The following is a 121896-nucleotide window of genomic DNA, read 5'->3' as shown; positions in this document are numbered from 1 at the left end:
CAGTGGCCTCTTCAAACTATTCTTCCCAGGTGGTCTCTTTTCCTGGCCCAGTGGCCTCTTCAAACTATCCTTCCCAGAGGGTCTCTTTTCTTGGCCCAGTGGCCTCTTCAAACTATCCTTCCCAGAGGGTCTCTTTTCCTGGCCCAGTGGCCTCTCCAAACTATCCTTCCCAGAGGGTCTCTTTTCCTGGCCCAGTGGCCTCTTCAAACTATCCTTCCGAGAGGGTCTCTTTTCCTGGCCCATTTGCCTCTCCAAACTATCCTTCCCAGGGGGTCTCTTTTCCTGGCCCAGTGGCCTCTTCAAACTATCCTTCCCAAGAGGGTCTCTTTTCCTGGCCCAGTGGCCTCTCCAAACTATCCTTCCCAGAGGGTCTGTTTTCCTGTCCCAGTGGCCTCTTGAAACTCTCCTCCCCAGACATTTTTTCCTGGCCCAGCGGTCTCCTCCAACTATTCCTCCCAAGGAGTTCCTTTTTCCTACCTACTGGCCTCTTCAAACTGTCCTTCCTAGCATGTCCTTTTTAACCAACAGAGATTCACTTGATCATGGCACTTGCTCACTTGCCCAGGGTAACTCTGACAGCCACTTGAGTTTAGCCAAAGTTCCTGGAGTTTTTTACCTTCCTTTGGGCTTCCAGGCAGGGTCACTTGGTAGGTTAAGCCACAAGTTGTATAAAAGAAAAATATCATGATACAATGATAATCAATAACAAACAAGATTTACCTGGCAAAAAAATAAATTATTGATAAGCATATTTTCCTTCTTTTGTTTTTTTCATTATATGTGGAGTACAAATTCTAGGATTATCAACGGCTTGGGGCCAGGCTATCTGAAAGAACACCTCCTCCCATATGTACCTGCCTGGACCCTAAGGTCATCCTCAGGGGTCCTTCTCTGTGAGCCCCTGCCAAAGGAAGTGAGGCAGGTGGCTACCAGGAAGAGGGCCTTCTCTGCTGTGGCACGAGCTCCCTAGAAAGGTTCACCTGACACCTACATTATACTCTTTTAGATGCCAGGTGAAGACCTTTTTATTTTCCCAGTATTTTAACAGTTTATCAACTTAATTTTTAACTTTGCTGTTTAAAATTTGTATTTTAAATCTGTATTCATTTCTGCATTGCTGCTCGGTTTTATCCTGGTTGTGCTTTTATATTGCATTTTATACTATGCTTTTATACTGTTGTCTGTTTTAAATTTTGAATGGTTTTAATTTTTGTAAACTGCCCAGAGAGCTTCGGCTATTGGGCGGTATAGAAATGCAATAAATAAGTAATTAATATTGCTTTATAGCGGTATTGAAGTGTACTGATAACTGTTGGGGCACAATCCACAATTCATATACTGCTTTCATAGTGTTATTTCCTGCTTTTTATTCCACATTATGCAAAATACTGCAACAAATGTTATTGTATGTCCTCCGAGATACTTTTAATTAAAAAGGGAATGCAATTGCAGTCTATTCTTTTAATTAAAACGAGTGCCATCTAGTGGCAGAATAATCCCATCATAAATTAGATACTGCAATATCTCTGTATTTTTAAAATGTTGGATTTCCAGGGGAAACAGTGGGAGATGTCCTGGCTGTTTATGACATCATGCAGTCGACCCACAAATGTCTGTGAGTGGCCAGTCATGAGCATGATATAAATCGTTCATTTAGAGAAGCCCAGAGTGTAGATCTGGTCCTAAACTGATTTAGGAGCCATTTTATCTTGGAGGTAACTTAGAACTACAAAAATAGAAGCTCAGGAAAGGTAGCATCAAGTCCAAGACGTCACTAGCATGTCGAATGAGCTGTGTCAAGGAAGCTAATAAAGAAAATATGGCTTCCTTCAGAAAAGGAACACAAGCTTGAACAAAGGAAATGCAAGCCAACAATAAGGGATTTTTAAAAAAGTGTTTTGAGGAGCATATTGCTTATAACACCAAGACCAACAATAAATAATTCCTTAAATACATCAGAAGCAGGAAATCTGGCTAGGGAGGCAATTGAACCATTAGATGACAACGGAGTTAACAGAGGATAATGAGAGTGCAGTTAAACTGAATTGAGTTTTTCCCCCCTTGTCTTCACTGCAGAAAATGTTGGGCAGATACTTACGCATGAATTGATATTTTGAGGAAGGGAGTTTGAAGAACTGAGGCAAATAGTGGTGACAAGAAATGAAGTTCTAGATCAACAAATTGAAAGCTAACAGATCACGGGATCCATCGCATTTAAAGAAATCAAATGTGGAATTGCTGATCTTTTAACAAAAACAACTGAAAACATACAGACTTCATACAAATCTATCGTGTGCCACATTTGGAATATCATATACAGTTGTGGTCAATGCAACTCAAAAATGTTATTGCAGGGTTGGAAAAGATACACTTAGTCTGCTAATTGATTGCTATTAAAGTTGCCGTCTGTAACATCATTTTATTTTTATTAATTTATTTATCCAGCTAGAATGTTACCTATATAGAAAGTAGCTTTTATATAAAGAGATCAGCTAAATTTTAATGCTTTATGTGTGTATGTTCTGTGTTTTAGAGTTTTAAATTTTGTATACTTGTTTCTTACCTCAATTTTAGAATTTCTGTAAACCGCCCAGAGAGCCCTGGCTATGGGAGCGGTATAGAAGTGTAATAAATAAATAAACAAATAAATTAGTAATTCACATTTCAGAAGTTATGACTTTTCACTGCATTATGGACTATGTTCTGAAATACTGTGGACTGGACCCAGGTGTCTCCTTCAGCTGCCTCCTTTGACAGAGGCTCAGATGCTGGCAAAAAGGGAGGGGCTTTTCAGGGGTGGCCCCCCAATCTTGGAATGCTCTCCAAAACAAGGCTCTTTTGGCGCCAATATTGCTCTCTTTTCCATGCCAGGTTAAAACGGTCTTCTCAAGCATTTAGCAGCATATATTGAGTTTTTTAAAACCATGTTCTGTATTGTCTTCGTTTGTTTATATATTTTGTGCAATAGTTTTTTGAATGTTTTTTAATTTTTGTGAGCCGTCCACTGAGCTTCGGCTATGAGGCAGTATAAGAAATATAATAATGACCTGAAATGAATACCCGGCCTTTGCAGCCTGAAGTCGCCCGGTCCTCCTCCCACCCACCTCCTTCAGCAGCCACCTCGGCCCCAGGCTTGCCAACGGGGGAGGGCGCTCTCCGAGGCGGGCGGGGGTTGACGCCGCCGCCAACCCCCTCTTCCGAGCCGCTCTCTGCCGCGCCTCCCTTCCCTCGGCACCGGCCCTGACACGGATTGGCTCTCGTGCTGCGGCGATCCGCCGTGCGGCTCGCTTAGGCGGCTTAGAGAGGGAGCCCCATGGCTCGGGGAGGCCGAGCAGGCAGCGCCGGGCTCGCAAGCCCGAGACGTCCCAGCAGCAGCAGCGGCGGCGGGCTGGCGGCGCCGGCGAGGAAACGCCTCCCGTAGCCTATCGCGAAGACCCTTTTGCACAGGCAGCGGGTGCACGCGCGGCAGGGGCGCTGACGGTGAGTGCGGGCGCCGCGGGCGGCCGGGGACGCGCCCGGAGGCTTCTTGTTGAGAGGCTTGAGGGCGGCGCTGGCCGCGCTGGTGTAGAGTTAGGCGGAGGGTGAAGTGACGCACAGCTCGAACTTCCGGTAGCACTGGCAAACTCTGAATCTCAATGAGGCAGAGTGTAGTTCCTGGAGGCTTTGGCCTCTCTGTACTTTGCATTCCACGTTAAAAATGCATTCCTACGCGCGTTTAGACTGGGGAAAAGACAACTGCCAGCATTTCCCAGCCAGCGCAGGGAGTTGTATTTATTTATTACATTTATATCCCGCCTGTTTTCCCTCCAAGGAATCCAAGGCAAGCTCCAAAAACATCCTCAACAACAGCCCTTTGAGGTAGGTTGGACTGAGAATCTGTGATTGGCCCAAAGTCACCCAGTGAGTTTCCAGGACCAATTGGGAATTAGAACCCAGATCTCCTGAGTCCCAGTGTTGCTCTAACCATTACACCACACTGTAGGATTTTTTTTCTTTTGAAACATGCATAGGATTGCATGCTTAATTTGAGATAATTAAAAAAGAAGAATTTTCTTGTTGCAGCTAAGAACTGATTTTGTTGCACCCATGGGGAGACCCCTGACAATGTTTCTGGATGACTGAACTCCATGCAGGGTCATTGCTTGGGACAGGGGAAGGAAATTTCTCTGGAAATAAGTAGGTTGCCCTTGAAGCATGATGTTGCCGGGTTCCAGTGGAGAACATTAAGAAGACCCTGCTGAATCAGACCAAAGGTCGATCTACTTCAGCATTCTGTTGCCACAGTGGCCAACCAGATGTCAAGAGCAGGACATGGGCACCCTCTCACTCATTTCCCAACAACTGGTATTGAGCGTCATACTGCCTCTGATTCTAGAGATAATTATGCAGCCATCTTGACTAGTAGCCATTGGTGGCCTTTTCCAGAGGGTTAGTCATGTGAGTCAGTTTGCACCGAAAACAACAAAGGATCTTATGCTAGAATAAATTTGTCAGTTTTTAAGGTACCACAGAAGTCTTGTTTTTATTGATAGCCTTATTCTCTGTCGATTTGTTTAATTCCCTTTTAAAGCGACCCAGGTTAGAGGCCATCTCTACATGTTGTGGAAACAAATTCCACAGTTTCTCTATGTGCTGTGTGATGAAGGACTTCCTTTGATTAGTCTTGAATCTCCTACCATTTGGCTTCATTGGTGTAGTGACCAGAACTGTAAATAGCAGTCCACGTTCAGTCACACCACAAGTTTCTTAAAAGGCATTATGATATTGGGAGTGATATTTTCAATTCATCTAATGATCCCCACTGGGAATTTTCCTTTTTCATAGCAGCTGTACACTGGGTCAACATTTTCATTGAGCTGTCCACCACAACCCAATCCCTTTTCTGTTCAGTCAGTTCAGGCCCCATCAGCATATATGTGAAATTAGGATGTTTTGTCCCAATATGGAGTCATACATATTCTTACATTGAACTGTATTAGTCATTGTACTGTCCATTCCCCAGTTTGGAAAGACCCTTTTGGAGCTCTCTGCTATCCTTTCTTTTTTTAACCATGTGATTTTGTCAGCATATTCACCTCTCTGCTCACTCCTAATTCCAAGTTAATCGGACTCACAAATTAGTAACATTATTTGTTCCTCTACCTGCATAATGGCTCGATATACATTCTAAGTTAAAGTTACCCCCAAAGAATAATGTGTCATACTTCTCTCTCTCTGTTTGGGCCTGTTCACATGTGCATGGGGGAGAGGATGGTTAGGAGAACTAAGGATTGGGGAGAGATAACAAAACCATGATGCGTAAGCCCATCACATGACCGTGGAACCATGCAGTGCTGGGTAGTTCCCTTACCTTTCCCTGCTCCGCTGTTAGCCCATTGTCATCCTGCTATGGTGGCTGTGTATCCCTGCCACCACTGTGGCGGGAATTGGGTTGCACCAGATGCTGTAGCTAGTGTGTGGTGATCTTGACCATAGAGAAAGGCAGCACTGGCTAGAGTGTTCCCAGAAGTTGCGGCTACTCAAGGTGACCATCTCCGTGGTCACTGGGTTTTTTTTCCACAGAAAAGCCATTTTTAACCCTGGGGAGCCTGATAGATGACATGGTAAGCCACCCTGGGGCTTCTTAACCCTTCTGCAAAAGTTGGCTGGTGTGGTTAAAGTAACCATTGTGTTTGGTTTTCTTCCCCACATGATACACTAAGCCACCATCAAAAATCCTAAACATCATGGCTTAGTGTGACATCTGAACAGGCCCTCTGTCTCTTTATTTATTCTATTTATTACAATTCTACATTTCTAGTAGCCCAAGCACACCCTTAGACGGCTAAGCAGGTCAGTTTAGTTGCTGTTCTGTGGTGCTGTGGTACTAGTCATTTTTAAAGTATGTGCATGCATGTCTGTTTTGTACTGAGTTACCCAGAACATGTTTCAACCATCTTCACATATTTCAATCTTCCAATTTCTGGGAAATTTTATACCAGATAGGGCAACGTTTATGTTAATAAAAAGAAACTTTGACGAAGAACATCTACAAACCAGATGATAGAGCAAGGGTGAAAGCAGAAACCTTTTGCCCAAATGGGTGATGTGTTTGGAAGAATCCACCGTGTGTGTTTTGAGTGCTGAGAGAACTGTAACCTTGAATGTGGAAAGGGCAGGGTGATATCTCCTTTCTTGGTGAAGAGGATTGATTGCAATGTACGTATTTCTTGTAGTTGTCCTCGAGCCTAGGAGAATGAAGAAGATTGCTAACCGGCTGAAATCCTAAACGTGCTAACTGGGAATGATGTTCCATTGATATCCACCAGACTTATCTTTCAAGTCAATACTTATAAGCTTGTGGTGTAATGCGAACAATTAACTGCCTGCAATGCATTCTTAATATTGAGTCATGTATTCTTCCCCAACATAGCTTGAATTGGCAGCTGTTGGTTGTTGTTTATACTCTTAGGTTTGTTCAAGGCAGGTTTAGGGTTACTTATTTGGCAAAGCATCTCAGCACAGCAGATTGGTTGTCTGCCACCAGCCCAGCGTTTTAATTTTGCTCTTCTGTCAACTAAATATAGGACAAGGTTGCTGAGCTGCATTTGTGGCGGTTAGAAAAACCTCTTAGCAAAGGTAACATGCAGAAGAATACTAATTTAAAAATTAATGGAATATACCAGCCTTTATAGAATGGATTATGTCAGGCAATAAATATTGGTCTGGACCATATACTTGGCCAGAGGTATTACCGACATATTAGTAATCCAATTTCTCCAGATAGTGCTGGTAATATGTGTGTAACATATTTGGATAATTAATAGGAAGCACGTTCTGGATCCTATCTTGCTAAGAAAGAGCTTTATTAGGAGTGGCCCCTTGGTTGTGAAATGCCCTCTCCAGAGAGGCCTGTCTGGTGCCATTTTTTCAGCGGGAGAATCTTTTTATTCTCCCATGCTTTTAAAACCGGATTATGCTGTAGTCTAATGTTGTTTTTAGCACTGCTATGGTGTGATTTTTTTAAAAATGTCTTTGCTCCCTGTCTTTTCAATTGTTGTAGTGCTGTGATGTGTTGTTCCCCTGCTCTGTGTTTTAATGTGATTTCTTTTGATTTTATAGTTAGTGTGTTTTTCTCCATTCTAATTGCATTTCATTATAATGGTGGATTTTAATTTTTTCTTTATCTTGTCCAACTGTTTCTGACCTGGGATCCATCTTTATCTCCAATATACAACACGGGTTCCACTCCTAACTTTTTTTCATCTATAAAAGGAGGTCCTTCTCTTTTGGTCTCAAAAAATGTAAACAAGATAAGAAGTTGTGGCGGCGTTGCTGCTGGAGCAACACATTTTGAGGTTAGGGAGCAACCCCAGGTGGTGTTTCATGATCCACCAAAGAGTTCTCATGCTTGCTGCTAGTGTTTTGGTGGCAGAAACTTTGCAGGTCCCCTGTGTAATGAAACGGTTTAGATAGCAAGCCCATGGGTGTATCTTAATTTTATCTATTGTACAGTACTTTATTTTGAAAACTTTTTAGAAACAACAACTAGGAGACACCTCTTACTTCACAATTCACCCGCTGGTATCTACACAAATTCTCCTTTGAGCAGCCCCTCCAACCTGCTGCCCTCCAGTTGTCTCGGACTCCAACTCACATCATTCCAAGCCAGCATCGCCAATGGCCGGGGTGCCCTACCTTTTGTTTTCATGAATTTTTAAATTATATTTGGTGACAGCATACAGTGGATTAGTATCATAGCATTTTGCTATGAATGGACTCTGTGTTTCTTACAGTATTGTTGGGTATTATTTATTATTATTATTATTATTATTATTATTATTATTATTATTATTATTTATTGCATTTGTATACCGCCCCATAGCTGAAGCTCTCTGGGCAGTTCACAAAAGATAAAAACACTTAAAAACAATATACAAAGATTAAAAACCACAAAAGCAAGCAAAATACACATACATTTAAAACCACTATAACAATTTAAAAAACAATGAACCAAAAAACAGACCCACGGTCATTACATATTGCTAAATGCCTGGGAGACGAGAAAAGTCTTGACCTGGTGCCGAAAAGATGACAATATCGGCATCTTCTATTATTATTATTATTATTATTTGTATCCTACCCTATATCCCAAGGATCTCAGGGTGGTGTACAGGTAAAACCATACAAACAATATAAAACCAGAAATATACACAGCTAAAAACAAATTAAACCATTCATCAAGCTAAAAACAGTATAGCATTTAAAAACAGTAAAACCAATTAAAACTATGGACAGGCTTGGTGAATTTAGCCATCAAAGGCTTTGTTAAAAAGCCATGTCTTAACTTGATGCCGAAATGAAATCAGTGCCGGTGCCAGTTGGGCCTCCAAGGAGAGGGTGTTCCACAGCTGGGGTACCACAACAGAGAAAGCCCTCTCCCATGTCCCACCATAGCGTATATCTCATGTTGGTGGGGCAAGGAGAAGGGCTCCTCCGACAGATCTCAGGTCTCGGGCAGACAGATATAGGGAGAAGCACTCCCTCAAGTATTGAGGTCCAAAGCCGTTAAGGGCTTTAAACGTCATTACCAACACCTTGAATTCCGACTGGAAATGTATAGGCAGCCAGTGCAATTCCTTTAAGACCGGTGTTATATGGTCTCTGTGAGATGTACCGGTCAGCAGTCTAGCTGTTGCATTTTGCACTAGCTGCAACTTCTGAGTCGTCTTCAAAGGCAGCCCCACGTAGAGTGCATTGCAGTAGTCTAATCAGGAATTTAGCAGGGCGTGCACTACTGTGGCTGGGTTATCCCTGTCCAGGAAAGGCCATAGCTGGTGGATCAGCCGAAGCTGACCCCAAGTACTCCAGGCTACAGAGTCCACCTGGGCCTCCAGTGACAAGGATAGATCTAGGAATACTCCCAAGCCATTCACCTGCTCCTTCAGAGGGAGTGCAACCCCATGCAGAACAGGTTGCTTACCCAGTTCCTGGACTCAGGAACCACCAATCCACAGAGCTTCTGTCTTATCAGGATTCAGCTTTGGTTTATTAGCCCTCATCCAGCCCGCATTAAAGCCTCCAAGCACTGATCCAGCACCTTCACCACCCCAGCTGACTCTGATGACAAGGAGAAGTAGAGTTGAGTATCATCAGCATACTGATGACACCTAACCCCAAAACCCCTAATGACCTCACCCAGCGATATGTCTAATGCAGTGTTTTTCAACTGGTGGGTCGTGACCCAAAAGTGGGTCACAAGATCAATCCAGATGGGTCACAGTAAAGCTGTTGCTGCCATGTTGGGCATGGAGAAAATTATGAAAGTGGGTCTCATGTTGCACGTTGGGAGTCCTAGATGGATCTTGAGTCTGGACCAAGTGAAGACCACTGGTCTAATGCATCCTTGATGATATGGTTGCCTGTACACTGAGTATTTTCACCTGATGTATAGGTACTTCTTAGCTTGATTGTCACCATTAATTTTTAATTCATATAATTTCTGTGTTTACACATTCTAATTGTTCTTATGGTCCCTTGATTTGTCTGTCTTCTATTTTCACCTGAGGGACCACTGCCTTTTGTTTGAGATTAAGTGAAGGACAGTAGAGACATACTTTAAGTAGTGGAGAACTACTTCTGTTCTCCAGAAAAGAAAGGAAGTGGGCTTCTAGCTTTCCTGCAAATGCACATTTCTGATGGAACACCAATATAAGCAGAGTATAAGCAGAGCTTCCTATATTTTCATGTATATTATCCCCTGCTGGCCAATTTCTGCACTTCAATATGCACCTGTTTCTTGAACCTCTCACCTGTCCTCTGTGTGCTTTTTCAGGCACCAGCCATTGGGAAGATGGAAGAGGACTAATGAGGAAGTTTCTCTTTGTATTATCCCGGTTACATTAACTTTTGTTCAAGATGTGTGGTTGTGAATTTTAGGCACACACTGGTTTTAGAATAAGTATTTTCTTTTTCTGTCTGAAAAGCTGTTTTGAACCCTTTTATGAAGTAGCAGCACCATGAAACCTGGTTTTATTTTTAATTTCTTCAGTGCCAGCACTTTCCTTAAAGAATTTTCGTGGCGAGACGTCCCTGCATGGAGAAAAAGATGGGAGAAGCTGTTGCCAGGGTAGCCAGGAAAGTAAATGAAACAGTCGAGAACAAAGCAGATTCTCTTGGTAAGTTTATCACTTCGGCTTTGCTCAGAATAGATGATGCTTCCCTCTGTTTAAAATATGACACTTCCCATCTTATCCAGTCCTGCCTACTCTGAGAGGCAGTGGTTATCTAACGTGTCAATCAAAGGTCATTCCCAGCCTGTTGCCCAATTATCTACTTTGCTAGACATGCCAAGGATTGAACCTGGGATTTTCTGCTTGCACATCATGTCCTGAACTACAGCTCTTAAAGTAGGTGTGACCAGCAGCGGAGGTTGGTGGCTCCAGTGAGGCAGTGAATCCACTGTGGGTTTCAATCAGAACCAGTCAGATCTCTAACGAAGCACCTTGATTATCTCCTTTAGAGATCTGCCCGGTTCTGACTGAAACCCGGAGTGGATTCACCACCCCACTGACATGGAATCACCAGCCTCCACTGGCAGCCTCCACTGGCAATCAGTGTCCCCTTCACATCTCCATAGTTGTGATGTGTGGAAGACTGTTTCAAGGATCTTGAAGGACTGATTGCACAGGTCTTCTTAATCCCACCAGGACTTTGTCAGGCAAGAGGACATAGTTAGGTTGCAAAGACCTATACAATTGGCCCTGCCTGCATGGTTGCAGTTTCCAAACACCAGAATTGCATGGGATATCAACCTGGAGAAGCAGCTTTGCATGTGTGTGTATGTGAGTGTGAAGGAGGCCTAAAGTAACAGGATTGTGGTATGTGTTAAATCAGGGTGCAGAACCTCAGGACCAGGAGCCTAATTCAGCATGCCTTGGATACCAATCCAGTTCTCCGTAGCTCCCCAGATGGTCACACCCTCTTTCCTTTGGCTTCACCCCTTTCCCCCAACCATTGATTGTTTAGTGATTTTCTGGCTTCCGTGCAGTTCTTTCCACCTATTCTAAAAGGTGGAAATGCCTCCCCTAAGGCTTAGTTACTGGCAGTAAGAGCTTTAAGGTAAAATATGCTGGTACCAGGGCTGGCCCTATTATTAGGCAGAGTGAGGCAAATGCCTCAGGCGGCAGATGCTAGGAGGCAGCAGTGGGAGTATAGAGTATATAATCTATTCTCTTTGGAGGACAAAGCTGTGTGTGTCTCACAGCCTGTTTTACATCCCCTAAACTAGCCTGCTTCCCTCAGGTGTGATGGAAGACTCTACCCTGTTGCCAGTGTTGAAGTAAGGTTCAAGTGCCAGTCCACTTGGTTTCTGTACCTGGAATGGAAGGGGGTGCCATCTTGTCCTTTACCTCAGGCAGCAAACTGCCTTGGTCTTGCACTTTTGGAATATGGAATACAGCTCCAGAGAGCTTTGCTTAAATGAAAATTGGCCCTCGGACTGAAAAAAAGGTTCAACATCTCTGTTTTAGTCTGTTTAAAGCAGACGGTGCCCTCAGTGTTGTCCAAACTGTTTGACATGTAGGAAAACATTCTCTTCATCTCTGGAGAAAAGCCTGTCTTATGGGATGACGGCATGCTAGCTGCAGGTGTCATTTGATAAGATTCTGGGATCTATTTACTATCTACCAATCTGTGTCGGGGCTTGATTTTTATTTTATTTTTTAAAAATAGTCTTGCCAGTGTTTCAGGGTCAACTATTCAAACTGAACATTTGAGATTCTTAGGTGAACCAAACTCATTACATTGGAAGTAAAGGTACAGGAGGAGCAACAGGTAGGGCAGATTCAAGGCTTGTGCTGACCCATTGGCTGAAAGTTGAAGGTGAGAGTCTATGCTGAGGCTGCAGGTTCCAAGTTTGTCTGGGGGCCTTGGAAGCTATGTGAGGGGCTATTTGAAGCGCTGAAGTAAGTCCAAGTACACACACACACACACACACACACACACACACACACACACACACATAATTCAGTATCAGACAACTGATCCATGTAGCTCAATCTTGTCTCTTTGGAGTCCAAGTTCTCAAGTGGGATGTCTTTCTAAGTTTTGTTACCTGAGCAGGGGATTAAATGTGGAACCTTCTGAATGAAAAGTATATTTTCCTAGAAACAACTGCTGCTCCTCCACAGTTCAGAGCCACCTTCAGAACAATTCAAAGAGGGTCTCAAAACAAGAGTCCTTTGGTTCTTTCAGTAGTATTGATCAATCAGGTTAGACAACTGTTCATGTTTTCCAGTTAAGTCCTTCCATATTTTGCTGTTGTGGACTTTGCCACTCAACATCTGCCTAGGCCAGGTTATCAAATGGCACACTGATCAGCGTGTGATTGGTGTGTGGCCACTAGGATACCTGATGTTAAGACCGTAAAAAAAAAAAAAAAGAGCTTTCCAATTACAGCTATAGAAACATCTAAATATAGGTAAGCAAATACTGTCAAAGTCAACATCTGTTGTTTTCATTACAGTCTCTGTAAACCTGGAGTTTGTTTGCAAAGCTGCAGGAGTTTTATTGTGGAACATACATTTTGAGTTGTGATTGTGTTTCCACAAAGTAACTGTGGAGAGGGTGTGAAAACACTGTAGCTTTGGTGGAGATGGGGAGTTGGAAGGCCTGATGTTGGAAGGAAGTGGGGGGTTGTCACATGCTAAAATTATCTATCACTGAGGGCTCCCTTCTGTTTGTGAGGTAAGGCTGTGCTCTACAAGCATGAGGGGAGACCCAGCTGACCAATTATCCTGATGAACAGTTAAGCAGACAAGTGAGTTAGGCACCTATGTGAGGGGAAGGTAAGTACTACGCATTTATTTAATTTATTACGTGCCAGGAGCTCAATCCCAGGCGGGGACAAGGAAGGCACTCTTGCAGAAAGTTATAGCTCCAGAGCTTAACCTTAGGGGCAATAATTTTGTAGAAACGTACAGTTCTTGCAGCTGCACTCTAGCAGTGAAATCTTGAGTGGCTGCAATAAACCTCAACCAGAAACTTAGACTAAACCCCATTTTGGAAAGGGGATAAAAACTAATATATAGCTCTGCATTGACAAGGCTACAGGGCAGAACTAGCTAGTGAGAACGTCTGCTTATAAGAAAAAAAGTGTAGGCTTGGCTTTTAGTCTAGGAAGTTTCTAAGTTAAAGTGTGGGTGTAGACAGTTCAATTTAAAAGTTCAGCTTTTAGTTCATTTCTTAAAACCAGGGTGCAGGAAAAGTGCCCGTTGTGACAGGCCTATAGTGAGCCAGACCCTTGCACTCCTCACATTCTGTCTTTAGTCCCCAGCCATTGTCCCCAGCTACTGTCACTGATCAAAATCTCCATTTCCAGGGGGCTTGACTGACGAAAATCCCCTTTTACATTTCTACCTACTGGGGCTTGGTGCAGCTCAATAGTTAATCCACACTCCTGTGGCTGTGATTGAGAGACTTCGAAACCCCAGTTGTTGTTTGGAAAATGATATAAAACTGTAGAAGTGAGACCAACTTAAAAAATGAAGTCACAAAAGTTACTAGGTCCCATTTTTCCTAGTTCACTTGCCCACATGCGTTAGTCATTTGTGATCTAAATAAGGATGGAAGAAGGAAGAATAGTAGAGATGGGCGAACTCCCCCACATCCTTTTCTCACTCGACTCGCTAGGCTCCCGCCGGTTGCCTAACCCTGGTGAGCATGGGACAAGCCACCAGATGGTCCGCAGGCTCCCAATGAGATCTCTTGATTAATTTTTTTATCCACAAGCTGTGATTTTACATATAATCGCAGGTGGGGAAATTTGTGGATTTGCGCAAATTGCGATTTACATCATTGTTCTGACCTGCGATTTCCCGCAATGGTGATTTGCACAAATCTGCACGCACAAAAAGGTGAAAAAACGTGAGCTTCGCCCATCTCAGTGTGCACCGAGTTGAGCTAGCTGAGGGATTCACCAGCTTCCTCCCCCAAAATGGGTTCTTCTTCTTCTTTATTGTATAGCTTTCTTGCCTGGTCCCCTGCAGATCACTTTTACTCGTTACAGCTGACCTTTTCAAGTTTGTGCAGGACCTTTTCTTCTAAATCACCCAGAGAGCTTCAGCTATGGGGTGGTATATAAATGCAACAAATAATAAATAATAATTGGAGCAGCATGGTAAGAGACGTAAATTAAACAGTCAGATTGGGTATTTGTTGAATTCGTTCGACCATGTTGTTAAATTAAAAGAAGGGGGGGATAAAACCAACACTTTAAGAAAAGAAATATTTATGGTATTTCTATACTGTCCAAGGAACTGGTCAGGCCCACACCTGCTTAGCCTCAGCAATGCCCCATTGCCCCATCCTCTGTTTCTCCCAGACCATTCCCTGAGCCCAGTGAGAACAGCAACGATTTCTCTGCAATGTTGTGGCTCTTGTTTTTCATTCACTCTGGCTAGAAATCCAGCAGGTGGAGTAGTTTCACTATTAACCAAGAAGCAAATCTCAGCTGATGCTCTGATTTACCTTTTTCAACTCCTTCAGCAGCAATGAGGAAACTGAATATTTTCAAATTAGATTAAAAGTGCAATTACATCACCTCTTGTTCTTGGGCATCCTCCAATGGAGTAATTACTAGGTGACTTAAGGTCAAAGAACTCCATTGGATTTTCATTGACTGTGTAAAGGAAGTATATTTGGAATAATGTTTTAAGTCGTAAGCAATCTAGATAAAATTATTCTGAAAGCCCTCTTTGGGCCAATGGTCATTTTAGGGTGGGGAGCCAGCTAGCTTTTTGCTGTAGCAGCTCAGCCTCCAAAGTGAAACATTCTTGTCACAATTATTCCTGGCAATGGGCTGATGCCTCAGCACTCTGAGGGCCATACTGCATGTTATACTAAACATTTGAGATTTCTGTTCTTTATTTCCCCACCACCACCAGTGGGGGAGAATTTCAGGGAAAGAACAGTGGGTGGTGGGTGGGAAGCCCTAGTTATCTCCTTCCAGACTGTGGCAGTCCTGATCCGAACACTAGAGTAAAAAACCTCACCAAGACAGCCCTCAGCTCCTAGTACTCCATTCCCTGTAGCAGGCAACTTGGATTTTTAATATATTTTGTCATCAATAATAATTTTATCAATGGACTTTATCTGTACGGCTATAGGAGTACCAAATGGTTTTATAAAAGGTAAGAATATATTAAGAATTAGACATAAAAAAAGACATGGGTAATTTTAAGGACATGATCTAGCTTCTGGTAGAATAAATGGGACATACTGTATAACATTTATACCCTGCCTTTCAGGGCAGAAAGTCCTCCTGAGGCAGTTATGAAAATTTAAAACAAGAACAAGCAATTGAAATACAATTAAAAGAATCCTAGAAACAACCAGTACGTGAGCACATCCATAAAATTAAAGTTTTAAAGTTCTGCTTAAAGGCAATACGAACTTCTTTTGGGAGAGAATTCCAGAAATATGGCCTTCTCTACAGTAATATGAGAGCTGAATTGTAACCAGAGTTTTCTTTTAATATAGGTGCAATATCTTTTTAAGGAATTTTAGGGTGCGATACTATGCATGTTTATACATGACTGGCTGAGGAATCCTGGGAGTTGTAGGACCTTTTTCTGTCTAAACACGCATAGCATTGCACCCTTAGACAGATTTTTTTAGCCATTTCTTACAACCGTTTGTGTTGGGTTGCATAAACCCAAGTACACAACATAGCTTTTGAGTTTCGTAACTGCACCAGAAACAAATATCTGGGGGTGGGAACAAGGCAAAGAACAGATCTTGAGGGAACAAATTCTCTGACATATTAACCTTTCCAAACAGAAACATTTCTGTATTTCACATAAGCACTCCAATCCATAGCATACTTATTCAGAAATAAAATTGACTAAGGTTTCCATCCAAACATAAATGTTTAGTTTTAAGAGCTTGATCTGTGCCTGCAGGAGTGGGAAACCACTGGGAGCCCCATGTTGGCAGCTCTTAGCTTTCTTAAAGAAAGAATGAGATGCTGCAATAAGATAACAAAATCCAGAGGGAAAGGGAATTTGCAGATGCTAGCAAAGAACATCGTGACAAAACGAGAATAAATTATATCTCCCCCTTTAATTCGAGTTTTCAGCTCCATCATGAAGTGACGGGTGATTCTTTCTGAAGCCCACTCTGGGCTCAGGCTCATTAATGCAAATATAGTGATATGATCTGATTTCTAGCAAAGCATTTCACTAGGCCCCTTTCAAAGTGATTAAAATGTTAATTACTGAGCGCAGTGATGCGTGCAAGCCCAGAAATACAGCAAAAGTATATAAGAAGCAGGTGGTAGTTGAAATAAAGAAGCTGTTCCCTGAATGGTAACCTTGAATGTTTTGTGGCTGTGTTGTGACTGATCTAAATTAATGATTCACAATGGTTAGTTGTAAAGGAGATGACTTCCAATCAGTCATTGCAATAGGTATATTTTACTGTCGATTTTTTTGGTATTTTTAAACCAAATGACTGAAACAATAAAATTATGTTCTAATCAGAACTCACATCGCTGAATCGTGTTTGGTACATGTGTCGTATCTAGGCAGATGATACCTAGGCCTTGCCACACAGTTCAAGATGGATGATGAGGTGCTATGCAGCTGTTGGATTTTTGTGCCCAGTGATGTATGACACCAGTTTTTAGTGACAGGCATTACCACAAAGAAGGCATGGGGGAAAGCTGATATGCAATAGATCGCAAGATTTGGGATGGCAAAAATGTTTTTATTTTATTGATATCCCACTGAGAGCCACTGTGGTGTAGTGGCTAAAGTGTTGGACTGGGAGTCTGGAGATCCAGGTTCTAGTCCCCACTCAGCTATGGAAGCTCACTGGGTGACTTTGGGCCAGTCACAAACTCTCAGTCCAACCTACCTCACAGGGTGGTTGTTGTGAGGATAAAATGGAGAGGAGGAGGATTATGTATGCCGTCTTGGGTTCCTTGAGAGGAAAAACAGCGGGATATAAATGCAATAATAAATAAATAAATAAAAAATATCTGCCAAAAAATGGCACTCAGGGCAGCTAACAGTAATAAAATACAGGTTAAAAACAAAATCTTAGTGAAAACCTAACACAAAAACAGAACCATAAAAACACAATAAAGAAAGCAACAAAAAGAAATAGCATCCAACCCGAAGGTTTCTTACTCCTTAAATTATGCTTCTGAAACAGAACTTGGAGGAAAACCAATAGTAGATAATGTGAAAGGAATGTGAGCTCAATTCTAGTACTAAAATCAAATTGCTGGGCTGAGCATCTGCTAAGTGGTACCCTCTTCTTTAATTATAACCATATGACCACACACACACACACACACAAACACAATTATTTTAAAAGCCTGCCTAAAGACCAGAGTTAAGGCTATCAAATGCTGGCTCAGATAATTGGAAAGTAAGGCTAATGCTTTAACAGACATGTCCTGTGCAGTCACAAATTGTGTTTTCGTACAACTTACCTTCCACGCACCCACACTTTTCCTTGGTCTTTCAGGCCCAAATCCAGATAGAGTGCCAGGGACTAGCAAAGATTCCCCATGTTCTCCTAGTTGTGTATTGCTTTATTAAATATCTGAAGCTTACTGTATTGCTAGAGGAATCTTCCTGTCACTTGGCCCATGTCCGTTTGTTGTTTGAAAACAGGCACAATTTGTGACATTGGACAACATCTCTACTGATCACAGGGGAACGCCTGTTACGGCATCAGCCTTACCTTCCAGTATCCTGGTTTTGTGGCACGAGCCAACATGAGGCAGCCTTATTTCTGACCTTAAACCAGCAGGCTTTTTTGATAATTGAATCTTCTTAGTTTTTAAAAAGGAAATGAATTATTACACTTTTCTGTAAAAACCCAGTGCATAAACTAAAAAACAAAACACAAATAAGTCATTAACTGAGTAGATGTGTACAAATTAATAGATATGTCCATGTATGTTCAGAAGAGTTTACTTCTGAGTAAGCCTGCATAGAATTCCAGCATAGCCTTTTCCTCTGTCTCTTCATCAGTGATCTGCCAATTGGTGACAGTTTCCCCCAGCTTTCAAAATTACCTCACTCATATCTCTATTGGCAGTTTACTGCTACCACTCCTTCACTGTCAGATTGCTGATAGGAACAGTGGAATTCATCTCAAAACACTGTAGTACTGGCAACATTCTAGTTTCAAAGTGAAAATGAGCATGCCTGCCATAACTTTGCTAACAGTTGCTGCTGTAGATGTTCACGGGGCAGAGAAACCTTAATAACTTTTAAGCTGCTGTTCACAATTTCACCAAATCAATGAAAGTCACACCTCCTTGACAAGCCTGAATAAAGCACATCAGTAGTTTCCCTCAGAATTTGAAAGAAATATATGATATGTCGAGCCACAGCTTGGAGTAATAAGTACAAATGTCTCCATTTTCAGCCCTTTTTAACTTGCTGGATCTGTGGCAATTTTTATCAGATCAAGTTTTGATATTTTGCACCACTGGAAACCTTGTCAGGTAGATTATGGATGCCGAGTTTCACATTATTAGCTAAGCAGGTGTCATTTTTATAAGCAGTAGGATTTTGAGGATTATAATGGCGGAAGCTTTTTTGACCATTCATCATAACTAAAAGGGAACTGCTGTGCCCTTTGGATACTCCCCACACACTATTTTTGCACCTGGCTATGGTTCAGTGGTGTTGAACTTCTTTCAGCCTGAGGACTGCATTCCATTTTTAAAAAATTTATTTGTGGCATTTGTATGCCGCTGAATATAATAAGATCTCTCAGCGGTTCATTTTGGAGAAACTCGTGTGTGTGTGTGTGTGTGCGTGTGCATGTGTGTGTGTGCATTTCAGTCGTGGGCAGGGCCAAAAGGCAAAACCAGAGGGGCCAAAATGCCAACCTATTGTAGCTGAAAGCTCTTACTGCTAGTAACTAAGGCTTAAGAGAGGCATTTCAACCTTTTAGAATGGGGAAAAAGTGTACAAAAGCCAGGAAACCACCAAATGATTGGTGGATGGGGAAAAGCGGTGTCTGGCCACCCAAGGAATCCCACAGGGACAGATTGGGACCCTGGGTGGTCTGGATTGGGACCCTGACCTCTGCTCTAGGTGATGGACATCAAGATTCTAATAGGAAGTGAAATAGATCTCACAGAGTTCTAGTAAACAAAGTAGGGCTGTGCAAGCCTCAGCTTCGGATTTCCGAAGTGGGGCCAGACATTTTCTGACCGAAGTGCCATTTTAGGCCATAGCCTCAGGACCTTGCAGTGGGGAAAGAGCCTACAGCTCCCAGCATGGAGGGATGCACCTACCAGGGCACAAGAATGGTGAGCACTCGTGCTCCAGGACGTGCAAGTTCCTCAAATGCCCTGGTGCCTGTGTCTCCTGAGGGCCTCCCACTTCTGGTGAAGGCTGGGCTCCCAGAAGTTGGTGGTTCTCAGGGGACGCAGGCAGCTGTGGGGTGCTCATGGAACGTGTGGCGCCCCATCCAGGGACTTGCACGTCCTGCGCCTGTGGGCAGGCAATCGCTGCTGTGGTGAGGCCCTGGTAAGTCCCTCCCTCCCAGGCAGTGCATGCTGGGAGTTATAGGCTCCTTTTTGGCAGCGGGGTCCTGGGGCTGGGGCCTAAAATGGTGGTTTGGTTGGGAAATGGCTGCCTCAGCTTCGGGAAGCAGAAGCCAAGGCTTGCACAGCCCTAAAACAAAGTAGGTCCTGCAAACTTGAAGTCTGCCTAACCCTGCAACAAAACATTCCTTCCCAAAGAGGGGGTGGGAGGAAAAGGTGAATCACCACAGCTAAGTCGCTTTCTGCAGTATTGGAGCAGAGCTGATTGGGGATAGAAAGTGGACGTCTTATGCACTCTCTGGAGAGGTGGCTCAGTAAATGTGTCTGGCTTGTATGATCAAGACTTTTCAAATCATGCTGTGAGGATGCTTCTCATAGGACATGTTTTCTATACGTGTGTGTGTGTGTGTGTGTGAGAGAGAGAGAGAAAGAGAGAGAGAGATGAGCCAATATATGCTATCATGTGTGAAACTTGCACAATTATTGATTTGGCTGCAATTACCCTTGTTTGAGCTGCAATTAGCATTCTTTGAGCTGTGGGCTGCACAATGAGCAATAAGAGGATGGTGTTCATGAATTTAAGGTGCAGAATGAATATTCTGAAAGTGATGAGACAGCCAAAGGCAATCCTGATACGATTGGGCAATATTGATTTGTGCAATAAATAATGCATGTACCAAAGCTCCTTCTGATGGAACAATGAATGGATAAGCCTGGTCATGAATGAGACTGGAGTTGTGTATAATGAACACGGCTGTGTAAAAGCTTTGGCTATTGGGTGGGATAGGAATGCAATTAATAAATAATAAAATAATAATAATAAAAGGTGATATGAACATTTATATTTTATAGATTAGTTCAAGGGTGGGCAACTTTAGGGATTCTAGGGCCGTTTTGCATATACACACCAAACCTCCCAGCAGTTCCATTCCTACCTCCTCCATTGGCAAACAAATTGGTGAATGCCTACTAGTTTTTGGTGGCAAACCACTACAGAAGGCAAAAATGGATAAATTTAGCTTGAGAACAAGCTAAATTTATCAATTTTAGAGTTCTATAGCAGTTTCCCACCAGAATTTGGTGGCAAAATGCCGGGGGTGGGGGGAGGTTGTGTGGGGTTTTGTGCCGCCGTTGCAAATGTTGGCAGTGGGGGCTGTACTGGGGAACAGTGTTGCCCACCTCTGGTACTGCTGATGTAATATTGTATGATTGATCTGCAATTTGCCAATGGAATTTGAGCTTTTATAGTCTGTCTACATACAAGGACCAGCTGAGGGAGTTACTAACCTGGTGATAAACTTAGAAAAATACTTATGGTTCTAGAGACATACTTTTTCATATGTTCTTGGGGGCACTGTTTCAGCTCTTCTCCCCAGGTCAAATATCCTCAAACTTTCAATGTTCACCATGTGTTTTCAGTAGTTGAATGGGTACCTGGAGACAAGCGTTTCAATCTGTTGAGGTGATTAATCTATCTAGAAACAGTATTTTAATGCACAGCCGGTAGGAAGTTTTTAAAGGGGTAAATGTATCTCTGGTGAGAAGCAGACATCTGTTTAGAAAAAGTATTCCAGGAAGAGTGGTATAGGATACTCCAGTTCATTTCAACAGTAGCTTTCCCATCACCAATCCTAGACGCAGTATATTTATAGCTGATCACCATTTGTCTGTTAGAGCAAAACTAAAGAAGAGTCTTTCAGCACCTTCAAGATGAACAGATTTATCTTTCATGATTGAGATCCTTCTGATGAAGTAGACTGTGGGTCTGTGAAGTGGACCTATGAAAGCTATGCCTGGCGAAATGAAGCAGGGGAAAGAGGATGGTTAAGCAGGGGGAGAAGAAACATGATGGGATTCTGAATACCTGTTTTGCAGCTTTAACAGCAATACAAAATCCTTTGTATTGTACTATGCTTAATCATTATTCCAAAGCAGCAGTCCTTTACCTCCTGCCATTGTATTGTACTATGCTTAATCATTATTCCAAAGCAGCAGTCCTTTACCTCCTGCCATTGTCATATACCTAATTTTAATTTTGTTTGTGAGGTGGGCGGGGAGAGCTGAGTGCTTTAAGTAAAGACTAATATCCCATCCACCCCCAGGGGAAAAAAAACCCCTTATCTGCATTAAAAAAAAGAAAACCATGCAGGAATTAGTAACCCAGGGTTATAATTGCAGACTGCAAAAACATATGAAAGAACAGGGATTTTAATTATATGATTAATCATCTACTGCTTCTGCGTAAACTAAAGCAAAATGTTCGTCACTTGGAATTAAGTCAACTATACACAGGGGCTTTTTTCCCTCCCATGTTCACCTGCTGCGCTATATTTTGATGAATGTGGCCTTCTGGTATCTGAGAGCTCAATTCCAGTGTATTTTTGAAAGACAAATGTTGCTTTGGAGAGAGATTTCAGCTGTTAGGCAGAGAAATCCAGTACAAAGAAGGGAAGGGCTATCTATCTAGCTTTTATACTTGCCAATTTGTTAGTATCACTGAATTACTATTCCTATGACTTTAAAATTCAAAGACCACTCCAAATTCCAGTAGTTAATTTAAATTTGCCATATTTCATCCAAACTACATGATGTGCTTTTGTTTGTTTCTTTGCTCATGGAATTCCTTTGACAACAAATTGGCTTTGACATGATTTTTCTGTGCTCCTGTCATCCATCAGGAATGTGCAGCCAATTTCTCTCATTTTCTAGATGATTAAGGAAAACATTCTTAATTTGGCTTCAGCTGAAGTTTGGAAGTTGATTATTATATGGGGCAGAGCACTAACTGGAACCACAGCATCCTCTGACATACATAAGATGGCTCATTGATTAAACCAAGGCTGCAGAAAAGTGTGGTCTAGATTCATGCATCTCAGAGAATAAACTGAGGTAGTGCTGCGGGGTGCAGGGGAGTGCCCCCCAGACATATCAGTCTTTCCCCCATTGTTGGACTCCTGCAGCTACTTTTGAAAAATAACCACAGATGCCCAGCAAAGAAGATGGAGAAGAAAGGTGGTTTTTATATACCTAATAAACAATTATAAGCTAACGAAATAATTTGGTTGAATTCCGATTAAATCATATTGATTAAATCAAACATAACTGAGACTTAAGTTTGATAAATAATAAATGGAGTTGCTTCAACATAGGCTTTTCTGAACAGAAGGTGCTGAGTGGTGACAGAGGCTCTCATTCAATGACAGGTGCACTTTAGAGCTCATGAGTGAATTTATACTTCCGGACTGGTAAAGCTATGCTGCTTATTCACCCTTTCCTGTGCTGAGAGGATAGACCTAGGATTGAAAGTTACCATAATTTAAACAGATAGTTTCTCGCTGATCAAGGGGTTTGAGAACAAACTGATGCTCTCATTTTCCATTTCTACGTACAAGAAAACCTGTTGGGAATATCTATGGAGAATAGGGGAGAGTTTCTTAAATGTTCTTTTTCCGCAATAGCATCGCATCACTGCAATTGACTGGGACTGTGGAATCAGCTCAGAGCAGCTTTGTACGATACTCCTTTTTTGTCCTATATAAACTTCTTAGAAGAAGCACAAACCACCTTCCACAAGTGGGGAGGGAAGGGGAAGGAAACTTCATGTCATATCACATTATTTTTCCAAAGGAACATATTTCTGTTTTGTCTTTTTCCTGCAACCTAAGGCACCAAATCAGCTGTGTAGAAACCGTCTGTATAAAAAGGTCCTCCAGGGAAATTATTATTTTTCATTTGTTGCCCACTCACTGTGTTTGAGGCCTGAGTTACCACCTCTTAGCACTCATAATAAAGTTTGAAGGAAAGAGAGAGGAGGTGTTCTGGAAATTCTAGTTCCCTGGTAGCCTGTTTACTTTGGGAAGGTCATGATTCTGTTTGTGTTATACCCAATCTATTGTAACATAGCATCCTCTTCACACACACCTTTGTGTGTGTGTGTGTGTGTGTGTGTGTGTTTGCTTCTTATTTTTTGCCCAGTGGCTTCTGGGAAATTTAGTCTTCAACCTGGTTTGCACACTGTTTTAAAAACACACATACATACAAAACCACCCAGCTTGCTAGTTTTAAAAACTAGCCAGTCACCGCTACCATTTGGCTCCTCCTGCCAGTAGGAGCAGTTGAACTGCCCAGGGACATTCCATACCTGGATTGTTTGACATGATGTCTGAACCCAGAATTCTGCTTTATCTCTCCCTTGACAAACCAGAATGGAAACCCAGATGATTCAGCATGCTGGATTGTGTGAATTAGACCTTTGAGTTAGCCCCTTCAGACTGTTGACTTAGCCAGTCCAGATAAATCTTCTCTTGGTATTTGATTATTTAACATGCTTAATTGAATTTAATAGAGTTTTGTCTTGTGGGTAACTGACGAATGCTTGTTTGCTTCAACGGGATGGAATAATTTCTAGTGTGAGTGAACTTTTGGCTCCGCATAACCAAAACACCTTTATCTTACAATAAAAACTCTTAGGAATTAATTTTCAAATTTGAGTTTGAGTTTGGTTTAATTTGCCTATGTAGCCTATGTAGACTTGTTTAACATTTTTTCTCACAATGTGATAACATTTTGTCTGCTCCCTGACTTTAATATAAATATTCAATCCTTATGGACAGCTAATTAAAATGTGAGGTGTTGGAACATAATACATTTTGTCATGGAAAACTGAACTCACTCCATTTCCCTTCTTTCCTATCTTGGTGTTTTGCTCTAGATCTGGCAGATTGCAAACTGATGAACTTTCCTATTGCCCTTTACAAAGTCTTGAGGCACGTCACGGAAGGCATTCATCTCATCACTCTGGCCAATAATGAGATGAAGTCTGTGACCAGCAGATTCATTACCACCTTCAGCCAGCTGAGAGGTAGGTGTGCATGTCTGAAGGCAGCCACAGAAAGACAGTGTTATCACAATAATTCCCCATGTTAGATCACATTTTGGACATTTCTGGTCATTTTTTATACTTATTTACTGCATATAAGAATTACTTCTCCTATGAATTGCTACCAACCAGATATACAAATTCTAAGTAATAACAAAATAGCAATTATCAACATAAAACTAGCAAAACCAGATTAAAAACCCAATAGCAGCATCCTCCCAAATGTTTAGTAAACAGGTGAGAGCTAACTGACTTTCTAATGGCCAACAATGATGAAGCACAGTGACATGCCTCTGTAGGGAGAGCATTTCTGGGTTTGGGATTAAGTAGTCTTATTGTAATGATGACATTGGTTATGTTTCAGTCTTAGATCCAAGCAATAGTTTGCATTTCTCATAATTCCCTATCTCAGCCTTTCTCAACCTGCTGCCCTCCAGATGTGTTGGACTGCAACCCCGACCATCCCCAGCCAACATGGATGTTGTAGTCCAACACACCTGGAGGGTACCAGGTTGGGGAAGGCTGTCCTATATCAGTCTGCGATATGGTGAGTTTTGCTTTGCGAAAGGGCCCTATGTCTGTCAAAGGAACTATGCTTTAAACCTTACCTATTTAACTTGTTGGGCGTTACCAGTATGCATCCATGGAACCAGAGTACAATGGATTGGATCTTGTTTTAGTCATACTTAGATTAGACCCATTGAAATAAATGAGAGAAGTTTGTCATGACTTCAGCCCTGTTGATTTCAATGGGTCTACTCTAAGAATGAGAGTAGGTATTCAACCCAATTATTGCATACCTTTATCAAAGACATGAAAACAGGACCTGGCTCTATCATTAGGCATCTTCAGTTCTTTATGGTAACACAGAACAGTTACTAACAGCTCAGGAAACAAAAGGATAGTGACTTCCTAGATTTCAGTGTGCTTCTAGCTTGGAAAGGTATCCTAGACATGGCATTAATACAGTACACAGTGGAACTAGTATCATATCCTGTAAAATGGATAAATGATCGTCTGGCAGAATTAATTTCCTCCCCAAAGTTGCCATTCCGACAAGAATTTTGCAGTCTGGTCAGGTTGCTGAGAAGTGGTGAAAGAGAGAATTTGAAGAATATATGGAATATTGAAGAATTAATATAGAAATCTTATTCCTGTTTAATGGACTGTCATGTATAAATAAATTAAACATTAGTGTAAAGTGACACAGCTAGAGAGTGAAAATAATGAAACTATAAGGTAGGTCTTGAATGTGGTTTAACAGTGGCATAGAAAAACAACCAACCCACGTATCTTGATAAATGGATCCTAGCAGAGAAGAGGTGATTGAATAGCTGAGCTAATAATATAGGAGAGCTAATCTCTAGAGGCTTGAAATCAATGGAGAGATAAGAACATATTTTAGTGTTCGCCATATAAGCTTTGGTGAGCATAGTGCAAAGAACTGTGGGAATTAGCGGTAGATGGAAAATGCTAAAGTTCCTGTAGCTGCAGTTACCTAAATGGTTGAAGTTAATCAATAGTCATCTAAACTGTATCCCTCTTGCACTTTCGTAATAAGATTATCGCTAGAGTAGTCTTGGAGCCAATGGAAGCAATAACTGAGCATGCTCTTTCAGGAGTATTGAACACTGGTATAGCACGATAGCTAAGAGTGTGAACTGGGTTCCTTATCCAATCCCAAGCGTCTCCTTGGATTCCTCCAGGGGACAGGGCTTGGCCTCCACACACCCACCCTGGAGGAATGCCTCCTGTTAACTCCTCCCTTTGGGGAGGATGTGACGCGAATTAAGGATTTCTGGCCTAGGCAGTGGCTGGAGCACTCCATCCACCAACTGGTTGGGGATGCTTTCCCTGTGCTGCGCCTTTCCCCATTGAGGAGGAAAGCAAGATGGCGGCTGGAGTGCTCTGCCAGTTGCAGCCTCGGATTGGGTGGCTTTGCTGTGCAGGAGTTTCCCCCAGCTGGGGAAAGGCCATATGCAGTGATGCTGGTCCCTGCCCAAAACATTAACTAAAGCTGCCCCTGCTGCTTCAGCTGGGGATCGAGTGATGTCAGAGGTGCACCTGACAGGGGTGTAGCACGGCCATGTCTCCTGGTGTCATCTGGGCCCCGATGGGCTAAAGGCAGGCATTTATTTCCCTACCTATCCCAAACATGCTCCACACCCACAACTAAGGGACAAACTATATATTATAGGCAAATATAATGACAAAGGGTTTCTTTTACTGAAGAATAAACTCATCAGGTTGCTATTTTAAGTTGGGGAGCAGCTGGAGGAGCATTTTTCCACTCAAAAGTGCCCCTCCCACAACCGCAGCTGGTGCTCATTGGAGCCAATGAGACAGATAAGAGGGGAGCTAACAACAGGTGGAGCCAAGGGTTTGCAGTGGCCGGTTGCAGTTATCTGCAGCAGCAACCCATTTCACAAAAACTGGAGACTGATGTATATTAATTTGGAGATCACATCTTCAAAGTAGGGGGTTGGGGGGGGGGATTCACACAGCCACACCAAAGCATTCCTTTGTATCCACATTTTTCTGCTCCAGCCGTGACCCCCCGCCAACATTGCACAGAAAAGACAAAATGAGGCATTTAGCTTCAATATCATGAACACAAAGCAACTGGAGGGGGAGGAGAATGCACCCAGCAACCCATCTCCCCTAAGTCTTGCTTGCTTTTACTCTTTTGTACTCCCTCATCTGCATCCGCTTTGCATGCAGAAGGTCCCAGGTTCAATCCCCGGCTTCTTCAGGTAGGGCAGGAAAAAAAACTGCCTTAAAATCTGGAGAGCTGCTGCCAGTCAGTGTCAACAGTACTGGGCTGGATGGACCAAGGGTCTTGTAAAGGAAGCACGCCCCAGCGAAAGCTGGCCCTTTGACTGGATTTAGCACGGATCCCCAGGACAGACACTCACGGCTCACAAATTGAGGTTTAAGACCTTTAATATTAGGAAACGGGTAGGATACATGGGATTAGCAGACTAAAACTATAAAATACATGCATATGTATGTAAGAACCCAGAAGGAGCAAGCAAGAGACTAAAACTACAGATCATACGTCACCCAACCTTGGTATCCAGCCGACCGCAATTGTTCCCCCCACCAAGTAGACTTTATACTGTTTTTTCATGCTCCTTCCCCCCTCCCTTCAGCTTTGATGCAAAGATCCTTTCACACCTCTGCCCGAGATGTTAATTTCTCTCAAGGCCAAGCGGACATGCCACAAGCGGTCTTTGGCTCCGGCCGTCTCCCACATGCAGCTGGGCCGCTTATCTCCCCTCCTATGGATCATAAAATTTACACATTAAAAAAATGCTAGCCCCAAGTTCCAGTTAACCCTTACCTTACCCTTACAGGTCTGACTCAGTATAAGGCAACTTCCTATGTTCCTCTCTAGGGGTCAAATGGCACATTACGTTAAATACGTCTCTTGTAGCTGTCCCTTTCTTCTTTACTCTGGCGTAAGTGCATGGGTTCTAATCCAGATCAGGCTCACTCTGCATGACGGGAGGTTTCAACCTCGCCCCAAGATGCTTGCCTATGTCCTCTCCCCCATGCGAGTTGGTCCTGATCCAGATTGCTCTCTCACTCTTGTCTGCTGTGTCAGTGTGTTGTGTACTGCTGCTGCTCTCAGAAAAGTAAGGAGGCCCCGGGCTCAGCATCCACACTGCTACTGCTTTCCCTTCCTGGCCTCAAGGGAAAAAAGGACTGACCAATGTTCTGGTTTTACACAGCTGTGGAAATAAGTTGGGAGGGGGCAATTGGCTGTGGCCGTTTTCATGGATGTCCATTTTACATGCTGATAGCTGGGTTCTGATTGGTTCAGGCTACCTGGATCGGGAACGTATTTGGATGCGAAGCAGAGTGGTTCTCCTGAACCTTGACAACTGGCAGCATGCGCATGTACCGACTGTGCTGACATGACTCGTGAGAGCACTGCCTGCAATATTGAGCATGCACAATTCAGGAAGCAGTCGCTCCAGCCAGTCAAAAGAATGAGGACTCTGACAAAGTCAGCGAGTGGAGAAGAGAACAAGTGGTAGCACTGAATTGCAAATTCCTGCTTGGTCGGTCTCTCTCTCTCTCTCTCTCTCTCTCTCTCTCTCGCTAGCCAGGCACGGGGACACTGCCCTGACCCCACAAATACATGGACCCCCCCTCCCTCGCATTCCCAAGCTTTTCCACCCAGCACACATACACAACACACATGGGATTCTAGGTGTATATTTACCCTTGTATGGACAACAGCAGAGAGGAGCCTGCACAGTTAACAAGCACAAAACAGGAGACCATTACACTAATAATATGAACAAACTGTGCAACTAGATAACTACATTGGCTAAACATTCAATTCTTTATTGTTAAAATACTTACAATATATATAAAACCATTCTGTGCTTATTTACCCTTGTATACATTCTTATTTACCCCTTTGATTCAACGAAGTGGAATAGCTGTTGATGGGAACAGTTCTGGGTCCCAGCCAAAATAATGGAGAGGAATTTGCAGTTTAAAATGTAGATCCTGGCAGTACAGCAAGTAAGGGCATATCTACACTACAGACCAAACCCACCACTTTACTCAGGCTTCTGTTTCTGGATTCTTTGCAGGATCAAGATCAGCTCCTTTACACATGGGTTTTTCCAGGTTTTTCTTTCTGGGACTGCTATCAACTTTTGTGTGATTTTTAGCTACAGTGATTTAGGTTTTTAAGCATTTTACGAAATCAAAATGATTTAAACTACAATCTCTTTTTAAACTTCCAGGCATAGCAAACTTTCTGGCAGAGAGAATCATTTTGAGAATTTTCGAGTCAGAATAGAATGCATTTGAATAGTGCATTTTACTGACTACTAGACTTGTTATACTCAAGGAGGCAGTCAGAGTTTCCAAACATCACAATAGTTTGTGACACTGAAATGTACTGAAAGACAAAAAAAAATCCCTCACTTCTGGCTCTAGTTATTTACTATTCCTGAAAGTTATGTACTGTAGGGAACTTGCTGAGAGATACTGTGGTAGGAAAAGAACATCCTAGCTATTGAGGAGAAGGAAGGAGGAGCATTTACAGGAGCTGTCAAGAGCAGATAACGTTCCAGTCTGTTTACCAAAGCACTGACAATTCAATTATTCGAGAAGGCTAATGAATGTTAACCTATAATCAGGCTAACTTAAACTGGCCTGTCAGTTCTTATTTACACAGTAGCTAGCCTTATTTATGCACCATGTGTGCCTTGAGTAGGAGTTTGGGAGAAGTGACAGAGGTAATGATGTGTTATAATTTATAGATAAGGGCAGAAGCTGAACAGGAGAATGGCAGGAGATGAGTGCTTGGAGGTACTGGGCTTTCAGAATCCAGGCACTAGATTTATTCAGATGCTTCCTTGGGCTTCTGCAAGCACCCAGGGTAAGCAGACCATTTGTTTCCATAGAGTCTAAAGACTCTCAAAGAGTTTTTCCAGAGGGGTATAATCCAAAGGGCTAGAAGTATTAATTTGTTTCCATAAAAGCAACAAAGTTTGTGCCACCTTAAAAGACTAGCAGATTTATTATGGCTTAAAGGACTAGCAGTTTTATTTCATGGACTAGAGTCTACTTCATCAAATGCATAAAGTATTATCCTCAGTATAGCAAGTATTCATGGTCCCTGAAGAGGGGAATTTGTAAACAGTCGGGCCAAATGGCCATGAAATACAAAACGTACTGTCTGTAACAATTCTATATAAAGTTGAAGAAAAGCAGAGTGACTATTTACAATGACAGTAATTGGTGATACCATAATCATGTTAGCTTCGCATTGTTAATTTACATTTATAGTGGAAAGGAAACCATTGGCTGTGTTAGCACATCCCATTAAAATAAGGTTTAGCATGATGGGCATCAAGCCACAGTGAACCTTGGGCTTATACTTACCTCCCTTGTGGCCTGGAGGAGGAGTTTGGAAGCTTTTGCAGTTGTTAACTGTCATTCTAAATGACAAAACAAGCCCCAAACTGTAGATGAAACTAACTAACTATGGTTAATTTCAAACAAGCCAACTTCAAATCACGGCTTATGAAGCTGGCTTGCTGAAACTAGCCATAGTTAGTATCAACTACAATTCTGAGTATGGATGACACCACGAAGTGCACTTAACTAAAAATGGAAGTGAAACCTTGCAAACTGTTCTCACCTATGTAGGAAGGGGACACTAAGAGGGCTCACTGTGACTCATGCTCGTCTCACTAAGTGTGGCGTACAAATGTGGCCAGTACCTTGATGCATTTAAACTAATAGAAGCTGTATAAATTCTAATTCACATGCAGATATGGTATATCTCATAGGCATGTCCAGAACAGGCAAATATAGACTACTATAATAACTACTATTATAAATATAGACTCTACAGGCACTTGAATTTAGGGAGGTGTTTTGCAACCTGTCTGATTAGCAGGCAGTCTGTATCTGTCTATATAATAGCTAAATAGATCTCTTTAAAATAAATCCAGGATTTCTTTCTAAATTTCTAGCAAGAGAGGATTAAATCGAGTCTGCTAGGCAAATGGTTTGAGTTCAAAAAACTGTTCTGATAATTCATGTATTGGGCATTGCTGTTGGCCCATTAGCGTCTGTCTCCAGCTCAGCATTCCCTAACCTGGTGCTCTCCAGATGTTTTGAACTTCAATTCCCATCAGCCCCAGCCAGCATGACCACTGGTCAGGAATGCTGGATGATGTAGTCCAAAACTACATCTATGGTTGGAGAAAGCTGCTCTAGCTTCTTGATAGACTGTCGGTTTCCTAAATAGCATCCAGTTATTACTATAAAGCATTAAACTCTGTTTCCATTTAAGAAGAGCCCTTTGAGGCCTTAGCTAGACCTAAGGTTTATCCCAGGATCATCCCTGTTCATGTAAATGACACACAGGATATCCTGGGAGCAGGCAGGGATAACCCCAAGACGATCTCAGGATAAACCTTAGGTCTTGCTAAGGCCTGAGTTTCTCCCCACCCCTCCAAATATCAGTACAACTTCCTTAGGGTTGTTAGCAGGGTTTTTACCACTAGCGATATTTGAGGGCTAGCTATATGGGTTTTTCCTTGTGACACGTGGGGTGTGCCTTCAAAAAAATAAACTACGATGATTTTTGTTTTTTAGGGGTGGGGTTTGCAAGGAAAATTTATAAGAAAAGGCGTAACCTGGCACAAGTATGAAAGTGAAGCAGCAACTGGAAAATCTCAAACATTCTCCCATGATTATGCTAGTTAAATAGTCTCCTTAAACACTTTTCAGAAGCAACATTTTAATCTCTCAGTGCTCTCTGTTAAATGTCTTAGTATAGTGTTTTTTCTCAGAGTTTCAGAAGAAGAGAGAAGGAAGAAAGCAATTAGTATCATTACAGTTAAAGAAATGTTGATTACAGTGGTGGCTGATGCCCATTGGGGCTGGTGGGGCAGAGTGTCATGTTTCCAAGCCCTCCCACTACAGCACAAGACAATAAAGGTGTCTTATCAAGTAATCCACAAAACTTATTCAGCAAATAAACATCTCTTCGCACCTGAAGAGAGGTTAAACACTAGGAACTTTCCTCTAAGCTAAAACTTGGCTAAGAAAGGGAACGTCTTTTACCTGAGTCCCTTTAACTTCAGGGAGGATTCCTCTGAAGAAGGCTTTGGCAAGAAGCTGGCTGAGATGATCACCTCTTACCTTCTTTTAGCTCCGCTCGGCCAACTCGGAGCTGTTGGCTCTGAGTTGTTAATGTTTTCACTAATAAGGTCCAGTGAAGATTTATCCCTGGCTGATGAAGGGCCTGGGAAAATCTCCTCCCCCACTTCCTGTGTAGGCTGGTACGTTTCTAGGCCTGTTTGTTCTGCTTCAGAATCTGATTCCGATTGATAGCCTGAAACTTCTTCCCCCACACTAAGGGAAATCAGGCCTCATCATGACACAGAGGACATGGCTGCTAGTAGAAGGACTAAACAGGGGGAGGCAGAACCATGTGTAACAATAGGCAGAGCCCTGGTAAATACAGGAATCTCAAAGGCAATTAGGCAGTGGCCACCTGCAATCGTGGAATAATCTCCACTTGGCCTACTTCCTAGTAGGGTCATGCCAGCAGCAGCACTAAACTGCTACAATCTGGAAGTGTGCCCAGCACCACCAAGATTTCTATTTGGGATCTTGATCTGCAAGTTATTCTAATTGCAAAAGGGTAGCTAAATTAACAGTGCAATCTTATGCATGTTCACTCAGAAGAAAGCCCCACTGATTTCAGTGAAGCTTAGTAAGTGGGTATAGGACTGCAGCCTAGCCAGGTAGCAACAAACAGAGGGTTGGAAAGCCCTTAGAATATTTACTGAACTGGATAATGCCTGCAGGCATTTTTTAAGCAAAAAGAAGCAGTCTTTTGACAAGCTTCTCACTCTTACAAAGCAGTCCGAAAGACTGAGAAGAATTTGAACCCCACAAAGATCCCTAAGTCTGCAATCTTATGTACCTGGGAGTAAGTCCCATTGACTCTGAGCTTATGTCTGAATAGACATACGTAAAATTGCACTGTGAATGTTGTAGAAAGTTTTTCCAAATGCCACTGTTAATTAAAAGGCAGCTGGGGTGTAGGAAAGGCAAGACAGGGTATAACTGAGCAAAGCACACAGCCTGCAGGCAAAAACAAACAAACAGTTCCTGACTGTTTCCTGCTTATTTCATTAACCTGCTTCTTTGCAGAGGATTTGGAAGCTTGAGCCTTTGTCCTTCAGGGCAGGAGGAAACATGCAGGTGAAAAGACAAGCTTCGAACCCAGAGGCTGAGACCAAGAGCTCTTCCCCCTCAGTCTGCGCCTTTCATAGTCACTTAAAATACCACTCTCCCGCTCCACCTTCTGATATAAGGAAGCTTGATCTTTAAACTGTATTTCAAAGAGAAAGCAAAGAGAAAGGAAAATACTTCAAAGAAGAAGAAGAAGAGAGGGAAAAGCTTCCTTTGGATTCCAAAGCCCTATGTTGTTGTTTTTTGCTTTGCTGCCAGCTTTTCTTTCAGGTGCCAAAACAACCCCAGGGCTGGAACCTGTCTTCCCTTCCTCTCTCAAGCACAAAGGGATTTTATTAGCATCCCCCCAACATCACACTGACCCGTAATGTCGTATTTGCTATTTTCTAAAATCCCAAGCCATGCAAGCAACTCTTTCTTTCTTTTTCCAAAGCCTGTTTTGTGACATGACAAGGAAAGGGTGGGGAATCATAGGAGAAGGTGGGGGGTATGAAGCAGCCTTGCTGACGCCACCAGTCTCAAACAGATTTTACAATGGAACCATTTTTTTTATTATTTTAAAAATTGACGATCAGATTGCTGAGTACCTCTTCCTGGTCGTCAAGGTTGTTTGCTGCTGCTGTTAGCCCTGTGGGTGTCTGTAAGAGCACAAATAGCTGTGGACCGGATTGGTTCTCTTAAGCTAATCATGACAAAATGGAGGGAACCAGGCAGGGCAATTTGACACTGAAAACAACTGTGTGTCCTTTTCTTCCTCTGGGTGATGGGTGGGCACAGGGGATGAGGCAAGACCCAGGACACAAGGTCGAAGGAACAAGGAAGATAGATATAGATGGCATGCACAGTAGCCAGAATGGACTTCTGAAGCAGGCCACTAAGGCAATGTGTAAGTGTCTTCTACAAGTGCAGGGAAGGAGAGAGTGTGTGGGCTTTGGTTCTTCATTTTTTTTCATCATTTTTTTTTGCAAGATGTTTCCGTGTGGTTGTAATTAGGCCAAGGTCTCATCATGAGACACTGCTGATAATGTAGGGAAGTGTCTACAACCTCCCCAAAAGAATCACACTCAGAAAAGATTGAAGAAGATAACAGCACTTCCACACATTTATTGAGGTTTACATGGATTCAAATGCAAGGGATGATTTGGGGGAAATTAGCTGAGTAAAGCATTAGTAAAGTGTTACACTAATTGGGGACTCTTCAGCCTTCACCAAGAATTGTGCTTTAATGGGAAACTTTAACCCTCAAACAACCCTTGCTTTCCTGGTTTGGATGACTCAACAAACCATGAGAGCCTTTTTTGGCTGAATGGCGGCATAAAAATACTTAAATAAATAAATAAATAAACACACACACACCTGCCAGGAGTTGAATATTCTAAATGGCTGCCAGCCATTAAGTAAGTCATGGTGGACAACAATGATCATGTGAACTGGCCTGCTATCTATACAAACAGAGTGATGTCCCATGTCCCAACCCCTATGGCAATTCTGCTTAAAATGATCAAAGCTTGGCCCTTTCACTTGGAATGGTTGCACTTGCCTTAGAACAAAGCCCCTAATATCTCTCCCTCCCTCATGACAAAGGAGATGGCTTGGGGTGGATGGTGGTCTGAACTACACAACAGGTGTTAAGAAAATAATTGGAGCAGCTGCAATACACTGACCAGGTACACGTTTTGTTCAATTTTACCCTCTACCTTTGCCTTGGGGCACCCATTTTCTTTTGGAAGTCTATTAGAATCTGAAGTGCTCCATCTAGTCATGTACACAAGACTGGTCTTAACCCCTTTGTATCTTCCTGCCTCACTGATGCTGAGGGTGAAGATGCCTACCTTGCCCCAAGATGGAGTCTGTACGGTTCACTCTAAGCAAGCTATTTTGTAGCACTAAGAAGAGCTTGGTCCTGAAATAATTATCCCAACCAAAGTTTAAAGTGTAAAAGCAAAGTAGCTCAGTGATATCTTGCTGCTGTTATAATGGTCTTAGCATTAAAGTCCACAAGGGGAATGGTGGGAGTATTTCTTTCATCTTTTATGATTAAGGAGAAGCCAGTCAAATCCCAGATAGGCCCCTGTAATTAACTCTAACTACCTGGGAGAGGCCAAGTAGCTGGATGCCAATGCAAGATGATAATCCACAAGCATTATTTTAATATTGGAGGAGTTCTTCAATAATTTAAAAGCTCCCGGTGGGAGAACACTGCCTCAGTAGGGGATTTAGCTGATACGATGTTCTGTAATTCTACTGCTGTGTCTTCATACATTCTTTTGCTTTCTGCTTAGGGATTTTCCCTTCTTTTCTAGTTAACCTCTCCTTGTTTGAGCCCAGGCAAGACAACATTCTTTCCCAACACTGGTGCCCTGTGATGAGTTGAAGTTGAAAAGGGCACCGTGTTGGGAAAGGCTGCCCTAGCCATCCATCTGGGCTCTGTAGCTTGTGGGGCCTGGTAGAATCTACTTATTGCAAAACTCTCATTCCTAAAGCCTTCTGTTGCCCACCCTTGGTGTTTTAGCCTCTTGCTTGCTTTTTTTAATTACAAGTGGGACCTGCAACATGTGACAAGCTCCTATTCATGATACTCCATTCCATTCCCCCCCACATTTCCATTTTTTCCTCCAAAAGCCAATCAATGTTGTACATCCACGGCTTAGTTCCAACTGGGCTATTTTGGGAGGTTTTGTTCCCCTAAGATTTTTTGGGAAGATGTTTTGTAACTTATGAAAACTTCAGGGTTCCCTTGAGTCCGCTGATACATCCCTCTTCTGCATGGGTGGTGCCATTCTGGCTTTATGAGGTACTCAGAAGTTGAGATATTTACTGGTATATATTATTATCGACTTCTTTTAATTAGAAAGATGTCTCACTGCCCATCTCAAGTCCCAATGCTATTCTGAAGATTGGACTATCCCAGTTATCAATTCAGAACTCTGGAGCTGTTCACACAACACACTAACCCACATTTAGTCTTTGAATGTGGATTGTTTTGAATTGTGGCTTATTTGTTGAACCTGGTTGGCATGTTGTTAACCATGTAATATGGCTTATTTTCTCAAATAAGTCCACTTGACAATCCATGCTTTGTTGTTGGGTTGTTCAGGAGGGTTAACAAGCCACACTGGCTGTGTACAGACAACACCCACCCTGTGGAAAATGTGCTGCATTCAGGTAACATGCTAACCCATGCTTCAACAAACAACCCATGGTTCAAAACAGCCCGCCCTCAACCACTGATTGTGGGTTAGTGTGTTGTGTGAACAGCCACATAGACTGTTCTCTGGGATGCTGCAGAAGGCTCTGGCTATTTTGGATCTCTTGCTTGAGTTATTGTGTGTGTGTTGGGGGTGGGCCTTTTTCTTTTTAAATATAACATTGTAACCATAAGCCAGTGCATGCGGAGAAGGGCAAAGAAACAGCTGAACGCACTGTGCAGTTAGAACACATAGAGACAGAGCTGAGAGTTTTGTAGCTGGAATCTGGGCTGGAACCTTGGTGTGGTGGGAAAAATGCATAACTTGAGTTTTGGGAATCTGATGCAGGCAGTGCTGTCTGCTGCTTTTGCCTCTGCTTATATATTTGTAAACAAAGCATAATTTGCAAAGATACCATGAGTCTGCAGTGTTCTCTCATCCAGGGGAATGCTACAGAGTAGAGTTTCCTTTGGAATTGTTTACCTCTTGTGTGTAACAATATAAATCTGATAGATAAATAGCCTGCAGAGCAATTAAGCCCAAGAAGCTTTGTTTGCAGTTTTCTGGTTCATAAATGCTCCTAAGGTGTACAGGCAATTATCCACCGGGGAGGCTAAAGATTTTTTATTGTTACTTTTTATATCATACACACGTTTTTAACAGTCAGCTTGAGATACTTCTACCAAACTTTAAATTAGAGCACAATCGATGTTCTTAGGCAATTGTTAGGTGTTTTGTTTTATGTGAATATCCCCTTGTTCCCTGGGAGAAAGGGGCAGGGGTGGTTGGGGAATGAGAAAACTTTCTATTTTACTTTTGTAACGAATGCCTGCCTGAGAACTTGGATCAATTAGTGAATCCCTTTGGCAGAAATGTTTGTGATGGTAACAACACATAGCGAAAGACCTGACGCTCAGCATCTCCTTTGGATTTGGTATTTTTTGTGACTCCAGTTGCAAAGAGATTGTTTATGGCTATACATATCAATAACCAAGAGTAAAAACACACACACATGTATTCCCTACTCAGGTTGTTTTCTGCACTTGTGGGCCCAATTCACACAATCATGGGGGATGGGTGGGTAGGGGAACTACGGAGTATGGAGGGTAAACTCCGACCCATGCACACAGCTATTTCACAGGGGCATCTGCTTCTTGACAGCATTTGTATGCTGCTTTCCTTCTCACCCCCATCTCCTTCATCAGCATTTTCCCCCACCTGTTGTGAGAGAAAACTAAAGTCTTGCTTAATAGTACTCCAAGTGGACCAGTGACACCCCCCATGCTCCCCCCCCCCCATTCAACAAGGGTAGCACTAATACACACAAGCATCAGTACCGTTATTGTGCAGGAATATAGTTATGCCTTTGTAAAGATGGGGGGGAGAGGCAACGAGTGGGGTGCCGCAGGGCTCAGTCCTGGGCCCAGTGCTCTTCAACATTTTTATTAATGATTTGGACGAGGAGGTGCAGGGAACGCTTATCAAATTTACAGATGACACAAAATTGGGTGGGATGCCCTGGAAGACAGAAACAAACTTCAAAGTGATCTTGATAGGCTGGAGTGCTGGGCTGAAAACAACAGGATGAAATTTAATAGGGATAAATGCCAAGTTCTACATTTAGGGAATACAAACCAAATGCACAGTTACAAGATGGGGGACACTTGGCTCAGCAATACTACAAACGAGAAAGATCTTGGAATTGTTGTAGATTGCAAGCTGAACATGAGCCAACAGTGTGATATGGCTGCAACAAAGGCAAATGCTATTTTGGGCTGCATTAATAGAAGTATAGCTTCCAAATCACGTGAGGTACTGGTTCCTCTCTATTCGGCCCTGGTTAGGCCTCATCTAGAGTATTGTGTCCAGTTCTGGGCTCCACAATTCAAGAAGATGCAGACAAGCTGGAGCATGTTCAGAAGAGGGCAACCAGGATGATCAGAGGTCTAGAAACAAAGCCCTATAAAGAGAGACTGAAAGAACTGGGCATGTTTAGGCTGGAGAAGAGAAGATTGAGGGGAGACATGATAGCACTCTTCAAATACTTAAAAGGTTGTCACACAGAGGAGGGCCAGGATCTCTTCTCGATCCTCCCAGAGTGCAGGACATGGAATAACGGGCTCAAGTTAAAGGAAGCCAGATTCCAGCTGGACATCAGGAAAAACTTCCTGACTGTTAGAGCAGTACGACGGTGGAATCAGTTACCTAGGGAGGTTGTGGGCTCTCCCACACTAGAGGCATTCAAGAGGCAGCTGGACAACCATCTGTCAGGGATGCTTTAAGGTGGATTCCTGCATTGAGCAGGGGGTTGGACTTGATGGCCTTGTAGGCCCCTTCCAACTCTGCTATTCTATGATTATATGATTCTAAGGGAAACCCCGTGAGGGAGTGAGAAAACAAGCTGAAGGCAGGGGCAGAACCAAAGATAATCTTTAAAAAAAATTGTATGGAAAAAGATTTATTGAAGATAGCCTACGCGTTTTTGACAAAAAAAACGCCCTTCCTCAGGGCAATTCAAATGGTTGTTACAGTTGTCTGCTCAAAAAACATACAAATAATATTTTTTAAGATTATCTTTGGTTCCGCCCCTGCCTTTGTAAAGATTGCCCTGATGCAGTAGATGTAAAACTCCCAGAGAGATTTGTAAAATGGGTGTGAATGATCAGTCATTGACATTTACTCAAGATGTTTTGGTCTGGAGAAGAGAAGAACCAAAAATATGCCACTTAAAAAGCAGAAGAAACAGCCTCGCTAAAACCCAATGATCACAAACAGTAGATGAAGTGGTATGCCTGTGTTTTAACTGTAGCACCTCAGAGTGGGAGGAGGCTAGTTTAGAACCCATATTGCTGATATTTAGCCCAGTGGTAGAGCCCTTGCTCTTCAATCCATGGTGTCTCCAGGTAGAGCTGAAAAAGGACTCCGCCTGAAATCCTAGAGAGCCTGTGCTAGTCAATGTAGAGACCATAATAAGACAGAGTTTGTGTAAGGTGGGTGAAAAGGAGGACAGGGCTCCTGTATCTTTAACAGTTGCATAGATAAAGGGAATTTCAGCAGGTGTCATTTGTATATATGGAGAACCTGGTGAAATTCCCTCTTCATCACAACAGTTAAAGCTGCAGGTGCCCTGCCCTCTTTTAAATCTGGTCACTCTAGTATAGCTCCTGCAGCTTTAACTGTTGTGATGAAGAGGGAATTTCACCAGGTTCTCTATTTATACAAATGACAAGTGTTGAAATTCCCTTTTCTGTGCAACTGTTAAAGATGCAGGAGCCCTGTCCTCCTTTTCATAGGATCACCCTAGGTTTATCTCTTGTGAGAACCAGAGCTGGTTGCAGTCTTGGTTTTTTTATATTTTTAAAAGATATTTTATTAATATTTCAAGTAGGAAGACAAAAATGCATCACATTTAAATCTAGTTATTGACATTTTACACTTTCCCTCCTTTGCTTTACAGGCAAAAATATAGGTGGAATCCTTTGGTGATTGCAGGTTTTCTTTCTTTATTTTTTGCTGTAACAAATCATATGATACAATCATATGATACATATCTCTTTTTGAAAATCTCAGGAAAGGCTTTGGCAAATATTGCTGCATATTTTAAAATAGTGCCATATTGTATGCAAATCAGATGTTTTGACTTTGCCTTTAGCTAATTTCAGTTGTTGTGTCAATTTTTCTTCTACAGTCTGGCTTTTTCTGTTTTTGGCACGTTCCATCTGATAATATGTTGTGGTGCATTCTTTTTAATCCGTCAAGGATTATAATCCATCAGTGCTAACTATTTCCCCCTCAAAATTTGCACAGGGCTTCATTAGCTTCAGTTTTTTCCACCACAAACATCAGCCACAAAAGTATGAACAACAGAGTGATTTGGCTTGTAATAGTAAGTCTACATACACCAGTTGCTGGGGAACACAGGCGGGAAGGTGCTGTTGCACCTGCATCCTGTTTGTGGGTTCCTGGTCCACAGCTGGTTGGCCACGGTGTGAACAGAGTGCTGGATTAGATGGATCCATGGTCTGATCCAGCATGACTCTTCTTATGTTCTTAGTGTAAATGCAGTGTGGCAATAGAGAAAATCTGGAATTTTGCTCAGAACATCAGTTCAGGTGCTCTTGCTTAGTTTTCTGTTGCATTGTTATATATGAGTAATTTAATTTTGTTGTGTTAGGAATTTAGTGTTTCAGTGTGTAAGGAAACAGCAAGAGGGAAAGACACACATAACAGAAGAGATATTCAGGTGCCTGCAAAATCTCTTTATTATGTCCACCAGATTTGGGAAATGTCTTTTCTTCCTCAGGGGCTGCTTATCTTTCTTCAAATATGTTGCAAAGAAGCTTTCCAACGCTTCCTCTGTTTTAAAAATGCTCAGTAACGTTGAGCATTTTAAAACAGAGGAAGCATTGCAACATATTTAGAGAAAGATAAATGGTCCCATAGGAAGGAAAGACCTTTCTGAAATGCTGGTTAGGAACTCAAGCCAGAAACTTGTCAGCATTATTAGTCAACTCCCTAATATATGTACTAGATTAGCTTCTGGCTGCTACACCTCCAACAGTTACTGTTCTGAGATGCTCAGGTATTTAAATTATTCTGGGCTCCAGTGTGCCCTGTATAAAGTTCTGCAACTGCTTTATAATTTAGAAAATCATAGCTAAGATTGTATTTATGTAATTCTACTGCAGTCATTCCTGATTATAAGTGAATGCACCAAGGTTGGGTTGCAATCCCTCTTGTAGTTAAACTTTCATGCTTTATGCTAGATCTCTGAACATAAAGGTACTCACATAGGTTACAGAACACAGTTCCAGGAAATTGTATTCTTCTGCATCTAAATCAGTGGTTCTCAACCTTCCTAATGCCGTGACCCTTTAATACAGTTCCTCATGTTGTGGTGACCCCCAACCATAAAATTATTTTCGTTCTTCTCTACACGATCCATTGTCATGGGATGGTTTGCTAATGAAAATAATACATAACAATAGCTTTAATAATACAAAAGATGATACATGACATAGTTCAGTCAATACAGTTTCCTAAGACCATCGGAAATATGTGTTTTCCGATGGTCTTAGGCGACCCCTGTGAAAGGGTCATTCAACCCCCAAAGGGGTCCCGACCCACAGGTTGAGAACCGCTGATCTAAATCAATGAAGCCTTTGATCCACTTTCTTGCTGCGGTAAAAACTGTGGGGAGATAAATTCATTAGCAAATGAGCGGATTTCCAGATGATATCTCGTTTAGCCTTTATCTTGGCAACAGATATCTTTGACTTGACATCAGAGACTTCAGGTCTGTGCAAAACTTTCTTACATACAAGAAAATTGCAAAGGAGTTACAGAGAAATGAGGAAGCTGATCCTCTGTCAAAGCATACAGAAATACTTTAATTTCTTGTCTTTTCAAAGCCACACATCTGATTGTGCATTTTGATCATCTCAGGGACTCCAGACTTCTTTCTGTCTGCCTCTTTGTTCTTAGCCCAATGCCTTCAAAGCAGGATGGAATGTAAGATTCTGCAGTGAGCTGGCAATCAATAAAGGGCCCAGTCTTTACAAGGCACTGAGTATCTCCTAGCTAGAGGCTCTGCATCGCCACTTCCCAGTATAGCGTTACGTTAAATTGCATTCAGCGCTGCACCACTGTTAATGGAAAGGGACAAAATCTAAGAATGCTGCTGTACAGAACCCACAGTGATAGTCAAATTATATCTTTGTTAGGACTGTCATGAATCAGTGCTTGGGCGCAGTAATGGAATGCATGAGGGTACACAAACTGAGACTCAGTCCATACAAGACAGTGGTGCTGTTGTTTTTCTCTGCTACTTGTGCAGAGTGCAAAACCCATGTGCAAGATTGTCAGGTATTTGTGCTAGGGTGGCCATGTGTCCTCTTTTACAGAGTACACTCCTCTGTTTGAAGGCACCCTCCATTTGAAGAGCTGTCTTGTCCAATACTTGTTTAAAGATAATGAAACATAAGGACTGTTGTCCATCAAGAGCTAGCCCCTGGACAGCAGACTGAACAGGAAAGCCCACCACTTACCCGGTCAGTCTTACACACTATGCTGAGATGTACTGTATTTCTATTTAAATTACAGTAATTTTAAATCCTTATACACATTAGCATGTGCAGATTTTATGCAAATCTGTGATCTTTGTCCTCTTTTTTTGGGATTCATAAGTGGCCACCGTACTTCAGTATGGAATTGCCTTTTGTATAAAATCTTTGTTACATATGAGGAAGCAATAGCACTGATTGATTACCACCACCACCACCACCCCAGACCCAGTTTGGAAAAGTGTGTTCTACCTGTGCTGGATTGTTATAGTGGTGGATTTTCCAAGGATCTTGTGCTCTGGAATCCAGAGCTAGAAACTAGAGCGGAGCTCAGTTTTGGGACATCTAAGCATAATCCTTTGGGGGAATCCAAATTGCTTTTAGGGTTGATGGCAGCAGTTGTTTGCAATTCTGATGAGAGTTTCTGCAAACGTTTCTGTGCGATACTGCGAATAACCTCATGCAGTTCAGCCAGACCAAAGTATTTCATGCGTATCACATTTTCCATGGCTTCCCTCTAGGCTACTGAAACTTTCATTCCACAGCAAATTAAGGGGATAACAAAACATCAGTGTGGCACTCAAAACTGTGAAGAGCAACTATCACCTCCATTTAACTGAGAGGTTAAATGGTGTACATTCCTGGTGCTTCCTTCAGGAATCTTACAGCTGGTAATTTATTTATTTGTGCTTTGCTGTGATCGTGCTCAGTATCATTTATGCACATATGTGTGTGCACATATACACACGCACTAAAACATAATTGCAACAGGAAACATTGACTTATATATTTAGATGCATTAGCTTTCGTATAGGTGTAGAAACATTTTACCTATCTGGAAACATAAAAGCCAAACTGACGAGGTGGTTTTTAGTGCTACTGCTCAACTTGAGTATTATTTCATGAGTTCAAGCAGCACGACCCAGGTATGAGATGGCTTTTTCCAAGTTATGTTTCAAAGAGAGAAAACTATGGGTACAATCCAACCAAAGCTACGCAGTCTCATTGATTTTAATGGGAGAGACTTAAACTCCTGGACTTGACTAGTGCCTAGCTGTCATTGCATTGTTTCCCATATATTTCCTGGGTTACAAAAAAGGTACACTATTCAGAAACGAAATCTTCAAGTACAAAAAAACTTTGCTTCCGTAATTTATATTTTCCTTACAATACTGTTCAAAAAGCTGTCTCGTCCAAAAAAGCAAAAGATACCAGGAGCGGCCTAGGAAGCTGTCAAAGAATGTAAAACTGAAAAGTGGTGGGGAAGAATTTTGATTTTCATCTTGTATGCCATTTTCATCAACTTTCATCCAATGTCTACTGCACATATCATCAACTTTGCTTTCCTCCAGCAAGAGAAAATAAACAGAATTTTAACTAGACCATTCTGAAGTGCCTCTTGGAAGCTTATCACTGTGATAGCTGAAACCTTTTCTTCCATAATTTATATTTTCATTACAATACAGTTCAGTGGCTATGGTTTAGTGTCGTCTTTTCTATGGAGACTCTTTTATTCCAGTCACCATATCAGTGATCAAACTCGCTCTCTCGCTGTCTCTCCCTATCTTAATATAGCATTGTATCCAATATAACGCTAGTAGAAAAAGTACAAGAGGGGTCGTTCTGCCGGCTAGAAGTTGTGTGTTGTACAAGTGCTTGTGGAACCACTTGCACAAGCAACACCTGATGTAATGAAGTCATAATGAATTGTGAAAGCGCTTGTGCAATGTCTTGCACAACGATTTTGCAAGCGGGATCGAAGTACTGGGTTTGACAGTTTGTGCAAGGATGATAACACATAATTTATAGCAGGGGGTGAGCAACTTTCCTTCCCTCCCTTTACAGGCTACATCCCTGCCACCATGCCAAAAAATTGTTGTTGTTTGCTGCTGCTGCTGCTGCATTGCCCAAGTTGAGGCTGGGGGTATGGGGCAATAATGAGAGAGAATTAGAAGGCCTCTTCTTTCTGTCACCACCCCGCTCTCCATTAAGAGCACAATGGAAGGGGTGGAGGTAAGCTGCCGTACTGGGGTAGGATGTGATATCTCCCTGCTCTTTTTCATTTCTCAGTGGGGAGAGCATTGAGGAGGTGCAATTCCTCCTTCTGAGATGGATATGGAGGAAAGCCTGGGAGCTGATCGGAGTCTCCATATCTTTCATTTGCTCATTTAAAGCAGTAATGACAAGCAAGGCAGCCCCTCGTCCTGTAGCATTGTCCCTTCATTTAATGAAGATTGTTCTATTGTGATCTCTCCAGATGTTGTGCACTTTGCCTTTGCAGTATCAAAGTGTCTGCCTCTTTGCTCCCCCCCTTTTAAGCCAAGCTAGTCCCCTTCATTATGTCTGAACAGGCTATTGTGCGACTGACCCTGGGTAGAGTAATAAGAATATAACTGTTCCCTATAACTAAATAATAGATTTTTCTCATTTCCTATTTTATTTCATTTTTGGGTACTAGTCTGAGGCAGGTTTATAACTTCATATCACTTTGATAAATATTTTCTAGCTACCTTCTAATTTATTTTTTCTTGAACACACACATTAAAGTGAATACAAACTCTTCCTGCAGTATTAGTGTGACGTTGCTGCATTTCTTGTTTGTTCTTTCGAAATGGGTGGCTAGAGATAGCCAGCTACAAAACAACAGCAAAAACAAACAAACACAAAACCATTTGGTTAAAAGCTCTGGGACCAGAGGCACTTTCTCAGGGAGAGAATGTTTCTTGAGATTCCTGCTTGCAAAATAGCAGTTTGTACAATTCATTATGGAAATGCATGGAAGCCTCCCAAAAGGCATTCGCTCTACATATTATCTCAGACAAGATCCATGGCAGGCAGGTTTATTATAGGTGAGGGAAGAAATCATCCAAGGCTAGGCAAGGTAATCAGGCTCAAATATACGACTCGTATTAAAAATGTATGAAATGAATGTGGTGGATTTTTTTTTACTGCTCATGGGTGAAAAGCCGTTGACATTTCCCATATAATTTGAATAATGCACACTCTATACACTTTCACTGTTCATACATTTTTTAACTTTTGCTGTCTGGTACTGCAAAGTGGACTTTGCAAAGTTGTGCTAACTGCTCACGCATTCATTGCCATTATTTAGGGTGAGAAGGGGCTTGCAAACTGAGGAGCCAGAGAAATGCTATAAGTTACCTAGCTTACCCTGTAGGTTAGAGCAGTTACAGAAGATACAGGGCTAGTTCAGACAATAAGCTAAGCCATGGTTAGGCCGCTAACCCTTTTGCAGCAAATAGTTAATGAGCCTAATTAAAACAGTGTCATGTAGCCACCGTGTTTAGGAAGGGTTCACACAACACGCTAAGCCATAATGTTTAGCTCAAAATGTTTAACTACTGCGGCTTAGTGTGTTGTCTGAACAAGGCCAGAGTTTCCAGGAAATAGCTGGAAAAAGCATGAGGTAATGAGAGAGGTAGAAAACAGAAAACAGAGACAGTTGAGGGCCAACAACGTGGCAGGTTTACATGTAACAGTGGCAGCTTGAAAAAGATAGGCTGTCATTTTGGAAACTGAGGCAGTTGTGGGCACACCACATGTCTCCATATATGCTGTATCACACAAATGATGCTTCCATGGTAATTCTACCGGGAGCTTCATGCGCTTCTGAGGTGATCATGTTGGAGCCACCTTTAGCTGTGACCTGGGCCTTAAGGTAGCAATAGGATGACAAAGGAACAAGTATTGCATGTAAGACAGGCAGATCTCTTGGTATTGCTCCACATATCCCTCTTCTTACATAAAACTGGAATTTAATTAATTTGCAGATGGAGAAGTACCAAGCAAAACTTCCTGGGTGCCTTGCTCTCTGAATATGGCAGTGACTCCTATAGTTCCAGGATGAGAGGAAGTTGCACTGCATATGGTTAGAAACATCTTTCTCTCTAGCTAGCCTGCAAATTTGGAGAACTAATCCTATAAAACCCACCCATAAACAAAACCAAGTTCTGAACAGCTTGTGGTTTTGACACAGACAGGGCCTGCCCTGTCATGAGGCAGAGAGAGGCAGTTGCCCCGGGCAGCAGATTTTGGGTGTCATGGAAGGGTAGCAAATATTTATTTATTTTTATTGTACTTCTACTGCCAGAGATGGGGAGAGGTGCTTATGGGATTTTCTGTTTCATGTACCAACATAACATGGCTGCCTTTGGATACTATACACCTTCACTTGGGTAGGTGGGTTAAGTGCCATCTGCTGCTCTGGCAGCAAAATGTTTTAGGCCAACCTTGGACAGAGACATGGGAATGGTCATTGTTATCAAGGGGCACACCAGGGCATATGCCCCAAATCTTCAGAGCTGTGACATCATACAAACCTGTCTCTTCCCTCTGAGCTCAGTACCCTCCTACTGATTAGTAGACCTGAGGTCTTACTCCCTTAGCAGACCAATATGGGGTGTAGCATGAAGGCAACATTCTTTTAAACTAAAAGAGACACTAATAGCACCTTTACTTCCACAGCTTCCCTCCCTATCTTACATGCCCACTACTGGGAGCTTGCTTGCAATGAATGGTTGAAAAGGGAGTGGGTAGGTCTGGAAGAACTCCCTGTGAAATACTCGTATTCCCCACAGCATATGATTTTATTGCCCCAAACTGGAACTTTTGGCTTCTGCAGAAGCTCAGTGGCTTCAGGACAGCAAAGGATTTAATTAACCTCCAGAAATGTCTTTTTCTGCCTCCACCTTCAACTTCTCCCACATAGCTACAGGCAGCAGATTATCCCCAAAGGTGGACATCCTGTTTGGGGGAGTGCTGGCCAGACAGCATGCAAAGTGCCTTACAGCACTGCCAGCAGGTATGGGGATTTCAAATAATTTTTTCAATTTTTAAAAAAGGAATAGAAATATCCTCAACCACCTCACTTTATTAAATTAGCTGAGGTACGTACAACCTTCCCACCCCTCCCAAATTGCTCTGAAGTGCTTTCCCTCTGAAAGGAGCCACTCAGTTTGGGGAATGCTTTCCCTCCCCTATCCTGGTCCTTTTCTTCTTTATTCTATCCAGAGCAAGTCTTGGAGAATTCTTAAGACAGGAGGGAAGCGGCAAATAGACTTGCTGAAATGTATTTGACTTCATACAGACACATGAGTTTTTCTCCTCACCCAACTCTTTGAGAAAAGAGGGGCTTACATGGTGGCAGAGGAATGAATCTGGAAGTGTTTGGTTTGTCAGGAATGGAATGACAAATTATAATAAAAGCAGGAGTTATTTTAGGGGGGGGGGAGATATATACTGTTCAGTTATACAATTCTCTGTATATCGACTCAGAAGTGAGTCCCATTGTGTTCGGTGGGGCTTACTCCCAGGAAACTATACATAGGATTGCAGCCCTAGCTTCTTTTGTGTGAAGGTTTGCAGCCTAATCATCTATGGGGCAGGCCTCCAGATGTTTTAGCCTATAATTCCTGTTAGCCCTAGCCAGCATATCCAATGTTGCAGGCTGAAACATCTGGAGGGCCACAGATTGCCCAACCCAGCTTTAACACAAGCATTGTTGAACTCAAATCAGTGCTGCTTCCTAACTATTTCTGTACTGGATCTTCCAGGTTCCTGTGTCATCCTCTTTTGAGGAAACACTTGTGCTCAAGCTCTCATAACGCTGGCTCACTTTACCGACGGGGGCAGTGTAATAACTAATGATTTGAGCTATTAGAACATTAGGCAAATGAAGGGAGGTGCTGTGGCTCAGTGGTAGAGCCTCTGTTTTGCACGCAGAAGTTCCTAGGTTCAATCCCCGGCATGTCCAGGTGGGGCTGGAAAGACTCCTGCCTGAAACCTTGGAGAACCTCTGCCGATCCGTGTTGACAATACTGGGCTAGGTGGACTTGTGGTCTGACTAAGATAAGGCAGCTTGCCATATATTAGTCAGTTGGTGGAAGGGGGAGAAGGGGGAGCTGGAGAGAGACCAGAGAGAGAAGTGAACTAGACAGGATGTCGGAAAGGAGAGGCAGAGCAGGCGTGGAGCATCGTAAACTAAGAGGAACTTTCTGTGGTAGAGCCAGAGAGCTATGCGACTAGTGATGGATAATGAATACTTTTGGCATGTAATCTAAAGTACTTTTGGGGGCTGGTTGCACTCTGAAAAGCACCCTGTACATGGATGGTTTTGTTGTGGGTTTTGTTTTTCTCACTGTTTGAATCAATTGTTCATATTAATTATCTTAATCCATATGATAAGGGAGGGATGGGGAACATGTGGCCCTCCAGGTAAATGTATGTCATATACAAATAAGACTTTAGGCAGGCCTCTTGAGTCTTGACCTTTAGATGTTTGCTCAAGGTCAGTGTGATTATAATCACCCAGCTATTATTTTATTGTACTGGTATTGCTATAATTTATGTTTCTATCATTTCCGCTTTGATGTTTTACTGGGAAGTAGTATATACATTTATGTAATCAAATAAATAAATGTTGCTAGACTGCAATTCCCATTATCCCTCCCTATATTGGATATGCTGTCTAAGCCTGATGGAAGTAGCAGTCCAACAACATCCAGAGGTCTATAGGCTCCCGCTCCACTATTCCGCAGAAACTTTTCCAAGCATCCTTCAGATGAAAGACTTATCTTACTCTCCTCATTTGTAATGGAGGGCTGTGTGCATTACAGCAGCTGGAGAGCTCCTGTAGCACATTCCTTGCCCTGTGCTCCAGGCAAGAAGAGCCATCATTGTTTTCACATCCATTTGCTGTTGTGTCCATCTGCGCTGCAGGTGACAGCATCAGCAGCAGGGAGCTTTTCCTTACCAGAGAGAACAAGCAAATTGCACTTTTCTTCTTTGCTATCCCTGCCAGTGGCTTTATACTGGGAAATGGATTGTTAGCTAGCTTTTCATTGTATCTCAAAAAAAAAAAAAAAGGATTATTGTAGAGCTGGAAAAGGGCAAATGAAATGATCAAGAGGCTGGCTGGAGTGACTCCCCTCTGAGGAAAGGTTACAATGTCTGGGGCTCATGAGCTAAGAAGAAGGGTGAGTGAGGGACATGATAGAAATTTGTAAAATTATGTCTGGTGTGGAGAAAGTACTATAGTATTTTTCTCCCTTTCTCATACTAGTAGAAAGTGGCATCGTCCAATGAAGTGGAACGGAAGGAGATTTAGAACATAGGCCAATATGGAATTTGCTACTACAAAATGTGGTGATGGTCATTAACTTAGGTTGCAATCCTACAAATGTTTACACAGGAAAAAGTCAATATTGAGCAGCCGTTCCCCAATTGGATGGACTCTAGATGTATAATGGCCAGTAACTGCCATCATCCCCAGCCAGCAGACTAATGCTTGCAGTGGCTGTGGATGATAGGACTTAGTCCAACCTATCTGGAGGGTGCTTGATTGAGGGAGGTTGATATAGAGAATATGCAGAAGTTCAATGTCTTCTATGCTGACAGTGGCCCAGCATGGTGCCACTTGATGACTACATTTTTATGAGATTGGAAGGTCAGCAACTCAGTCCAAGGGTGCAAGGGCAACGGCAAAGAACAAAGATCTGACAGCCGACTTGAATGCCATCAACTTGGGACTGAAAAGCAGCTTGATGCCCTCTAGATGTGTTGTACTGCAATTGCCAAGGGTGATGAGAGTTGTAGTCCAACAGATCTGGAGGGCACCTGGTTGGAGAAGGATGCTTTTAAAGTTTCAAACCAGCACTGTATCATGTTCCTTCGAGTGAGAGGGGTTACAAAGCCAGTCAGGAGTTTTGACTGCTAGTTGTGTTCTTACCAACCCATTGCAGACAAGATGTCATTGCTGCACTCTGCGCCAGTTGCATTCACCACGCAGCCTGGAAGGGCAAATCCACTTAGAGCAACATTACAGCAGCCTGCCTTGAAGAAGATCATTTATACCTCTAGAAGTCTATTTCTCACACAGATGGTAAAATGAAACTGCTTCCCTGGCTGGACCTTGACCTTTCTGCTCTGGGAGGAAAGAACCCTGCAGGGATATTTGAAATTGTTCTTGCTGCAGAAGGACGTTCAGTCCATCAAACCAAAGCTTAGCGTTAATAAAGCCATCTTTGTAGCCGCTCAGCTTTGCAGAGTGTTCGGTATTGTTCGCATTTTTTGAAAGTGCTTTTTTTATTGCTATGTAACCCATTTTGAATATTGAGGACAGCAGTATGAAAAAAAGATTCTTTTATAAAATAAAGTATTGCGTCGTAAAAACGTTTAGATGATAAATGGCCAATCTCCTTCCCTTAAAGGGGACAATGCCCTCGCATTAAAATGTTCAGAACAGGTGAAGTATTTGCAGCTTTGCCACATTAGAGAGGCCTCAAATTATATAGCTTTTCAACAACAAAATATGATGGTTGCATCCATTGCTGCTTTTGCTTCCTTTTTCTCTTTTAATTAGCTGTTTGGAGGGAAAAGTTGCAGCAGGTTCCCACCCCCCACTCCCATCCTTAGATCTGCTGCACAGACTGTGCCATAGGAATGCGAGACTTGGCACACAGTGGGCAAGCACAGTGCATTCCAGATGGTTAGCCTTGGTACCTTTCTTCAAAGCAACGCCTAATAATAAATGCTTTGTGTGTCCTATCACAGGCAGCATATCTCTCCTTCAAATTGGCCTCCAGAGATTTCCATAGACTTCTCATTAGAGAGAATATTGAATGAAGACTCAAGTTACCTATCAAAAATATCAAGCTTTTGCTCTAGGAAGCTTTGGAAATGGGCACCGATTCTGAGGGTTCCCAGCTGAATAGCAGACCCTAATTAATCTCAAACATGTCTTTTAGCAAGTGTCTTCCCCTCCATTCTTCACAAAGTAGTCCTAAACTAAAGTGAAACATTTGAGTTCCATATGGGGCAAAGAATTCTGATACCTTAGGTGCACACTGAGATGATTCATTTCGTGCTCCTCAACCCTTTCTAAAAAGTAATGGAGGAAGGAGGGAGTTCTTGGCACATTTTTCAGTTCGAGCTCATTGATGATTCAAGTGCCTTGTTCCGCTGATAAACCTGACTGTCAGTCTGTCTTTGAAGATGATTCTGAAGGAACAGTTAGTGGAAAATCCATTTGCAAGAGTTTTGACCAGGATAGGCACATTCAGACCATGTGCAGAAAGTTTCATGGACTGCCTATTTAGTTCTGAGCTCAATCTAAAGCGCTGTCGTGTACTTTTAAAAAATCTTTGAACTGTTTGTTACCAAGTATCTCATGAAGCCCTCTAACACAGGATTGGGCAACCCAAGGGAGGCCCACCCACTTTTCTTCACAACAAGGGGGGATCTACACTACTGCTTTTAAAGCGCTTTAAAGCACTTTGAAAACGTTTTGAGAACTGTATATGCAGTGTGTCCGGGGCCCCAACAGTTGTCAAAACTGTTATAAAGTGCTTTAAAGCAGTAGTGTAGATCCTGCCCCAGCTAATCAGCAAGGAAGACCACTCTTCCGGCACTACAATTGGGGGTTACCCCAAAGCAGCTAGGACTGCTGCTTACAGGCCACTAATGGTGATAGGGAAACAGTGTTTGTAACTACATTCTCTCAAAAGAACTCAGTCTGTCCCCACTACTGAGAGGAAAAAGGTTTCCATGTAGTGGCTTAGTTTATAGAGGTTGACTTCACATGCACAGGCTTGTTTTTCTTGGAAGAAACTAGCAATTATTTACACCATCTCTCCTGCAGGGCCTTTTTTTGTTTATCTTTATTTATTTCTAGCCGTTAATAACAGGAACACTTCCTGAAGTAAAGGTAGGTTTAGCTGGATGATTTTCTGAATTGGCCAGGTTTTTCATGATTTCTCATCCTGTGCAATTGCAGAACTTAATCTGGAAGGGAATTATATTCACCGTCTGCCAGAAGAGGTCCGAACCCTGTTACATTTGAGAGTCATCAACCTTTCCAGGAACAAATTTCGGCACTTCCCAGAGCAGCTGACTTCTTTGCCAGCTCTTGAAACAATCAACCTTGAAGAGAATGAGATTGTAGGTAAGATCATGTCAGTGCATCCAAATGTTAAAAACTATGGAGTACCAGAGAACTTATATTAGCTTTACTCCAATGTTTAATATACTCTCCACTTTCCTCAGTTTGTCTTTTCCATGCATGCAGGGGCTTCTTTGTTCACTTCATTGCTGGGCAGACAGCAATGCATGCACATTCCAAAGCTCAGTGGGAATAGCTGACAGTTTGCACTCATAACTTTCCTAGGTTGAAAGCCTGGCATTCCCACTTAAAAGGGCTCTCATAGCAGGGTTGACACAGATCCTTGCCTGTGACGATGGAGATCCACTACCACTCAGAGTAAACAGTCCTGAACTCTAATTTGATACAATGCACTTTCCTGATACTGAAGTAAACAAGCAAGCACCAGCTATGAGTCAGAGCCCATCAAGCTGTGAAACTGGTGTTTTGTCTTGATTTCCAGAAAGCCTGATCCCATACTTCTCCAGCCTAATAGCCTCCAAATGTGTTGGACTACAACTCCCAGAATCCTCCAGCTTGTGATAGTATGCCCCTAGTACCAAATTACTTTTGGAGCCTGGTATTGTCACCCACAGCCCTTCTGTGGAGGAGTTTGCCCCTTTTATAATAATAATAATAATAATTTATTTCTTACCCGCCTCTCCACTTGGATTGAGGTGGGGAACAGCAGCGAATATAAATCACATAAAAACTGCAGGTTTTCTTATCTGCTTGACACTATGCCCTCTTTGACATATGGAGGAAAATATCCTCCAGTGCGCCGTCCCTGTCCTTCCTATAGAGTTGGTATTCAGAGTTGTCCATATCCCACTGAGTCTTTCCATTCCATCAGTTTCCATAATGGCCACTATTTATTTATTTTATTTTATTTATTTATTTTATTACATTTTTATACCGCCCAATAGCCGAAGCTCTCTGGGCAGTTCACAAAAATTAAAACCATAATAAAACAACCAACAGTCTAAAAACACAAATACTATATCGAAGTTCTCCTTTAAATCCAGGCACTTCAACTGTCCCACCTTGGCTCGGAGGCTTCTAGCATTGGCATAAAAACACATGTACAAGATGTCCCTCCCCAGATGTCTCTGGCATGTGCATCTTCTACTATGGCCACCAGGCCTCCTTGACTGGCTGGCTATCATGTTTCACCATATGCTCACAGCCTGTTCCCTCCCTTTTCTCCATTTGGACAATTGGAAACATTTTCATCTTCATCCCCTAGAGATGATTTAACCTGAATCAGATGCTTCCCAGCTCCTGTCAGTTTTCCGCCAGGGTTAGGTTTAAAAGCTGCTCTTCCACCTCTTTTAAGTTATGCGCCAGGAGTCTAGTTCCATTCTGGTTCAAGTGCAGCCCATCCCTCTTGTACATACCCAGCTTGTCCCAAAATGTTCCCTAGTGCCTAACCGATCTGATCCCCTCTTCTCTACACAACCATCTCAACCATGCATTGAGACTCCTCAGCTTCATCTGTCTAGCTGGCCCTTCCTGGAACAGGTAACATTTCAGAGAAAGCCACCTTGGTGGTCCTGGATTGCAACCTAAATTTGGATTCCATTATATCACATTTCCCCACCCCATTGATACCAACATGGACCACGACCATTGACTCCACCCCAGCACTATCTACAAAGCTATCTATAGTTTTAAAGAGTTCTAAAGATGACTCACTTCTGGAAAGAAAAACAACAACAACCAGCAGGATTCTTCTACACTCTTCCTGCTCATTACTTAACACTGAAGGGGTATATATGACCTGAGGGTGTCCAATTTCTTTGGCTTAGTCTCCTCTTCAAGGCATTTTTTTGTTTTGACATTCTTTTGAGTCATTTTCCAAAACAGGGAAAAGTTGAAACCCAGAAAAGCTGAAGAAAAAAACATATGCCGTATTAACGGGTACAAATAGCATCATATCTTTTTTGAAATGGACACTTTGTTTGGAAGCTTTCAAGCTTGAAACAAATGAGTGCTCATTGCTGAGCAGAAGTGTCACTTCCTGGGGGCGGGGTGCACGCGCGCACACACACTCCCTTCACTCTCAAGGAAAGCTCAATGTGCAGCATTGTCAAAAACGGCAAGCACTCGTATGAAACTTGTACGGTTGCTTATTTATGAAAAGCTCATTCTAGAAACTTTGGAGGATAATAGCAACAACAGTTATCTCAGTGGATGTCCTGTCTGGGAGCTCATGATGCTGCACCATTGTTGAAGCTAAGCAAGTGTGGACCTGACCAGTGCCTGGATGGGAGCTTTGGCTGAGTAGTGCTGAGCTCTTCAAAGTAAAACCTGGATAGAAGTGTCATAAATAAATCCCCTTTTTTATAGAGCAACCACCATAGGGGTCTTTGGAAATTTACATAAAATAGCACAATAAAATTTCATTTCTGTACCACCCAATTGCTAAAGTGCTCTAGGCGGTTCGCAACAAAGGCATTTTAAGACAGCTAAAACTAGGGCAGAGGGCACAGAGGAGAAATATACTAAGACCCAGTTTGGGACATACATATTTTGGCTTCATAAGCTCATAAGCAGTGGCACAACCCACAGCAAGTCACTGCTTCCTAGGATCCTGCAAGAGGTCAGTGACCCTAAGATTATGATCAAAATACCCTGAACCAGGAGACTCCCAGTTGTCCTGGGCAGGAAGATTGAGTTTGTGGTGTAGTTGTGTTGCACCTCAAATGGAAATTGGCTAGAGAGAAGCAAAGGGTACTTTACCAGGGGACCCTATCTGGATATACAAGGCAGTGGATTTCTCTGGGCATACAACACAGCAAGGTGGTTCAAGCAAAGTGAGTGAGAAAAATTCTGCCCCCAAAACCGTGTTAATTTCCAGCATAGCAGAGAGAAAGTGCTAGGAGGAATCATAAGGTTTGGGCTGTCAGCCAGTCTTGGAGCTGTGTTACAGAGTCTGTCCGTGTTGTATCTGACATAGGGATGGCCATTGCAGGGAAACCTGCCTTTTTTGGGCTCGTTGGATTTCCCCAGAGCCTCTGACTTGGCTTGCATTTGTGAACTGAGCCTCAGGCTTTCCCCTAAAATTCAGGAACTTAATTGGTGGAAGGGTTTCCCCCCAAAATTGCCATTTTCCCAACATGGCACCAGTGGGTGCCCGTTTGCTCACATTTCGGCTGGAAATTGCTAAAAAAATCCATAATTTGCACAAATTAAGGCTGTCATGTTGTGCACATTATACAGGTTTGCTCAATTTGTGTCCATCATTTGTGCAGATATATTTTTATTCCCCCCCCGCCCCCCAAAAAAGATTTATAGAAATTCTGCCAGTTGTCCCAATTCATTGCGCATTGAATTGGGCCTGCTTGTGGAAGATGGAATAGAGTCCAGGGCAGGGCCGGGCAAAGCTGGTAGTAGACCCAGGCCAGATGGGAAATGTAGGCCCCATTTCAAACTGCTCATTAAGTATTTTTAATCAGTTCTAAATACATATGAACCAGAACGATTTATATAAAAAAAGTAATGGCAAGCACTTTTATTCAAGATGTATGTAAGACATCACTTCTTCACATTCAGAAATGCTTCATGTGCTTTTCTTTGGGCAAATTTGTCAACAACAACAGAAAAATCAAGCAACTTTGCCCAGGGGGACTCGGAGTAGGCCCCCTCAAAATCGTAGGCCCATGCCAACTGCCCCCACTGCACCCCCCCCTGCCCAGCCCTGGTCCAGGAGGCGGAGCCGATGAAAGCTAATCAAGCTTCACTCCTTCAACTAAATTTCCTCTGACATCCCTCATTTGACAACCAAGGAGAGACCTTAAGGCCTGAACCCAGAACAGTTATAGATCTCAAACAAAGGGACAACAGCATTGCGCAGACATCCTGATGCTTCTGTGAGTACTGGAGGGAAATGCTTGTGTCATTTTCTGAGCCAAACCTGTGGATTTTATGCATCCCTAGATGCATTTTTGTGCATCTTTGGCATGTGATCCAGGCGATCCCACTGTGCTATGCCAGCAGCACAGAGCCTGAGGTGACTCATTTGAGAGATGTAGCCGCTGGCTATTGGAATAGCTGATCACATCACTGTACATTTCAGATGAGGAACCTTCTCGTTATGCGTATATTTTGCATCACTGATAATCTGTTCCTTGAATATCATATCTTTGCCATTCTTTATTTGCTGATTTTTTTTTAATCTTGTAAAAATAACTTAGGCTGCAATCCTTTGCCCACTTACTTGGGAGTAAGCCCCAACAAACACTTGGGCTTACTACTGAGTATATATGTATGGGATTGTGATGTTAATGTGATAATTAAATCTCTATCTTGTATCAAAAAGTAAATGAGGGGGGAAATCCACTTTATTGACATGACAGCATTTGTTTTTCTATTAACAGCTTATTAAGATGTGGCAGCTTGCTGTACACTTATCCCCCAATTTCTTGCCTTTTTAACATTTCTGAACATAACCACATCTTTAATGTCACACATTGAAACAGTTGGTGTCCCAAAATACCAGACAGTAGTGATGTCTAATTAAAAGGGAAAAGGGACTTGTCAGATTGCATTTGCAAATAAACTGGTCTCACATCACACAGGAAGCTGCACAGAAGATCAATACTAGCAAAACGACTTATCTCTCATTTCACTGATAACCCATTTTTTTTTTTGGCAAAGCTGCCTGTTAGGATCTATATTTGATTAAAAATGTCGGGTGAGAGTAGATAAGCTTACATATATGTGTATGTGTGTATCTGTGCACACAATCAAACATTTCTTTCCTAGTCTTAACATTTGAGCAGCAAGGGGGTTACCACCATGAGCTATGCAGCGGTACATCCATGAATTTACCGTGTAGTGATAGGCAAACCACTGTTCCAGGAAACAGCAAATGTTTTTGAGCATTTTAAGACAGAAGCAGCATTGGAAAGATTCTTTTCAATATATTTGGAGAAATATAAGCAGCCACTGAGGAAGGAAAATCGCATTGGGCATAAGAGCAGTTTTTTCAGGCACCTGAGAATATTTTCTCTTCTGTTTTGAGACCACTGTTCCAACCTTCCCCAACTTGGTGCTCTCTAAATGTATTGGACCACAAGTCCCACCATTGGCTGGGGATGATGGGCATCCACATCTGGATGACACCAGTTTGGAAAGCTGCCATAGACTCTTGACCTTCCACATTCCTCATCTGGATAATGATACCTGTTTGTCTTATACCTGCTTTGGCAGCTGGTGGTTATTAAAGTCGGTGGGGCTGCTTTATTTATTTATACATTTACTAAGTTTTTGATACAAAAATAAGGAGGTCATGGTGCTGGGCATGGGGAGGCAAATGTGAATGTGGGGAATTAAGGTACAAATGGGACAGATTACGTGATTGATGGGAGGAAAAGGAGAAAGTAGAGATGATCAAGGTGATCTATATTTAAAGAGGGCAGCTGGCTATGCAAATCAGTATATGCAGTCGAGATGTCCAGGACTGCAATCTTTGAAACCCATAATTTCTCCACGCCAGGATTTGCACAGCACTTATATATTTCTTCCGCTGCCCCTTACGCCTGGAACGCTCTTCCAGAACATTTGCGAACTACAAGTTCAATCGCAGCTTTTAAAGCTCAGCTAAAAACTTTTCTTTTTTCTAAAGTTTTTAAAACTTGATTTTGTTCTGACTTTTATACTGTTAGTTTTACTCTACCCTGTGCCTGTTTGGTGCATTCTCTTCCCCTTCTTATTGTTTTATTGTGATTTTATTAGAATGTAAGCCTATGCGGCAAGGTTTTGCTATTTTATTGTTTTACTCTGTTCAGCACCATGTACACTGATGGTGCTATATAAATAAATAAATAAATAAATAATAGTGTCTGCAGACTGCTATAGTCTCCCCATTGGTAAATGTCAACGATTCACTACATGTGTATGGATCGAGGTAATGGTTTTTATGTTATGGAAACCCTAAAATGTTTCCTTTAGAAAGTAAGCCATACCACTAAACTCATGCATTTTGATAGGAACATATGCACACCCGTTGCCATAAACCAAAACAACAAATACATCAATGGTTTTATTATGTCAAGGATTACTTCCTTCTAGTTGCATGCGTTTAAAAAAAGAAATCCAACCTCCTCCAAACCAAACAAAATCATTTGTTTCCCTAACATTGAAAGAACTAATTATTTTCAAAGATAAGGGTTTAATTTGAGCTAGGAGCCAATAGAGCTTAGAATTAGAGCCTATTTTCAGTTCCATGACTCAGTCGTGGCAATGTGAAATAATAACGTCTGGGGTGAAAAATGAAAAGACAAGTCTCTGCAGCAGCAGAGCTCTACAAGGGAGAGAAGGAAATAGCTACTGGATGTTGATGTAAAATATTCTATATATCTGATGCCTTCTGTTAAGGGCCCCAGGCATGTTGGGGGCTGCATACCAGTGTAGTGGAAAGTGCTTCCCATTGCTGGCATGTGTCTCCTATGTGATTATTCAGAGCCTATACACACACACACACACACACACACACACACACACACACACACTCCCTTCCTATGAATACTGTACCCAAATTGCAATTAGGCTTTACAAAGCTACCCTTGACATCAGCAGTGGGGAGGGGAAACACAGAAACTCTATTAACTCCAATCAGCAATTTTCTGATCCAGATGTCACTGGAACGGGAGCAGGATCTGGGGGAAAGCTGCCGGGCTGGATGAGACACCCTTACCCTCTGCCAGGCCATAGATGGCTCATGGGCTAGAGCTACTGCAACCCTGCTCAACGTATTTCAAACTTGAACTCTTCTCAGGGACAGTCTCTGGAAAATAATCTTGAATGTTGTTAAAATGTATTTATTTTCAGACATTGGCCATGAGGAACATGAGAGCTCAAAACACTTAGCTTGGAGCATCAAATTTATAAAATAAATGCTATATTTTAATATCTGGTTGCTTTTTTTTGCTTTCTGTAATAACCACTGGCCATGTGCAGAGTGCCTCTCACGACTGAGTAATCACAAACAGCCTCCATAAATCTGGAATTAGGAAGAATATTTTCCAGGTATGGTGGGGAAAGGGTGTCAGTCACTCATCCAGCCAGACTTGACTCTACACACACTTAAGAACATAAAAAGAGCCCATGCGGGATCAGACCAAAGGTCCATGTTGCCCAGCATTCTGTTCAGGTAGTGGCCAACCAGCTGTCAACGGGAATCCCACAAGCAAAACATGAGTGCAACAGCTTCCTCCCACCCATGTTCCTCAGTAACTGATGTACATAGGCACACTGCTTCTGATACCGGAGGTAACCTGTAGCTATCAAGACTAGAAGCCATTGATAGCGTTATCCTCCAGGAATTTGTCCAATCCCATTTAAAAGTCATCCAAATTGGTGGCCATCACTACATATTTTGGTAGCGAATTCCATAGTTGAACTACTCACTGTGTGAAGAAGTACTTCCTTTTATCTGTCCTGAATCTCCCACCTATCAGCTTCATGGGATGAGCCCAGGGTTCTAGTATTATGAAAGATGGAGAAAAATGTCTCCCTATCCACTTTCTCCATACCATCTTAGAGATTCACTGACTAATTTTCTCTTCAGACCCACAAAAAAATCAGGCAGTACAAGGCAAGCTGCAAAGTCAGTGTTTTCGTTCCACCACTGAGAAAGCACAAACAGGCTTATTATTTGCAAGAGGAAAGTGAGGGATATCACCACTCCTTCACTTTCAGTCTCATATAGATGACAAGACATTCAAGACCATGTTCAGCTTTGTGAGGCCTCTGGTGGTCTCCTCGTACCTCAACGGTAGTGGGAGTTAACATTTTTATTTCTCACAACACCCTTGAAAATCCAACACAGTGAGCTTGTCTACACCAGCCGTTTAGTCCAGAATAGTATTGAGATCATCCCTACTGCACCACATGATGTTCACCTACTCTTGTGGTGATCTAGGGACAACCCCTCAGTTTTCCTGGGATGGGATATTGATGACAGCTTTTGTCACATTTTTTCGTCTCTCTCACAAAAATCCCAAAGTCCGCAACTGGTGTGCCCCCCCCCCCTTCATGAAGCTATGCTGTTTGGTGCAAGCTCTCGGCCTTGGTGAGCAGCCAACCCACTGTCCAGTGGTTTCAGATGTGTGAGCGATGATCGTGGAAGCGGGAAACCTCGCAGTTATCCCTCCTCCATTGTGAAAGGGCCATAGGTGTAGATTAGGCCAGTGTCAACCTGGGGCACTATGGGAAATTAAATTAAAATGGAGTCTTGTAGTCTCAGCCACCTAATATGGATAGCCCAGGGCTAGGGTGACCATATGAAAAGGAGGACAGGGCTCCTGTATCTTTAACAGTTGTATTGAAAAGGGCATTTCAGCAGGTGTCAATTGAAGTGGGTGAAATTCCCTCTTCATCACAACAGTTAAAGCTACACTAGCTATAGTAGAGTGGCCAGATACAAAGGAAGGCAGGGCTTCTGCAGCTTTAACTGTTGTGATGAAGCTGGAATTTCACCCTCTTCAATTGACACCTGCTGAAATTCCCTTTTCTACATTACTGTTAAAGATACAGGAGCCCTGTCCTCCTTTTCATATGGTCACCCTACCCAGGGCTGGTGTCAGTGCTTGTGGGCCTCACTAGGCTAGTGAATTCCTGGTAGCTGCCCTAGAATGCCAGGTGCTCATGCTGGTTGAGAGATGATAACTCCACTCACCTCAACAACTGGGAAGAAACTCAATGCAAGCTAATAACTTTCTCCTCCCCTGAGACATTTATTTACATAGCAAAGAAGAGTGAACTGAAGCATAGGAGCGCTTAAGAGTTCAGAGAATGACCTCAGTATCTTTCATCCATGTGGGAGGTGAAGGTCTGGTTGTTTAGCTATGCGACACAGAGCAGGAGAGTAGAGTCCAAGAGCCAGGCTGAGAGAAGGCCTCATCTGCATTTCAAACTCAGGCAGTGGGTGGAAAGGGAGTTTGAGAAGCCATCATGCCTCAGGCTGTCTCATCTCTCTTTGGACTACAGCCAAGCCCAGTTCCAGGGAGCAAGGAACAAGCAGTCAATCTTCTACCCTGCCTTTGCGGAGAGGGGGCAGCGGTGAAGGAGCAAACCGGCATCCAAGAGGCTGCCAGGGTTCTAGCTGTTATGGTTGGCCTGGGAGTAAGAAGGCCCGGATATAGGCCCATTCACTCAATTCTTCTCCACATGGAGGGAGAAGTGGGCCCACATCTGACGGCCACACTTTCAGAGGAATGCTTCTGTGTGTGTAAGGCTCAGGCCTTAGCTAGACCTAAGGTTTATCCCAGGATCGTCCCTGCCTGCTCCCAGGATCCCCTGTGTGTCATTTACATGAACAGGGATGACCCCGGGATAAAGCTTAGATCTAGCTAAGGCCTCAACCATGCAATCAAGAACCCAGATCACACCAGAACACGTGTTTTGTTGAAAGCATGTAAGAAAGCAAAAGAGACAGGATCCCCAATTAGAATGCAACAAAAACATACCAGGTCCAAGGAACCTTACAGAACTGCAGTTCATCAATATATATTGAATGAAAAAATGTGTGAGTTTGTAATTTCTTCGATTCTAAGATGCACTTTTCCCCCCATATAAACTTCTCTAAAAATGGGGTGTGTCTTAGAATTGCGGGTGTGTCTTAGGTTTTTTTCTTCTGTTGGTGGTACTGAAATTAGTGTGCGTCTTACAATCGATGGCATCTTACAATTGAAGAAATACGGTAAAGACATGCATAGATACAAAAAAAGGCACAACCCACATTACTCACCAGAGGAAGTCAATTGTTCCAATGGAAATGTCATCTCAAAAACATCAGCCCAATGCAACAGGACATCAGAGGCTTGGCTGTTGGGCGTGGTGATGAGCCAACAGGTGTCTGTTGGCTCCATCGGCATGTTTCACAATATATGCTTGTGAGTGTGCAGATGTGTGCTCACCCCTTATCAGCAATGGGGAATGTGTGCCCCTCCAGGTGTTGCACTGCAACATTAATCATGCCTCACTTTTGGCTAGGGCTGATGGGAGTTTGTTGCAGAACCGGGAGGGGGAATAACTTTTCCTCCTGGTGGGCCCCTTCTTTGCAAGGGTTTTCTGCCATCAGTCCCGTGAACCTCCTGACACGCCTTCAGCCACCCAGCTGCTTGGGGAGTTACCGAGACCTGTTGCCAAGCCCCTCCCCTTCAGCCCAGCTCTAGAAAAAATAAATAAGGTGCGTTGGACTATCTTTCCCAAAAGCTAGAATCCCAGCAACCCCCTTTCTAAAATCCTAAAATCACAAGAAGTAGCTTTGTGCCCTTTTCACATGGGGAAAAGTTTCAGGAGAAATCCCTGTTAAAACAACACAGTCAAATATCCAAATATAAAAATGAGAGGATTTGGGGGAGGGGGGCGGACAAGGGAAGGTAACAGTTACAAAGAACTCCAAATCAAATAAATAAAGTCAATGTAACAACTCTAGTAGCATGTTTCCTTTTTGATCAGAGTCTTGGGCTCCAGAGCATATGCAGAGTTGATTGCAAAGCAGATTATCTGAGAGAGAGTATGTTAGCCTCCGGTGATTTGGTATATGGAAAGCCCTTAGAAGGAGTAACTTTACCCTTCTTCTATTGGGGTGTTAGTTTAGTAAAAGCCAGTCCCTTAGCAAAGACTGATGGTTGTTTTGTACAATAATGTGATAGCCTCCTTCTCTAATGTCAGTGGTCTGGTCAGCAAATCGGGGGGGGGGGAATACCTAATGGCTAGACCCACCTTCTTAAAAGCATTGAAATTACATCTCAGTAGCTCAAGCTAGTTGGAACCAGTCAGCTTATTCTGAAACAGAGCTTAAGTTTTGGGTTGTAGTTTTGAGGACAAAAAAAGTGAGATTTGGGCCGGATCTACACTATTGCTTTAAAGCGCTTTATAACAGTTTTATAGCGCTTTATAACTGTTATAAAGCACTTTAAAGCAGTAGTGTAGATCCGGCCAAGGTGAGACTATTCAGGTTACTCCACTGGGTGTCAACCAACCAGATGCAATAGGGGGCTCTATTGGGCTTCATCAGAAGTAGGAGGTTGTTGTCACAGAGTTGCAGCCCAACAACATTTAGAGAGCCCTTGGTTCCCTACCCCTGGCTGCATTCCAGAAAGAGAGGAGGCAGCCTTAGTCATCATGATATGACTCGCTCCACAGGCTCTCCTTCTTTCCTCCTTGCCTGTCAGTTGCTTTGAATTTGAGCTGAAGATTAATTGGGAACATCAAAACCAACGACCTTTCGCGGTAATTCTTCCTCCCTCCCTTAAATCAGGAGAGCTCCATCCTTCAGGCCCAAATAATACAGCCAGCCCTTTAGGTAGGGTTGTTGCAAAGATTACTGAGAAAACGGAACTGGTGTGCTTTGAAGAAAAATGGTTTGCTTGCTTGTTTGAACCATTTAGATCAGACACAAGGAACCTCTGGCCTGAGGGGGGTCCTTGTGTGTGCAGCTCGTCCCCTCTGTCATAGAAGGAGATCTTTTCTCTGATCTGCAGCTGTTTACAGGTAAGTGCAGTCCCCTGTTTAAGCTCTGAAAAAAGGCTCCCTTTCTCAAAGCGCTTATCTCCAATCAGCAGAGAGGGTGGGGCCAGGGGATGTAGTATCCCAGTGGTTCAGCACTGCTTCCTGCAGATTCTTGCCCTGCTTACTCTTGAGTACTCCTGCAAAGTCTTGCCCTGCTTATTTCTGAGTAGACATATTACTATTTATTTTATTTACATTTCCTGGCTGCAGAAGCCCTCACAAAGTGGCTTACAACAATAAAACACATAACAGTTAAAATATTAAAAGCAATAAAAACATAAACACAATAAAATACCAGTTAAAAACAATAAAAGCCAACTATAAAATCAGCAAGGATAACAATGTCAATAGCAGCAATAACAGTACTCATTGTGAGAAAGCCACAGTAAAATAACATGTTTTCAAGGCCTTCTTAAAAGCCTGCAAGGATGGTGCATGGAGGACCTCCAAGGGTCCTCCAAGGGGAGTTTATTCCAAAGGTGTGAAGCCACTGCAGAGAAGGCCCTGTTCTGTGTGTATCTGGTCAAGATGGCAGGGCTCCTGCAGCTTTAACTTTTGTGATGAAGAGGAAATTTCACCAGATGCTGCATGCATACAAATGACACCTGCTGAAATTCCCTTTTTTATACAATTGTAAAAGATGCAGGAGCCCTGTCCTTTCTATATGGTCACCTTTGCTTTACTGAAAAGTGGTTTACAAACTTTGAGCTGACAGAGTAGCAATAAAGATCAATCTAACATTTAATTGTGAAATGCCCAGAGAGCCTTGGCTGTTGGGCAGTCTAAATATGTAATAAATAAAAACATAATATGAGAGAAGAATATTTAAAAAGCCCTTCTAGCGGACAATCCAATTTCTTCACTGCTTCTTTCCCCTTTCTGTGCACGCTGTTTTGTGCATGGGAGTCACGTACCCTGGAGATTTGAGCTCACGCTACAGCTGCTTGTGAGCAAGCTGTAGATTGGATCTTGGCCTGTCTGGGTGTTAGCATATTTTTGTAAGTTTTCTAAAATAAATGAGAACATGGTATTTCCACATGAGAACTCTTCCATTTTGTTGTTCCCTTTGACTTCCCAGTCAATATTTTTTAATGAATTTTGATTCTGTGTTTCAGAAACTGCTTGTTAAAAAAAAAGGTCAAACTCTACCAAGGGTATAAGAAATCTTTTCTGAAGTTAAGAAAAGGATGGCACATGCTAGGGCAGGCAAGGGACAGTGATAATGTTTCGGAATGTAGCAAAGGGAAAAGATACAATGGTGTTGTTGAAAGCCACAAAAGACAATTATCAGAGATATGTGGTTGCGGCTGTTGTTGCTATTTGTTTTTTTTAAATTAAATTCTCTCCTTGATTCAATACCTTGAAGCTTAGTCAGCAAGGGAATTGAAGATTAAAATCCTATTATTCCCCTGCAAATCTTAATGATAATAATAAAAAGCTGCATTTGATGGCATTCATGCTCATGCTTCCTCAGTGAAGATAACAGGACTAAAGTAGATGGAGTTATTCTTCTCCTGAAGAGCGACGACAGCCAGCATTCATTGATGGGGGACTATTTTTTTACTCCATTATCTAGCAATGATAAATTCATGTCCTCTTGGGTCCAGTCACTTTAAATTAAGTTGTAGACAACCTGCTGTGTCAACATTGTCTTAAAAAAATACCGTCATTAAGGCTGCAATCCTGAACACATTTACTTGGCAGTAAGCCCTCCCCCAATGAAGCTTACTTCTGAGTAGATATGCATAAGATTATTCAACTTTGTCTAATTCATAAGGGAGCATTTGTCATAAGACACATTGACAATTTTGTGTCGAAATTCAACAAGAACTCTCTAGATCTATGGAAATGTCCCAGATACCATTGGGTTGGATCCAGATGTCAGAAACCGGTGTGCTTCGTACAAGATGCAGACATGTCTAAGTAATAGCTGGATTTTATCATTTTAGAAACAGGGGAATCAAACTTAATTGCCTTTCTTGCTCCCAGCCTATGGGCAGCTTCAGGTGAAACCTAAAAGAATCACATCGCCTGCTAAAGTCTTATTTGAATGTCTGCAAACTCTTCCTCCCCATTTCATGATTTCAACATCAAGTCAACCTCTCCACTCCTACTTCATCTCGCCCAATGAAGAGATCTGAAGATCTTGAAAGGTTGTTTTTGGTAACCTTTTGGTTGACTTCTCCCATTAATCTGAATGGATCTAGTCTAAGGATGACTAAGATGATGATTGGGGCCTCATAGCTACTGACCAATCTGCTGTCAAGGTACTGCTAACTGTTGATGTGCAACTTCAAAGTCTCTGCTCGGCTTTCTCTTCTGATGATTCTTTATCGTTAAAGTTCACTTGGACTGGACAGGCCTTCAAATGGAGGATGCCTTCAAAATAGGGGGGCTGTCCTACAACAGCCCTTCAAATAGAGGACCATCATCTGTAAAGCAGGACAAATGCAGGGTTGTTTTAAAGATTACTGAAAAAATGGATCAGATGTGCTTTGAGCAATTAGGGGAAATGGTTTGTAAGCATTTATGTTTGTTTGCCTGTTTGAACCATTTAGATCAGGCATGAAGGAGTAGCTTACTGATGTGTGGCAGATGTGTGTAGAAGCAGGAGGAACACACAATTTTATGTGTAAGAGAGAGAGAGAGGATTAGACTCGGTGATTCTTTGAGTTCACTTTATACTATAATTTTCACAATAATTCTGCCTTGTTGAGTTTATAAGATAACAGAGAACATAAAATACTAGATGTGATTTTAAGGAGACAAATCAAAGGCACTAAGGTATCATTTTCAGACAGTAATCTTTCTGCCTGATAATGCCTTTCAGAGTTTGCCTGTGTTGTTCTTGTAGAGTATTATTGCCATCATGCTGTCTGATAACTCAAAAGGTGGAAATTTAGACAGACTTACTATGAATTAATTTTCAGAGTTGGGTGTCATAAATGCTCTGAACTCTTGATGATGAACTGTATTTCAAACAGATGTATAGATGGGATTAGTGTGAATTTCTTTGGTTCGTGCATGAATAATTTTTCAATCCAACATGGCCAGTTTTTAATTCATATAGCTGTGCTGAGGGCAAGGAAATCTTGAAACCCTTTAATTTATTATCCTGTAGCAAACATAAATATTGAATATCATAGAATAATAATCCTAGAAATGATCCCTGAAATATAATCCAACAATTTGTGTGACAGTGTGTTGTATCATGCTGAAATCACATGTATTTACAGTATCACCTGCAGTTTCACTCTATTTGTAAAGAAATATGAATGATCTTTCCCAAAATTAAACAGAGGTCCATTATACTTCAATCAGAAGAACAGGAGGAACCAAAGTGGGTTACTGTCAGAGATCTCTTTATTTATAAGAAGCAAATAGATTATATATGGATGGATCAAGCAAACAACTGGAAGTTTCTTCTTGTATGCAGTATGTACACTAAAATTGTGAAGGAGACCAAAGTGCTTGCTGATATAAAAAGATTGCATATATTCTGAAAGCAGTTGTATGGACAGAAAGTGTAAAGTCTGAAAATTATATAGTGTCCTAGATTTGTTCTTCAGTCACATCCAGCATCACTATCACTCTAACGTATTATTATTATTATTATTATTATTATTATTATTATTATTATTATTATTTTGTGTACCATCCAATAGACAAAGCTCTCTAGGTGGCTCGCAAAGCATAAAACCATAAATAATATGGTTTTAAACATTTAAAAGTTTAAAAACAAAATAGAGCCAAAATAAAAACAAAAGTAAAAGTTTCCTGCTTCAGTAACTCTCTGCCCAGTTTAATACCCCAGTCTTCACCTGCAGCATTTTAAATAAAAGTTTAAAAACTTAGGGGAAATAATTACAATGTAGATGATAATGATGATGATAACCCTGAAGGTCTAAATAGAGCATACCAATCATTTGTCACCACAGGGGTCATAAACGGTTTGATCAAAAAGCGCAGTTGTTGAAATTGTTGCAGAACAAATAACTGCAATTGCTACATCACAACCAAGAGAGTAATTTATAACATGTTGCAAAGTGCTGAGGTTGGGAGACTAAATCTTGTAGGCTGCAGAGTCTCAGGAACAAGACAAAACTAGACAAAATGGAAGCAGGATTAGGACTTGAACATAGTAGGATTTGTGTGTATGTAATAGCATTTGACTTAGGCTAAACCAGGTTCCATAACCGTCAGCTATGAAGGACGTCCTTTGAACACATAACAAAATTTTAAAATAGCCTATTGGTGCTTGTTTTCTATAAGCACGATTGAGAATTTATGGGATCTCAGTTGAATTGGTTTTATACCTTCTTTCAATGCTTTTTCATTGCATTGCCTTTCAACACATTCATGCAGTTAAATTCTTCCACACAAGGACACGCAGGGAAAAGCCAACATAAACCAGGCTTTATATTTGGGGACTGGCACCTGTTTCCATGGTCACAGTAGGTTGCACAGTTTCCAGCAAATAGGATCAAGGAGATATCTGCCAGCCCAGCATTGAGGTGTTGCCTAATTCAGAGTAGTTTTTTTATTTGCATTCCTATTTCTAGTCTACCTTTGTTTTGTATTTGGGCCACAACTCCCCTCAGATCTCCTGATTACCTTGTCCCAGCAACTTATTCACACAACACAGCCTGCCACACACAGCCATTTTTAATATGCAACCCCTGATCAGATCATTCAGGAGTTGTGTCATGTCATGTGAACTCAGCCATTGCCAGTTATTCAAGGGTTAAATAACCCTCATTTAATCCTACTGTTGGCCCTGCTACTAAAAAGATGGGTAGGTTTGAACAATACAGTGCAATCCCTGAGTGCCCTAATCAAAGGCTGCATATTTAAAAGGGTAGCCTCACAGGCCCAGCATGCACCACGGCAAGTGTGGTGTAGGCGCTGTTGTGTTGGACTGGGAGTCAAGAGATCCGGGTTCTAGTCCCCACTCGACCATGGAAGCCCACTGGGTGGCTTTGGACCAATCACAGACTCTCAGTCTAACCTTGTTGTTGTGAGGTTAAAATGGAGAGGAGGAGGATTATGTACGCTGCCTTGAGTTCCTAAAAGGGGGGGGGGAAGTGGAATATAAATGTAAAAAAATCATCATCCCACGATGATGTGGCCATGCCATGAGATCTAGGCCTTAGTCTCAGTTAATGGAAAGGGAAAGAATGGTCATTGTAAAATACTTTGTATATTAAAAGTTCTAAATAATAAAACAAACTAAGAAACCTGGTTTTCTGAGAGCAACGACTATGCATTAGGAGACATTTTGCACCTTCAGGTAGTTTTAAGATAATTCAAGTACAGACTATTACCAAAGCTCAACACCACACTAGCACACCCTGAGCTACCATGTCGTATAAGCTAGGAACTAAACCCAGGGGTCTCATCTGTAAATCCAATTGTGAACATAGCCTAGTTCTTTTCTCTTATTAATTGTGTATACAAATAAACCACATAGATGGTTTGAAAAATAAATTGTACCAGAGTTTGGCAGTTCAGCAAATATCAGATTATTTTGCATTTTTTCTCTGAGTTGCCTGTGCATTTGAAATAAGCTCCTTCCATTGTTTCACATACCAATTTAATAAACAGTTTTGAGGCAGAAAATGGATCTGCATGCAAATCAGTGATTCACCCATGAACCAATTTAATCATTGGTGTGTGTGTGATGAAAGATTTCAGCATTTACGTTTGTAATACCCTGTTGTTTTTCAGCATAGGGAAATTTGCTAGCTTAAACAAGAACAACATCTTTTTTCTATATGCAAAGAATTCCAGCAACCGATGATTAACCTGTGTCAATATTCTAAGTTTTCATCTAATCAAACTCAGTTAGCTGCTAAAACATTCCAGCCTAAAAATCAGATCTAGGTTGATTGATCGAACTGAATAGGTGCAACACAGAATGAATGGCATCAATAACGATTACTCACACAGGGTACTGTATTGATTGTTTAATTTTAAAATCCCTCACATTTTAAAACGTATGTATTCAAAACTTCGGTACTTTCCACTGGAGTTTTCTTTTTGCACCATGTAGATATGAAGCAGAGTTTGGAGTGAAAAGAGGAAAGGGTCTGCATTATCTTTCCTATCTTTTGATATTTTTTAAAATAAGGAATGGAATGAGCCTGCCACTCTTCTAAATTTCTCAGTGTCGCTCTGCAAGCATTGATGAATAAAGGGGTTCCTTGCCCATTTTTCACAAAATGCCATCCATCTTTCATTCCTACCTGGGGGTTATAGAGCTGTCTCCGTGTGATTTATGGCATTGTGGATCAAGTTGAGCAGTTTACCATGCAGCAAATATTGCCTCAAATTTCATCTAACATTCCTACTACATGGCATAGGAACCATTGCTTCTCCTTGGTTTAGAAGCATGAGCAGTGATTTAGCCATATTGTTCTGTTGTGCGAAATGAAGAGATGAGCTTTTCTCCCTAGGCTTCACGTATAGCTTGACAGCTAAAAGTGTTTGCTTGATGGCACTGATGGTCAGTTAATGTCCCCAGGACTTAGAATGCACATCAGTTTCTGCCATTCAGCCGGATGCTTATTAATGCTGCTGTGGTTAAAACCTTACCTGTTGCTAAGCTGATTGCAGGTATTCAACAGTGGCTATGAATGTGAACTCAGTGGGAAAAAAATCCCAGATCAAATCGCCCTGCAGCTAGAAACTAATAAATAGGCTCTGGGCAAACCCGGTATCTCTCCGCTTTCTGGGGGTAGTGATATTAACCTATCCTCCAGAGTTATTGTAAGGATTACTGAGAATGTCTGTGAAGCACAAAGTCTAAACACTCAAAAAGCACTAAAATAAATGCCAGGCTGTAATATTTAGGGCAAACCCACAAAGATCTTTTCCTTCTTGCTTGCTTTTGAGCCAAGTAAACAACCCAGTTTCCACTTACAACAGTCATATAAACAGACAGGACCAGTCTTGTGGATGCTTTGCAAGGTCATGCTTTTTCCCCACCAATCTGGGGGACCGGGGTAGGAGCACACAACAAGAAGCAAAGGAAACACAGAATCTCCTAGCTTTAGCGCTGTGAGTATTATTCACCAGTACCATCTAAAGTGTCATTGATCAGCCTTTTATTTTACTCTGTTTTCTGTTGAGTTTAAAGAATCTGTTTCTCTCTGTGGCATCAATGTTCACCAGGCTGCAGAGCTGTGGATCGTGCAAGTATGGTGCTGATGGACATTGGCGTGCAGACAGCAGGTTCAGGGGGTTCAGCTGAACCTCCTAAGCCGTCGCCACCGTCGCCATGTTTGCCCTGCCTACGCCATAGCAGAGGCTGCAAAGGCCATTTCAGGAAGCCCAGAAATGAGGGCCTCTCTAGGCACTTCCAGGGCTTGTCTGCACTTCTTCTGGGTCGTCGCTATGGCGATGACCCAGGAGGAGCCTGAATCACTGAGCAGCAGTGCCTAGAGAGGCCCGTTTCCAGAAATGCAGAAACAGGCCCCTCCAAGCTCTCCCTGGGCTCCTAGAGGCTTCTCCTTGGGCAGCAAAATGGCACCGGCCGTGCAAAGGCCTGGATCAGCACATGAGATGGGCTGGTTGGAAGGGCTTGTTTCTGGAGCCCCCGCCCCAACTTGAATGTTCTGGTACCTCAAAATGAATTCCTGAATCAGAGGAGAATCAGAGGAAAAAATCCCCTCCTTCTCCCTTTGCCTTGGAACAAGTAATATTTGTGTTTCCGCCCTTCTTTCCTTCTCTCCACAAATGCCAATAACTTGATCAGGAGAAGCAAGGATAAACCATCTGCCTTTATTTTACATTTTTTTACTATCCTGTAGCAAACATGTAATATGAATAATGATTTTTTAAAATTAATAATCCTCTGAAACCTGTTCATGATTTAGCTTCTCTCAATTTGTTAATGAATTCCAATATACTTTCCATTTTTATAGCTTGATATTTTGTGTTGCATCATTTAGAAGAAATAAAGAATGATCAATGAAGGGCAGGGATGCGAACATTTTATTTTAATGTTTCAGTTCAATAGGAGTCCTTTTTAAATTTTAACTAAGAGGAACGAAGAGTTAAACGTTGTAAGGAATCCTTTTGCTTTGTTTCATCTATCCATTGATGTTGGTTCATTAAAAAAATCTGTTGCATTTGCAGTTTCATTTCATTTCATTTTTGTTTAAAATGCATGTAAGTTAATAGTCAATGTGGTGTAGTGGCTGAAGTGTTGGACTGGGAGTCAGGAGATCCAGGTTCTAGTCCCCACTCAGCCATGGAAACTCACTGGGTGACTTTGGGCCAGTCACAGACTCTCAGCCCAACCTACCTCACAGGGTTGTTGTTGTGAGGATAAAGTGGAGAGGAGTATTATGCATGCCACCTTGGGTTCCTCAGAAGAAAGAAGGTGGTATATAAATGTAATAAATAATAATAAAAATAGTCTTTCTAGGCTGTCAGAAGGTAGAACTCATGAATGAAACATTTTATATTATGACATAATCCATGATACAGTCTTTCCCCAACCTGGTTGGATTTGTTGGATTCCAACTCCCATGATGGGAGTTGTAGTCCAACAGATTTTGAAGGCCACAGTTAGTGGAAGGTTGCAATAGTACATTTGTTGCTGTCATGTGCTTGATTGATTTTCAGTTTCAGTGTTTTTATGTTTCATTGTAAACTGCCCTAGGAACTTTCCTGTAGGGTGCGTGAACCTTTCCAGACGAGTAACTGTCTTAATCTGTTGTAGCTTCCAAATTTCTACTGTGAAACATTCCCTACCCTCCACGCACCAGGAGTTAATTTTTTCTTGTAACAGAAACTTTCTAATTGGAGCTCTTTAGGAAAAAAATACTGAAAACTGGACAGATATTTTCTTTTCATGATCCCATCTCTCTTCTTGCTTTAATTCCTTTCTGGGTTTTTTGGAGGGACACTGGCAAGTTTGCAATGTTTAGGAGAAAATCACATTTTATTCCTGTAGTCATGCCGGTGTGATAAGTTAAAGGCACAATCTTCTGCATATTTAGACGAGAAAAAGTCCCACAACTCCCAGAATCCCCTAGCATAGCTGGCTAGAGAATACTGGGAGTTGTAGGGCTTTTTTCTGTCTAAACATGCATAGGATTTACCTTGAGTGAGTTTAGAATGGGAAACTCTGCACATATATGGAAACATGAAAAAAATTAACAGGGTTGCCATTATTATTATATTATTATTGCTGTAGCATCAGAAATGTAGCAGCTGTGCAATGTGGAAGTGAAATAATGCATTTTAAGATATAAAGGGGACTGTAAGACCATTACATCCAGCATCCAAAATTGCTTAACAATACCATTGTAAGCTGGTGCCTGTCAGGGCAGAGAGGTGCCCACCAGTCAAACACTGCATTTTGCCATTGTAGGCAGTGAGGCTGCTTGCAAGGGGTGAGCAGGTACCCTGGCTGCTGACATGTTCAATAGAGTGCCAGAGGCCTTCCTCACCTGTTGCTTCTTCCAAGCTAGCTCAGGTTTTGCTGCCCAAAAGGGATTTGAGCACTGATGTTTGGACTAGAGGGCAAGGTAATATGTGAGTGCATAGTGTAGCTTGGCTTGGCTTGTTTGAGTGTGTCTGGGTCTCCTCGGTTCTAACTAGGGGTGTGCACGGACCCCCCGCTCCGCTTCTCTTCCAGATCCGCGATTTGCGGAACGGGCCGCTTCGCCCTGCCCCCGCTCCACCTATGTCTGCTCCGCTCCGCTGCGGAGCGCTGGATCCGGATCGGAGCTCCGTTTCCCCCCCCATAGGGTTGCATTGAAAGCTAAAAAAGTATACAACTTTTTTTCTGTGAAAGTTAGAAACCTCAAGTTTGGCACCATGACACCTCATGGACGTATACACATGCCCGACAAGTTTCAAGGGAATCCCATCATCCCCTGATTTGGGAGGAATTTATGAAAATCGGGCACCCCATTCACACCCCTTTCGATAGCTCCGTCAATTTGCACGTTAAAAAACCTCAAACTCGCCACCATGACAGCTTATCCATGTGTCCACATGGATGCCCAGATTCAAGGCAATCCCATCATCCCCTGATTTTTGGCGGGGCTTAACTCACCCCAAATTGTCCCATTCTACAACTACGTCAGTTTGCACGTTAGAAACCTCAAACTCGGCACCATGATAGCTTATCCACGTGTCCACATGGACGCCGAGTTTCAAGGGAATCCCATCATCCCCTGATTTTTGGGGAATTTATGAAAATCGGGCACCCCATTCACACCCCTTTCGATAGCTCCGTCAATTTGCACGTTAGAAACCTCAAACTCACCGCCATGATAGCTAATCCATGTGTCCACATGGACGCCCAGACTCAAGGCAATCCCATCATCCTCTGATTTTTGGCGGGGCTTAAACCTTTTAACTCACCCCAAATCAAGTCCTATTCTACAACTACGTCAATTTGCACGTCAGAAACCTATCCTTTGGTCCCATGACATCTTACCCATGTGTCCACATGGAAGCCAAGTTTCAAGCCAATCCCATCATCCCCTGATGTTAGGGGAAGTTTTGAAAATCGGGCACTCCAGTATGTCAGCGATTTAAAGTTGCAATGCAGACAGCTCAATGGGGCCAGTTCAAAGGAAATCCCAACATGCCATGAGATAAGCCTAAATCTTCTTCCACACTTGAAAAATGGATTTTTGAACTTGATAAAGTCTAAGTGAGCGCAGGAAGGACTTCTCCCCTGAGTCAAAGCAAGACACCATCCCTGCGAGGCAGGAAGGGGAGAAGGGAGGGAAGGCAGGCAGCCAGGCAGGCAGCATGCATTGTAGTGCCGCAAGGATGGCTTGAGCACTAATGCATAGCAAACCAACCCGTAAGCGGGCGCAAGGAGGAAGTGAGGCAAAGATGGCTGGCTGGTTGTTTCTTTCTAAGCCAGCAGTTACGCATTGAGGGGCACAGAGGAGGACGACTGGGAGCAAGCGTGCCGGAGGGTGCTGGGCACGAACCGCAAAGCCCATCTCCCAGGCACCAGGGGGGCAGAGAGGCAGGCAGAGCAGGCGAGGAGTCAGTCCTGGCAGATGCCCCACCACAGCAGCACCCCGGGGGAGGTGGGCAGACAGGCAGGCAGGCAGCGGGCATTTCTGGGGGCACAAGGAAGTGACGCCAGGATGGCTGGTTTCCACTGCAGTTAGTCACGCATTGCAAACGCAAACCATCCCAGCGAGTCGGTCACCGAGGAGGAGGACAGGCTAGCAGAGGGGCAGGCAGAGAGACATGTCATAGATCTAGTATTGGGGAGGAGTCAGTCCCGGCAGATGCCCCACCACAGTAGCACCCTGGGTGGGCATTGGAAAACGCCATCTTGTGGGTCCATACTTCCCCCACCCCATGTCCTGCAGGGTTGCCTGCCTAACCCTCGTGGGGATGGGAGATGGAGAGCTTAGAGTGGCAGTGCCAGCAGCAGCCTTCCGCTTTCCCCTGGAACCAGTCGCCTTGCCCGCCTCTTTCCCCAGCAAGATCGACTGGTGCTGCCTCTGAAGATGCATCTTCATGCTGCTGGTTCCATAATGCCCTGTAGATGAACCCCTACTTAGGGTGAGTTTGCAGTGGCGACAGACAGCAAAGCAGGGATCCGCTCCCAACTCAAAGTGGTCCCACACTATACTTGTCTTTCACTTCCATGGTGACACCACCAATTGCCCGCCTGAGCTCTCTGGTGTTGCCACAGAAACGGGTTGCAGCAGAAGAGGTGTGGGATGAGACTGGGGAGAGAGCCTCGGCCTGCTGCTGCTCCTCCTCAGCACCCACCGCCTCCTCCTCCTCCGCCTGCCCCTCCACTGTGCTGAGAAGAACCTCGTCTAGGAGGTCTGGAGACAGGTCCATCAGCGGGCTCGTGGGCTCAAACGATAATGAAGGAGTTGGGGATACTCCTCCTCCTCCTCTAATGGCACTGCTGCCACGTGCCTCTTGCAAAGGGGCACTTTTCCCATTCCCACCCTCAAAAAGAGAACGCCGGGCACAAGTTGCAGAAGAGAGTGGCTCTGCCTGCTGCTTCTCCTGCTTCTGTTGCGGAGCAGCCAGCCAAGGAGTTGCCTGTTTGATTTTCACAGCAGGAGAGGCAGCCTGCTTACTGGTGCCAGCCTGACCCTTGCCTTGACCACTGCTTTCAGCACGCCCCGCCACAGACATGCGCCTGCTCCCTCTTCTCATGATGATATTATACTAATACTACTAATGATATCTATAAGAATATACTAATACTACTAATAATATGTATAAGAATAATACGTATAAGAATATAATAATATGTATAAGAATATACTATATGTAGGGAAATGGGACAAGAAGTGTGTGTATGTTTTGCCCAAACAGGATTTGAAATGCTCAATCTGTGGCTGTTGCACTTCACAAACAGTGCACTGCACACACAGCACACTCAAACATTAACACAGTCACAAGCAGAGTCCAAGTAACAGAGAGAAGAAATAGAGAATAATTTTTTTTTGGTATTTTTTTGTATATAGAAGGAAAAAGGAAGATGAAACACAGTCAGGCTTTAAGAGAGGGGAGGGGGGGGACAAACAAACAAACAAACACACACACACTCCAAAATTTAAAAATAAAGTTTATATTAAATCAAAGTAAGGGAAAAACACAGAGCAAACTAAGCTAAAAGTCAGAAAGAAGCAAACAAACACACACACACACGCCAAGCTAAATCCTAATCTATCTCCAAAGTCCAAACACAGCAGCAGCACCTATAACTAACTCCTCTCTCCAGGAACGCCAATCCACAAAGAGACACAAAGCAGAAAGGTCTCAGGGTGGCTCTGCCTTAGTCCCCCCTCTAACGCTGGGATTGGAGGATGCTTCATGAGGTGATCAATTCTCATCAGGATTGGGAGTTGAATGTGCCTGTCATCGCTTCAAAAAAAAAAAAAAACGCCGGTTTACCCGCACTGTCCCTGCACGCGAACCGCACCACGCAGAGAGCTCAGAGTAGGTTCAAAATGACCCCCATCCACGACTCTCTAAGCACAAGAATTTTCAGAAAGATAGCATCAAAAACAACAGTTATCCCCCTTTCTTTTCCGCAATGCAATCCTATGGGTGAAATGTTTCAAGATGGCGATAGAAGCGGACCGCGGAAACCGGAGCGCTCCGAAAATGGGCGCTTCTCTTCGCCTTGCTTCTAGGGGTCCGCGGTCCGCTTCTACTCCTCCTCTGGGCAAGGCGGAGCAGGCCAATTCGCTCCTGCTTCTGCGCTTCTAATCGGAGCGGGGCACATGCCTAGTTCTAACAGCATCTTTCTGGAGTGCACCTGCTAGTTGCATGATCCATGAGGCCAGGCTCTGGTGAGTGCATAGTCCTCCTTGACAGAAGGGGTTTGCACTTGCTAAAGTAATGCGAACAGATGTGAAGAAGCAGAGGCACACCTTGTTCTTTTGTGTTCAAAAGCCATCAAGTGTCCTGTGGCACCTTGAAGACTTGCAAACTGTGTTCATCTTGTGTGTGACTGACAACGTGCTCCACAATTGTAGAAACCTCCCCCTCTTAACTTCCCCCCTTCTCTGTCAATGATCCGGTTTTGTGTTTCTAATTATGTTTATGTTAACACTTTGGGATTGCAGGCCCTATTGCTGTCTTTATATGTGCCTGTTTATCACTTCAGCCAAAAAGTAGTATTCAGAGTCTCCATTTTAAAATGTGTATTTTTAAAGTACAGATTACTTGTTAATTAAAAAAATACAGTTTACTTCAGTTTTCGTTTATTTCGTTTGTTTGATGAATGAAAAAAGTCCTTTATTACTGTATATTCAATCAATGTTTACCTTAAATGTTCACCTTAAAAAATGTTTACCTTAAAAAAAATATCCCTGGTCGAACCACCTAATGAAATGTGCTGCGAATGCCTATGCTGATGGAAAGACACTGTCCCTCCAGTAGTCCAGAGTCTTCTGTTGTTTACTCATAGCAACATTGATTCCCAGCTTGTAGAGATCAATTCTGTTGCAGTTGACTTACGTTAAGTTAAAGCAGTTGCTCTCATGCTGTGTTACATCGAATAGTTCATTGTTTCCAAAAGAATATGTAGAACTGTATGTGGGATGGATACAGAGAGGCTTTATATTCCACCTAGTACCAAAGATTATATTTTTAAGCATCCATAAAAAGAAAATCTATCTGATTGCGTAGAATACATGCTGTGGTTGGCAGGCATGAAAACTAGATTTGCAAAGCTGGTAAAAGTAAGAATTTTGTTCTGCTAAATTGGATTTGCTAAATTGACTTCCAAAATATTAGATTGAACCTATAGCTCCCATTTTTTACTTGGAGCCATTTCAAGAGTTCTATGATTCAGGCACACTTACATTTCTAATCCTTGGAACTGTTCAGCTGTGTAGAGAATATGTCCCAACCATACAGAGTTTAACCAAATGTGGGATCGCTCAGTTCCTTACTGAGATAACCCATGATGGAACATTCATTCACATTTCATGTGGCTCCAAACAATATAAAACATTCATGCAATCTAATTTCATATATCTGTCCTAGTGTATCTAAAAATGTTAAATTGAGGTAACCTGGAAATAATTGGTTTTAATTGGTTTCTGCTGTTTTGAAGGGGGGGGAAAGAGGCTGAGAAACAAGATGAGTTTGGTTTTAATATGTTAATATATTGGAAATTATAATTTAGAATATTTCCCTTCCAGAGAGATACAGATTTTAAAAAGCTCAATTGCATGTTGTTAGTTTTGAATCATTTATTTATTATTATTTATTATTATTATTATTTATTTATATAGCACCATCAATGTACATGGTGGTGTACATTTATTATTACATTTCTAATCTGCCCAATAACTAATGTTCTCTGGGTGGATTACAAACAGTTTAAAAACTAAAATGCCATAGAACAGTTGAAAACATAAAATACAATACAAATATTTTAAATAATGAAATACAATATAATGCAAAACAAACAGCACAGGAATTGATATATTTATTTATTATGTTTCATAATAGTAACACTTCCAGTCTAAAAACATGTCTTCTTCTGAGAGTTGGTCTTCTAGGGCACAGTTTCTTTCTGACTGAAAAAGGAGGGAAACTTTAGGGTGAAGTTTTCCTCCTGTTTTAATCTAGAAAGAAATGGTGCCCTGGACAATTACACTGGTTATTTCTTCATTGACTTCCAGACCAGTAGTCAAGCATCCTCCTTCAAATGCAGGATAACCAGTTGACAATGCATCTCACCCTTCCCTTTGCCTGTTCAATCATTTATGTAAAGGCAAGGGTAGAACCAAGCAATCTTCAAAAACAAATATTTGCAAAAGTTTATTTACAGTGCCAAGGTGCCGCCTACGCGTTTCGAACACAACTGCGCTCTTCCTCAGGGCTGTTATAGAATTCTGTAGCGAATTCTATAACAGCCCTGAGGAAGAGCGCAGTTGTGTTTGAAACGCGTAGGTGGCACCTTGGCACTGTAAATAAACTTTTGCAAATATTTGTTTTTGAAGATTGCTTGGTTCTACCCTTGCCTTTGGCTTTTTTTACTCCCCCACACGGTTTTCCTTGCTTTTGCACCAATCATTTATGTAGTCAGTCATGTCTCAGGAATGGTACCCCGATTATGTTTCCTAGGACAGGGGTAGGCAACATGGTGCCCACAGATACCAATGTGCCTCCAGACACATTTTCTTAGTGGCAGCTGGGATTATTTCTAAGCAAAGTGAAGGCTTCCAGCTGCTGCCATCTTAATTCCCCATGAATACCTCTGGGCTACTACAAGATGGGGCTCAGAGATGCTCTTCGCAAACTAAGATGGCAGGCAGCTGCAGGCCAATGCTTTCCTCTGCAACACGCCCACCCACCAAGAAAAGGGGGTGGGTGGAGGAAAAGGTGTTGAAAACTGTGGGTTCAAAGGAGTTGTTTTGTGTGTTGTGACCCCACCGCTACCTTGTCCACAGTTGTTTATACACAGTTGTTTAGGCAGGTTACTTGTTCTTTGTGACTAGCCATGTCTCCCATGGCAGCCATTTTGTGATGCTACCCATGACAGTTTCTCAAATTGCCAAATGTGCCCCCATGTCCAAAAAGGTTACCTAACACTGGCCATATACAGAAGGTACCTTAAACCGCAGCTTTAACCATGATTAATAAGGCTTTTTGCTTTATTCACCATGGTTAAAGCCATGGTTTAAGGTGTCTTCTGAACAGGGCCACCGTTTTATGATTTACTCTGTTACAGTCAGCTGTAACACATGGGATCCTGGTGCATGGGGATTTTGTCACTATCCATATATTTGCAGAGGGATCAATGCTGCTTTCCCCCTCATGCATACTAATGTGCCCTGGTATGCTGATTGGAAATCTCTGTCCTTGAGGGTTCCAGCGGATGTAATACATCTGTGCCCCCCCCCACACATAGCAGTTCTCTAAGATGGGTCATTACCGTAGAATCATAGAATAGTAGAGTTGGAAGGGGCCTACAAGGCCATCGAGTCCAACCCCCTGCTCATTGCAGGAATCTACCTTAAAGCATACCTGACAGATGGCTGTCCAGCTGCCTCCTGAATGCGTCTAGTGTGGAAGAGGCCACGGCCTCCCTACATAATTGGTTCCATTGTCATGCTGCTCTAACAGTCAGGAATTTTTTTCTGATGTCCAGCTGGAATATGGCTTTCTGTAACTTGAGCCCATTATACCAAAGGGGCTACAGAAAGTGCCAAACGTCTGAGCCGCTCTCCTAGTGGGGTCTGGTCCCGAGAATCATGTTTTGCCACTGCTCCATCAGCTGCGTTGCACATACTATATTGCCAGTGTTGTGGTTTTATCCCCAACTGATAATTTCTCAACATATTATGAAAAGAAAATTCCAATCTTTGTTTTAATACTTTATTGGCAAGGAGTTGCTCCCACATCCCTTGCAGCAAGGATGCTGTCCCGGTTAAAACCTCACATGTGGGCAACTGGAGACCTGGGCCCAAGGCAAATTCCTCCACTGTATTCATATCTAAAGCCTGGGCCTGGTTCTTGACCACACCTGGAACAATATCTTTGCCTCCTTCATTCCTGCCCTGGTTCACCTGGCAGTTCTTGAGAAAGGCCCATAACTCAGTAGCATAAGATCCCAGTTTGAATTCCCAGAAAATCTAATTAAAATATGTTCAATGACAGGGCTGGGAAAAATCTCTACCTGAGGATCCTGGAGAGCTACTGCCAGTCAAAGTAGACCAGCCTGCCTCAACCTGATGCCCTCCAGATGTGTTGGACTGCAATTCCCAGAATTATGGGAGTTGTAGTCTAACATATCTGAAGGGCACTAGGTTGGGGCAGGCTGAAGTAGACAATAATAGGATCATTGGTATAAAGCTAAGTGTCACATACTCACATGACGACTTCTGTTTGCTATTGCCTTATTCTACAGCTCTGTCTGCCCTGGACTGTGACCCAGGACTCTTCCTAGCTATTTCCAGTATTGTGTTACCAATTTGGGGTCTTGTTTAAGACTTGTGAGTCACTGCTGCTATCTGGACCCTGATAGGCTAGAATGACCATGGGTCTCTCCCACTCCCAATGCTGAAGTTGAATGCATGCTTGATATTCTTGACAATTCTGTCTGTGTTGTGACTGTTGTTGTTTTGCTCTTGACTATCCCTGTGAGGTCTGCACCATTAATGCATCTAAAAGGAGTGGGGCAGCCAGGCTGGCACTGCCAATAAAATTGTTTATAGGACTTCAGTTTTATTAGGCTGTTGACCTTTGCTGCAGAATTGCAAACAGGCCCTAGAGAATTCAATTCTGAAGGCAAGCAGAGGCAGCAGAAGCATAAATGACTACTGGGTTTGTCTTGCATAGATACTTTTTTTTTTTGCTATTAAAATCAAACTATTGCAAACGACCGAGTCAGGCTGATTCTCAGAATTCGGAGAGCTCTTGCTGTGAAACTCATAAACTCCTAATACTCCATAATACATCATTTATTTCCAGAGTACTCAACAGTTTGGTGTTATTTCTACTTATTAATATAGCACTTTTAACTTGCAAAGTGCATTCCAACCTTTAATATCTTCACCCTCCCAACAACTGTGTAAGATAGAAATACTTATTATTTCCATTTTTAAAGAAAGGGAATTGGAATTGGCAAGAGTCCCAGTTCACATGTAACACTACGCACCTGTGTTTACGTTAAGTATGAGGGTGAATTATTCTCCTTTCCCCCTGCCTCCTCCTTTTCCAACTGGAAGGAGGAATAAACCAGGATTTAGTTTGATTTAACTAGACGCCTGGCTTGTCAGTACATGCGAACTAGGAATTGTGGTTTGAAAGAAACGCCAGTCAGTTGTTAAACAAACCAACATCAATGCCTGGATCAGCCTTCTGTTTTGTTTAGCAAGCTAGAGTTTCTTTTAACCTGAATTCTTGGTTCACAACAAGCCACAAATCTGCTGAAGTGAAACTAAATTCTGATTTACTTCTTATTCCTCCTCCAGGTTGCGTGGGAAGAGGACAGTGGAGTGGGGGACCGGTTACCCGGTGCTTTGTGCAGGCTTACTGCTGCTCATGCACATAACTCTAAATTATGGTTTAGCATTAAATGTGAATTGGCCCATTTTGCAGACATGCATACAATCAGTCCACAGTAGAGGTGAGACTTAAACCCTGACCTCCACATTCAAATCCTACTGTTCGTCCATTGGACCACCCGATAAAGGACCAAAACAGTGACATCCCTGGTTATTTTGGTTGCCCACAGAGTTGCTTTGCAAGAACAGTCAAAACCACTGCTGCCACTCTCTGTTTCTGTGATCTGCCTAGCAACTGATTGTGCTCGCAGACGGACCCCAGCCTAACCCTTTCCCCTGGCAGAGGGCTCTGCAACCTCCCTCGTGTCAAACACCACCTCTGGAGGGCGGTGGCAGCTGTGCATGGTTGTCATTTTGCCTTGTGGGCATCCTTGCCAGGGGATGCGGTGTATTCGTCCTGCTGCTGCAAACTTCCATGGAGTTATAGCCACTACACTCTTTTTTGGTGAAAATGTGCTGGGTTTTCAATAGGCCTCATGGGCATCCTTCAACATCCCAACAAAAGAGGCAGAAAAACAACTGGGTCTCTCACAGGGAAACGAAGAGGTTGCAAAAAGGCAGGTGGGACTTCGGCACAGCACTGATGAGATGTAAGGTGCTCAAGGAGGACAGTCATTTGCTCTTCTCCTCAGTTTTCCATTTCCCTTTTCCAAATGACAATCAGTATTCTGTGGCTGCTGAGCATTGTACTGCACTGTTGGGTGTGGGGGTGGGGGTTGAATACAGGGTTTACACTGCATGTGACATGCTTTGCATTGGAATGAAGAAATTCTACAAATGCACCTCCGAGTGATTGGATAATGGAGGGAAGCAGAAAGGGTTTGCTTTAAGAATTCACAATAGGTAAACAGCTAGAAGGTGAATGATATAAAAAGTCTTTTGGCTTGCAGGATCCCACCTCTCTCAATCCAGGCATATAATCCAGTGATTTTAGACATTTTAACATAACATAGAAAATGATGGGTTTCGTTACATTTTTGCTCAAAGTGTAGTGCAATTGATGTGTACATTTGGAAAATGTACGTACGAAAATTCAGACAGTTTTTCATGTGAAAACAAAAAAAAAACCAAAGCTTGCAATTTGATACTGACTCGAGTTGGAGTGAGCTTAGAGATGAAATCCAGAGAACTTTGGTGAGATTGGGTATTGCTGATTCACACATCCCTAGCATGGGCTTCACAGCCTGCCTTGTACTTCTACTTGTATACATGCACATATACACACACACTCCACGCGGAGTCTGTATCATAGACCATTTAGTGTAAAATTATGATGCGCCTTTATTGGGTGAAAAACATTATGTGAGCAGGGCCTACTCACACACAAATATACACACATAAGCTCCATTTCACAAAAATGTTCTGTACTGGAGGAGGTAAAAACCCAAGTCCCTATCCTTCACCTCATTGCATATTGAATTGATACATTGGAGCCAAGTGTTCAACCCAGTGTAGCTGGGTAGAGGTTTTCGTTTGTTACACCAAAACCAACAAAGAGTCTTGTGGCATCTTAGGCGCTGTCTATACATAACAAAAGCCTCGGGGTGGGTGCGTGGTAATTCAGGGTCGATTATATGACACAGAAGCCATCATGCAGGCGTCCCGGGGCTTTCTCCCAAAGCGCCAAAGCAAAAAAGTTGGGGATTTAACCCAACTTTTTTTGTCTGGAGCATGGTGAGGACGATGCATCACCATCTGTCGCTGCTGCTCCAAGGTCACGTCAGAGGTGTGGCCAGGCGGATGGCGACCCCTGATTGGTCGCTGTCCACCCAGGCAGGCGGGAGGGGGAGAGTCGAATGGCTGCCAGAATACCCCTGTGCTGCCTACATGGGGAGAAGAGTCTCCCTTTTGTTGGGGGAAGGCTTCTCCCTTCCCCTGGCTTCAATCCCCAGGAATAAGCCAAGGAGGGATGGTAGTGGTGGCAGCTCCCTCCTCCCATGATCCATATAAAACCCACACTTGTGGGGATAACAGGGTGCAACCCCACAAGAGCAAAAGTGCAAGGTTTGGGGGGAATGTGGTGCCAACTCAGCGCCGTGAAGATACCCCTTAAAGACGAACAAATTTATTATGGCCAAAGTGAGCCTTCCCGAAGCTGGTTGCCCTCTAGATGTGTTGGACTACAACCCTCCCAGCCACCAGCCAGCACAACTGGAGGGCAACCAGATTGAGGAAGGCTGGCATAAGCTCTTGTGGACTGTAGTCCACTTCATCTAGTTCCGTGGACTCTAGTCCATGGAAGTTTATGCTGTAATGAATGCTTGTCTTCAAGGTGCCGCAAGATTCTGCCGATTTTGTTTTGACATGTTAAAATTGTCACCTTGAATGTGTGTGTCAGATTTCATGTGTATATCACAGCATTCAATGGAGCTATTATGCTTTCAGCCTACCCAATGCTGAATGGGTGGATTAAACCCAGACCTCACTTTGATTGGCTGATGGGTAGAGAATGGGTTTAGTGCTATTGAAGCTACATATTCTTCATAAAAGGGGGAAGCTCCATCTTGCCTTTTGCTTTGTACTTCCCAACCGACTGAATACGGATGGGTCAACGGATCTCTAGTCCTGTTAAAGAAAGAAAAAAAGGCCTTTCAAAGAGAATGGATGAGTATTGGCAACACATGAAATGAAAAGAATGCAGAATTAGAACCAATCTTCTTTCGAGAACAATCCTTTTGAGAACAGATTTTATTATCAAAAGGCAGGAGTCATTCATGATTGCTTGAGCCAGGCAGCTCGTAAGATGCAGTTGTCTCCTAGCTATTAAGAAGACACTAATAGCATTAATTTCATTCCAGGCATACAGTTCTAATGTTACGTTTGCTTTATGCTTCATCTAATATCTCACAGCATTGTGAGAAAACAAACATCGATCAGCTGCTTCTTCATTGTACGTTCTCTGACTTCCATTGCGCTGTTATCCTGACCTGAATATCAACATTAGAAAAAGAACTGTCAAAAGAATCAATTTCTTCCACACATCAAAGCTAAAAAAACAAGATGGAACTACAATAAAGTTCTGATACGTGCATGTAAGTTAAAAGAGCTGTTGTGAACATGCAGTAGAAAATGGACCTTTTGAACGAAATACGAAAGCTTCCAGTTAATGTATAGAACAAAACCAGCCATGGTTTAGATTCTACAAAGCTAATTTTGACCCTTTGGTTCATGTTGCCCAACCCTGCTTTAGAAAGAGATCCCACTGAGAGATATGGAGTACTGAACTGAAAATATATTTGTTAATACTTCTTGTTGCTCCTTCTTTAAGTTCTCCAGTATCGGGAGGCAGTGCTAGTTTCAGTGCAATTCTTGCTTAAGTGATGTATGTGATCAAGAACCATTTTAAACCATTGTCTCGTTGCTTCTGTTTTCTTCCCTTACTGCGGAGGTAGGGGACTTCAGGCTCAGGGACAAATCTGGCCCTCCTAGGATCCCATTCCAGCCTTCTGTGGAACTCCAGATTGGTGGGTCGTTCGAATGTGGTTCAGGGCACAGTGGGGGGTGGTTTTGTACCTACCCTACAACCCACGATGTGCAGAATGGCTTCTTCCTCTGCCGTGATTGTCCGAACTCACCCCTATCCAGCTTATGAATTTTCAAGTGGCTTGTCTTTAGCAATGAAATTCAGTGAACTTCAATTAAATAATAAAAGAAAAATTAACATTTGCTTTTATTAATATATTGGATCCCCCCTTTTAACCTGTTATAGTTTAAAAACAAAACTTATTTTTAATTTTACTGTAGGTTTAATTCTATTTTAACTTTTGTAATTTATATATGTTTTAATTGTACATGTTTTAATCTTGTAAACCGCCTTGAGTCCCAGTACTGGGAAAAAGGCGGGATATAAATAATAATAATTTATTAAGGTATGGAAAGAAAACAAGTTCAAACTAAAACACACACAAAAATTCCTTAACTATAGATGCACTAAAGATACATAAAAGATATTTAACAGATGATTTCACACTTACACATAACGTCAACAGTTAAAGCTGCAGGAGCTATACTAGAGTGACCAGATATAAAAGAGGGCAAGGCTCCTGCAGCTTTAACTGTTGAGATGAAGAGGGAATTTCACCAGGTGCTGCATGCATACAAATGACACTTGCTGAAATTCCCTTTTTTATGAAACAGTTAAAGATTAAACAGTTAAAGTCCTGTCCTCGTTTTCATATGGTCACCCTACAATAATGAATATGTGCACCTGTGCACACTTTCCATTGCTGACTCCATTATCCTTCATCCATCTCCCCCCCCCCCATTAAAATCCTGATGGAGGAGTAAAAACAGTTGTTGGGTGCAAAGTTAAATTTAAGTTGTGTTCAGAGAAACTGCATTCAAAACCCAGAGTAGGCCAATCATCTTTCTCTTGCCTCTTTCATATAATTCAGCTTCTAAGAATTGTAGGGAGGGATGAGGATATATGTGGGGGAGGAAGAAGAAAAGAATGAGGGAAGGAATTGGAGATTGGACTGTAGGTGGACATTAAATAATAGGAATTGTAGAAGTTGTTCAGAGTACTGTAATTGAGGTGCTCAGAATGTCAGGTTCAATCTAATCAAATACTAAATTCCATGCTTGCAAAGCAGACCCATGGATATGTGGAATGCATTCAGCCTTGGGAATCATGAAGGACTAGTATTTTGGTGAATCAAAAATACGCTTTTAGGGCATGTGCATTCCATTAGTTTACTACTAGCCAGTGCCAAACTTAAATTGAGCTACAACAAGTTTTTTGGAACAGTGCTGTTCTCAGTACAGTCGATTTTTAAAGTAGCTCTTCAACTAAAAGATACCTAAACACTATAAAAGCTACGCCTTTCCATTCTAATGCAGCCTGGGGCTGATGGGAGTTGAAGTGGAGGGCATCAGGTTGGGTCTAATGAATGTCGCCACTCTCCCAGGTAGAGGATGCTGAACTAAAATTCCCACTAAGCAAAACAAAATGAACTAGAGGTGGCAAGGTTGTGGTTTTGTGTGTATGTGTGCTTTTGCCGAGAGTTTTAAGAGTGCATTGTGTATTATTATTCCAAGCAGGTATTTCTCCCATGCTAGCACTTTCCCCTTATTTCCTACCTGCGTTTTCTCCAGCATTTCCTGATCTTTGCAGCCTACTGCCCTCGTATTTATTGGGCATCCTTTTAATTGAGTTCTCCCACCCACCCACCTTGTTCTGGAAGACTCTTGCAAATAAAGAATACCCTTTTCATTTCTTAATAGAAACAGAACAAAGTAAATCATTAGTGATCTTTAAAAATAAACAATACTACTGGTCAACGGACTGGGATATCATTTGTTGGTTTTCTTGCTAAATGAAAGATGTTTTATAAGGTTGTTATAAAAAGGAGACTCAGCAGTGTACTTGAGCTCATTTCCACCCAGATGTTCAACTGAAATGCAAGGAAGAGCTGTTTTAGCTTTGAAGTTCAATGGAATATCAGGCAGCAATTCATAAGACCTTAGATCTTTGGTGCATTTCTCTGTCCAAAGTCATTGTTTGATATTACCATGAGTGATAGGCTCTTATATTCAGAGTGATAGAGATCTCTTTCCAGCAGATTTTTCACATTTCTTCTACTCTTAAAGCGCAATCCAATGCATGTTTAGAGAGAAAAAGTCCTACACCTCACAGCCTTCCTCAGCCTGCTAGTGGGGAATGCTGGGAGTTGTAGGGCCTTTCCCTCCATCTAAACATGCATAGGATTGCACCCTAAATCATGTACTCATGAAAAAAGTTCTAGGAGGCAATCCTATATACACGTTCTTAAGAGTAAGCACCACTGAATTCAGTGGGATTCACTTCTGAGTAAACATGTATAGGATTGTGAAGTTAAGGCCTAGTTTTCCAAACTGCAGATGAGTGATCTAGCTACATGGCTCTGTAGAGATGTGAAGTGTTTAATATTAATTATCTCTTGATCAAAAGGGCAAGAAGAATATATTTGTGCAGTTCTGTACCAGGTTTGTCAGCCCTCCAGGACTGGCCGGGAATCTCCAGGAAATCAGCATTCATCTCTAGAACATTATTGAAAGCAATCCTGGAAATTTTAATGGTTTGGTATTGCGAAAAATATTATTGGGGAGGGGATCTCCATGAACAGCTTCACTCAGAGTTGGCAACCCTTTCAATCTGCATTGCTGTCTTGGGGAGCAAGGGTGGGAGGGGCATGTATTTGTATCTGTGAGGGGCGATTGGTAATCTTATATATAAAAAAGGATTGCTCTGCTTTGTAGATATGTGTCTGTATGTTCTTGTATACTGTTTGTAAGAGGGACTTCATCTTTGTAAAATACAGAAATTGGTATTCAGTATGGAGGAATAATATGATATATATGTTTCTGAGTGCTCAAATATAAGATTCCATTAACCTTTATGAAAAAAATACTGTAATGTAGTCTAGTTGGGGGGAACTGGAATTAATCCTGGGTTCTCCAACATGATGCCCACGGGTCCTCTTGATGCCCACCATGCTTCCTATCTCCTAAATTTTTATTGTATTTCTTAAGGTTTTTTTGTAATTAATCAGCATTTACTGGCATGCTGCAAAATGAAGTGTTCTCCACACTCATGCCATCTTTATTTGGATTCAAAAGAGTGATTTTGTGTTTTGGAGTTCAGACCCCATCACTGGCTTGTACTTAGGTACTTGGGCAAGTTATTTATCTTTCAGCCTTACCAGTTTACCATCTGGGATAAATGTTTGTTACTGACAACACTCATCATGTCACCCATATTATAAATGAGCAAGCCCCCACCCCCCATGGTAGCCATTTTGTGAGACCAATAACACTCCCTCAAAATACCTGAAGTTGGGAACTCCTGACCTAAGCAATATCAGGCCGGCTACCTACTAAGTTCATGCAGACACAGTGCCTTCAAATCCTTAAGGAGATATGCCATATTTATCTTTTGGGGGATTTTACAATCCCAAAAGTATGTTTTAACCAAGCCTCAGGCTGCCTCACTTTTTCTTTTCTTTTTTACAAATTGTAAATAAAGCAATGAAGAGGTATCAAATAGACTTACCAACTGTCTGGTTTTGTCCGAGCAGGTCCGGGTAATCGCACCCTCAACCAGGGTCTGGGAGTAGTGGTTTATTTTTATTAAAATGTCCAGGAAAGGCGAGTGGGCGGGGGGAGCAGGGCATGTGTTTACTGGGCCTCTGAAAGTGTGCAGATCAGCCTCACCATTAACATAGTTTTTCCCCCCTTCTCTTAATGGCAGAAGCCATGTGAAAGGATTTTTTTCCTCTTTCACTCTGCCAGCCACCATTAGCAGAAGGGGGAAAAAACCTTCTCCTCTCCCCCCCCCATTGGGGCCTCCCCAGCCTGCCCCCCATGCCTCCAGAGAATTGGGGCCCGCCCGCCCCCCGCATCAGCGCAAGCAGCTTCAGGAAACTTTAAAAAAGATATATTTTACTGCCCTTTGTTTGCACAAGGCAGCCTTGGTCGGCACAGCAAGGCAAAGGTTAACAGCCCTTGCCGATGCTGTTCTAGTATTTTTCAGTGCTTGCTCTGTTGCTTTGGCTGGTCCTTGTCATCCTCTTCCTCCTCCTCCTCCTGTAGTTTCTGAGAAGGAGCCACGTGGGCGAGCTTGTGGCTGCCTTACCGAAGGCAAGATTTGGTTGAGGAGGCTTAGAAGTAAGTCCCAACAATCAAAAATAGTGTGATGATGAGGCAGGAAGCTACTGTAACTCATTTCCTATAGGAGTAGCAGTCTAAGGCTTTGGAAAGGGGGAAAACATCACATAAAGAAGCAATGCAGAAGGGCTTTTCTTTGGCTTACTGGAGTTGTCTAAACGTCTGCATGCACACACGCCCAGACACAAGAAAACTAAACATTATATTGTACAAATGTGTCCTACCACAACTGTTGCTGTGGCACGACTGTGCGCGCGCAAGGTATTAGTATTATTATTTTATTTCTGAAGCCAGCCAAAGTGTTCAGAAAATGTTCAGAAAACAATTACCATAATCAAATAAAAACATTTAAAAAAAAACTTTAAAAACGTAACACACACTTCAAAGCTTGAAGATCTGTGCGCTTTTCAAGGATTGACCACTTGGACAGCTTGCAATAGTCTAATCATGATGTAACCAAAGGTTACAAAGATCACTGTTACAACCAAAGATCACTGTTGCCAGATCAGACTAGGGAACAGTCACCTCTGGCGCATTAAAAGTAGTTGCACTCCACTGCCTCACCAGCCACCACTGCTGTGAAAAAGACGTGCTTGTTTTTCTCCTTGGCACGTTAAAGCAGTTCAGAGCCAGCCTGACGTTAACGATATAGTTAAACTGAAGACCAGTGAGGCAAAGCATTGTTTTGATGGCAGTCAGTTCTTAGCAGGGCTGCAACATCCAGCTGTCTCCAATCTGCTGCTGTTTGGTCAAAGGCCGCTAATTATAATAAGCCACTTTATATCAACATGTGCTATCCCAAGAAGGTTCTGCTTTTTAATAAAAACGCTTTTAAAGCATACACACACACACGCCACATCAAGTTGGCTGTTGTGAAAAGGGATTTGATTTACATCCCCAGAAACCGAAGTATTTCGTGGGATGAATCCAGACTAAATTTGTTATGCTTTAGACCCATTAAAGCCAATTTGGACCAAGCTCAGCCTGCATTCAACACTGTTTTTCCAACCCGGTTCATAAACAGCTGGATAAGCAGCACTGCTGATCACTTCACATGTATGATCTTGTGTAAGCACTCGTTTTGAAGCTATAAGCTGCTTATTTCAGGGATTATACCAAGTCTTGGTTTGCCAGCATAAACTATGCTAGCCATAGTTTAGAAACCAAACCCTGGTTAGAATTTCCAAATGGGCATCAGGCAAGCTATTTGAATTTGGAGGTGTTACTCTACTTACTTTTCCTTACACACAGTGTAAGTGTAATTTGTGAGTTCACAAATTCACTCCTTCTCTCCGGGGTTCAGTAGGACATGGAGTAAAAGCAATTGCCATAATGATGGTTTGTCGATTCAGCCTCACATCATAAAGCAGCTTCCTTGACTGTGGATTGGCCTGCTGTCTTTTGGTTGATCACTATCATTTGGCTGCTCTGGTTTTGTTAGACCGCCATCAGATGAGCATTTTATAGCACGCTCGTTACTGGCCAATTCCGGATGTTTGCGGGTCCTTTTGACAATGCCATCTGCCTCCCATTCGTCTCCTGGTCCTTCTGGTCTTTTCCCATGACAAATAAAAGACCTGGGAAATCTGACTTTTGGAGTTGAAGTGCAGACGATGTGGTACTTATATCGCAAACCTGCCTGGGTCTAAAGCATCTAATGAACAGCTTTGCGGCCTTTTGCCAAAACAACAGCCTTTCAGTTATCAGAAGTTGAATGTTCTGGTTTTTTCTAGGAGGAGGGTTACCTTTCCCTGGTCAATGGGGTTTTTTTTTTTTTATAAAAATCAACCAGGCTGACTTGTACAAATATTTAGGCCTATGGTTTAATGAAACACTAAAATGGAACATTCATAATAAATATGCTAAAGCTAGGGCGGAGAACTTAATCGGGGCACTTTCTCGTTTTTTTCTCTTCAGGGGCGGGCAATACATTCCAGCCGCCACTCGGGTCTATAAAGCAAAGGTGGTGTCCCAATTTCTATTTGGTGCCCCGATATGGCTTCCTCTTTATAAGAACTCACTGGAAGGTGTTCAATCTTCCTTTCTACGGCCAATATTTGGAGTTCCAAGATGTGTTGCTAGTGCAGTCTTAAATTTGGAAGTTGGGTTGAGTACCCTAAAATGTATAGGGTGGATACATACACTCTATTTCTGGCTCTGTTGCAAGTTAAGTCCTATCCCTAATTCGCTCACCTCAATGGTCTGGACAGACTCTTATAAATCTCCATGGGTGAAAGCAATTCAGCTAAAACTTACCACAATAGGGTTCTCCCATGACCATCTGCTATCCATGGACATGGGCAGTACCAAAAGGATCATTAAGCAGAGACTCCTGGATATTGATACTCAAGAGCTACAGCAAGCTGCACGGGCCCCATGTTCCCCGTATGCAGTGTACCCCTGTATTTAAGCTGGTTATCTATACCCAAATATAGGAGGGCATTTTCCCTAACAAGGCTTAATGCTATGCCTTCTAGGATAATGGAGGGCAGATTTGGGAAAGTTCCACTATCAGATAGATACTGCCCCTGTAACAATGAGGAGGTGGAATCTATCTCCCACGTATTTATTATTCAACTGCAACTTCTATCAGGAGGCAAGAAAAGCCCTTATCCATCCTTTCACGCAACGATTACCTGGACGATCATCCGTGACCCTTATGTCGGTCCTTTTACAGGCTCAAGATAAGCATACCACCAAACAAGTTGCCGGATCAGTTATGGTGGCAGGACTTCCTTTTGCTTCTAGTACAGAACTTTAAGGAGGCTTCATGCAATCATACTCTGTTTTAATTCCATGTATTTTAAATATTTATTATGTGTTTTCATATGTTTTATTGGTCTGTTGACTGTAATAAAAAGAATTGAATTGGGGTTGAAACGAAATGTGCTGCCATTTCCTGCTGTGTGCAGGAAAAGCAGCGCTATAAAAACAGCCATTGAATGAGCCACTTGGTCATTGTTTACTTCCTCTTTCGTCCCTGAGTGAAGAAAGAGGAAATACCGCGGGACAGAAGTGGGGGAGAGCAACGGTGAGAAAATGTGACACATACACCCCCATTCTGATGACACTCTTAATGAAACTGCTGACTCTTAAATTGTTAAGATGGGACTAATAATTAGGAATTTGGCAATATTTGCTACTGTAAACAGTTATTAGACAGCATCATATTTGTTTCTATTATCAAGCTAGGTGAAACATGGAACATCACCTAACCAACTGTTTTACTTCTATATCTTCAAACAAAATTAAGACTGAATTTAATCTAAGCACTCCAAAGTGCTGCAGAGGTTGCTTTGCCTTATTCATGCAAAAACATGAGATGGAATCTCTTCTTTAAATTTAGTGTTTTAACTGTGAAGATATGATAGAATGTTCTTAATGTGAAACAAATTGTAGATGCATGAAACTGATGCATCAGATTATTGCTGGGGAAGAGGAGTGGGGAGAAAACTCATAAACTGAACAATTCTGTTGCTCCATCCCCACTTCCTTGAGTGGGGAGAAGCTCCAAGGGCAGCATTACAGCATTAAGTTCCTTCAGATAAGAAAACATTGGAAACCTAGGATATGTTTGTAATATTTCCTTTCTTTATAAATATTCATGCAGTTCCTGCTGGAAACAAGCAGGGTCTTAAATACAGACATGAGCTCTCCAGAAGGCAATGTGTACATCCCTGCCCCCCAGGTTGCATCAGTTTCAGCTCATTCCTGATGGAAACTCAGGCCATAGCTAGATGGGGCGATATCCCAGTGTTCGCCCCAGGATCGGCCCTGTGCGTTCACATGACACACCAGGGTATCCCGGGAGCAGGGAGGGATGATCCCTCCTTTGGCCTGGGATATCGCCCTACAGTTGTAGCCTGCTTTTTTGCGGAACATGTGGCCTGGCGTCACAGTTTGTCCTGGCTCCTCGTGAGCTCTGTGCCCATCGAGGGTGGGGTGAGCGGGGAAAATTAGGTTTTTTTTTAAAAAAAAAATACTTACAATTTGTGCACGAGCGCTTGTGAGCTCCGTCCCCTTTAACAAAAACCACAAAATGGCGGGCACGATGTCGCGTGCTGCGTGTCAACCAAGGCGACGATCTCGCGATCAAAAAACCGCGACATCGCCTCCCTCCGACCCCCCTCGTCCAGCTGAGGCCTCAGTTTTCTCTCTCCTCTTCTGTAAACTTAAATTCCATATTGAATGTCTGCTTTCCCCCCCACCCCACTCTGTGGAACACTGGTTTCTGGGAGCATGTTTAGATCAGCATTTTATAGCACGCTTGTGATTGGCTATCCATGGAACTTTGCAGGTCATTTTGATGACACAGTGATCCTCCTGCACGTCTTCTGCTCCTTCTATTGTTTTCCCAGAAAATCCTTTTCTTCTCAGATATAACAATAATTGGCGCCATTTCCTGCCATGAACAGAAGTGGTTCCGCTATAAAAACGCCCACTGAATGGGCCACATGGTCGCTACTTGTTTCCTCTTCCTGTGTGATTCTGCCCATCCCTATTGTGGAAGAGAAGCAGGAAGCAAAGTGACTGTAAGGAAACACGATTCCCCCCATCTGAAAATGCTCTGAGACCCCACCCCTATAACTGGATTTTCCATTCCAAAATCATCCCCTAACCATTAGTTTCCACTGAGGAAATGTCAACTGATTATCTCTGACTATTAGCAAGCAATCACCTTTATAAAGACATAGTACCAAACCATAGGTTTGCCTATGGCTCTTTTCCTCCCCACATGATCAAGCCTCTGATTCCTTTAATCTCCTTCTCTGTCTGCCTTTCACCATCTGATTCCCTTCCTGATTTCCAGTTTGAGGCCAACTATAGTTTCCAGTTTCATCCTAAATTGGACGAGCTATGGTTTGTATAATCCGTAGTTTGCCTAGAAACTGTGGTTTGGCCAGTGGAGCAGATGTACAGCCTGGATCTATGTATGTTTTCTCAAAGTAATTCTCAAGTGAGTATGCTTGGAATTGAAGTCCTAATCCAACATTCCACATTTCTGTGAACAATCTTATCTTAGACTAAATACAGAGAACTAATGTTTGTACAGTGTTTATTGCCATGATTGTAATTGGTTTTATTCTAGAACACTTATTCATTCTTGTCAGGAATGTTTATATGGCCAAGCCCTACAATAGTTTATGGACAGTAGTAGCAACTATTACAATGCAAGACAGAGCAGGATTAATGACTACAATTGGAATAGTGGTAATTAACTCTCAAAATAAGTTTAAGTTGTTTCTCTGAAGAATTTTCTCCTACGTACTTCTGCATCCAAGCTAGGGATATGCTGGCAATTCTATTTACATTTAAGCCCAGTGTGATTTTGCAGTGTTTCCATTCCAGTAAGTGCCACCGATTTTTTCCCCCCGATTCCAGAAAAGTTTTGTGCATTTTAAAATATTATGATGATGATGATGCTAATTTGAGCAAATTGGATCCTTCTTTGGGAGGGGATCTTTGAATTTGTGCAAATGGGGTCATAATTTTTTTAAAAAATAAATCATTGGATCTTGTGCAAGTGTGCATGATCGCAAGTCCACCTGTTCACTATGTAGCCCTACAGAGGCATATTCCCCTCTTGTAAATATCCTTGTCAGTTTCATCCTTTCTACACACTGCTTCATTTAGCCTAGCAGAGCCATGTTCCATACTTGTCAAAGAACTTGTCAATTCTCCACCCACCCACTTTCACTCAGGAAGGCTCAAAGTGGAGGCTGAAATTGACACCAGCTAGACATAAACTTGCCACATGTCCAAAATCCACTATAACTGCAATCCAGCAGAGCCACACCATAGTGAAAGGTGATAGTGAGCTCTTTCCTGAGTTCATTAATTCTGTATTGGCCTTTTTTTAATCAGACAGTGTGATGATATAGAAAAACCATTTCTTCCCTAAGCAAGGCTCATGAATCATCGAGCAGAGTGAGATCAAATCAGGATTAGTTGCTTTGGCAGCCTCTGTTTCAGTCCCAGACAGGCACTGTTAGAATTTTCATCTAATCTGGTTTTGGTTTTGACTGAGCCCTGTCCTGCATTCTGGAATGTAGTAACAGAACCAGAGAGATTATTTCAATTGGAAATGCTGAGTGACTGAAAGGGCCAAGGAGCTATAGAAGACGCATACTTTTAAAACTGAAAGAAAATTGAATTGCAGCAGTGCTCTTCATATGAACTGTAGGCACAATACAAAGCATGAGGCACTTTCCAATGACCTGCAAACTCGTAATGGAAATGAAAGTTCAAGAATTCATTTTTAAAAGAGGGTTTCAGACCTTATGATTGCAGAAAATAACATCACAAACACAATAGACGTGGCTTCCAAATTCACGCATTCTGAAGGTCGCCATAGTTAAATGACTCAGCTGGTGGGAGAGGACCAGTAGTGTAGTGGAAAGATGCCTGGCAGGGTCAAAGCGCCAAGAGATTTTGATTAGCAGGGGCAATGACATCATCTGCCACCTACTCAGGTTTCCCTAAACTGCAATTTTCTCAGCAACAGTTTATCCCCATTGCAGTGCAAAGTTTTCTGGAGTGGCTTAGTCTCAAATAGGCAATTAAGACCCAGTGATCTGGTTCTCACAATATGACAACCCATGGTGTTTGTTTCAGGGTGGCTTGGTGTGACATCCGAACCCGACATGGTTCCCTCAGCATGGTTTGTTAACCACATACAAGCTACCCTGAGAACCCATGTCTTCTTGTTGGCTTGTTTTCAGAGTGGCTTGTTGTGAAGTGTGAACCTGCACAATGGCTTGTTTATGGCTTGTCAGAAAGGGCTACAGAGCCACCTGGCAAGATCAGCAAAAAACCCAGTCACTCATGATGATGTTAACAATAGGGCTGCAGACAGCCCCCCCCCCCCCCGATTTGCCTTGGAGGCCCTTTTGGAGCCTCCTCAATGGCCCTGATTCAACTCGGGGTGCTTTGGGGAGAGTGTGTGCCTGCCTTGCCTGAGCACTGAAGCCGAGGCAAAATTTGGCTCCCCTGAAGTGTGTCAGCCTTGCAGGGATCCAGGGATTCAGCCCAAGGCAGTGCACGGCCTTAGTTAATGGTATCCCTTCTCTATTATGTCTTGAAATGACACTAGTCAATTTAGTCCTCAACTTCATCACATCCTTAGACAGTGGTACTGTTTTCTTTCTTTCTTTTTTCACTTTTTGGGAGATTTGTGCAAATTTAACTTTTAAAAAAAACTTTCAGGAAGATTTGCACAAATCCACTAAAGCGCAGTAACTATGCAGTACTTACTGCGCTTTAGCAAATTTGTGCAAATCTCCCTGGAAGTTTAAAAAGTTTGAAAAATAAATAAATAAAGTTACATTTGCCCAAATCTCCCTGAAAGTGAAGAAAAGGTTAAATATACACAAATCCCCCTGAAAGTGGAAAACAATTTTACAAATAAACACTACTCTGCTAATGAGTGCAACAGAGTAGGCTCCTAAAGATGTGCCACAAAGGCCCACGGGATACATGCTGAGAGTGGGGATGGGGAGGATTAAGGTGGAAACAAGCCATGGCAAGCCGCAGAGCACCTGAATGCCTGTCAGGAGTAACTTGGGTTAGCGAGCAAACAACCAGTTCACCATAGCTTATTTTCAGGGTGGCTTATTGTGACATGTGAACCAGCCCATTAACTTTACATTGTTTGCTTTTTGCTTTTTGCTTTAAGTTCATTATTCTAAATAAAACCCTTCCTTTAGTCCTCTGGATCTATGATACATCTCAATCTTAGTTCTTCAGGAGAGTATCCAATGGGGCTTTTGTGGTTCTAAAAACAACCTTTATGCAAACTCTGTTGACCTACCCTGTTCCGCAAAGAAGTCTTTCTTCTTGTTTGGGGCTATTTTTAGAACTGCGAAAGCCCTGTTGCACATGCAGTGGGATCCGCGAGCACATGGGCACAATGGAATAGTACCGTCGGTATCCACCACCTTGTCTGAACGAGGCCTTTAAAACCTTACCTAGCAGCTGTCTTTCCTTACTCTAGAGTAGGTGCACACACCCACACACCCAGCCTTCGTATCTTCATGCAAGGATCTGGATTAGGCCCCCTGTGCCTACTCTAAAAAATAAAAGATCCAGCTGCTAGATAAGGATTTAAAAATCATGTCTCTTTCGGCCCTTAGGCCACTGTGCTACGAGCCGCTTCATCATTTCTTGAAGAAGCCTATCTTTTCTCTTCGACGTTTTTTCCTAGTATTGACTATCTTCAGTGTTTGAAGTTTATACTAACTGCCTTGGAGGGTTCGTCCCTGCTATACCCCGTCTGCCCTTGTTTTCTCAGTGAAGAGAATAACCAGAGGTACCAAAAACATTTGCCTTCATTCTGGACACATCCATCTCCATCCCTTTTGAGGATATTTTTGAAAAATATTACTATTTGGGGGCAGAAGGATTACAACAAAACCAGTCTAGTGTATCATCAGGGTCAGTGCCTTCCACGAATGTGGACATGCAAGGTGGGGGCAGCTATAACCTTGTCCCTGTGGAACAGCCCTTCCTTCCTTTTCAAATGGAAAGTGTTGCACTGCTCTAGCGGGGAACGAGACACACTGGGAGGGGGGGGGGAGATTAATTTTATTTTGTTAAATGAACGGGCCATGAAATGGAAGCCTGTTACCACGGGAAGAGTGAAAGTAGCATTAAGGCACAATCCTATGCATGTTTAGACAGAAAAAAGGCCTACAATTCATAGCATGCTGGGAGCTGTAGGTGGTTTTGCTGTCAAAACATGCATAGGATTGCACCTTGTTGGGATTCCTTCTGTGACCCTATACCCCCTGAGCAACCTTCCCCTTCCCAATTTTGTGGGGTTTAGGCTGTAGATGTGGGGTGAATGACAGTCCAGACACTTTAGGTTTAACACAACAATCCTCCAGGCTTACGGCTGGCTTTCTCCTCTCTTTTGATACCCTCTTTCCCCAAAACAGAAAGTACACTTTCAACCTTGAAGAAATGAAACTTAACTGAAGAAATGAAACTTAACCTGGGAGATGAATCTTAACCGGAGAAATGAAAATGAAACTCCTCCTCTCAGGGATACCCCCTCCCAACAGGCCTCTAAGCATAACTTTATTACCTTGCCTCTGTAGGCCTCAATCTTTCACATGCCCTTATTGGGCTTTCCTAGAGCTTCTTTAAATGAGTGATTTAAAGCATGCTTGTTACTGCCTACTCACAGATGTTCATGGGTGCTTTTGACAATACTGTTAGCCTCCTGCGTGTCTCCCGTTCCTTTTCTCAGTATTAGTATCGCAAAATAAACCTGAGAAAACCCGACTCTTTTGAGGTTGCACTATAAAATGCCCACTAGAGGGCGGTGTCCCATTGAAATGTACCAGCACGTGGTCGCTGCTCTCTTCTCCATGAAACTGCTTATTTCAAACGTGGAAGAGAACCAGGAAGAGAGCAATGATAAGGAAACACAAATTTCCCCCGTCTGAAGAGAACCCTAATAGTGTGGGCTGCAGCTGCTATGCATAGCCCAGCATTCCCTATATCCACTACATCAGGGGTGCAGAATCTCAGGCCTGGGGACCAAATCCAGCCCTCTTGGGGTCCAGTCTGGCCCCTTGGTGTTTCCCAGAAGACTATGCCCCTGTCATGTCTAGCCCTGCTCCCCCTGGGTTGGAAGAAGGTGTTTCAGGTGATCAATCAGAATCAGACTCTGAAGTAGAGGATTCGGCACCAGAAACAGGCCAGCCTGTACCAGTGGGTGAGAAAGCTCTCACGGGCTCTTCACCAGCTGGGAGTGAACCCTCTCCAGAGCTTATCTCATCAAGGGCAAATAGTGGGAGGCCAATATTCTTCTAAAGGAGAGTTTAGCCGATCCGAGAGTACGCTGCAGACTAAAATGGGCGGAGCTAAAGGAAGGCGAGAGAAAGTCGGCCCAGCTCACGTCCTGTCAGAAGCCGCCTCAGAACTCATCTCTCTGAAGTTAACGCATCTTGGGAAAGAGCTTTCCATTCTTCTTGAAAGGACAATTGTCTCACTTAGTTTGCATAGTTTTGCTTAGGGGAAAGTTCCTAGAGATTAAACTCTCTTCAAGTGGGAAGAAATATTTATTGCTTGAATAAAGCTTTGTGGTTTACCTTAGCAGGCATTGTTATGGTCTCTCAAGAAGGCAGGAGGTAAAGAGAAACACGACAGCCCTTTCTCTCTGACCATTCATTTGGTGGCTTCCAAGTCCCGTCTCCCATTCTAAAAGTTTGAAATGCTTCTCTTGAGGCTTTGTTACTGGCAGGAAGAGCTTAAAGCTACAACAAGCTGGTATTTTTGGCCCTGCCCATTTTGCCTTTGGCCCCTCCCACCACTGGAATGCGCCTCCCCACCCCCAAGACCTCCTCCAAAGTGGAATTGGAACCTCGGGCTGAAAGAGGTTTAACACTGCTGTGCTATGTAAACCAGTGGTGGATCAAGGTGAACAGTCCTGGGGGGGGTATGTGTGATTCGTGACTCTTAGGTGTGCTAAGATCCAAGCCAAACAGCTCCGTGCAGAAGTGCCATACATCTTCCAGCGCTTAATTTAATTGGTTTTAAATTAAAAGCACTTTTGTCTTGAGCGAGTATCTCTTGTTAACAAGGCAGAGATGTTTTTAACGGTGAAAGTGTTCCACACTGTAAAAAGCCTGAAAATTAGACATGAGAACAGAAGAGTGACTGTGGTCACATTGTCCACAGAGCTGCTGAAAGTCTTGCCATTGCTGAGAACCTCCCAAGAGTTTCAGAAGGGCCCAGAATTTTGGCTCTGGCAACCCCTGCTGCCTGGTAGGGATGGGAAGAAACCAAACTTGCCACTTTTTTTCTGCAACGTTTTCACTGCTATTTAACGTCATGCAGTTTGTAGCCTTGAGGCATTCTTGGATGATAAGTATGTAATTCAAATTCCCTTCGTTCTATGGGATTTAATTCCTTTTTTGCAACAGTTTGTTGGCCTCGGGCAAGCCTGTCAGTCATCCTGCCATAATTTTGGGGATGTGAACACAACACTTTGGAGAGGACTGAGAGAGACTGCCAGGCAAATACCTTTTGGGTAGTCAACACCCATTATTTTTGCATTGTGTGCAAACCCATCAAGATTCACGTAGAAGCTGTTATCCATGGCCTCAGTATTTAAGTGCTTTCAATGAAGGAAGAATCGCCGCAGATAGGCAGGCCAGTAATGGCCACAAGATGAATAGTTTTAGGGTAACCGGCCCCACCTTGGTGCCCTCTAGATGTGCAGCTCCCTAATTCCCCGCTAGCATGGCCCAATGGCCAACTGAGTGTATTTCCAGGCCCAATATATAAGGCACTATCCTTATCTTAACATGCAATGGAGCTCGACATATTTGTTTCTTTTAAAGTTAAAACAGCTTTGGGAAGGATGGTTTTGAGCAGAAATGTGGCCATGGAAGGAGTATTTACCTCTTCATCCTGTCTGTTCTCCACTCCAGGTCCCCCAGCTCTAGAATTTTCTGTGCTAGAATATGGGACATAGTATACCAGTGACACAATGGGAAAATATGTGGACAAGAGGGCTAAAATTTACGTTGAGTACCAATCTTAAAGAAAATTTTTACAAAATGATGTATAGGTGGCATATGCCACCAGCAAAATTGGCCAAAATGTATAAAGGGGCATCAGGATTGTGCTGGAAATACGAAGAGCAAGAAGGGACATACTGCCATGCATGGTGGACCTGCAAAAAAGCAAAGACTTTCTGGATACAAATTCATTCTGTAATCCAAAAAATTAATATCCAACTGAAACCAGAATGCTTTCTTTTGGGATTTATGGATGAGCAGATGAAAAAGAATCATGACACTATATTCTTATATATGACGACAGCTGCAAGACTGGTATATGCACAAAGATGGAAGGGCAAAATAGTGCCCACAACAGAGGAATGGCTACTGAAGATGTTTGAGCTAGCGGAGATGGCGAAACTCACGGCAATAATGAGGGGAAAATCGACTGTAAGATTTATAACTGAATGGGAACCTTTTGTAAACTTTATGAAGGGACGAGAAAAAAATGACTTGTATATCTGTGGATTCAACCAATAGTGTAGAAAATGTGGAGAGAGAAATTAGAGATTTGGATTTGACAGTGATAAAGAAAAACAATAATAATGACAACATTATTATATATTTTTGCTGATGAGAATATTGGAAGAACATTTTATTTGGTGTTTGGTTTGGTTGTTTGGTTTGGTTTTGTCTTATTTTTGTGGACGTGTTTGTTTTGTTAGTGTTTTTTATTTACTGATGTTTGGAAATAATAAAAAAAGATTACGTCAGTAGAATTTTCTGTGCTGCCTTTTGAACCTTGAGTGGCGAAGCCGGTTGGAGAGGTGATATTGAGCAAAGACACAATGGCGGGGGGAATGGTTAAGCATCCCATGTCTTGCACCACACCGCTCTTTGCTCAAAATGGTCCTTTTACAAAGCTGCTTCTTTCTTTTCTGTAAAAAAAAATGGCATTGAGGCCAGTGATGTAGCAGTAAATTTTGAAGTGCAAGTGCTCATCATGACAGTCCCCATGCCCATGACGCCAAGGAGAGACCAAAAATGCAGGCAGCTGCGTTGATCCATTTGTGTGTGTTTGTGTTATATATGTTTTTGAAGGTCTTTTGCAAAGCCAATGGGTCTTGGCTGCCCATTCAAGACCAAAACAAATGTAAACAGGGCTGCAGTTGATAAACTACGGTAATGAACAATGCCAAAGACACAATTGCATACAAATAATTGCTATTTGAGAAACATAAGATGCCTATATAAACTCTTAAAACATTTTTATGCAGATAAAAGGCCCGAGGTTATATATATACAAGCAAAGTTAAAGACAAATGACCACTTGTAACCCCAGTCAAAATTGTATCATATGAATGTTACATGGATGACAATTTACAAAACTATGCAAGACTAACAGCTTCGTAAGTAACAAGGAAGAAATGTTCTCATAAATATTATATAAATAACACAATGTGATAATTAACAGCTGCATGTGACAGGAATCCAGTATTCGTCCCATTTCATCATATTGGCATTTGGCATTGTTCATTACCATTCAAGACCAAGCCATCCCAAAACACTTTCTATTACAACATGCATAGCTCCTAACAATATATAGTTGGGAAAATCCCTTTCCCCCAAGCTACTGTGAAGATTGCACTAAGCTCAGAGGGAACAGAGAAGTCTGGCAGAGGTGTACCATGATGTCTTTATCCCTGCTCATCAAAACGTCCTGGAGCTTTGACCCTCTGAGGCCTGGTTCCACTACACCAGTAATTGAGGCTCCATTAAACATATTTGTGTGTAATATCTAATTAGCACCTAAAAGTTTGCTTCTGAAATGACCAATAGAACTAAAGAATGCTTCTGTTTCCCCCCCCCCCAGTACTTTCAACCCTTTGAAGTTGTTCTATATAGCAACAGTGTTTAAATCCATACCACAATTTTTTATTGTGGCTGGAGCATCTCCTCTATGAGGAAAAGCTAGAACATCTGGGATTGTTTAGGTTGGAGAAAAAGCAAGTAAGAGAAGACACAATATAAGTGTACAAAAATATGCATGGTGTAGAGAAAGTGGATAGGGAGACGTTTTTCTCCCTTTCTCATAATAATACTAGAACCCGGGGTCATCCCATGAATCTGAGTGGTGGGAGATTCAGGACAGATAAAATGAAGTACTTCTTCACACAGTACACAGTTAAACTATAGAATTCACTACCACAAGATGTAGTGATGGCCACCAGTTTGGATGGCTTTAAAAGGGGGTTGGATAAGTTTCTGGAGGAGAAAGCTAATAATGCCTGCTCAACCTATGTCTTTGTGCTTCCTCCAGTAATCAGAGGCAGTATGCCTATGAACACCAGTTGCTGGGGAACATGGGCAGGAGGGTGCTGTTTCCCTCATGTCCTACATGTGGGTTTCCTGTGGGCATCTTTTAGGATGCTTTTAACAGTGTATACTATGTTTTTAATTAGTATTTTATGTATTTTATGCTTGCTGTTGTTCCCTGCCTCGATCCAATCAGAGAGGCGGGTAAGAAATTTTATTATTATTATTATTATTATTATTATTATTATTATTATTATTATTATTATAGTTAGCCCCTGTGTGAACAGAATGCTGGAGTAGTTGGACGTTGGGTCTTACCCAGCATGGCTCTTCTAATGTTCTTTTTATGCGAATTATATTGGCTGCCATCTTATTCCTACAAGTTAAGATTTACTTGTAGGGCTTAGCGCTGTTTGGTATGTGTGGTAGCAAATAATGCAGGTTTCTTATAAAGAAGTTGGTGGATTTTCTAAGGCAGATTAGTTTTACTATGAGTTTTGGGGGTTGTCTGAAGCTGCCGCTAACTTGGCAATTCTCAGGGTCCTTGAGGTCATCCGTCCCCAAGACACTTCTGTTTATTTTGCTCATCCTCACACACCCCATTAGACAAGGAGGCTGGCACTTCAATAGAGTTGATGGCCTTTCTCAGGGGACCGATAAAATCTAGGGGGGTGAAACTCTCCCCCATATATCCCCATACATAGGGAATGAAGATGGTTGGGAAACTTTGACAGACTGGGCTTCTGGAATTTCCTTGAACAAGCAACCCTACTGGAATGTGGAACTGAGAGCATCTTCCAGTATGGTTGATCCAGCTTTTTGCCCAGCTCCCCTTGCAAGGTTGATCAGTGGCCAATAGAGGTTAGCAGTGGGAATAGCTGGGACAGGCCGCCCTGCAACCATTGACTGGAGAAGCTCTGTGAAATCAAATGCACACAACCTACATCTGTTCCTTTTCTAATTTCATTTTCTGTAGTCTTTGAAGCAAGAAAAAAGCTGAACTGAAGGGAAATTGTCAAAGCACTTGGTGATGTCAAAGGGATCCTTGCCTCAAGTGTGGTTGTCATCCAAACATCCAGTCCAAACTAAAATCGGCAAACGTAGAGCAACATTTACTCTAGGGAAATGTGGCACTTGCTTAGTTTCTATTTAGGCCAGGGATGGGCAACCCATAGGCAGCCCACCCCCAGCTGTGTTTGCGTTCCCCTGCCCACTGCCCACCACCAATTTAGTGTTGCAGTGGCGACCAAAAAACCCCTGTGGTTCGGCTTGAAAACGTGGTGTGTGGGAAGCAGAAATGCGCTCCCAGAGGCCTCTGCAGCCACAGATTTGGCAATGGTAGAATTTTTGGCAGCAGCGGGGTGTTTGCCCCCCGCCCTTGGAAGTTGTCCTCCCTTGATTTATGCCATGTAATTGCCTTCTCTGATCAAGTGCCCTCCAGATAGCTTGGACTACAACTCCCATTGTCCTCAGCAAATAAATAACCCACCACCCAGATGGAGGGATGCAGGAATTGTATTCCAACACATCTGGAGGGCACCAGGTTAGGGGAGGCTGCAACACAACATGTATATTTATTTATTACATTTCTCTACCGCCCAATAGCTGAAGCTCTCTGGGCGGTTCACGATAGATTGGTTATTGGTACAGATGTGGAGAGATTGGCATTGCCACAATACAAACACCAAAACAGACAGAGGCTTAGAGTGAACATTTATGGAATTCTTCCCATACAAACATCCACAAACTATTCCGAGCCCGCTCTTTCTGGAGCTCTGTGCCTTAATGTGTGAGTTTGTTCTTTGAAGGAGAAATAAAAGGCCCAGAATGCCAATCATCTCTCCTTTCAAATATCTTTGCTTTCCTTGAATTCTTTATTTTATTTTATTTTAAAATGATCGAAGCTGGTAAAAAAAACACCACATAACGCATCTCATTGAGCCAGCTCAGCTCTTGAATGCCTTTCAAGTTCAAGGAAAGAATAATGAAAGCTCTTTTCAAAATACATCTCCTGGGCCTTACAGAATTAATGTCTAACTACCAGGCAGTGCTGCCCTAAGATATTTATGTGGTCGAAGCAAATCATTTTAATCACTCAACTTCTCCATTCTTCCCTCTCTGTGCCCCCCTTTCTCTCTCCTATGGCACACAGATGGAAGTTGAAAAGGAGAAAAAATGGCACACCTTTTAGCTGCCCAAATTAACCATTTCACTTTGCTTTTCATCTTCTACGATTGGCCGTGCTTCAGAGTTGTCCAAGAAGCAGAGATCTTCGGCTCCATCCAAATGGATCAATTCTTCTCTTCGTTTTTTGTACAGGAATCACTCACTGCACAGGCCCAGTTATGTTGTAACATATTTTGCAAAGAAGCTACTGACTGGGTTTGGATGTCAGGATAACCCATGATGGGTTAATTAAGACATGGTGGCTTAATGAACCCATCATGAGTTATCATGTCATCTGGGGCTTGTCTATACGGCTTGTTTACCCCGACTTCAGTGCGCATATTCACGTTTTAGGACACATGATGCAGCCATCCATTCGCTGTAGCGGCGGGTTTTTAATGTGATAATGCGCATCTTCGCATTCGCAATTCACTGTGACTTTTAGATCATATCCAAGTTTGCACCGCGTTATGGTTGTGTGTCTTTGGGGGAGTTAAATCGCATTTTGACATGTGGGCAGATCCTTGAAGGTAGGACAACATGATTGGCTGATTTCCCAGCAATCGGCTACCTCGTTCCTTAGTGCCGGTTTTAGTTTGAATTCTCTGATTCTGCAGAGCTCCACAGTGAAAGCTACTTAAAACAAATTTATCTTTTATTTATTTATTGCATTTCTATACCGCTCAATAGCAGAAGCTCTCTGGGTGGTTCACAAAAACAAAGAAGGGGAAACAGGCAGCCAGAGGAAGGAGACATGTTCTGCTGCTTCATTCCTTTCCCTCTGCTGCCTCGTTCCTCCCCCCCCCCTCCTGGTTTGTCTGTTATATGAATCTGTGGAGCTTCTCATATAAAATGTATAGCTTCACTCCTCTTGCCTCCGTAGCTTCGTATATGCAATAATACGCATGTGCGCATTTGTAACTCACTATTTAAAAAAATCAGGAAATAAATCGGTGTTGCTGTTGCAGTGTGACGCTCTTTACCTACATTCCAATCAATGAAAATTTGGGTTTATAATTCCGTTGTATAGATGGGGGCCTAGTCTGAGTTTTTTAACCCTTAATAACCCGTAATTCTGATAACCCACAGTTTGCAGAGTGGGTTATTTCACCCATAATGGATTATCATCTCATGATGGATCGGATGCTTCCCAGCTAGGAGAGGCTGTGTGTGGAGTTTGGTCCCCATCCTGCAAGCCCCCAAGGTTTTCTAGCTATTTCTCCTTTTGGGGGACGCTTGGGAATTTCCCTCCTTGCTAAGTAATCACACAGGGGTTTGATGGTGGATTGGGTACCGCCTGATGGAGGGACGCTGTGTATGGCATTTTGTCCTGATCCTGCAAACCTCCAATGCTTTAGAAGTGAAATGATGCCACTGCTTGGGCTGGAGAACTGCATCAGGACAGGGAGTCAAATTACACACAGTAGCTTAATAAGTTACTCACAGTAGCTTATTTGTGTGATCTTATGGGGGAATGATAAGAGTAGCTGATTTTTGAAATAAGTTACTGTAAGTAGCTTATTAACCCATGTTGGGCTATCATGACATTCAAACATGGCCACTGGGTCTCTTCTGAGAATAGTGCTGCACACAGCACTGTTTAATTTCATTTCTTTATTCCTGTTTTTATTTAATTTGGAGATTTTCATTTTATTTTTTTACCCTACTCTTCAGGCTGAAAGAAATTTCCCAAACAGCTAACAATTTTTGAATCAGAAAACTACAATAAAGGGCATAAGGCAATGAAGTAATAATGAAACAACATTAAAAACTGTAGCAGCACAAGAGGTTTTTCAAAATTCAGATGAAAACAGTATGGGCTGGATCCAGATTTAAGTGTGTGCCTCTGGGCTGGCAAAGTGAACTTCATTGCCCCCTTTTTCCTTATGGCAACCCCTCCATCGCCCTGAAAATGCTTCGCAGGGAACCTTGCTGAATGGGGTGAGTTGTGGTGTAGGGGGAACAGTATAAAATTGACATGTGTAAGCAGTACAGCAAGAGGGTTTTAAAAATGCACTGCACTACTTTGAGAAATATTTTATTTCCTTATTTATTTTATGAATTACATTTTTACATTATAAATTGGGCAGAGACACCTTCTGTGAGCCCTTCTGTCAGTGGAAGGCAGATCCTAGATCCAATCCTATAAAACTAAGCATCTAAGAGAGCAGTCCTGTGGTTCCTGGAAGAGTGTCCCAGAGTCCATAGAATTTCTCAGAAAAACCTTCCAAGTGCAGAAACAACACTCCAGTCTCGGAAGGGGGAGTTGGAGATCTGACCTCCTTTCCCTCGACCCCTCACAGATGGCGTCGAAAGAACCATGCTGGCTGTCCTCCAAGGTCAGAAAAGTGACCTTGGAGGAGGAGAGGGGGCATTCTGGTGGGAGGGGAGGACACTGGGCAAGCCAGGACAACCTACCTCACAGGGTTGTTGTGAGGATTAAATAGAGAGGAGGAGGATTATGTACACTGCCTTGGGTTCCTTGGAGGAAAAAAAGGTAGGATATAAATGCAATAAATACAATAATAAATCAATAAATAAAAACAGCAAAATAGCCCCTTTCCTAGCAATATTTTTCAATGAAAGCAGCAAGCAATTTGTTGGAAGCTATTTATAATCTACTTCTTATAGCGTCTATTTTCCCCCGTGATGTGAACGCTTTTCTTTCTTTATTACTGAGGCTGTTTCAAACAACAGATTTCTTTCACAGTGGAAGGCTCTGTATCCTGTGGTGTTGTGGTCAAATTAACCAGTGACTTATTCAAGATTTGTTGGCTTCTTACTGGGTCATGAGTGCAAATACAGATACTTCACTTCTTTCTGTTCAATACTGATGCTGCAGAAATTGTGTTATAGTAGAAAATGGTTTGATGCATTCAGGTAGATTCTGTGACTTCAAATGGCTTAGGAAATACAAATGCTACATGTTTAAAAGCACGTGTGATTATGACCCATTTACATGCAGGTTTTAAAAAGTGGAGGGGAAGAGGAGACCTAAAAGCAAGGGTCAAGAAATCCAGGTGCCAGAACACCAGTGGTGATCAGAAATTTAATTCTGGTGACCAGCAGGGAAAGCCTCCAATATACTTTGCTACAGAAGTAACACAGTATTCAGAAGCCATAGGCAACAAAGAGAGGCAGAGAATACTCTTTTCAGGCAATATATGTTGTGTTGGGATGCAGACTCGGTGTCTTTGGGTTGGAGAGGAGGGGTTACTACAAACACACACATACACACACCTGTCACTCTTCCCCTGTAAAACTCTTCACCAGGCAGGAGCTACAAAAGGACTATTTTGCTTCTATGGAGAAGAGTGTGAGAAAGCTGAATCTTGCTAGCCAGTAGAAATAAGAGTTCACTATTACTAAGTCCAGCCAAAATTTGTGGAGCCCAGGAGGTGGTGGCAAATAATCCATTTCCATTGCACGTCACAAAGAATTTTTCTACGCAAGGCATTTATCATTCACTCATTCCTACTGATGACTGTTTCCAGGTTATTTAGATGATTTGGTGACCCTCCAGTCTCAATTCTGTGATAATGAGCACTTTTAGCGAGTTTTTAATTGTGAAAGCGAAAGAAAATGAGACTTCCTTTTGTGTATTTGCCCTATTCTGCTATAGCGCAATGCGACCTAGAGGTTATGTAGTGGAAAAGTAACAAAAGAAACACTCCTCTTTTAGTGCTCAGATGTCCAACCCAAAGCAGATGTAGGCGGATTAACAGCTTCAAGTAAAAAAAGCTCTCTATGTACATTTACCCCAGAATAAACTAAGTTGCCTTTCAGAGAAAGTCAGAGCCAAAACTACTCATAAGAAAAGTGAGTTCACCCACAGCGCAAATGAGGCATACAAGAAAACCTTATGTTCTCCATTGGATTCACAATACGTTATTATCAATGGAGTGCCTGTTATTTCACTACACATACACTTCACTGATGATCAAGGACTCCTGTAACTTCTCCTTAAAACTGACTCTTGCAGTTTTAGTTGACATTAACCTTTTGTTTGTATAATTACCATTTTTTTAAGGCTGCCCTATCATAACAGAGCAAGCACAAATGTACATTTTTCAAGTCTTCTGAATATTACTCATAGATATTTATATTTACATTGTTACTTTTAATTAATAATTGATTGTTCCTATTTAGAAGTAAAGGTCATTGTTTCGTAACAATAGCTAAGGTTTTTTGGAGTTCTTTTGTAATTAGGAACATAGGAAACTTTCATATGCCAAGTCAAACTATTGGTCCTTCTAGCTCTGTATTATGTGTACTATTGGCATTCAACTGATGGATCAGGATCCAGTATTGGCTCGCAGGGTTACCTAAAGTGGATTGCAACAGCAGCTCTGCCAATACAACAAACTTACTGAGAACCAGTGTGGTGTAGTGGCTAGAATGTTGGACTGGGAGTCAGGAGATCCGGGTTCTAGTCCCCACTTGGCCATGGAAACCCACTGGGTGACTTTGGGCCAGTCACAGACTCTCAGCCCAACCTACCTCACAGGGTTGTTGTTATGAAGATAAAGTAGAGAGGAGGAGAAGGAGGAGGAGGAGGATTATGTACGCCGCCTTGGGTTCCTTGCAGGAAAAAAGGCAAGATATAAGTGCAATAATAAATAAATTAAATAAATAATACAATAAAAAATTGAGAAGTAGCCCAGCAAATGCATGTTTTGGCTAAGGGTGAGTCCGACTCTCAGGTCTGAAAAGATGGAAGACTACTGATTTCAGATAAGGGCTTGTTAAGACAACACACTAAACCGTGGTTAGCCCACTAAACCTTTTGCAGCAAGTGAGTGTGTTTAAATTGTGGTTATGTAGCCACTATGGTTAGGAGTGGTTCACACAATACACTAAGTCATGGTTCACACAATATGCTAAGCCATAATGTTTAGCTGAAAATGTTTAACCACTGTGGCTTCGCGAGGTCAGTGTTTCCCAGCCTTACATGGAGGCGCTGGGAATGAAACTGGGACCTTCTGCATACAAGGCATGGGCTCTACCATTGAGCTATTGGCCCCTTTTGCCAATCAGTATGTGCCTCTTGATCCAGTTCAAATTGATTCATATTTGAATACATGACCATTTTGACGGTATTGGCTGATCACCCAATCCCACTCTTTTTTGACGGTCATTTAATGGAAGTCAATTGTCTTTGATTTTCCTCTGTGCATGAAATGCTGGCGTTTAGGTTTAGTCTTGGAAATTGCTAACTTCATGCCTTTTTTTTTACTTGCTGCAGATGTGCCTGTTGAGAAGCTTGCCTCCATGGAGTCTCTTCAGATTGTGAACCTCAAGTCAAACCCATTAAACGAGGAGGTCCGGGTGATTGCCAGGCCTCTGATCAAGTTTGACCTCCTGACGTCTCCAGCCATTCCCCAAGTCTGAAATGGGCCTGACTTGGGCGTGCAGCTGCACTTTGCCGTGGGCATAAAGAGGAAGAGAACGCAATGTTTGCTGAGTGGGAACACTGCCGTGACTTTCCCAAGCTGCACTGCTCCCGCATGCCTTAGGTTTCACGCTAGCGGGAAGCATTGTGATTTTGCGAAATGACTCTTGCCGAAAGGAATCTGTGCCAACCTGTGGATGTACTGATGGCACATAATGCCTACAAAGACTACTGACTAACCTTTGAATGGTTAAAAGACAGCAGCTTTGCTAAGACACACAGTGGGCTCTCTAGTCCTGTATTGCAGAGGAAAAGCAAAGGCATGAATGAAATACAGCATTTCCCATATCCAACAGTCTCTGATTTAGAGCATGTGGGATCAGCTGGATGCCTGGCAGAAGACTAATCAGGGATGAGCAGTTTCTGTAGCCCATAAATTACATCTGCACTATATCAAATGAGAAAGATTCTGGTAGAAATTTTACTCAATAGGTTCACTTGTAAGAAATAGAAAACCTGTTTCAAAAGTGGGGAGGTTTGAAACTCCTCTCCCTGGGATGATGCATCCCTTTGATCAGGAAACAACCAAGCAGCAGTGAAGAGGGGATTGCTCCCTTGGAACCACCATTTCATGGCATTCCTGGTGCCTTGAGGTGTTGGCTCCTCGCCTTTCCCAATGGGGTGAGGAACTTCAGAGAATAGCAGGGATCCGATGGGGAGGTTTGCCAGGCCAGGAACAGCTAACAGGCCCAAGTTTCCCTATCCCTGCACTAGAGGGTGACGAAATGCAGGAAATTGACTTCTATATTGGCAATCCCAAAGTAACCTGCATAATGTTAAGAGGAACAGACTCTAAGTGCTTTATTTGGATCATGTATCCTTCCTCATCCGAAATTAATATAAATGTAATCATTTCGGGGGGGAGAGAAACAAACCCCAAACTCTGCTGAAACTTGCAGAAAGGGCTGTACTTTGTATGAGCTGCTATCAGTTGGGTGGCTTTGCACATCCCTCCTGCATCTGAGAGAGCCTTAGTAAAAATGCCAGTGGAAAACTACCAGGTTCAGCCTTTGTCTACAGCGCAGCAAAAAAGCACATGTTTATGGATGCTTCCCGGTTTTGTTTGTTTGTTTGTTTTTAATGAGACTTTTAAAATAGTGCATGAACTCACTTACTGGTTTTGATTAACGAGAGCACAGTGGTTTGCCCTTAGGGGTGTCGCTTGTTTGCTGTTACACAACTTGGGCTTTCTTTGTTTTCTTCCCTAAGCAGTATAGCATTGGGATTTTCTTGGAAAACAATGTTTCCCTGTAGGCTACTGCTCTCCCCTCTCCCTTTCTCTCTTTCGGTGTGTGATTGACAGGCTACAATGACTTGTTGCTTTGACAAATAAACAGCTGGAGCCTCTGAAATCCGGTCCTATAATACACACTTTATTGAAATGGAGGAGGTGTTTGTGGCAGCAGGAAGCCTTCAGATTCGCAAAGTGGGGAAAAGGCTGCATATCTGCCTGAGGTCACTTCTTTAAAAGCACGCGTGGAGGCACCTAATAGTCACATGTCTTGTTCTACCAAATGCAAATGACAAACCTAGGGAATTCAGATTTCATCTCATGCCCAGTCCCACTCAGCACACCATATGTATGCCCCTAAAGGGAGACTTTAATGGCCTCTCTTTAGCCAATGTACAAACTATTGCCTTGTCAGGGTCTTCCCTACCTTTAGATGGCTAGGTTAACTCCAGACGTTTTGCAACCACTGCCTTCTCCATCCTGGATCTTCTTGCTCCATCTCACTTCCTGTTCTTCTTTCACCCTCTCCTTTCTGTGCCTACTGAACTTGGCCTAGTGCCCAGGAGTAGGCAACCTGGCACCTTCCAGATATTTTAGGCTACAACCCCATTAGCCCCAGCCACCATGGCCAATGGTCAGGAATTATGGGAGTTGTCATCCAAAACATCTGGAGGACACCAAGTTGCTATCCCATCACTTCTTCTCCATCACCCCCTCAAGCCTTTTCCCAATGCATTATGGGTGAGATACATTAACATCTCTCCTTCTGCACCGACACATTTAAAGAAATGTACTAATCTTTCCTTCCTGTTATTTCTTCTCTTGCTGTGCTACCATTGAACACATGTAAGACTTCACAACCTCAGTCGTGCTAGAAGAACCCTACACCTAAGGACACTCTAATGGGGGAAGGGGGAAGGTCTGTAGTTTTGAGTTAAATTACATTTAAAGCAGCCTTCCCCAGGCAGGTGCCCCCATTCAGAAGGTTTGGACTGCAACTCCCAGAATTCCCTATCATTGACCATGTTAGCTGCGGCAGACGGGTGTTGAAGTTCAAAATATTTGGAGGGCACCAGATTGAAGAAGGCTGTTTTAAAGTTACCTAGCAGTGCTGAATTACTCCCCTCCTCTTCCATTTGAAGTGACTCTGCAGATGGTGAAAGTCAACGCACTGTGGGGAATTGGAATTGTTGGTATGTTGGAGCTACTATTTGCAGAGGCTAGAATGTACAGGGCACAACATGTGTAGAATCCATGAGGTGTATATTCAAAATCAAGGTGTACAATTTGCACGAATGGAGCTCAGGGACATCGCAAGGCAGTTGAAAGATTTGGGGCCCAGGACCATTTGGGCCACAGGCCTGTCTCTGCCTAAAATCCCAGGCCGTGGTGCTCCTTCCAAAGGAGGCTAGGGCTGCTCCCTCTCCGCTATTCTTCCACCGGTAGGCAAAGACTGCTTTATTCAAGGAGGCCTTTGGCCTGTTGGGTTGGGTGCTGGGTTTTATTTTATTTTTTATTCCCTAATTGTTATTGAATTTTAATATATTGTTTCATTTGTAATCCATTTTAATTGTGCCTATAAGCCGCCTTGACTGCCATTTTGGGTAGAAAGTCGGTATACAAATCAAATCAATCAGTAGCAGATTTAGACACATTTACTTCGATTTATTTAAATCGCACAGGAGGCAAAACCAGCCAATTTCTCATTCAAATGATCTCAAATAAAACAATTCCTTCAATTAATTTGCACCCTGATCCAGATCATCCCAAACCGATATATATTCCCCCCCAGCTTAATTGCCACACAGGGGAAGATTTTTGAGAGGGGGGGATATGGCAGCATATGCTGCAATCCCCCTTGAAAATGCCCCCCGTGCATATCAATTAAGCTTTAGAAAACACACCCCCTTCCTTGACTCTACTGGGTCAGTGGAATAGAACTGGGGCTTTGGGCACAGTTTCAGGGCCCGGGCCCCATGGGCCCAGCCCTAGCAACATCCCTGATGGGCACTGGGCTCTTTGCAGGGAGGTCTCTGTGCAAGTGTTAACTTCAGTGCACAAGCTCGAGATGGAATGGGGCAGGCTAATGAGATCCCATTTCTTCCACTGTGGTGAGTTTGAATGTCCACACAGGACTAGTACATTCCACTGCTGCCTCCGAAAAGCATTGGGAAGGGGCTAAAATCAGTGATCCTTGAATAGTCCTTCAGCAACACAAAAGCCCCCAAGGGATATTATTATTATTATTATTATTATTATTATTATTATTATTATTATTATTTTACATCCAGCAGCATTGCCACCAAATGAAGAGCCATAAAGAAGCAGAGGCACAAATCAAGCATTCCTCTGCTGAACCAAGAAGCAGAGCGGGTAGCTTTGCATTCCTCTCTAAAGCATGTCATTTTCCCCCTGCCACAAGCGGGTAAATGCAATGTTAATGCTCCCTTCATCATCTCTGAAATGCCAAAGTCAAAATGGTCTTCACATCTGATCTGAAAAGCAAGCAAGCGTTTCAGCCCCCATGAAGCTTAGATAATGGATAAAGAGCACGATGAAATGTGTACATCCGGAAATCAAATATAAAGGCCTTTTCTCTGATAAGGATCCGACCTTCTGCCCTCATTTTATCAGGTTCTCCTCCTGTGCAACGCTGTGCAGCATTCTTGGGTAACTCCCATAGAGCAATTCTTTGTCAGCAAGAAACCGGATCGTTTATCTGATGAGTTAAATATGAAAATGTTCTCTCTCTCTCTCTCTCTTTTGAATTAGATGCATATTTGCGCTTCAAGTCATATGGCCAGAAAAACAACACTGTAAAATGATTTTATTTTAAATTACTCATTTTGGATAAAAACAAAAAGTCCAACTGCCTGTTACAGAAATTAAGGCAACAATAAAAGATAATGTTATCCCATTCCCATTGTGGAAAGAACCTATTTAGTCAATTCATTTATCATGTATACCAAGAGTTTTAACAATGTGGCATTGATTATTATTTTTTAATCCCTTTGCCTGTTTCCCATAATTATTATTTATTGTTTTTAGAGAGCCTGTATTAAGTAGCTGCTGTATATATGCCCCCCCCCTGCAAAAAAAGGCTCAGGCCCTGTCCCCAGGCTTACACTCAAAGGACCAGAGACACAAGTGAAAGCGGATAGTGGGAGATTGGCAGTGCAGAACAAAGGAGGCCAGGCCTTAACAGGCCTTTACAGTCTGCTGGAGAACAGGCCGAATTTCCCTTGTTGGTGTTCTTGCTGGGATCAGTTCTCGGCAATGGAGCTTTTGATCTTCTGGCCAGGGACTAGGACCATATTGTTCTCCTCCTCACCTTTGTTTCCACCTTTTGGGAGGATGGGGGAAACAAACTAATATACCAGTAGCTGTCAGATAAGTGAAGAGGACCTACATGCCCCTGGAAGTTTATAAACTTTTCTGCATTTCCACAGAAGATTTGGCTGTAGGAAGTTTTGCTCTTGGGTGTTTTCCGTCTTCCCTCAACTTTAGAAAATAGATATGCTGGAGATGCACTTTTGGGCTGAAATGACATCCTCTACAATTATGGGATGAAGTCTGGAATGACTGAACCTCTGTTGACCTCCGTATGAGCTGCAGAGGTCTGCTTTACAAGGTGAAGAGCAGCCTAGGAACTGACATGTAATAATAAACTTCTTTAGATTGGTTTTCCACTATCTGAACATTTCCAGCCTCATTGCTTACCTCGCAGCCTTTCAGTAGCCTGTAATGATGTGTGGCCCACACACCAATTTTCTGTAAGGAAGATACTGGAAGTAGTGCTGGGCTAGGGTGACCATATGAAAAGGAGGACAGGGCTCCTGTATCTTTAACAGTTGCATAGAAAAGGGAATTTCAGCGGGTGTCATTTGTATATATGGAGAACCTGGTGAAATTCCCTCTTCATCACAACAGTTGAAGCTGCAGGAGCTATACTAGAGTGACCAGATTTAAAAGAGGGCAGGGCACCTGCAGCTTTAATGGTTGTGATGAAGAGGAAATTTCACCAGGTTCTCCATATATACAAATAACACCTGCTGAAATTCCATTTTCAATACAACTGTTAAAGATACAGGAGCCCTGTCCTCCTTTTCATATGGTGACCCTATGCTGGGCCAAATACTCTCCAGTAAATAAGTCTGGTGTGAAATTGGTGTTTAGAGGGCAAAGTCCTCTCTGAACCTCACACCCTCCATAACTCTTCCCTGGTATTAGCAGCCTCTCTTTGACTGTTGTTCTGGCACCATTTTCCCTGTTTGCTGTGTCTTAGGCCATTCCTACACCTGCCTTTTCCCCTGGGATCATCCCTGTGCATCCAAATGACGCACAGGGGATCCTGGGAGCAGTCAGGGACGATCCATCCATTTTTCTGGGATAATCCTTAGGTGTAGAAAGGGCCTCAGTCCAGGAACTGTAATCTCAATGAATCAGGATGTGAATGTGATTGTATCACAGCACCATGCAGATAATTTTAGTAGGCTATGAAACAATGTCAGTGCTTCTTGCCCTCACTCTAAATTGGCTTTTAATTTTATTTTTTTTAATAGAGTATATATGCTGCTTCCCATTTTAAAATCCCAAGGCAGCTTACAACAACTTATAAAACAATGCATCATTGTAAGTGCGTGGCAACATCAGGACAAATTAACAGTTGAGGAAAGCCAGGTTACATGAGTAAGGTTTTTTAAAAATGATAATTGACAGTACATGATTGCCTGACGTCTCGCAGTGGGAAGGTCATTCCAGAGGGAGGGCACTACCACAGAGACAGCCTGTTGTCATGTTGCTGCCAGATGGGGTTCCGGAGGATGTTGCATGGACAGTAAGGCCTTCCCTAAAGATCATAGTGCTCTATATAGGAGGTAACCTGATGTAAAGTTGTTTAGGGGGTTATATGTCAATAATAATACCTTGGACTGACTCGGTAGCAAACTGGCTATGTGATTATGTAAAAAAAAAAAATCAGAGTGAGGGCACGAAGCATTGATCTCTCTCTGGGTCACAAATCTGTACTGTGAACACTTTCCCCCTGTTTGCCAAATTGGGGTGGGGGAGTACAATGCCAAAACAAAGGTGGGTACATTTCTTGGGATTTTGTTTCTTAGTGGTTTAGGCCTCCGGTCTTTGACAATAAGTCAGCAACCAGTACAAGTTCCTCAGCTTGCAGATGTCAGTCATGGAATCAGTAGCCCAGCCTTTCCTATCTCCTTAATTTCTGCTGTTCTGTGCAGTCAGCAACACCTACCCCAAATCTGATGTATTACAGGGAGAATTAAGGAAGAGCTCTCCACTGTATAGCAATATTGAAGATTGCAGTGGAGATTCTACTTCTTAGCAAAGTCAAATCCCTGCAAAAGGTCATCGAACAACAGCAGTACTAGGCAGCTCACAACAAGTGACATTTCCAAAGCAAACTAGTTAAATGTCAGGTTATTTCAGCAAGAAATTTGCCAGAGAGTTTGCTGCTGTTTGGGGTGTTCTGTTTTTACAGACAGATGAAGTTTAAGGGTACAAATAATCTTGCGTGTTTCAGCTGCCTAGTCCATTGGCCTTCAACGGATGAAGCACAATTCAGAAGCTTACCTAAGGGAGGATGCCCCAGTGGCAAAATGGCCATCTTTTGGAGGCAGGAACAGAGAGGAACAAAAATAAATGGTGTGTGTGGGGGTGTAATTACTATACTTTCCCAATTGCTGCATTGCAGCTTCCGAGCACAGCCCAGAATTCTGTGTATCCACTATATCAAGTTTGCAGAACCTCAGGCCTGGTGGACAGCTATGGCTCACCTGAAGTCCCAACTCCAGCCTTCTGGGATTCACCTGATGGCCATGCCCCCTTCCCTTGGTCTCACCTCCTTTTTCATTTGGTGGCTTTCTGGCTTTTTTGTAGCTTTTCTCCCATTTTAAATGGGAGAAATGCCTCTCCTAAGGCTTTGGAGAGTTATTGGCAGTAAGAGCTTTAAGCTACAATATGCTGGTATTTTACCCTCACTCATTTTGCCTTTGGCGCCATCCCTTTGTATGTGGCTTTTACCACCAATAAAATGCAGCCCCCGAGAAACTCTCTGAAATGGAATTTGGCCCTCTGGTTGAAAGGGGTTTGACACCTCTGGTGAAAAGGTAAAATTATGAAATAAAAAGCAGGCCCTGCATTGCGGGTGAGGGTTAAAGGTAGGCCCTGAGTCCAGAAAAGATGACAGCTCCTGCATTTGCATTCTATCTTGTATATTATTACTCAATTGAAAATGATCATCACACCCTGGTAGACCTACAAGTGCTCTTTGAAAGACTTCTGATACAATTAAAAATACCATATAAATCCAAGCAACTTAAAACAACACTATTGCTTAGGGCATTCAAACTTTAATCTTGAGATAGCTAAGACCAGAATGGCTGTGCTCAGACAACACAGTAGTCAATGGTGGGCTAATAGTCAACTCCACGGTTGATTATCAAGGAGGTATTCTCCACACAACATGATTATAATCAACCATGGTGTGCATTAAGGCCAGCATCAAGTTGATTATAGGTCAATGGTGTGTTTAATTGACACAGCCCCCCTCTCTCCCTCCTTCAGTCCTCACTCTGGTATCCCATCAGCCATTGCAAGTTCTGCTAGCTGGACTAGAGCGGCAGCTGCCACTTTGGTCATTCTTGCCAGGGGATTCTGTAGTCGTCAAACAATAACCAACTATGTGCGACGAAATAGTCAACGGTGCCCAACACATGACATGATAACCAACAGCTGTTCAAACAATCAACTCTGCACAGCGTTGGTTATTTATGTTGGTTATTTCGGCGGAACATAAATAACCAACGGTGGTGTGAAAAAGTCTCAACAGATGACACAATAACTAACCGTTAACTATTGAACCCACTGTTGACTATTTAACCCACCGTTGGTTATCGTGTCGTCTGAACCCAGTCAATAACTGACATTTTGTCCTTCCTTACTTTATCTGGTTATTATTAAACGTATTATTAAACTACTTTGGTTAAGGGCTCATAAATATTATGAGACAATATTAAATTGATCTGTTTGATATATTGACATACAATGTGCATTGATGGGGCTATATAAATAAATAATAATAATTCCCTTTCACTCTTGCTCCCAGCCGAATGTTGCAGATATTTGGATAGTTGGAGATATATATATATATATATATATATATATATATATATATATTAAAGAAAAGTCACTGAATATCTCACTAGGTTTAGAAACATCAGCACAATTCCACACACGGCAAATTATAATTCAAGTTCTTATCTTCTCTGTTCGATGACTTCTCCCTCAAATATCCAGATGTCTTGCTAGTGAAACGTGGTTTAGATAAATACTGCAGCATGTAAATTACCTTCAACACCTATACATCACTCCTCCAGTTTTCCAAGAGAAGGAGGAAGTTGTATTACAAATGGGAAGGCGGGGAAGGGGGAGGAAGACTGTGAGGAATAGCTGCGGGAATTAAAGCACAGCCGTTCACCCTCCATTTCCTGCAAGTCATTACCTGTTTGACACTCATTTCAGAGTCTTCTAACAGTTACTGCCTGCAGATGTTCTAATTATTTCCTGCAATTTCAGTTGGTTTTTTAAAAGCAAAAGGGAAGTTGGCATTTTCAAGAAATCAGAAGTAATTTGGAGTGTGGGCAAAGGAATACATGGAAGCCTTCATATGGACCTCTTAACTAAGCCAGGACAGCCCATAATCAGAAAACATCTTTTAGAAATTCATTTATTTGACATGTAAATAGATACCATATACATTTATTCGATGGGCCTGGCTGCCTCTCCACACAAACATTGGGTTGGCAATGACTTAGCGGATGGAAGTGTACTTTTAAAAAGCAAATCACCTGGGTGTCGTTTTCATAAGAAAAACATGGTGTTGTTTTTACCAGCAACAAAACTAGTCAGATGAAATTAATCCTTTGAGCTTCAGGAACACGGCTGCAGTTGGCTAGCATACATATTGGCTTTGCATAGAACACAGTGTCCAAGAACTGAAGGAAGGACAAGCCAGTGAGAACTCATGTCCTATGATGATGGATACCATGGGTGTGTCTACAGCGGGTGATATCCCAGGGATCGTCCCTGTGCGTCCATATGATGCACAGGGGATCCCAGGAGCAGGGAGGGATGATCCCTGCATTTCCCTGGGATATTGCCATACCCTTTCTTTGCAGTTTTTCCCATGGTCCTGGAATGATCCTAAGGACCATGTTTGGTGTGACTGCCCATCCCAGCTTCTTCCCCCTTCCCTGTGAGTAGCAGGGGTCATCAGAGGGAGGAAGCCGGGATGGGAGGAGTCCAGGGCCATCGGGGCTGGGGTTGGGGATCAGGGTCAGCGCTTTTTTTTTACTTTTGCGCTGGAGCGCAGGGGTGCTCCAGCTCATGTCTTTTTTAAAAAATGGCAGGTGCAACGTCCTCCTTCCTCCTGGGACGTCGCACGCCGAGTGTGAACCCAGAGGGAAGATCTCGCGATCAGCATATCGTGAGATCCTCCCCCTCCCTCCCAGAACACATGGTGTAGACATGCCCCATGTCTCATATAGCTATCCCAGGTGGCATGTCAGTAACTGCAGATCATTCAAAGATAAATAACCAGGGTGGGTATTCTGGACTCTCGTGCAGTGACTAATGTGCACTGGCTGAGAGACACACAGGTGCAATCTAACTTAGGGCTGACAGTTTTACTCTAAAGTGTTGTGGGAATGTACTAAATCTGCTCTAGCAGCAATCTTCACTTTACAGTATGACATCCTCTTTTCCTGTCCTGCTTCATATCTTTCAGAAAACATGGGGAATGCGGCCCAACATAAACTATTTATTTATTTATTTATTTATTTATTGCATTTATATCCCGACTTTTTTCCTCCAAGAAACCCAAGGCAGCATACATAATTCTCCTCCTCCTCTCCATTTTAACCTCACAACAACAACCCTGCGAGGTAGGTTAGGCTGAGAGTCGGTGACTGGCCCTAAGTTGCCCAGTGGGTTTCCATGGCCGAGTGGGGACTAGAACCTGGATCTCCCAACTCCCAGTCCAACACCTTAGCCACTACACCACACTATAAAAAAGAATTACTACTCTGGGCGAGGAGCAAAAA

General features: G+C 42.6%; 1 protein-coding gene across 1 annotated transcript; it reads left to right on the top strand.

Annotated features, from left to right (window-relative positions):
- Nucleotides 1-3248: 3248 nt before the first annotated feature.
- On the top strand, nt 3249-112889 carry LRRC20 (leucine rich repeat containing 20). The gene is made up of 5 exons (XM_063133002.1): nt 3249-3480; nt 10031-10157; nt 24270-24419; nt 52229-52396; nt 111331-112889. Exons 2-5 carry the CDS (start codon nt 10076-10078, stop codon nt 111474-111476), a joined length of 546 nt encoding a protein of 181 aa, XP_062989072.1. The 5' UTR covers nt 3249-3480; nt 10031-10075; the 3' UTR covers nt 111477-112889.
- The last annotated feature ends 9007 nt before the right edge of the window (nt 112890-121896 follow it).

This window comes from Elgaria multicarinata, chromosome 8 (genome assembly GCF_023053635.1).
Source record: "Elgaria multicarinata webbii isolate HBS135686 ecotype San Diego chromosome 8, rElgMul1.1.pri, whole genome shotgun sequence".
NCBI lineage: Eukaryota > Metazoa > Chordata > Lepidosauria > Squamata > Anguidae > Elgaria > Elgaria multicarinata.
This window is presented reverse-complemented; position numbering and strand designations above follow the sequence as displayed.

Excerpts from the sequence above, each read along its gene's own strand:
- LRRC20 (XM_063133002.1), top strand. The coding sequence starts at position 10,076 with ATGGAGAAAAAGATGGGAGAAGCTGTTGCCAGGGTAGCCAGGAAAGTA. Across the intron at positions 24,420-52,228 it reads CACCTTCAGCCAGCTGAGAG|AACTTAATCTGGAAGGGAAT; the intron begins GTAGGTGTGCAT and ends GTGCAATTGCAG. Across the intron at positions 52,397-111,330 it reads TGAAGAGAATGAGATTGTAG|ATGTGCCTGTTGAGAAGCTT; the intron begins GTAAGATCATGT and ends TACTTGCTGCAG.